The 144,179-nt window shown below is 28.9% G+C and overlaps 2 protein-coding genes across 8 annotated transcripts; both read right to left on the reverse strand.

Annotated features, from left to right (window-relative positions):
- Window positions 1-9,619: 9,619 nt before the first annotated feature.
- On the reverse strand, window positions 9,620-103,038 carry LOC132944813 (octopamine receptor). 7 transcript variants are annotated; one of them, XM_061014323.1, is made up of 4 exons: window positions 102,516-103,038; window positions 93,179-93,297; window positions 39,515-39,627; window positions 9,620-12,726 (listed from the first exon to the last, which is right to left on the reverse strand). In XM_061014323.1, the coding sequence occupies exon 4, from the start codon at window positions 12,706-12,708 to the stop codon at window positions 11,455-11,457; it is 1,254 nt and encodes a 417-aa protein (XP_060870306.1). In that variant the 5' UTR covers window positions 12,709-12,726; window positions 39,515-39,627; window positions 93,179-93,297; window positions 102,516-103,038; the 3' UTR covers window positions 9,620-11,454. The 7 variants fall into 7 exon arrangements, 6 of the variants coding, with proteins under 6 accessions (XP_060870306.1, XP_060870308.1, XP_060870307.1 ...); XM_061014325.1 differs by lacking the exon at window positions 93,179-93,297; XM_061014324.1 differs by lacking the exon at window positions 39,515-39,627.
- On the reverse strand, window positions 67,560-68,396 carry LOC132945548 (uncharacterized). The gene is made up of 3 exons (XM_061015325.1): window positions 67,997-68,396; window positions 67,619-67,900; window positions 67,560-67,566 (listed from the first exon to the last, which is right to left on the reverse strand). The coding sequence occupies exons 1-3, from the start codon at window positions 68,119-68,121 to the stop codon at window positions 67,560-67,562; spliced, it is 414 nt and encodes a 137-aa protein (XP_060871308.1). The 5' UTR covers window positions 68,122-68,396.
- Window positions 103,039-144,179: the final 41,141 nt, after the last annotated feature.

A 144,179-nucleotide genomic window follows, 5' to 3' on the forward strand; every position in this document is an offset into this window, starting at 1 on the left:
AAAAACGTAACTGTATCAGTTATGTAGCTATGTATGTCAATATTGTCGGTGTATATTTTATTACGGCAAGTAATAACATAGATATTTACACTAATAAGCTGCATATTTTTTTTATTCTTTATTTAAATCATCATAAATTACAAAAATTGAATAATAAACATTTTTACATTATTATCTATCTCTTTTAAGGTAAACGCTTGTGTTAGAGGTAGAGAGTAATACAACTTAAATACAATTTTATGCATAGTAATATATTGCATCAATAAATTCTTAGCATAGATTGCAAAAAGAAAAATGTACTTCATACACTTCAAAGTGCCACGAAAAGAAAACACTGTATTATAATAAATACACTAAAAAATTGTTTCATTATAAAAAAAAAATAAATAAGTAAATAGGTACAAATAAAATCAATAAATATTCTGTAAAATTGTGTTGCAGTTATTTATTTAAAAATAATAATACTTTGGTACCTAAATAATTTGTTGCTATAAATATATTTAATATATTAAAAAATGTAATAAATTTTTTTCACACTATAATTGATATTTTGTACTATTCATTTTTTTCAAAGAGCCAAACTATCATCGATCTCTTTGGTAAAACTAATAGCAAAGAGGCTTATAGCCTATAAGCCTAAAAGTCAGATGGATCTTTGAAAAAATAATTTAAATAATTATAATACGGGCTATAAAAGAATAAATTCCCAAATGGCTTACGACTTACACATATTTGCATATAAGTAGGTACCCATACATAGTTGGTTCAGTGTTTACGGGGGACGAGACCCTCAACCATAGTACTATTATTTTTTTAATTTGCTTTACAATAATTGCTAATTGACTGAATACTTAAGAATAAAAATTGCTTAAAATTGGCCGCTGTCGGAGAATATTTGGTCCAAGGTCTAAATCTTGTACCGTACGGAGCGAACAGTGTTTTTATTTAAATATAGAAGGATTAAAATTATTTGTACAACACGTTGCGTGTTTAATAAAAGCACTGCTATGCGGTAAAAGTATTGTAGAATTGTCCAGACAGTCACACCGGTCGTGTATTGTTGAACTCGTTATGAACATTTTTTTTAGCAATTAAATTACAACTGTGCGTATTATCGTATCTGCCGCAGTGGGTTTTTGCAATGGGCAATGATATTATTTTGTCACAATATTTTTATTTCATACAAAAATTAATTATTGAATTTCTTATAACAATACCAGTTTGATTATAAAAATATTATTACTATAACATTAAACGCTCAGGTATTAAGACAGTTGAATTATTAAATTCAACATTGCACTGATATCGGTTGGTTTTAAAATTATCAAATATGGTATTACGATCATATTCTATTAAATAAATTATATAATTAAACAAATACAAAATGTATATATTATTATATTTAGCCAGTGGCGTCCGCAGTAACTACATCGGTCATCGAAGTTTATGATCAGAGCATTTTTTTCTATCAGAAGAGTTGAGAAGTTATAACAATTTGAAAACACCTCAAATAAACGTCTGAAATTATTAGACAGGACAAAATAAAAACAAAATTGTAACTAATTTTCATGCCCCCTCCCCCCCCCCCCATCGAAAAAATCCTGCGTAAACTACTGCGTGTATAGCCATATAGGTACTCTATATCGGATTAATAAATAATACATATTTTATACTGTGTACAATGTACATTTTTCACTGTCAAGTGGCGTATTAAATTAAAATATACAATTTGATTTGAATTCTATTATCATGGCAACACTTATTCGTTTAATCATGCCAAAGTTATATTTTAAGCTAAAATATTATTAATTAATTGCATCGCGCTAATTATTGATTTTTATTTTTATTCAAAATTATTCGTTATGTTTTAATTAATTTGTCATAGTATGATGATTGAAATATATTGAATCCATTAATTTTCGCGATAACTTTTATTGCGTCCAACAAACTCACCAAAACGGTTAATTGTTTCCATATAAAACTTAAATTCGATAGCATTTAGGAGGTACCTATGATAAATACATAATATTATATATTAATATCTACTAAATGTCTAAATGTATAATGTTATGTCTTAACGTGATGAATATTATTTACGAAATGAATCATTATAAACGCATTATATTTTTATGGTCGCGTGATAATTCAAGTGTAATGACAGATGATAGGTCACTGCTAACCGTGGTATAATACATGTTTGGTATGGATAAATGTTATAAAATCATTTAAAATATTTCTGAACGGTTTTCATTCTAGGATATATTTATTTCTCAACGTAGACATATTATTTTTATTCTTACGCTTGCCATGTCAGGGATTGGCATGTAAACTTTTTTGATTTTTAATTTTTAGAAATGTATTAACTGATATTACACCCAAGTGGTATACCAATTTGAATCCGGAAAAATGTCGGTGTGAACGGCCCCACAAAAAATCATTTTAATTTTCATTTAGTGAGATAGATCTCCGAAACCTGACAGTGGATTTCATTGTTTGTGGTCTTCTTAGATTCACATTGATTAGGAGAAGTACAGTGAAGATTTTCAGAACTTTATCTTTAATAGTTAATTCACTACAGAACATTAAAACAAATTTTATTAGGCGTTTTTTGATGTTTTTCAGCTTTACAACTTTGTAGTGAACTAACGATTGGAGATAAAGTTCTGAATATCTTCACTGCACTTTTCCTAGCCCATGTGAACCTAACAAGACCCCAAACAAAAAAATCCGTTCTTCAGTTTCGGAAATCTACCTTGCTAAATGAAAATGTAGCAAAAATAACTTTTTTTTTATCTATGAAAAATTAAATACATTTTTTTTTAAAATTTTAATTCCAAATTTAGTATCTAATTGATAATACCTTTTTAATGAGTTATCAACCAACTTTCTAGCTATCATAGTTTAGGAGAAAAGTTATACAATAGAAATTTTGGGAATGTTCACGCTGACGTTTTTATGGATTCAAGTGGTTTACCGCTTGGGTTTAATATCAAACCTCTCTTATTAATATTTTATATTAAAGCTGGCTAAATTATCCACCTACTCATCATAACTGAGTTACATTTTTATTATTTTCCTGTTTAACACAAATTCTTGAAGTTTTCAAAATTCAGACTTTTTTCATTTCAATTACCATACTTGATTAAAAATCAAGAAAGTAAAAATAAAGCGGATTTAATCATTGTTGTTTTAGCAAAATCCCCGTTTAGTTACAAGAATAAAAGCAAACGAAACGAAAAATGTATAATAATAATGGAATTTTTGCAATTTTGATACATTAGAAAATACAAGTTATATACTATATTTTCAAGTTTTAACATATTTACATAGGTGCGACAAAATTTTATAGAACTAGACTTCAGAAATCGCATTTATAATATTATGACAGTTTTTTTTTTTTGAAACGGAAATAAAGATGTAATAATATTTTTATCTTCCTGTTTATTTTTTACTTTTTACAAATCTGTCAAATCGTTATTATTACAATATAACTTCAAGAAAAATTAAAATGCAATGATTTCCCATGACATTCGTAATCGGAATACTTCCAATTTTTGTCGTATACGTGTCCAGTGGATCATCATAAATATTTTCAAGCAATTACATATTGTTTAAACACCTAAAATCTCTCATTTTGAATAACTTGCATGATTTTAGCCGGAGACGTCGGTGTAGTACGTATATATTGAACAACAACTGAGAACAGTTAGATCTCGAAAAAAAAATGATAATAGATGAAATAATATTAGGTATGTCGACAAAGTCCATTCGTGTTCGATTATTATCCCGTTATTGCCCTATTGTATAAGTCCGAGCAGGAAAGTACACAGTGGTTAACCGTTTTATGGCTCAACGAGGAATTGACGGACTCGTGTTGTTAAGTGTTGTGTACCATATGATTATAGTATACATTTTCCCAGTATTGTAGGTCAAAACAATTAAGCAACTTTGAGTGAACTATATCAAATTGAACAAATATTATACTATTGGAATGTAAACGAATACTGTCGTGTACAAGTCCGTGATTTATATTATAATGTGTGTGCTGTCTCGATCGGTTGTCATTTATACCTGTCTACAATGTTTGTAAATTAAAATGTCAGTTTCTATTTAATCATAACAAATTCACTTGTGTATTTCAACACGCATAATATTATAACATACAACTTAAAAAAAACTCAAAATAAGTACTTTTCAAACATCTTCCTACTGTATGTTTCATTACATTATTTTTTACATTTTATTATGATTTAGTTGTGGAATAAGATTAAAATTAATTCTGTGGTCTTTACAAGCTTATTTTTATCAGAAAAAATATTTATGATTACTTGTGAATATTCCATTACGACAACGAACAATGAATGTCCTGTAAGTCATATTTTTTCACAAGTAACCATGTTTATGTTTAAAATAATATTCAACATTTAAGAATAACTATAATACATAATAGTACATATATAAATTATAAAAGTAATTTTATTGAACTAATCTCTATAACGTTCAACATTTTCAGTTTTAATATTGTTGTGTCAATATTTATATACAATAATAATATTGTTAATTTCAATTTATATACTTAGTTAGTATTTTAACAAACCTGCAACTCTGGTAGAGTTAACCCTTGTAGCTCATCATATAGTATTAAATGTACTTTTTTTATTACTATTATTATTATTATTATCAAAGAATATTTACAACCTATGCAAATCGCAAACGGCGCACAACAAATAAATTAAAGGATAAGAAAGAATATTAATAAAGAATTGAACACTTGAATGGGGGTACCGTTCACTTACAGCACCTCAATTTGATTTTTAATTTATCTTTTTTTGCTGTTAAACGGGTTTCTGTAATTAACGTAATGTAAATTTTTTTTTTTCGTTAAATAATTATCAAACGTCATTACTTATTTTTTACGCTTAAACTTAGTATTCACTTTCAGTAGATTTACTTAGCAAAAGTTGATGCAATTAAATAACTTTATCAATAGTGAATATTTATTATTATTTTTAATGGTATGTGTGCGTTGAAGCATTTTATCCGCTTGTGGTGGGTACCCAGACTTTTTAAAGATACAAGCCACAAAACTTCCTACTTCACTAATCCCTAGGTTTCATCAATATTTATGGGTATTTGCTTTAAATTCTAGGAGATTTATAGTAGGCGATGTAGAAGATCATATTGCAGCGCACGGTAAGTACCTCACGAGAGGTAACAGATTATACAAACATTTGACTGATTTATGTGAACATAAATAACAGATATTTTGACTTCTCAAAAAATTACATACGGTGAGAAAATAAACGATGTGAACATGTCTTGCATTATTATTTTCATTGAAATATTACCTATTTAATAACTAGAATTTTGAGTTATCAAAAACACCTTCAAATACTTATATAATTATCACTTTGATCTTGTTTTATTCTTTATAATTATCACTTTTTGAATGCTCACATTATTTCTTCAGTTCACTATTGATGTATACCTGAGTTTTAAGACCCGGAAGGTCTTTTTTTCCATTCACGCTTTTCTTCTAGTGAATTAGATTATTTTTTCAATAAGCTTATCGCATGAAAATAATTAGAGACTATGGAGTACTTTAAATTGTATACGAGTCTCTTAAATAACGTTATGTTATAAACGATTTATCAATTTTATAGTCAATTAAAATAACGTTCTGTTTTTATGATAACATTTAATCTTAAAAATATAAGTACCTAAGTTATAGTACGTATATAAATCATGATAATAATGAGTTAGTGCGATTTAGGTCAAGATTTGTGATCGGTCAGTCCAAGTTTGTTCGCAAACTACTTAATAATGGTATATGCTTTGCGTCTCGCCTATAACTTTCACAAGGTTTTGTGAGGATAACATTGATTGTTAGACTGTCCCAACTCAAACCAGATATCGCACGTTTTAACTTAAGACTTGACTTTGTCGTGTTTCGCGTGAGCTTATAGTAATCAAATTCGAAATTTCGTATTAGGGTATATTATTGTATTCTCGTTTGGATGCTGTGCTATAAATTATAATACCGTAACTTTTCCTCGACGCGTAGGTATACTTCGCAGCAGCAGTTTTTTTGGACGGCACTGTGCCATTATTATAACAAAATGTTACACTGTTATTGTCAGAGAGTGTGTACAGGGCACGTCGGTGAATAGTCACGATTGTAAATAAAAACTACTGAAGTCGGTCATTATAGCCATGTTTCATATTTTGTTTGATTTTTCTCATAAATTTCTAGTTGAGAAAAAAAAAACACTGGTCAATATAGTTATTATAAAATAAATAGTAGGATTCGTATAAGCCCATCTAAGACAGCTGGTGGAGCCCGAATATGTCCAATACGCGAAGCTATTCATTTGGTGGAGATCAGGCACAGCTATGCTCCGTACAACACTACCTCCAAATCTATTAGAAATGTGATTATCGTAGTTTCTCGCACGTTGCAAACGGTCGTTTATAAGTTTGGTGACGATTGTATATGCTATTATTATGTACAACATAATCACACACCAGCTCATATATTGCAATATGCGCGATAGTGGAAATAGAACGAAACAAACCATTTGTATTAGAATTGATTTTTTAATTTTCGAAACATTTAGAAACATTTAAATCAATAAATAATTGATTTTTCTATGATCAGTCGCAAATCGCGTTGCCATTTGAATATCTCTCAAAATGTATTTATTTTTTTTTTGTACATCTATACAATTATTAATATTATTACTTTTCGTGTCGTGGTATACAAACAGAAATATCATTATCTGTTAAAATATAAACGTGTCGACATGATACATAATTATATATTGTATTTTATCTTATTCTTGGCTGTGTGATTGCAACATGTTATAATAAATTCAATAATCTTAAGCTTCGTTATTCGTTTACGATTCAATCGTCAAATCAATATTTTACGACAAAATATTATACTCATCTCATTGACTGACGCCCATCTCCAATGATCTATATAACAGTTGGTTATAAACTTATAATACCTATATTGCTTTTCAGACGTATATAATGCTAAATAAGTTACCAATATTAAATTGACATGTGAAGGCTAATATAAAAACGTGTAATATTATAACTTATGTATTGAGTTATTTATACAAAGTACAAATATTTAAAAAATAACTTCAGTCATCACATTATACAATTACTGCGAACTTGCGAATACGAATATTGCGAAAAAAAAACCGTCATTAAATCGAAGATTATCGATATTATAGATTTAATGTCTAGGGAGATTATTAGGGAGATGTGGTACCATTGGTTACTTAACGCATAAAACTGAATATGTTATTGTTAATAATGAGTGGTACAATAAATAAAGAACGTTAATCGCACACTACAATAAATTAATATTATTGAGTATTGGACGAAATATTCTTTAACCAATAAACGACTTTATAAATAATAAACATTACCCAACTAAAAAATTCAATATTTCATATTATGAACGTACTGTGTAATATGTCACTTTACATAACTTGATTGATATACGAAATAACAGTTGATTGAGAGTTAAATGGGAATAAATCAATATACTATTATTGTGGGTTAAAGACACTTAGATTCTGAGTGGAACGATGAATCTATTGATTTTACAATGATAAGTGTTTTTTTTTTTGTGTCTAAGTACACGATAAGTAGTTGAAATAATGCTTTGATTTTCAACTTCAGTATCTTGTTCGATGGGTAATTGAATATTGTTGGTGCATTGAGAAAGTCAAAATTTAAAATTCCCAGTAATTATCAAAAGCGCTGTGAAAAACAAAAGAAAAATTTAGGAAAAACGTGAATTTTTACGCAAAATCGACTTTGATTATTGGTGTAACTTTAAAGCAAATGACCGAGATAAATAACATTTTCACTGGTTGTATATGTTTGCATTTTCTATACACGATACAATTTTCAAAACATTTTCAGTTTCCAATTTTTTTAGTTTTTTCTATCTATGAATGTCAATAAAACTTTATTTGTTGGGTAAAAAGGCTTGACAATTTAATACAAGGCTCCTACTATATTATTACAATGACATTTGCAAAAATATTTAAAATCCTTAGTCACGGTTTCTTTTTATAAACATATAAAGTTCAAATCTTGACAAAATACGGAAAAATCACGAAAATTAGCAAATTATTTTGAGTTGAGAATTCATAAAAATTTTTCTTTTTAAATCTAAGATTTGAAAATGTAATACAAGATTATTTATAAGTTTTTTTACTTTTATCAAAAAAAAAAAAAATGTCTACAAGCAAATCAAATTACATTTTTATGTGCGTTTGAAGTTCAGATTTTTACAATATAGGATATTCACTCGATTTTTCATGTAGCGGTTTTATTATTTTATTGTTATTCAAAAACGAATAACTTTAGATATATGACAATTTTACTAAATGTTTATATTTTCATTTTCTATACATAATTTGAAAATATTTTACTCTTTTTGGGTTGTTTACGGACATTGTCAGTTTTCAATTGTTTAGTTTTTTTTTTCAATAAATATGAATACAATTTTGTTTGTTGGGTAAAAAAGCGTGAAAATTTAATGCAAGGCTCCTAATATATTGTTACAATAGCAGTTGAAAAATATTAAAATACATAGGTAGGCACAATTTTTTTTTATAAGTATTTAAATATTTAATGTTTGAATTTTGACAAAATTTATCAAATTTAAAATTTAATAATTATTTTGTAGTTAAAAATTTATAAAATGTTCGACTTTTATAGCTAAGGATTAAAAATTTAAAACACGGTTATAACGTGAATAGGTTATATTATATAAATTATAAATTACTTTGTTCACAATAATATCATTAAATATACTTGGTAATATCATAGGCTGACTGACTGTCTTCGCTCAGAATGGTTTTTCTTATACAATGATATTATATCATTGAATTCAAATATAACACCATCCATTACAGTGACCTTTTTGTAACCTACTGTACAGCAGAGCGACACACACTTGCCCATTTTTTTGTGCATGTTATTATGAATGTCGGGGAAAAAACCGTTATGAAATAATATTATTTCTTATCGAAAAAGGAACCTATCAGAATTTTACCTGTAACCACCATGCATATGAAATCCCGGTGGATGTACAAGGTGGCCATGTATTATCATTTTCTTCGTCTTAACTTCTGCCAGGTTGATTATAGTTTTACAGAACTAAAATTTACTGAGTTGTACAATTTCAAAACATTGTGCACTGCGCAGTGTTGTTACCAGCAGAATGATCTTCGAAACAATAACGAAGAAAACCTAATTATATAAAAAAAAAACCAGAATGAAATTGTCAATTTTAAATAACTTTATTAACAAAACAAAAATGTCATTGACTGTATGTACAACATAAAATATAACTAAATTTGCTTAAGTTTTTTTTTTTTTTTGTTATTTGTTTAACATTGAGCTAGAAATGTAAATTTTCAATACAATTATTCTACACAAATCACTATAAATACAGAATATAAATATAGTTATACAAATTTAGCCTTATTTTTATAAAACAAAAAAAACATTTATATATACATATATATATATATATTTTAATTATTCATTATCATTTATATAATATAATAAAAATTACTTAGTAACATAAATCATAACGTGTATAGAATATATTTTATTGAATAAATATTTTTTAAGCACATCGTTTTATTTTTATATTGTATAAGTATAATAATAATGTAAACAATAAACAAACATTATTATAACAAAACGAAATATAATACTGTAGTCCTAGAACTGTACGTATTCATTGTTGAACAATTATAAATAAATTAATAAAACAATTATCTATTGTATTGTAGTATGAAGAGAAATATAAAATTTGTTTTCGTGCAAACCTTATTATTTTTTATTGCAATCACGTTGAATATATTATTATGTTAATAATTCTGTACCTCAGAGGAAATAATAACATGATAAAATTCCATTTTCATCAAAACTACTCAACCCAATTAATAATTTAAACATAATGTGTTATGCTCTGGTAGTCTAGTGGTATCACCAATATATCATTTTAACTGTAAGATTTCCATCACAGATCGAAATAGATATGCCAAACCTCTGCATAAATCGCATTCGCATCATTTTCCAGGTCATCAATATTCAAATTGGCGCTGCAGGCGAGTGAAATTATAGTGTTATTTATAATATACATATTTTATGCATACTGCTCATAATATTATTATATGTTTATAGTGTTTGATATATTTTGGGACGAGACACTGTTTTTCCATATTTTATGATGAAGTCTAAGCTTCCATTATCGTCCCCGTAACTACAATCGACATTTTTGAAAACACTTAGTTGGGTTCTACTGAAAAAACTATACATAATATCCAATTTAAGTTATACATTGTAAGTTACAACGTACCCGAAAGGTTATATTATAATATGGGATTGGCCTGCGAAGCCCACCACCGAAATCGAAATTCCATCGCGAGCGAACCATAATAATAATATGTGTTTGGTATATAAGCCATGTGAAAATTGGAAATTCCGAATTTAAAGTTTCAGCGGAGTATATATTTTTTTACCTGTAGTGTAGGGATTTGCATTTTTTACACGTCTGTTCAATATAAAAATATTAACATATAATATTCAATACCTATTTCATATTTCTACACAAAAAAATCAAATTTTAATTTCATACAACCTTTACGCATTCTGACGGCACTCGTTTTAAACGTCTTTAAATATCATATCAAAAATTTAAAAGTACCTACCTACTGTAAAAATTGTCAAAAGCAAGCACGCAATTCTTGAAGTGAGTGCTAGATCGTGTGAACGTAGACGAATAGGGAAAACAATTTTTGAGCGAAAGGTAGTATGTCCTACATTTATATTTCGTCGAATGGAATCTTAAAATACCTAAATTAAAAGTGACTTGATGATTCACGTTAAAAATAATCGTAATACTTGGTGTACCCGGTTAAACGTACCACATCCGCAAAACGATATGCTAAAAACAGTGTATCCGTCTTCACGCACAACAACGATGACGGATCAAAACAACTTATAAAAATCGATTACAAAATACAGCAATAAAATTATAATGTACACCCGCACACACACACACACACACACACACACACACACGACCACATACATCCACCCACGACCCACATATACGTAATTTTACACACGTTAGCATCTGAAAACAAGATATTATTATATCATGACACGTCGTGTAATACAATGTTTATTATATAGAAATGGATCGATCAAACCACGGTACCCCTCCCTGCCAAAACTCTGCAAAATATTTAAGAACGATATTATTATCATCACAAATCCGGTGTAGGTGGTTGTAGCGGTAGTGTTGAGGGGGGAAGGGGCGTAATCAGCATATCGTCGGAACTTCGCTGGCACCGTCACTACCCCAATCCCCTCACCAAACACCATTTACCGGTGCCGTCTATCGATTCAGCGGTGGTGGTGCTGTATGTGCTGGTGCTTCTCGTCCATGTGCAGGATCTTCTTGAACGACCGACGGAAGTCCATATTGCACCGGGTGTATATGATCGGGTTGACCGTCGAGTTGAGGTACCCAAGCCACGTGACCACGTTGACGAGCACTTTGGACGGCGGACAGCACGACTTGCAGAACGGGAAGAACAGGTAGATGACGAAGAACGGCAGCCAGCTGACAACGAACACGCCCATAATGACGCCCAGCGTCTTGGCGGCTTTGCGCTCTTTGGATAGCGATATGCGCTGCTTGTGCTCCAGCAACTGGTTGACGTGCTTGCCCATCGACGGCACCGCTCGCACGGCCATCGGCGCACTCCGCCCCGTCCGCTGCTTGTCGCCGCTGCTGCCCGTACCGTTGGTGGCCGCGTCCACCTCGTCGCTGCTGCTGGCCGAGTCACCCGTAACTGCGTCCGCCGCCATCTTCGTCTTGCCGCTACCGGTAGCCGCGTCGTCCCGTTTGCACGACGAACCAGCCGCCGTGGCCGGCAGCGACGCGGCCACCTGTTTTGCCCGGCGTCTCAGCCGCCGCCTGGTGGCCACGTATATCCTGAGATATGTGATGCTCATCACCACCAGCGGTATGTAAAACGAACCCATGGACGAGTACACCACGTAACCGGGGTGCGTGGTGAGCGCGCACGCCGTGTGCTCGTCGAACACGTCCGGCCAGTCGTTCCAGCCGATGAGCGGCGGCGAGCTGATGACCGCACTGGCGATCCACACCAGTGCCACCGTCCACATAACGCGGGACACGGTGCGCTTCTGCGCGTACGCTATGGGCTGCGTGATGGCTCGGTACCTGTCCAGCGCGATTGCGCACAGGTTCAGTATTGACGCGGTGCAGCACAGCACGTCACATGTCAGCCACAACTTGCACACGACGCCACCGAACAGCCACACGCCCGTCACGTTGTAAACGACGTTCAGCGGCAGTACGCCTATGGCCACAGTCAGGTCGGCCACGGCCAGTGACACGATGAATATGTTGGGCACGGACCGGAGCGGCGGGTACTGCACCACGCTCATGATGACCAGTATGTTGCCGAACACGGTGATCACGATCAGCGCCGTAGTGATCACGATCACCGCGATCACGGTCAACATGGCGGCCGATCCCGACCCCGCGCCGTTTTCGTTGGTCACCTGGCAGCCGTTTGCGGCTGCAGCGGCCAGCTCGATCGCTGCCGCCGACGTTTCGTTGATCATTTGCAACAGTCGCTGATCCTGCAACACAATGCCATCACATGTTATTATAATTTTTTTATTGTTTCAAAAAAAATTATCTTAAGCTACGGTTTCCCTGCAGCGTCAAGCAGTGGAACAGCACGGCCGCGTCAGACGCGGACCTACGTCCAGACCGGTATATTGACTCTAGACGACGCGTCCAGACGCTGCAGGTAAAACGTACTTTTACACGTTACATTCAAATATTTAAAACAATATAATGCATTAAAATTAATTCATTCCTTGAAGCTAAGTTTGTGGTAAGGCAAATGAATTATTATAAATTTTCAAAATTTAAAATTAATATTTTATAACAATATGTGAAAAATTTTAATGCGGTTGGTAAGACCAGTTGTTGGCGTGGCTATGTGTCTCCAACCACTTGTCGTAACTCAGCTGCGACTATCTTACCACTCCAGTGTCGTAAAAAAATTATAAAATGTTTTTTAGCCAAGGATTGAAAATTTAAAACAAAGATTCTCATAAATAGTTCATACTGTAACCAACAAACCTAAAATATATACAAACGCAGTTATTTTTTAAATCCATTTGAAGTTCAAATTTGCACGAAATTACATATTAAAACCAAGAATAATAATATTTTGTTATTTTGTTGTAATTTAAAAATATATTGTTCGTGGGAATATGAAAATTTTAGAGTATATTATTATACTATTCTTACACACGATAACATTTTCAAATGTAATTTTGCTGTCAAAAATTAATTTATCCTACTGCAGATATTGTGATTATACCTAATTGTAAAATAAACTACTTAAATCAAAATTACATCAACGAATATAATTAGTAATAATATGGGCTGACAGACCGTCTTCACTCAAATTGTTTTTCGCATATAATCATTTTATATCATTGAATACAAATTTAACACATCAATTACAGTGACTCTCTTGACGCCCAATGTAAGTATAGTAGAGTGTATTACCTACTAACCCGTTTTTTTGTCAACGTATAGAACGCTGATTACATATTAATGGTGGAGCCCATTTTGTAGGGTCGCAAGATGCTCCTTTTATTTTCAAATGTTAGTTACGTAATCAGCACTAGAAAAACTGTTAACCATTTTTATGATAGTTCAAGTTAATATTTTCAAAACTTTTTTTTTCAAAAATGTTGCTTACTGATGTCGTAAACTTTTTAGCTTTGTTTTGAACTTTGCCCGGAAATTCTTTCACCACAAAATCAAAAACAAGTAAAATATGTATGAAAATGTACAGCAACAGGTATCGGTATTTTTGTTTTTAAGTATGCCATGTTTATTTATTTTAATTAACCATCCTTCCATGCATATTTTCTTTGCAAAACAGCTTCCATTTTTCACATCTGCCAGGCGTCCCTCGCCGGCTCACTTTTTTTAGTTCTTAAACGACTATTTTCATATATTACAATTCTTTGTAAACGACTTATATTGTATAAGACTACAGTTCGCCTAATAACCAGTTTACAATATAGTTTTTATTTATTACATGTACATTGTACATAGATAGACTTTTTACTAACAATCTAGAATAAATATATTTTTTTTTAACACAGAGGTATTGCGTTCAAATTAAATAGATTTAAATAATCCAAAAAATGTTAACTTAAGGTTTTTTTTTGTATGCCCAACTTGAATATTATTATGAATTATTATGTTTGATAATTTTTGTTATTGGTTATAGGTACCCGCAGTGAGTTTTAGTTAGTAACAATTCTGCACGTCATAATAATCGTTTATAATAAATTGTTTTTAACTTTACTACCATTAAAGTAATCTGATTGTGTTGTTTTAGACAATTCAATCCGTGGCGCAGTTTTACTCTAAACCAAGCGTACCCGACCCACGGCCTGCGGGGAAGTATTCCAACCGGCCCGTGAATATTGTATAAAATTAGAAATTTCTATAGGTTGAAATCAAAAAAATAACATTTGAAAATATTATAAATATATTAATAAGCTTTTAAGAATTACAAAACATCTTAACATTTTTAAGAATATTGACAGTGGATATTTTATCAAAATTAACCGGTATAAGCTGGTATACGGTTAGGCAGGTCACCTTATAAATTTTAATTTTGAATGGGCCCGCACGTTTAAAAAAGTTGAGCACGCCTGATCTAAACGCTTAAACTTGGTTTGAAAATTTCATGAATTTTTTCACGAACTAAAAAGATTCATTTTTAAATTATACGTTTGAGCCCTCAGATTTAAATATCCCGGTATAATATATGTACATAATAATATGTTACTTTAATAATTCATAATACATATTATTTTACTGCAATTTTTACATTTACATTTATATTCACTGCTATGGTAACAAAACTACTTTTAAGATTTAACCTAACAATTAATATGTAGTAAAGCGTGGAATAAAATTACGCGTCATAAAATATAATTTTTTGTACATTTTACACGGTGCACCGGTAACATTCATATAAATAATTAAAACACATTATGCAAAATTACGCAACTAAAAAATTATAAGCTTAAATAACACGAAATATAATAAGTTTTACTATATTATAGTTTATACGAATTATTTAGATATTATTTTCGGATAATATACATTAAAAATTGATAGTATTAAACAGATCAATAAAAACCTACTTGCCTACGTGTTTTGTTCACAACAACTTAAGCCTACGTGTATGGCGTATCCTATTAAAATAAATATCTTGTAAACGCGTAAATTTTGACAAGTTTCAGTTGAACTTAATTCATTTAGACAAATTTAAATCTGTTTGCGCGCTATACCTTCCGTATCTGGAGTTTAATATATTATTAATACGAATAACATAATATATTATTAACTTCTTATCTAGTTGTAACGATTTGACTTCAACTCGACCGACTGTAGTACTATCCTGCTCGTGTCCTTAAAATATTCAACCGGGTTATATTATTATTATGTAATTACGTCTAGTGTAATGACAAAACTTAAACATCTATATAGCGTTCCATATACCTATAACTACTGTCTGAAGTTGGTTAACGTGAAAAGGAAATTGGGCGTCATCCCGTTATCGGGAATATTGAATTTATGTGCCCAACCTGTAAATTGTAATGGATTCAGCGGATGTATATACCGCTTGCCACGGATTTCCTCAACTGATGAACGGATATACATTATATTCAAAGAGTACATCGTTATACCGTCTTTGCCGGTCTGTGCGGAGAAATTAAATGTTGCAAATTCGTTAGTAATTGTTATCGTAATGTTTTTGTCATGAACAGTTGTAGTTACTTGGGTTTTACAATTATTTTTCCCTGCCTTAGCTAAAGAAGGTAGTGTGAATAACAGAAATCTACGGTAAATCACCAGCATCATTCATATTTTACACAGCTCAATGATAATATCATGCTAAAATAGTTACATATTAATCAAGTGTTCGATTAAATTGTTAGACGATTCGACGTAGATTGTTTAATATAATTACATAAAACTAATATAAAATTGTATTTATTTTGTATTTCTTAAATTTATCATGATCATTATTAATTTATCCAATGTATGTTGAACGATTTTAAAATCACAATATTTATGGTGCGAACTGAAATGTAATAAATTACTACGTTTAATTATATGTTAAGATTTTATCACTTATTACTAGAGATGTGGATTTTACGTAACAAATTTTTTTGGTAATTTACGGTAAAATTGGTAAATTTTTATTAAAATTCAATTTATAGTGTACCTGTTGAATTTTTTCACAATATTATGTAAAGAAGGCAAGATAAATATAAAATAAAGTATTAGTATTTAATCCTTTTATTAAAAATAACGATAAGTAATTATTAATTATAGTAAAATATAAAATAAAAATAAATCGTGGTAACCACATATACCATATCACAATAATTCGTATCACGTAACTGTCATTATCATTTTATAAAAACCCTGATTTGTATTATAATCCTAATATCTTAATAAAAAATACAATAACGTACAAATCAAGTGGTCACTCAACTGTTTGAGCGGTAAAAAAAATGTAAATTGTAAATTTTTTTTTGTACATTTACTTTACCGGTAAAATTTTACATGGTACATACTCGCATCACTACTTATTACACATTATATTATAAACTCATAATTTGAAAAAAAATATAAACACAAATTGAATCGTTATAGAAAGTCTGCAATTTATTTTCTATAATATAATAATGTAATATATTTAAACGCTGTGAAACAAAATTTAGTAAAAAGTCCAATTAAGAATATAATACTCCAGCAATAAATAAAATGTTTTAAAAAATGTAATTTACCGAAAAAGAGGTATTACACTATTGCGAATAATTAAAAGGAATCACATTAACAAGTAAACAGTTTTGTTGAAAATATTAATTATTTAAAGAAAAATGTAATACTAATTGCAACTTGAAGTAAAAATTTAAAATAATATTTCAAAATTAAAAATTAACAAATATTGTACAAATCATTTTCTTTTTTAACTGTAATATTTACTTACAGAAATAATTATGAAAAAAACTGTATTATCATAATCCTTAATAACGTTTCTATACCTATAATTACCATTGATGTTACACTTAAAACAAGTTTAAATATTAAAATAATGAGCTGAGTGAAAAACACTTTGTTTTACTACACAATTTTTACGATGTAATTTATACACGCCATATTTCTAATATTATATAATATTTATTTACTATTTTGTAAATTTCGTGTTTGTGAATGGTTTATAATATTTTATTCCTGCAAGAAAAACATTTTATTGATTAATTTATTCAAGTCTTATGTGAATTTTTTTACGAATAATTCCGTACTGAAAGTTGATAATTGTTTTTAAAAAAAATTATTTAAATTATTTTAAAACAAATGTAAAATATTGCGTAAACATTATTATAATTAAAGTTGTTGCTCAAAGATTATAATAAGGTGCTGATCAAAATACAACTTTTGCATGGCTATGCATAATTTTTTTTTTTAAGTATTTTAAATTATAAGTGTCCATCTTTTCCAATCTTGAATCTTACAAAATGTAAGAATATAACAATTATAAAACAAGAAAAAAAGTATTAATATAATATGAGAAACTATGTTTATTTTCTTTTGTTGTATTGCTCTTTATCTCAATTTTATGCCTACAATACAAATACAATAAGACTAAAATAACCAAAACTTAAAAATATTGTTAAAACGTATTTTAATGAATTACTCATCATAACATTTAATAATTGTTTTCATTTTTTACAACACCACCACCACCACATAAGGTATTAAACATTATTACTATTAAACTGATTTGAAAATAATCGTAAATATATTATAACGACAACTAATTGCTTCGATTTTAAAATGTTGTAGTGGTGTAAATTCTTATTACGACGGACTGGTGGTAGGGCAATAAATCCTATTCAGCTCAGTGGGCGCAGATAACATATAATAAGTACCACAAATAACCTTACCTAACCAGCACAGTATAACCCAACAGAATTTCTTCACGAATCCACCACGTAATAGATCCATTTTGAGTCGTTGGTAAATTTAAAAAGTATGACTCTCCGTTAGTACAACTGATGTGACGTGTGACACTAATTCAGACGGAAACCCAACTAACCATTTGACTTCGGTCTTCGGTATGATCGAAATGGAAAAAAATCAATATAATAAGTATTCCCAAGTGTGCAAAATTATTTCACTCAGAGACTAATTTTCGAGCCTAACAGGTGGTTGGAGACCATATAATTTTCTTCCCTTAATAATGCACCTATAGTATATTAACGTATTTTTATTTACTATACATAATAATATATTAACTCGTATATAGAGGGAACATTACTCTTTAGTTATAAATAAACGAAAGAAGTGTAAAACGAATTTATAACAGATGTTTCAATACGTAGGTATTGAAGTTCACTATTTTTGCAGATGTACCTACGTAATACTTATATAAAATGTTTTATATACATACAACAGTGCATACTAATGGTCATGACTCATGGGTATGATTGTAGATCTATGCAGTGAATTCTTATGAATTAGTTTTGATTTAAAGACCACTACAAAAACTAAGTTTCTTACATTAAAAATATAAGTACAGATATTTATATCAAACTTCTCGGTATAACAGTTGCCGTAAAAATAAATAACGGGGCTACCTCAAAAAATGTAAAATTGTTCAGAATCCCCCGAAATACGTGTAGGCACCAAATCAAAAAATATGAAAACAAAAAAGAACTCGTAGATGTTATAATATAAAGTTATAATTAACTGTGTAAAGTACACAATTTGTCATCTTTTAACTCCGTCATTATATTCAGTGTAAATCATTTACAATGAACGAAAACATTTATTTTATGACATTGTATAACTTTTAATTGTTCATTTATTTTTTTAATACGGGGTTAATTGATAAATTATTGTATAGGCACCTGCATACGTTTATATTTAAACAAATGCGTTTTAAAACTTTTATTCGGATAATATCGTTTAAAAACATTCAAGATAGTAACTAGGTATATAGGTACCTATTCTGATTAAGCAAAGCTCAAAAAGCTAAATTTCAATGGAAACTATACGAAAGTTTTTCCTTTTGGCAGACACCAACATAATGCGTTGCGTGAACTCTGATAAGTATGAAATTATTGTCTTCAAGTACTCACGTACCATATAGTTTAATGTGCGTGGGTCATTCAAATAAATATTTACACACATGGGTCCTGTACAATATAATAGTGACCATTGTCGGTTTACGGTTTTGAAATAAATTCCATTCCATTTGTATATCAGTTTAGCATTATATTATAATCAGTCACGGGCGTTGGGTAGGTAGTATACCTCTAAAATAAAACCGTCGCAACTTGATGATTTTAATGCTACGATAATGCACACTTTATGTCGTTGGACTATTGAATCAAGTCACATTTAGATCCATTTGGATTACAAGTCAATTTATTCAACTCCAATGGTTATTTACTGAAAATATATGCGAAGATAATATGATTAAGTTTATCTTTGGATATAGGTGACAAAATTAATTTAGAGTTACTTTTTATTTGAGAAAATAAGAGATATTTGAAAGCGAACATTATATGAATGGGAAACTGATTTCAAGAGTTCATTAGTTTTCCTTTGCATAATTGTGATTTCTGAGTAAAAAAATGTATAATATATTTTTAATGAAAAATGTTTGCAGTGTGATAGTCATAGTGAAGTAGTATAAATTGTATAAATAATACATAGTATTTATCCTTCATTATTAAATTGTCGCTTTTTAACAAAATTGAAATATTAAAATATGTTTTATTTGATATAGGTGAAAGGTAACCGATAGATATTTATTTAAATATCTGCACTCATTACACTTATTTCGTAAAGTTTTAATAATTTTTTTTAAGTGGTTTGGTGTAATGGCAAACCAACGTTTCAATTATAATTTTAAAACTTTTTACCGTTATCATATTTTTAAGTTATTTTTTTTTTTATGATAACAATTGTTTTAATTTGATAGCAGTTTATATTTTTGGAACATTTCTCTACGTTATAATCGAATCTCGGAGTAGTATTTAATTAGATGAAAGTATTAAACGTTTTACTCAGTAAAGTTGTAGTGGCACAAAGGTACCCAGAAAAATGTTGATTCACTACAAATCTGATCATTTTTAAACCTCGAATACTTATAACAATAACTGACAATTCATTGAAAATTATATCAGAAAAATATTAGTATTATATTATTAAATTCAAAATATACCTGTTATAATTTAAAAAAAGTTTTAAGCTTAAAACTGGTAACAATGAAAAATTTTAAAGACATTAATCATTATAATAAAACTATGTAAAAATAATATTTTTAAAAAAGTTTAATCTTTTTGATATACTGTGGGTAGACACGTCATGTATTACATATTAACATAGTATAAATTTGGACATTTATTTATTCGTTAAAAACAATGTCAACATGTTTGTTTTTAAAAGAAAAGTGCAAGACTGATATAATAAAATATGTATATTATATTATTATGATTAGTCTGAAACCAAATTTACAGTTTTATTTATTTAGTTACTTTAAAATGAAAATTTAATTTAATTCTGATACCTGGTGTATTACAATTTGTTTTCTTGATACAATATTACACTATCACTCATGTCATATTGTAATAAACAATAACTTTAACAAATAATAATCAAACATTATTATATACATTACCAGCGATATTTAAGAAATTTAAATTGTAAATGTTCAGTCATAATGGACCAATTTATGATATACATATGCTATATGATTAATTAACCTTACCAATTTTCACTCAATTATGTAGTAAATTGATATATTTTCAATATTGAATTATAAAATAGAACATCTAACCTGAGTTTTATAATGAATATCAGATATAATTTATTGTAAAAAAATAAGTATATAGGTACTACCATATTCAATGAAAAAATGTATGTTTAATATATAATTTAATCTGAATTCAACTTTTGACATAAAAAATTAAAAAAGTAAACTTGAATGACCATGACAAATATTTAAATATTTAAATACTTAATTTAAGTGAAAGCAAATATTAAACATAAAGAAATATTTAACATCACGAGTTATTATAATAATATGTGTTATAGAATTTGCATATTATATTAAATTTATTTATTTAAGTAATTTGTCATGTACTATTAAGATGTAATGGAATTACATATTTTTTCATCGGTTTTTTTTTAAGTATTTTTTATTATACATCAAGTGCTTTAAATTATGATTAGCGGTCAGAAATATTTTGGTTGGTAAACATACATAGTGCATGAATATAATTTAATATTGTATTAAAATGTTAATTATAATATTTTAATTAAAAATGTATTATATATTTGAATGCACACATAATATTATTATAATGTAAAATAAAGTCACGAAAATGTCTATAGGTATTACGTATATTTACGGCAATCCAATACATTTTCCATTTGTTAACTTTTCATAGCAATTAAATGATTCATTGTAATATAGATAATAATATTAAAATAAGTTATATTAAACTATAAAAATAATATTTATGACCAACGTGCGCATAATAGGGTTATTTTCAGGGAAATAATTTTATTTGATATCAATATTGAACGTTTAACATTAATTGATGGTACCGTTCAAATGTATACACAGGAAGGTAAATAGCCATTAATAACTTCAGCAGCTAGAAACGGTTCATTTAAATTTGATGTTGATCTATGCGATAGATAAATTAGCAGCTGGCGGTGTAACTTGTACTTAATTTCAGTGGTATTTTATTACGTGTTTGAAAAAAGTCATCCATATAGTATTTTTGTTAACCAATTTAGGTAAGTTTTATTTTTTGAAAGGTTTATGGCTGATGGCACATTCATATAATAATATTTCTTACATTTTAAGTTAATCTCATCTAGACGATAAATAATGACAATCGATAACCTATTTAATTTTTTGCATTCATTGTGCTTTATTAAACTTTTAATTTAGTCAATAGACACAATCATTCATATTATATTTGAAAAAACAAATTTATACATTCCTAATTTTGCTTTTGACTTTCGGTAGGTAAATATCGCACATAAAATGTAAAAATAATTAAATAATTATATACATTTTAATAATACATAAAACTAAGGGCTGTTCCTACAATGTCCGGTAAAGTGTCGGTTAACGCTAATCGACTGATAACAGATTTTGTTACCCGCAGAATTCGGCCGGTTAACTTTAACCCGACATTGTAAGAACGGCCTAAATAAAATATAAATTTATATAATGTATATGTTTATTCTTTAATAAATCACCCGTGAATAAATAAATAATTTTTTATGTTAGTTCCACAGATGGGGTCAGTTGCAGTATGTTTCTCTCCTATAATTATGAAACTTAAGTTATCTCTCTCTATGCGCAATATTTGGTTTGATTTTAAAACCGTTGATTGAAACCTGTCCAAGTTCATGTCATCAATTAACGTGCTTCTGAATTATTAAAAAATATGTTAAATATAGATAGAATATTAAACCAAATACCATTCGCCGTTCGCCGAAAGAATATGGATGCGCACAACCCCACCACAACTATACGAAAATCCCCCACACTCCTCGGTTCGAAGTAACCACATTGATCAGTGAATAGAATATGACATTTAAGTTTTATGTAAATTACATCGACTTCCGGACTTAAGCTGTTGGTACAATATATAATATTATAATTTTGACATATGTACTATTGACCGTACGTATATAGATGTTATGATGCCATAGATATTGTGTATAAATTAAAGAAAATATTTTGTTTAATTGAATCTTTGATTTGACCTACCTGCAGACTACCCGTTTAAAATTACGGACAAAAGAATTTGTCGAACTGAATTCTATTAAATTCCTTGTGGTTGATATGTGTAACTGCAAGAGTCCTCGAATAAAAATAACTCGAGAGCGGAATTTTGGTCCTTCTTTTATCCAACAATGTAAACAATATAAATTCCAGTGTTTATGGTTGTTTTGAGGAAGAATTGAAACATTTTTAAGCTAAAAAGTAATTGATGGACGATAATAAGCAGTTAATAATATGTAATTCGTGTACTAATAGTTCAATACTACCAAGTGTCTTCAGAAAAAAAAATTATGATTATTCTTCACTACAATATACGAGTCATAGTTCGATTGTGGCGTTTACGTACTATTTGAGTGTAATAATCGGTTATTATTTGAAAACATTATAAAATCGGTGCTACTGATTGTTTCTCCGGTGACCATAGTTAACTCCATCGTTTGCTACATAATATGAGCTCATCGAATATGAAAACAATTTTCTTTTGCAACGATAAGTATCTAATATGTATCGAGTTGTAAAAGAAAAGACGACGACGACGTGACGAATTTTTTTCATACGAGGTCCTTATATACCCTAAAAATGGTTTTCAACGAGCACATAAAATAATATTTTATTCTGAAAATATATTGTTTGATATCCTTATATTTTTAGGTAAATATAAAATATTAGGAAACAAATTCGTTTTTTATTAAAAAAAAAATAATGATAATAATAACATTGTTATTTATCATAATATTTCGATTTATGTTTGAATTGTTTATTGAAAATATTATATATTTTATGTTCATGGCCAAATGTATCCTGCCTAACCAAATTTGTTTTATTGGCTTACTTATTTTGACTGACTTATTTTTATAGTATAAAATTATATCGTGCACATTTAAAAATTTATCGCAATTCACGTTTATATTTCTTATCATAAAACGAAAAAATACGGTGTGTTTGATATAAATTAATATAAACAGTAGTACCAAAAAGCCTACCATTTGAGCATGCTAAGATGTCTTCTTAAACACTTCGAAATTAAGAAAGTTTTAGAAGTGTTGTATTATTACGACGAATAAATCACAATATCTTAATATTGTTAGGCGTGCTATAATTGTTGCCGTAAACGTACGTATGTTCAATCTTCCGTTTGTGTAACTTGTTTCACTCATTACAAACACTACACATACTATAATACTACCGTATAATCTTGTTCGTAAGTCTAGTCGATACCTACGCTTGTAGAAATGTCTGCAAATAACCTCTTGAAAGTTTTAAAGCCTGGTTATTACATTATATTTTAGAACCGTGAACATTATACTAGAGTTGTACACTGTGCGCAGAATATTTACTATAAATCTTAAAAATCTAATCAAAATAAAACAAATTGCTTTTTGCTTGTTTTGTATTATTCAAACTCTAATCAAATAATAACTTTAGGGACATGAAACAAAAAAATAAAGGCTGTGTCTAGGTACCTGGGTTGTAAATCCTTACGACTCCGGATGCCACAAGTCACACTCTTATCGGACGATAATGATGATAACTCTTACGACCTCGAGTAAACACTTTGAAACCGACTTAGACTTTTGTATATTATTATAATTTGATCTAAGAATATATTGTGAAATGTGTTACCACAAAAGCGTCTTTTAATATTAAAATTTAGATAATATATAAGAATGAGAAAACAACGATTTGTATGTGTGCAAAAACTATTATTATGATGAAATTAATTATTATAGATATTCTTAGGTTAAATAATATTATGTCTGATTCATTATAAATACCGGTATGTCGTATGTACAATAATCATTCTGTGTCGGTGGTTCCCAAGCTTTTTTTTCCTTCGCAGCACATTATTATTTGTAATTGTACGTCACTTCTAAAGTGCCAACTCTGGAATATTTATCTAATCACCAAAAACAAGTGCTTAAGAACTGAAAACACACATAGTCACGTGAATACTCAGATATAACCAGCACACTTTTAAAATTCCAAGGCACGCCCTTTGGGAAACACTGTTGTATATATGTGCACGATAATTAATTTTTTGTCACGCCTGCACTGAAAGTTTAGTTTTCGATAGTGGTTGAAGCGTTGAAAAGCGTACTTTTTCCGTCCAGCCGGCGGTTAAGTGGGAATCCCAAAAAATGGGCGGTAAAGTGGAAATCCCCAGAAGTTCCGGGCGGTAAATTAGAAATCCACAACAGTGCTGGGCGTGTATATCACGCGTATTCCCTGCACAACCAGACACTGACCAGGGTCCTTACAAAACATAAACTTTTGTGTACATCTTATATTCATATTATTATTAACCTCCTTGCATGACGCGTAAACATTTTTATTCCATGAAATCGTTTTCGTAGAATAATCTGATTGTTGCATAGATCCCTGCACAGTGCATTACCATTGCCGTGATTACCATTGACGTTTATTCTTATTTTATTTTAATATAAAACAAAATTATTATTATTATATTATTATTTATACTGAAATCTATACCACGGTCCTTACAAAACAAACTTTTGGTTACATCTTATATTCATACTATAACCTCCATGCTTAAAAAAAATAATACCAAATCGTTTCTTTCATGAAATATTGTTTTCGCAAAATAGTCTGGTTGTTGCATAGATTCCTGTCCCTGCGTCACCTTTTCCGTGAATCGTGATTGATGAAAACAGAGTTGTAAGAAAAAATAGTATGTGTGGCTCGTACGGGAAGGAAATTTCCCACTCTTGCCACACAATATACTATTAAATCGTTTTTATATTATACTATCATTTTTAGTTCCTTAGTAGGCTTTTGTTGAATTAACGCACACAATCATTTTAATATTTTAACATCAAATATACTTATTAAATGACATCAAGTTCAATAATAACCGTAATTGTGGGACTAGTATAGATGCCATAATTGCCAGTCTTAAGTTTCTGTTAATTGAAATTCACTGCGGTCAAATTGGATGCTGACAAACGAGCAACACTAGAGCCTGCAGAGATGAGCTACAATAAGGTATCTGAAATCTATAGTTCTATCGGTAAGTCAGAATAATTAATTAATTATTATATCATAACATATATTTTATGATAACCACTTACGTATACTGTATTAAAATGTCTGTGTTGTTCATTAATGTTTTCTAATTTTTGATAAGTTTTAATTTAAAAAATGAAACGCTATATTATACTGCTTATTTCATTTGAAATTAAGATGTTAAAATTCTGAAGAATTTTTTATCAAACGGTGCTCCTCTATTGTACTTACAGTAAGTTGTATATCAATAAAACTACCAAGTAGCACTAATGCAATTTAAATATTACATTTTAGAATGAAAGTTGAAATGTTAAACTTTCTAACGTATAAAAATAGTTGCAAACAGCGTACAAGTGGGTCGATTTAAAAATATTACATTTTAATTACCTATTATAATTTATTTGTAAAGCAATTTGAACGATTAAAAGAAACTGTAGACCACTCTTAGTGTGTCTATACTCGTGTTATTCTTTAAGGCGATTACAATTTTTAATTTTGACTTCCTCGTGTTTTTTTTACATAAGTGGTGTTAAGATAGATACATGTTATTTTAACGGTATCTCGAACTTAAAGTACACAGATCATGGGAATGCTTCCTTAACTTTTGTAGGCCAATGGTGGATTTCATTGTAATTTGAATCTAAGAGGATGCCATTACATGAGACCCGCATGTGTAATCTTCGTCTTACAATTAATGTACAGCACAGAAAATTTGCGTTCAGTAGAACTAAAATTGTGTTGTTATCTTTAATATTAGAGATAATTGACGTATGATAAAAGGTAAGGATATTAGTTATGTCCTCTCGTTGATTTCTACAGCATTTTTGTTTTTAATCGGGTATGAACATTTATATATTTTAATATTTTACATTCACAATTATAACTAACTTAAAAATTAAAACATCGTAAAAACCCAACTATTTAACATAGATAATTTTCTTACCTTTAAGTTGGATAATATAGGTCAATTCATTCTAATATTTAAGCTGATAACACAAAATTGGTTCTGCGGAAGTCAAATTTATTGTATATGTTTTACGTTTAAGAGACGGAATTAGGACATGAGGGAGTTGCGTCCTCTTAAGTAGATTTGAGACTGATAGTATCTATCAACTGTCAAATTTCAATAAGTTCGTTTAGGGCTGAATAACTGGTTTTGCAAACTTACGATTTAGTCCTTCTTAGCCTAGTTGACTGCTGTTTGTTGTCGTTATAATAACAATGATATCTATCTCATTGTTATTATTGCTGAGTATTTACAAATACTAAAACGTAAATATTGTTATCTATGCAGGGGCTGTTTAAAAAATCGAGTTTAGATAGCAAAATTATTAATCTGACCTTGTATTCACATACTTGGATCATATATAGGTATCTTGTTATAAATTTATAATACAAGTATAGAATGCCAAATAAAAGATAAGTTTTTACAACATTAATGTAATAACATATAATATTATATGGGTATTATATAGAAATTAAAATTATAAAATCTATATTATAGAATCATCTTGTTCGCCCCTTTCAATAACTTAATTTTTGAATCATATATTTAAAATAATAATTTATTTTTCTATATAATATATTTTATGACCACTTGCCCACGTTTATTATTATTATTATTTTTTTTTAGTGCGTACCTATCTATAATTAATTTAAAAATTACGAATATGAAGTGGTAAGTAAATATAAACGAAATGTAGGAACTATCACCATGAGAAATTAAATTGTGGTTAAGATAACCTAATACCAATTAATTAGTCTATATAACTATAATATCTACAACTGAAAGAATAGCGACAAAACTCTAAAAACTGTTGGTAATCAGCTATTTAAGATTTAAAAAATACAATACAAATCAAATTTTTATTTAGTTGTTATGATGTTTTGGTAAAAATATGTTAAGTTACATTGTTTTTAAATATGCTTGATAGATAAAGTAAATAAAGTAAATAAATGAATTATTAATGTTATTAAAAAATGTTTGAAAACATTTTGTTTTATGTCACTATTCATGACAGAAATAATCATTTTTGTGTATATTGTCTGCTGAAATAGTGACGCAACTCAAAACTGAGTATTTAATAAAATTACACTTATGTCAATTGAAATTATAAATTGTATTAATAATATAATTTATAATAAACTCATTGTAACTTGTATATTGTATACTACAGTTCTTAATGGTTATAATATTATTTATTATGTTTAAAACATGGACCACACGCTACCACAGTATTATAAAAGATGATAATAGTGATGATATTTGAAGTCTTAACAATACAATTAGATAACATTTATTATATTATCTATAATAAATTAGTATTATAATCTGATTTACCAGATTCGTTGACTATTATATCCAAATGTATTCGTCTAAAGAGTAAGAACTCATGAATAATACTGAATAACCATTGACCAGAATATAGCCATAACGGTAGATATGATATTAAATAAATATATCTTTATATTGCGTTTTATTTAAACGGGGTGTAAAAACACCGTCAAATAAAACAAAGTGGCCAATATTTTAACAAGTCTTAGCAAAATCCTTAGAAAAAAAAATGAAAAAAAAAAGTTAAATTATCCAAGTTTATCGTATTCAGGAAATCGATTATCGTGTACACCCGCGCATGTTGGCGGTGTCATCGGTGGTACCCACCACCCATCAATTTCACGAAGAGTATCGAATGACACAAACCCGACCATATTATAATATCACACCCACACCTACACCATCACCGTAATATAGATAATCATCGCGTTTATCTTGTGCTCTGTACGTAACGTAATTGCACACATATAATAATAATATAAGGTAGGTATAGCGTTCGAGTTAATTATTTTAATTTTTTTTTCGTTTTAAAAAAAATTAATTCTTTACTATAGTAGTTGGTGGTTGACGCAAATTCAATTATAATACAATAATATGCCATCTATATCCAAAAAACCAGTGCCTTAGAAAACAATATTATTACTCGACACTTTATCCGGTTTTTCGCAATGTTCACGGAAATCGGAAATGATTCCCTAGTATATTATATTATACCTATACCGGGTACCTATATGCCAATTCGCTTAAATGAAGAACCTACTTAACTTGATTGCACGTCTCAAATATATATCGGTGAGTTTCTTAAAACTGTTGAACTTTTTTACAACCCAGGAAGATTGTTAATGTTGAAAAATAAAATATCTTATACGTGTTTGCATTTCTGGTTCAATGATTAATGTATGAATGTATTAAACGACTTACCTATACGTATAGTATCATCATGTTATAGCTCAAGCAATTGTTTATTTCGTACGTTTTACATTCACATTCAGTGATTTTTTTACATAAAATTGTATTTGTTTTGTGAATTTTATCGCATCCCTATAAAATAAACGTAGAACTAAATTTTTTATTTATTGATACTGACGAAATCGCATTTACCCACGTACAGTAAATAAATAGTTACTTTATCAGATTTATATCGTGTTCTATGATATATTATTTCATATTATTTATATTTATTTAACAAAATTATCGAATACAATGATTTCTCAATCATTACAAATGCATGCCAGAGAATATGTAAAAAAAAATCGTAGCAGTAAATGTTGCAAATACTATTAAGTTATTAATGTTCAATATGTGTATTTGAAATGAAATTTATGAGCATTTTCATCAAATAAACCTTATCTGTTGATAAACTATTACAATATGTGAGATATTGACACTGAAGAACAGAAAAACTTTTTAATCTTAAAATATAATATCATTGGTAGGATTCTGCATTTATATAGAATAAGCATAATATTATTTAAATACCTGTATTGTAAAGTACCTATTCATTAAGAGACCTCAATAAAACAAATCTGGTCACAATTTATAAAATATTTTATCAAAAAATGTTATGCAAAAACTAGTATTTCGTTCTGAAACATGGAATGAGTAAGACCAGAATGTGTATACATTTAATATTGAATCATCTTTTCAATAAACAAATATATACATACTGAGAATGAAGGTCTAAAAATATAAAACTATCTTAAATTGAATTTATGTATATTATTATTATGTTATAGAAGTTATTCATTTTAACTGTGATTATTAATAATTAGTAGGGAGTTATGCAAACACATCGTTTGTATGGACGTAATCATCTTCATTTCATTAAAAGTAGTGTCCTAACTAAATGTAACGTTATGATTATGACATAGGTGAAATTTACTCAAACATCCCAATTATTTAATTTTTTTCATTCAAACATCATACAACGAAATAAGATGATTATATTGTCCTTAATTAGTTGTCTAAATTGTCTTTAATCATCGTATACATGTTGGAGAATTAAATCAATTAGTTTTATTCGCCCAATGAAAAATACGTAACGTTTTTATATTTTTATTTTTATTGTGGCTGTGTACAAAACAAAAGAAGTCTAAATTACAAATAGTTTAAATCCGTTTTGCTTTATATCAACATCCAAATACACACTAAGTACTCTTTATAATCGATAATTTGTATTTACTTACATACAAGTGTAATGGAATTGATATTATTATTGTGAAGAATCTTGTATTTTAAAAATCAAAAGGTACGCATTTCTCTGGGTTTTATTTCATTTCATTCCACTTATAATTAAACTCTAATCTTTGCAACGACCATAAATGTACTAATATGACTAGACACAAATATGTGATAGTTTAATAGATTTTGATTCATCTAAAGTAATTTCCAACGATCGCTTTAATTAAAAGTTGAAAATTGTTCATAAAAAATATTTTATTTCTAACACTTACTTAAGTATGGATTTGAAATGTATTATATTTATTGGTATTACTCGTATAATTGAGTTGTTAAAATAATTGTTGTCTTACAATTTTATGAATTATTGAATTTATATGATATGCAGGTTAATACAAATTAATGGTGTCGGAATGGTATTAAATTTCAAATTATACTTGTATGGTTTATTAGTATAGTATAATATGAATTATGTGATAAGCGGGTACGGTTTACTTGAAATAAGATTAATAAAAATAATAATAAACTAGGTTATATAACTTATATACATTGAAAGTAGGTATTAAAAATAAATTTAAAAGATAATATTATAGTTTTTTTTTGAAAGAGTTCCTAGATACGAGTTATGAGTTATGCATTTATACAGGTGATTTAAATAGATTAAAACGTTATAACGACAAATACGTTTAGATGACTACGTAGTATATTAAATAGCTACTAAAAGGTCCTCGACGACATCAAGGGGCCATGGGGGTGAGACGAATGTTGTATCTATATTATTAACGACAATAACTCAGAATATTACGAGATGATGACTTGAGTCGTTATGGACATCAACGTTTTAAATATGAGATAAAAATAATAAAATGTGTATTTTTGTTTTTATCAAGTAAATAAAAGATGAAATATATCTCTAAGATTTAAATAACCACACGAAAATTTAAGATAAACAAATAATAATCGTAAAAAAAAAGTTAACTTTTTAAAAAATAAATACAACTTAAATCATAAAATATAATCATAATTGGACCATATTCACGTAGCAGTATCATCATACTCGAAAGTATTAACAAATGAATGTTTAACACTGATTTTCGCACAACTCATGTAATTCGTTATATTATCGCAATTTTCTGTCATGTACTGCAATGACGTTTCACTGAATTAATAAAGTATCATTCGAAAGAATGATTTTTTTTCCATATAACTTATAATATACACGTGCAGTTTTTTTTACGAACATATTATTTTTGTTTAAAACCGTTTTTCTAAATAAAAGATTTGTGCTGTATGGACATCACGATAAAAAAAATATTTCTAGTAGCTCTGTGATTTTAAAACACGAATGTGAAACCATTTGGTCACAGGGACATTACTTCGAAACCATTAACAGTTTGATCACGGGTTCTGAACAAAAATGCTAATCGTGAAAAAATGGGAAACTTGTGAAAATGTTAATTTCCGTTTAAATGTTACATGTCGGTTGAAAATGTTGGATATCATTTTAATTTAAATATTAATCATAACTAATGATAATAACGTATGGTAGGTTTTAAATAGTGTTTGAAACAGCGTTTCAAATCATACGCAGGTGCATTATTTTTGATTTAAAAATGTAATATTTTAGCCTATATTATTAGATCAATAACAATTCAAAACCGTAAATATGGAATTATACAAAATAAAAACATCTTATATTAAATAACAATATTCAATATGGTATACCATTGTAACTTAGTTTTGAATAAGAGCTCATATAATACTATAATATGGGAACAAAATAAATAGTACCTGCTATATCATGTGAACCAATTCTGTAATTATATAATATTAATATCCACGTAAAAAAATCCTGCATGTATTTTTAAAAATGTACAACCTTAAGGTAAACTTATAGTTTTCTCGTATCATGCCATCCAAACTCAATTTTATGTGTGCTATGATAAAAAATAAAATGGCACTAAAATGTATTTTATTATAGGTACGCTGATATCTAGTTTAGATAATTTATAAATTATTAATCTCACAACAATGAGGCACTTTTGTAAAAGAGAGCCTTTGTAAGTGAGACGTAATACATATCTCTCAACGTAAATATATTATTCTAAGTTTAGAAGAAAAGTTTATCTTCCACCGATCTTTTACCGACCGAAAAAATCTGTCGAATCGGAAATGAGCGTAAACGACTTACAGTAGTTCTGAGGCATTATCATAAGTGTGAATTGTATAATATGCGTAGCATTTTATTTGAAAAAACATGCAAATTGGCTGACCTTTTGTTGAAAGTGACATTCCTTAATTGCATCCATCCGTTAGATATTGCTTCGGCAGTTTGTTTCAAAAAGGTTACTCTCCTTTTATATTAGCCCAGCCACGATGGAATCGTTACATAAAGGGAAGCCTAATGTCGTTATAATCTCCCGTTAATAATTATTGACATTTTGTGTGAGACCTATTGATTATAATGATTATATATTATAATGATTATATATTTTTTTCATAAAAATCCAATACTTAAATTATTGGTAATAATTTATTTTCAAAAAACTATTGCATTGTACTTTTATATTATACCTGACAAAATTAATGTGTTGCTATAACCACCTAAAAGCTACAAAATAAAAAATACGACAGTAAAAGTAAATTTGTTTTTTGAAGTATCGGTACATTAAGTTAATTTACTAAAATTTTTTTAATTGCTGTAAATTTAACATTGAAAACGCTGAGAAACATATTTTATGTTTTAATATTTACAAGACGTTTTCATTGTGTGTTGCTTAACTACAAAGACTTAAAAACTTACAATCTAATTTTAGTATTATATAGTTTATATTGTTTTATTTCATGAATACATTTTCTGAAAAGTTAGAATCCTTCAAATACACTGTTCTTGCCATGACAAATGTTGTTTGAGCAAATTCATGTTTGTTATCTTATATATTTATATCATTAATTTATACGATGTTTGCTTATATATATTATAAATATATATATATATATATATATATATACATTTCATTGGTAAAATATATCAGCGAAAAGATCTTGAAACAAAATAAATAATCATTAAAAATGTTATCTAAATTAATTTTATCTTAATTTTTTTGCTCCATATATTTTCCTGAAAAAATCCCAAAAAAACTCTTCGAGAGACAATATACCAGGGACCTCCTAAAGTGATAAAATAAAAAAACCCTAGTTGGGTGGAAATGCTGGTTGGCTGCTCGTTTAAACTAATTTTAAATTGTTAAGACACCTCTTCTTCATCTTATTTTCTTATTATACTTTTGTATGGACTATAAATGCATTTTTTAATAAAAAAAATTATAAAAACACCACTAAGACAATAATCATGTTAAATCAACAATCAATATGTATCATAGTTTAAATTCATATTATTAGTACTATTATAGTTATTATTTTCAAAAAAACCGATTATTTCAAAATCTATATTTTATAAAAATGATAATAAAATTATATTTATTTTTTAATTAATTGATTACATTTATATGAAAATGTAGGACAACAATTTTAGTCACTGATTGAAAAGATTTTTAAAACTTTCAGAGAAATAAGAAAAATAATTGCACTTCTGGGAAATATGTAAAATATAAAATGTAGATCAAAATTTATAACAAAAATGACGTATTTATCCACAACAACGATGAAAAGTTTGAAATTGCTAGTTGATAGGAAAGTGGATCTTGTTGGAACTAATTGGGTAGAGTTACACCGATAACAAAAATCAATTTTGTCAAAAATCAATTTTGTGTAAAAATTACCGTTTTTCTTTAATTGTTGTTTTGTTTTTCCCTGCTTTTTGAAAACTATTGAAAATTTTAAGAAAATCGAGGTAATGTTACTGCCGAAACGGTGATGACAGACACAAAAAAATTAAAAATTAAAAATTAAAAACTAAAAAAAAATACATATCGTTGTAAAATCAACACCGTTCAGAATCAAAAAATTAATGTTTTTTATACCTAGATCATTCTTAAATATTTGTTACATATGTAATTATGTAATTATTATAAATTTACAATAACTTCATAGTCTATAGACTGTAATCCAACTCAGTATAAATTAATTTTATACCTTTATGATTAGGTACAGTTATAAAAAGAATATTTTCTTGAGGCTCGTGAATAGACTATATTGTATCTGAGTTCCATGTTCACTTGATTTAATGTCTATGACTTAGAATAGAACTAGTTCTGTAACTTGAACATATTACTTCTTTACACATTTGAATACAATTTGAAAATTTAAATTATTAAATCATAATTTTTAGAAAATAAATTATATGTATTTTAATATTTAAATTACAATTGGAAACTGATAATAGATAATAATTGGTTTTGTAATAACTAATAAGTCTATAACATTGGAATTCCGTAACAATATAATACAATATTATAATTTAAATCTGACAATTGTAAAATATGGTTTTAGTTTAAATAAACATATTAAAATTAAACTAATTATATTTCAATACGTAATTTCATATAATATTTATTTGGTGAATTAAATCATAAGTGAAATACATACAATGATTTTCAATTAGTCCAATAGTTAATTTAATCAACAATTGCTATCAACTCTATTACGTTTATAATTGAAGTGGTATTGGTATAGAATATAGATGATAAAATGATATTTCCTTTTAAAGATAACTACATTTTATGTTTTTTTACTAGCGTTTAATTTAGTTAAGATTTCAGTAATTCTTATTTATAAAGTCACATTATCTAACATGATTGTAAACAAAAACATAAAAAACTAAGTTAACATTAATTTAAATTTAATATATTAATTATATTATGTCATAATTTTTTATTAAATACCTACTTGAGTTTAAACATGAATAAATTTATTTGTTAAAAATTGTATCCTTTTTAACTATACGTCTTATGTCCTTAAGTATAGTCAATTTGTGTGTCATATAATAAATAATTTAACATGCTTTATGTGACACATATATATTTTATTATGTATACGGATTACGGGCATTAGACTAATTATTTAAAAAAAAAATATATACATCCTATAACTTATTAAATATTGTAAGAAGTGTAAGTTAATGCTAATTTTTCCTAAAAAAAAAAAGATTTTAATCAAGTTTTACAATAATAATATAAACTACAACTTACTTTTATATAATATGATTTACCTAATCTAATGTATTATGTAATGATCATCATCCAACCGTTTTTATGGTACTTTTTTTTTTTTTTTTTTTTTTATTGGGTAACCCGCGGCAACATAGGCCATTGGGTGTGGGGAGGGCACTGTAGGTTTTATATTGGGTAGGTTGGTACACGTGTGTGTTGTGTTTGGCAGAATTTCTAATGGGGCACCCGTAGGTTTCTGCCGTGCCCCGGGGTGGGGGGATGGCGGCACTTGTTCTCCGGACACCGTGACTTGCACGGAGAAAAATGCCGCCCAGTGGTCGAGGATCGAACTCGGACCGGCTGTGCCGAATCCGTCGCGTTAGACCACTCGGCCACCTCGTCCCCCTTTTTATGGTACTATTAAATAGACATTTCAATAATAGCTATTTTTATTTGATTAAAATGCTAGGAATTTATTATGTTGAAAATGTGTTAATATACAATTTATAAACATTAGATATAACGATTTAAATTAATATATGGAATAATATATTATAGTGTGTACTGTATAACTACACTCTAGATTAAGGTTTTTAGAAATTTATTGTTTGTTTTGACTTTAAAAAATATCCATACCACAAAATTATGTTTAGTTTATTTTATGTTGTTTGTGTATAAAAGCTAGTTTAAAAATAAAATTTTCTTGGAATAGTCTTGTGTATATGAACATGTTTGTAAAATATTTTGTGTTTTTGATATAAAAAAAGCATGCATTTTTGATTTTTAAATTATATAGTTTAATTTCTTAGCTCAGTATTTGCTTTAATCAAGTATGTACATCTAGAAACCTAGAACCATAACGTAATTGAATCATGGATTTTTTTTCTTTTACGAATATACTTTTTTTTAAGTTAAATATTTTAACAATATAATTATATTGATTTGTATTCACTATTAAAAATAATACTGCATACTTTCATAAATATTCGTTCGTACTTACTATATTGTGACAATAAAATTTAAAACTTTATTATTCATTAAATTATTTTAATTATTTCAATGATGTTTTATCGTCTGGGGACGTATTTATTGGTTTTTCTAAAATATATTATGTCAACGTAGATTTAACATATTATTATGGTGGTAACATCATACAACCAGTATAATTATTATTATTACCATAGATATCATGTAGTATGCACGACTTGTGATCTCATAGCTTTTACTGAAATCAAACACACTATCTTAGTGGGCGTTATAATCTAATTAGATACCATCTATTCTATGCGTAACTTCATTTATTAGTAGATATATATTATTAATTACTATGCATTGTACGGGAGTGCTTACGATAGACACGAGTGATGTTATAATAATTATAAAACAGGTAGGTATTATTTTAATTTTAATTTTTCAAGTTATAAAATAATAGATGAATTTAACAACCAAATTTTAGGTAAATATTTTTTGTAATGATTTAATTGACTTTACGTCTGAACAAGTAATTTAATTCATCGAACATTTGTTTTTATAATAATATCATACTCTATGCGCATAAATAAAAAAAAATTTTTTTATTAAATATAAATTTGCTATATTTTAGTTAATTATTATCTATTATAGAAGCAAAAAAAAAATTGGTAAAGAAATTACAGCACTAAAGGAGTTCATATTATTAACATAGGTTACATTGGTTCGTATTAACTTAATGAAACTCATCAAACAATTGTATTTCCGTTCTTATAATATAACTATACCTATGATAACTACATTTAAATTTTGATGATTTTGAAAAGTTCATAAATAAAATGTATTTTAATTATTGTCAAATTGGCTTCGAATTGAATCTAATATTCTAAAATAATGTTTACAATCGCATTTTTAATAAATAAAAATTCACAATTACGATATAGTTCTAATAATTGATTAGTTCTGAATCCAAGAATTAGATTTACATCATTAATAAACATTTTTATTTTTTCAAGTTACATTAAATTATTTTATTTCATTAATTTTTGAGAGTATTATATATATATTATAAAAACAAACACACCCAGAGTGATTTTTTAAACATAATGTTCGCTTCTTTTTATGTTGTAACCATGCATTATTCAAATTCTGATTTTTGGAATTTTTAAGTGTAATTAAAAGCAATATTTTCAAGAACTTAGATTTTTCATAACAATTAAAAAGTATCCTGTGATGATACCAGCATTGGTTTTTCAATTGAGAACCCAAATGGTATTTTGTAAATTGTGAATTATATGGTTATTCTGGAAATATTAACGTATATTATTATAATTGAAATTATAATGGCAAATTGTTGAGAGGTTATTTTACTTCAAACATAATAGTCTATGACGTTCTTTATGAATTATTATAGTTAAGTACTCAAAATAAAATGATTGATAGTTATAACTACTTAGTCAAATATAATACTCATACAATTATTTTATATTACAAAATTTCAAAATACTTACGGATTAATATTGCACCCAATAATTTTAAAAACAAAAGTAAGTAGTATCCTTTTAATAGCCAATTATACTTAGTATTATAAAGTAGAATAACTCAGAAATATTTCGTCAAAATGTCGATTACAACACGTCAAAATGTTCAGAAAAATCATTATTTAATAAATCCAATATTGGTATCCCCTCAGGATATTCCTTATTAAATGTTGATAAAAATCTAAGTCACACACGTATTTCAATCCAACCGTATTCCCCCTCCCCCTCCTTACAAACAACTAATGACCATAGTTTCCGGGCTTAACATCAATAAAAAAAAAATAAAAAAAAACAAACAAATATTCAATAATGTCCTCTTTAACTACACATAAAATTACAAACATCATAATTTGAATATATGCATGGTTATTAAACATTAAAATGGAGTGAATATCCTTAAAAAATCACTTTATATAATATTATGTAGACCAATGGTTTTTTTTTCTATTAATGGTATGCAATACTATGAACAATACTGTATTATCGTAATTTATGCCATTTAGTTTAGTGCAAGTATGTCATTACTAGTGTTTTGTGCACAGCATTTCTTGTTAAATAATGCATCGTTATTGTTACGAAAAGCGGCAGTTCTATAATGTTTAAATTCAATTTCGTATTTTTTTCCCCAAATCAAACTACATGACAACCTATCAATAATTTATTCTGTTATACTGTCATATATTATTTAATATTGAAGTCCAATATTAAAATGTATTTTGGTCAAATATAAAAATAATGACGTATTAATATGAATATTTTATTGAATATTTTCAATTATAAATTGTAATAGTGTACAATATACTAAATATGTAAATGTTTAAACAGATTTTGTGTACACATAACTATATGACATTGCCGACTAAATTAATTAAATTAGTTGCATAAATAGTTAAACTATATCAGTGTATATAAGTATAATATTTTATGAAAGGCAATGTGTGTATAAATTAATTTTATTGTGGTTATAGAGTATAGACTAAAAAACAATTTGACCGTTTATGACGGAAATCCCAGTGATGTTTTTTAGAGATGCCTGTAAGACTTGACTTTAAAACTATTCTTTGAACTTTTTTCTTTATATTTGTGTTAATGACTTGTCATATCCAATATAATATTATAAATTGATCATTGTTTCCCATGGTAATAAAGTAAGATAGGCACACAGCTCGTTTAATATAACGATTCTTATACATCTTAACATTATATTATATTACCTACTATTTCGCAAAATCAAACCACTAAATATATTATTTAGAAACGATATTATATTTATATATTATTTTTTTAATTCGATAATATTATAATAATATACTAGACCGACATACTGACCTAACTGAAAGTACTTGACCGAAATGCTAGAGGATTTGTGGTAGATGACTTCTTATAACAAACATTTCCACTAAATTTTTATTACGACACGACTCCTTCAATTGCAACAATCCCTGTAAAAATATAATTGAATAAACATATTATTTGTATCGTAAATAAGTTTGTAAAATAAATTTGAATTCATCACAATCATACGCTGATGCTGGCGTTACATGGTATAAAACGTTGTCTATCTCTATACGTATATTAAATTAAACGTACCTAATAAAACCATAATCCTTGATTACACGTATATTATAATGTATATTATTTTTGCGTCGATTAATTAGCGAATACAATACAAACTTATTTTTCAAAACTATACATCAGAGAATTTTTTTTTAGATTTAACTTGATCTTTCGCTACAAAATATGATATTTTTAAAAGTGATATAGAGTTTTTAATTTTTATATAATGTATATACTATACATTTTTCTCCCACTTTCATCATGGACATCCTACAGGAAAATAAAACTTCTCCAAACAGAACAATTTGTTTACCTAATATTTCACATCACATAATATTCAGTAGGTACCTAATCACTAATCAGTAATGAAATAAAAATACATAGGTATAATGAACTAAATAAGCACATAATCACATACGTTGTATAGTGATAAAATATTATATTATATTATGTTCACGGGTCTTTCTAAAATGTACACAATAAAATTGAAGTGAATCACTTTAGAAGTGTATGTAATAATCCCCAAATTGTTTGTTCAATTAAAATCCTAGTACACAGTTATATTATTACAATCGGAAATGTAAATGATTTGATAATCAATGAAATTATACGAGTTAAATTTTCAGTGACCTACTGAGCTCTAGTTCCACGTGTAAAATGTGTAATGGATATTTAAAAATACCAAATCATAATTTTACTATACAAATTATATTTAAGAGGATGTGATACCCGCATGTGTTGTCTCCATCTTACAAGTGCGTAACATAGCAAATTATATGCAAAGCAGAACACGTGTTAGCTTAAACATTAGAGTAAATTGACTTCTTATAAAACCAAAAGGTAAGATTATTATCTAGACAACCTCATAGGCTTTTTATTATATTTTAATTTTTAAGCGAGTTAATAGTACTTTAAGATGTATAAACAGTTTACAATTTTAAAATACTCATAGCTCGCTTTAAAATTAAAATATAATAAAAAGCCTATGAGGTTGTCTGGATGATAATCTTACCTTAAGATTTTATAAGAGGTCAATTTACTCTAATTTTTAAATTAACGGAGCTACACGTGTTTTTCTGAGTGTTAAATTTACTATGTTATGCACTTGTAAGACAACACATGTGAGCATCACGTCCTCTTAATTAATTAATTTATATGTCATCTGTCATCTATTTTTATCGAAAAGATATCGAACACACATAAACACATTTTTTTCCTTCATATAAAATACCTAAAATATACCAACATAATCGTACGTGTTTAAGCCAGTCTTATTGATTTCTTTTTTAAACGGATTTTTTTTTTTTTTTAGTGTAGTAAGCTTATATTTTAGCGTAGATCCAATTTTGTTCATGTCTGTCAAAATACGTTCTTCTATAAAACGAATAGTGTAACTCATTTTTTTTTTTTAAATTGGCAATAGACCTATAGAAGTCTTTTTTATATTATACTTAAGATCTATAAGTAGGTATAACGATATCTGAGGCAGTTATAGTAGTATTTTCGTGTGAGGTGACATATTTTCCACACCGCTTGCGTGTATACGTAAAAAAAATGTAGGTTATAAAAGAAGAAACAAAGTTATCATTCATAAATAAAAAAATAGTTATTTTGTTCTGTCGGGCGAGTAAAGAAAACAAAATAGAATTAATTGAATTCGTCTAATTTTATTTGGTTTCATTATTATTTTTTATTTTTTATTATGATTTGTCGAAAATATGACGTGGGTACTTTCTTATGTGTAACAAAAGAACCGCATCCATAACGGCGGCATAATAGATTCATTATTATAGTATCATGAAAATTTCACTGTAGCAAAACCGAATAAATACGTAACGGTTACCCCGTTGTCACGCAATTCGAAAATCGCGTATTCGATGACGTTGATCGGTATTATTTGTTTAATAAACAGTAGTCACGCGTGTCCTCACGGTTGGTTGGCACGTATTATTGTCATCGTAACATAATAATATTCCCATCTTAATATATTAAAATATTCTTTTTTCAACGCCAGCGCGAGGGATACCGTTCGAAAGCCACCAACACATCGATGTACCGAAATTGCATACACATCGCGCCGTCCTATGGATATCAACATAATAATAATATTTTTTAGAAAAAAACAAACTATACACGGGGAATAAAAGTTACCTACCTGTACAACAATGTTATTTTTTTCTTGACAGAGTCGGGACAAGTCGTGTACAATATGTCAGATGCAGTTTGTTTTATAAATTATTTCAATCAATATGGTATTTATTTGTAATGGTAAATTATTATAAATATTACAGTTTATACTCAATATTTATCGCGTTTAATGTTTAAAGTAATAAAGGTAATATTATGAATAATGATCGTTTTTTAGTAACTCTTATATATACTCTTAGGTATTTCAAATATATAAATAAATACTCAACGCGTTTGATTTATTTACCACATAAACAATTTAAGATATTTTCGAAAATAATACTTTTTTTTATAAGATTCAAAAATCAAGATCCTCCGTTTTTTTGATGATGGATATAAATAAATATTACAATATAATTATAACAATTGTATTACGAACTAAATCAAAACATTTAATAACTCGACGAAAGATGTGAAATTTCGCGTTATTATTGTTATAGATCTTAATATGTTAATAACTGAACTATTTCTACACGTAATTTCGAAAATATAGTAACGTAATAATACAATATAATCTTAAAGATATGATAACATATGTTACTAAAATATGGTTTTATGAAAGTAATAAATAGATTTTAATAACTAACACGTATTCCTTGAACAAGTTTCTATTGTTTAATGAGTTTTTAATAAATTAATTTAAACGAAAGCCATATTATAATATTAAACCGAATATAAATGCCTAATACCAAATATATTGTTATTTCAATCACTACATTTTTGCTAAAATATATTCCAACTTATACTATCAACATGTGATATTATAATGATATTCACACATTTACTCTTTCGTTTGTACTAATAAAGCAAACTAGCAATATTCATTACAGATTTTTGAAGAAATAGAAATTCCAACTTTTCACAGAATTATTTGCTGTAAGCTTATAAATCTATGCAAATTTGAGAAGACTATAATGTCAGCACATTTCCCTAATAAAGCTAAATGCGAATGATTTTGCATAATATTTAATACCTATTTATTTGATTTGTATATAGGAAATAACTGAATATTTAACATAATTATACAATTTGTACCGTTGTAAATAAACCACACCAACGTAATGTCGAAATATACACATTAACTATATATAGTAGTTAACGCTATCACGTTTCAGTTAAAATCAACTGATTGCACATATTTATCACTGGCATTACTGTAGGTAAAAAAATAGATCGTTAATTTTCACTTCCCATTAGAATTTAACAATATTCTACACGATAGGTATTTATTATAAATCATAACACCAAAGTATAATACAATAATGACTTATTTTTGTCATCAGAGATAATAAACTATGCTAATATATACGATTTCATAGTACATAGATAGGTACGTATTATAATATATTTAATAACTATGACGGTTAAATGAGTGAATTGATAAAAAAAATTATTTACAAAGAATGTCCATGATTATGATGTTAAACCGTGTAGCAATATAATGGATTTTTTTATTTGTCAAAACTTAAAATTAAACTTTATGACATTTCATCTCTACTTTATAGTAGATTTCAAAATGACGTCATTTTTTTCATGTTGCTTTTGTAACAAACTTTGGTACATTTGTTAAGTACAAATTGTAACATAAAACGATATATGAAATCATTTTTGAATAAAAAATAAATTTCTTTAGAGTTGGGGTGACAGGCGAGTGACCCAGACGTTACTCTGGCACCCCGTCTGGAAAAACCTATTTCCTGGAAAAGTAATGCGTACATTAAAACATTTGTTTTTTTTTTTTTTTTGTTACAAGTTATAACATAATAATATTACCTATATATACAAATATTAGGTTATTTTTAATAAAATTTTTTTTTAAGTTTTCACATTGAGGCTATGGTAAACTGAGTATATTATTATATGGTATTTAATAAAGTTGTTATACAAAAAAATTAAAACTACAAAATTCAATTGATTGAGCATTGAAATGAAATTATAAATATTTAAATTAAAAAAAATTAAAACAAGAGATTGTTTTCACATCCATTATTTACATTTCATTTATACTACGCACCAGCCATGTAAACTATAAATACTTTTTAGTGTTAATTGTAGTTTTTCAATGCTGTTTGTTTTGAAAATGAAAACTTGATTTTTGCATTTTAATTCATTCAATGGATTCTATTATAAATGCTTATTTTATTATAATTGTTTTTAAACAATTGTTTTACAAATTCTTAAAAAAAAAATTATTTTTGTATCTGAATCCAGTTCAATATTGTACTTACACTTTATTAAACTATTCAAATAATTATTTCAAAATTGTTTTAATTATTTTTATAAAATTTAAAAGTTATGGCCCCTGTTGGATCACGTTATAAGAGAAGATACATTCAATATTAGGAACTATTGTTATTTTGAATTAAATATCTGTATATATCTGTTGATTGTAATCAAAAGCAGTATCTTACCTTTTTTTAGTAAGCTGAAAACTTATTTAATCAAAGTATAAATCTTTGACAGAGGTATGTTTTGTACAAACGAAATTTTCACTCCAATTATCTTCAAGCAAAACGTACGGGTTGACTAAAAATAATGATACCATTCGATTTCCATTAAATAGAACATAAGAAACCATGTAAAACAAAAGACATAAAACCCACGTTTCAGATTGCAAGCTGTGGTTACTCAGTTATTATTGTAGAAATGTTATAATCAATAAGATATGTGTATAAAAAAATGACAGTAATTAGAGAATGTTTGTAATGAACGTTTATACTGACCATATTTATTATTTATTCACAATCATTGTCATATTTAACAAAAATAAGGTTTAATTCTTATTATCTTTAGATATTATTTTTTACTATAACCATTCATGATCAATTTCACGTTTTAAGTACCTATTTAAAATTGAATACAAAAGATACAAATGGAATACTAAATTGTATTTAGTATTATTCATTTAGGTAGGTAACTAAAACAAATAATATTGAAACGCTGAATTTCAGGAACATATTCATGTGGTAAGGTAATCGATGAATAAAACATTTGGGTTTGGAATTGTAGATTAGCGGCAAACTACCTAAATGAATCAAATTCAAATTTAATTATAAATTAGTAGGTTATTTCATATTATTATAATAGCAGCATTTATCATTTTTTAAATGTTTGTTGGAATAAAATATCCAATCGTAATTTCTACTGAACTCGCTCTAAGATAAATTTCATTTCGGAAATAATATTATAACGTTACTTTTTAATATATTTTAATAATATTAAAAGCGTTTTACTGTTATGCTCTACAGTCTACAGTAATACATAATGTTACATTGGATTGTGCTTCAGCGTACGTTTCCAGGCGTATTTTCTTTGTAAATACAATTTCTCAAAAGCAAGATATTTGACCTAATGTGCTCGTAGAAACAACGAAAAGATATAATTATTATTAAAGTACGGAAAATTAGATTAGAATTTGTTTTCAAAAGGTTATGGTAAATATTACAAAGCACAACGTGCGGTGTAATAAAGGTTTGTAAATGTTGCATGTGTATAAAGTTAACACGGGTAGGTACATGAACGATTGGTACCTAGATGCCTGAAAAAGTAATTGTTTTTAACTTTTATCATAAACTTATTCGAACGCGGATTCCCGGGATTACTATTTCAAACTTAACGAATATTTGTGTACTTGTTACGATTTCTAAAAGTGCTGTACTTATACTTTGGCCATTGAACAATTTGTAATAAGAATACAATTGTTAACGAAATAAAAATATCGCATTTCAAATATTTCACGTAGACACAGTTATAACAGATCTCTGTGCGTAACAAAAGTTTAATTGAAAACACTGTTGTTGCCCCAATTTATTATAAAAGCATGTATATTTTTTTCCTAACTTAAGCATGACACTTTTCATATTTTTTATAATATAGTTCTATACGGAACTCCTATTGATAATATTTAAGTATTTGCGTTCAATAACTAATGAATATATTGCATATATTTTTCATAGAAAAAAAAGTACCTGTTTTATAGTATACCAATAAAGTATAACCATTGTATAGTATCCGTTTTTGTGTTTACTATCATGCCTATTATAATCAACGATAACGTTATAGGAAGCTGCGTAAGACAATTTGATATCCATCGGTATAGTATTGTATTATAGATTATAGTGGTTCAGCGAATAGCAATAATACATAATATTATTATCATCACAACGGCATTGTTTCAAAAGTATACCACTAAGAAGTGATCATCTTTTTGAGACGTTCGTTGATGTCCTTGCCGGAAAACGCTTGCAACTGACACGTTTTGCTAATCCTCACGGAGGGTATTAAATTATATCAAAGAGGACGGTTTCAGGTAAGCAGTAGACTATATTATAAGGCCTTTTGAATTTGTATTCAATATCATAAAAATGTGTGCTACGATATAATATAAATACCAGGAGTATAGGAGTTTTACAGGCAACTGTAAATTATTAGAATTTTCTCAAACTATAAAAATGTGCTTTATGCAGACTCCACGGTTAGACTTTGGCCAGAAAAAAAAACGATAAAGATATACAATGATATTGATTTTACGCAACCATCATGATCAGATGTTGTTGGGTACCATTAGTTATAGTGGCGTATACTTGTCTAGTAAATAATAGATCCTTTTTAAAATGTGTATTAATCATCAATTATTATTCGTACGTTTCTTTTATGATAACATTTAATGTTAAAGACCCTCGACGCTATAAAATTAAATATAATATATGAATGCACTAACTATACATAATGTATATTACATGAAAAATACCAATATACAAGATTTTAGTCTCCTATAAATCATCCGTATCTATAATATAATATATCTACAATATAAACTAACAAACAGAAAAAAAAACCAAAAAATGTTACGCAATAATATTATAATATTTTGATATTTGTAACACGTAAAATTAACAAAAAAAACACTAATTAAAAATGTATGGATGATTTTTTACGGTAAAATGCTAATGTATTGACCTTGCAAATGCGCTGATCGAATATTATAACTCTATATATTATATTCTATTATATTTTAAATTTTACAACACACAATATTCTCGTACAGCGGTATGCGTGTAGTGAATTTTTAAAACTTCACGTATCACTGCAGTAAATACATCACACTTCCATAATAGCTGTTTCGTTCCCATCGAGAGATTTTGTTTATTTTTACAACGCCAACCATACCATAACATATATTTTTAGTGCATAAAAGTATTTTCTATACACCCACTCAAAATATATAATAATGCACTATTATAAATAATGATTTGTGAAACATTTTATATTTATGGGTGTATTATAGTATATAGTGTGGGCAAGTGTATACTATACTTTAAATTTAATTTTGTTGTTTTTTTTTTTTTTTTTAACTTGTTGTAGAATGATAAAATACGTGCAATGGAGAGATTAATAATTTATACAAATATTATATTTTCAGTTTATTGTTACACGTGATATCAAATGTTAATTTTGACTATTCGATTGTATTTATACATGCCTATACGATGAAATTCAATATAATATTTTATAAACGATTGTTTTTTTCACCTCGCCATAACTGTGCGTGATTGGAATCTAAAATAAACTGTTAAACGATATGCATGTCTTAATCCTAAGATATAATGTACCTACACATCACACATATACTATAGGTACGCACTTAATACCCCAGCCAGACACATAATATTTTACGGCATCTGAACACTCTCTCTTTAATTGCTTTTCTTTCAATCTATAAAAACAAATTTTCTAGATTACCTAGATGGATGCGGTAGATATTTCTGAAGGTTAGGTAGTAAAATAAATTAAATGTATGAATAGCGTGTACGAAGTAGGTACTAAATACCATGAAATAACTTCATAAAATAAATCTTTTACTTATTTTGTGCAAAAATGTTTAGATTTTATTTACTCGCATTTCTTCCCCATTTCATTTTTATATCTTCCCTGTATATGTATACTTGATGGTTTAAGTTACGTTTTGAAACTTATATTAAATAAGTAGGTATTAAATACATTTCAAATATTTAACAAGGATAAGTATAGGCATATTCTCTATGAACATATATTTTACTTCAACCTTATATATTATTTTCTCATATGAAATAATGAACGACATATAACTCAATATATTATTATATGATATTCAATACGTAACAGACATATTTATTTGAAATAAAATATTCCATTTAAATCGTTATATTATATTATTTAAAATGTAGTATACATGTTTTTTTTTTTGGTCTAAAGCCCGAAAACTATGGCCATTAGCTATTGTAGGGGTTACGGTTGGTATGATTGGTACGGTTGGTTGGTAACACGTGTATTTGTGGCAAGGTTTTTGCCACTATGGACCCGGGTAGTCACCCATCCGGGAACTAGTAGCAGCGACCGTTGTTTACTCTCAATCACGTTGCGTGTTTGATTTCAGCCACTGTACCGCGTCGGGCCACAAAGTATAATATTATAATATTATAGAATGTAGTTACTTATATCAAATATTGTTATTATTTACTATATCTTTTAGATAGAGATAATTATAACTTAAAATAAATGAAAAATATATAATATCAAACCATCAAAAATCCATCAAAAAAAAAAAATCCGTTGTGACATTTTGATTTGTAGCTACGACCCTCATAATAGCTATACATATTTTAATGGAATTATTGTTCTAAACAATAAATTAATAAATTAAATTTTTTTGAGAAACGATTCAACGTTCTTTTGGCGTTTTCGTAATGTTCTGGGTGAATATTTACTCTATTCCATACAAAGTTGTAATGTATAGTATGTTCTATTTTCCATTCAATAAGTATTTGTCCTTTTCAGGTTTGTTTGTTCGTTCATACAGTTACATTTTTAACTTTATTTTTTTCAATCTATTCAACGTTTTACAGTACTCGTCGGTTGACATAGTAAAATTCCACCTTCAGCTCTTGTATAAACCTGATGGTGGTTTATTCTCAAAATGAAATCGGGTAATAATTTGTTCCAAATATAAGAAAACAATACTTGTTAGTTGCCCTTCTGTTTCATTTTATCATCAATTGAAGAAATGTACTCACGCGAAGTGTATTGTCAACCTCGGATCACATAAAATAATTATTATCCATAACGTTATTTTTCCAGCAAATTGTTTTTATATAACTAAGTATTATTTTGGGTATTGTGTTATAAACTTGAGTTGGACGAACATTATACATTATACATACTCAAGAATTAGTGTAAATACGACCAACACTGAAATATGGATAGTTGAGTAATGAACAATATCGAAAAAGTAAAAACATTTTTATCATCAATTTGATGTTTCTTACATAAAAAATATATATTTTTAACTCGAAACATACATAACACCGATTCATCTGGTTGATACCCAAGTTTCGGGAATTTCGGTAATCTCAATTTTAACTAGCATATATAATTATGCTTATTATTCTACGAACGCAGACTGTTTCGGAACATCTGTAACATAATTCGAATAGCGAATAAGGGACCGTTCGTGGAGAGAGTGAGTGGTCGTTCGGACGTGTCCACCATTTGCCCACGATCGTTTAATCCACCGATACCACTGTAACTATGGGTACCTGAAACCATGTATGTTTAGTTCGCAAAAGAGGATTCACTCATAGTTATTTGCAACAACATTATAATATATCTGTTGTACACCGAAACCTGGTTTTATTAACAACGAACCAGTGAATGCGCTGTAACCAAACTGCGTAATGTAGCCGAATATCTGAATGATATTATATTTTGGTGGATATTGAGTTATAGTTATTTATTATGAATTACCATAGTAACTAAAAGACTCAGGCAACAGTGTCATCTATACTCTACGCCTAACACCATCATAAGTACATAAAGCATAAAGCACATAAACTGACACTGGATAGTTCTTCATTACGTCTTCATTATAATATGTTAATGTAAATAAATATATAAATGTAATCATTTACTTATTGTACTACAAAATATGTACAGATTGTAATATTTTTGTAATATATTAATAATACATTATATATTTGAATAAACTTGTAAAATGAATATACCGGGTAAGTTCATACTTAAGTATAAAAACACAAACGCAATTAAAACATATTACGCAATACTAAAAAATATTAGGCAACCAACATTCATTAACGATTACACAACAATCTTTCCGAGAAGTCTGTACATTAAAACATGCCCATATACAGCTATAAAGAATTAATAAGATAAGAAATAATTACGCTACACAATTATATTATTACGCAACCGAGAATTACTCTGCACCAAAAAACTGCCTACAATATTCTTAACAACACATGCACACAAATACAAAACTTACTTAAATGCCAAAAACTATCGCCAAAACTTGGCACAAAGAAAAAATTACAATAGCACACATGAACACATAACCTAACGAAACAAATCCTTCGTGCAAATATCACTAAAAACCAACGATAACAGGCAAATTACAGCATAGACGCGAGCGCATACGCATTACATAACTCTCGCTCAAAGCAACAAAATATTAGTGCTAAAAAGCCATACAAAGGGAAAATAACACATAAACACATGACCAAACTAAGCGCATCTCTCATACAATTATTACTAAAACAACAATGACATATGAACAAAATATGGTATTTACTCAAGCACATAAGCAATTTACTACTACCAAAAATTACACAAAGGGAGAATAAAAATAGCAACAATATATCATAACGCAAATTAAAACAAAACCTCATAACAAATTCACTACAGCACTGACATACTTGAACCCACATATATATTATACTAACTTACTAAATCATAACTCCAAATATTTCATTCATCACTATACTAAGCAAGTAAGACTTGCACAACGGAAATACATACTCCATGAATACGCTCAATGTAACATTCACTTAAAATATTAATTTTAAAATACTATACAAGGGGACGATAATTACACTCACGAAAATATGAAATAACAAAACACTGTATCATTATAGACAGTGCCAAAAGACCAACAACAATGTGCAAAAATGACATAAAGCATACACACATGCGCACTATACGACATTTGGTCAAACGACATGAAATCACGGCCATAACTATGCGCAAAAAGAATAATAAGACAGCACATAACAAATGAAACATTTTTCTCATACCAATATTGTCAAAAAACCAACAACAATGTGCAAAAATGACATAAAACGTACACACATGCGCACTATACGATATTTGGTCAAACAGCATGAAATCACTGCTAAAACTATGCGCAAAAAGAACAATAAGATAATACCTAACGTGGGAAACACCCTCATCGTATCAAATTTGCTAAAAATCTAACGACAACATGTGAAAACACAACATAAATACGCGCACATGCGCAATTCACATAACGAACACGAGCAATCAACTCTGACGTTACGTAACAACAATAGAGTGGGGATAAGACAATCGCTTCCTTATATAAACGCCACGCACAGACAATAGCCTCAGTACAGTAGCACACTCGGCGCAACACGGCAACTCTACACAGATGACCACGTCAACAGCAAAACCATACAACACCAACCAGTTATTTTGACGCGAAATTAACCTCTCTTCACCAGTTAACTTAATATTGCGTTTGTTTTAATACCAGGTATGAACTCACTTTTGATATATTCACTTTACTATCCTACCATGAAAATACTATTGTTTCAATTCTTTATAAACCCAATAATCCTTCAATAATATTAAGCTATGTAGAAAAGACACCCATACATCCGTATTCAAACACCACGTTCCCAAAGATCCAATTTATATATAAATACACCTACAATGCACGTCAACCTATAAAAATATACACAAACTCCATTTGAAGTACTGCTTGTCAATTCGTTGTCTCTCCTAGACGTTGGGTTGCCAAAATATATTTGCAGTTTAGATCCCGAGCAAAGGACCGGGCAGGCTTATGCGCTGTACCGAAAGTCGAACAAAAAGAATCATCATAAGTACCACTTAAAGTAGGCAGACAAATGACATGACAAAAATATAATTTGTATAAATCGATGATGTCAGCAAGCAAATAATTATAAACCGACTCCTATTCTTTCCATAACACCAACTTCGCATCTTTAAACGAAAATACTCTTACGTGCTTTATTCAATCGCAAAGATGATGAGCCAACAGTGTGTAATATAGAAATGTATACTTAATTGCAATAGGATATTGTAGTGTAAATCGTAAAGTGTTAATAACGTCATCAACATCAGAAGGGTTATGAGTGTCAACTCCTAAATTCATACTTTGCATGCGATACCTACCAAAATAGGGAACCTATATGGTTCAAATTTCAAGTTTATCCCACTACGAGAAGAGCACCACAAAGCATTGCACTTTTTTCATTTCACAATTTTTTTTAACACCCATTCATACCTAAGACATTAATGTCAACATTCGAATACCATTTACCATTATTACTTAAGCCACCTAATAAAGAATCCAAATGTATGATATTGTAAGAAAAGTAACTGTGAAGTAATTAATTACGCTTACCTAATAATACTGATTTTAATGATTGTATGTTAAAATAAAAATAATGAACTATGTTTATAAATAAAATTCCATACATGTAAAATAAAGTAAACATTTTTAATACTTAATATACTTAATAATCAAGCTTTTTTAGCCAACAAATAAAGTTTTATTGACAATCATTGAAAAAAAGTAGGTCAGCGCATTTCGGTGGTGGATGTTTGTCCATTGTCCTTTCAGGCCTCGGACAGGATAGTGTAATTTTACTGTATTCGATTTGAATGCAATGGTTGCATTCGATAAAACATGATTCTGAGCGGACGAGGGAATCTCTTTTTTATTTAATTTTATTCGTTTCTATGGTGATAAACAAAGCGTTTTAAGAACAGCTTAAGAACAATTTATATAAATAGGTAATTTATATAATTATAATTATAATTTATAATTAGGAAATATCATAAAAATGAAAAACAAATATAAAATAAAAAAAAAAGTTCATAAGTCGCTCAAATGTTTTGAAAATTTTACCATGTCTAGGTAAGGCTAATATAAGTAAACAACCCGAATTACAACAAAGAAACTCCCAAAATTAAAATGTCTATAAATAGCTCAAAAAAAGCTAAAATTTTCCGAACTTTAAACCGTAAGAAACAAAATCTAAAAAACAACAAAAAATATCTCTTGTCATTTTTCATTTAAAGCAATATTTCTGGTAGAAAACGTCATCCGTAATTATTTAATATTATAAAATCGTGAAATCGTACGTTTTTTCTCCTCTAACCGCTTTTATTTCGAGTAGCGTTTCGAAAATCGAAAATGACCTAAAGTATCAGCTCAAGAACATTACCTTTCAGAAAAGATGCTATATTTGATACTTTTGAGCAAATTTAGAGGGAGAAAAAGTGTTTACAGAATAAAAAAGAAAAAGAAATAAACATCATTGTAAAACCATTACATACCTCGCTCCGCTCAGAATCTAAAAATTGCCTGTTAAAAATAAAGAAACACGTCTCTTTTCGTTTTAACGAAATTCAATGTCGTCGATCCATAATCGTTAAAAAACCCCGCGTACAATGACATAAGATACACCCTGTATATATATATATATATGTATAATATAATCGTTTCACCTGTTACGAATAATATCGTATAACATTTATAGTGACATAAAAATGTGTATGTTGATACACAACTGTAGACAAATATATAAAACAATAATATAGGCACCAACGGTATACATAATATTATACTTTATATTTGAATGTATTATTATACGTATGCATGGTATTATTATATGGCCCCAAAAGAAGTAAAATATTATCGAATAAAGTGGAGTTCATACCGAGAGAAACGGCGGAAGGAACCGTCATTGAATCGGTTTATTTTGTCCCCCTCCGACCGCTGCAGTGCCGTCGCCATATCTACTGTCGTTTGCGATGTACTGACTGCCATAGAACGCTTTCGAGAGATTTATCCGGTGCGAATCGCGCGTATCTCCGTGACTGTATTTAATTTACGAGACAACATAATACAACAACATTGTTGACGATTCTCGTTCGAATACCTACCAACGCCAGACACACATGAACCGTCTATAAACTGATCGCGAGACATAATAGTATTATTATTATTATCATCATCATCATCGTCGCGCCGACGTGACGACTGTGCGAACGGCTCGGAAACGGGCAATATTATTTTCATTTCGGTTCGTCATCGGATCGCAGTGAATACTAACCATACGTGTCTGGGCGGAGGCCTTCAAGGAATGAAAATAATCTAATATTATATTGGCTGAGTGCGTTAGAATTTAAGATTTGACCTTAGTTCAATAATATGTTTGCGGGTCTAAAACGCGTACCTACCATAATAATTATATGTTCTGAAGTTCCCTCTCCCGACTTTCGATCGTATTTTAATATGGTAATTTAACCATTTCAGATTTTTACCATGGGTAGCGTTAATATATTATAGTCCCTCTCCCTCTCCCCCCCCCCTCCGGAAATATAATGAATTTATGCTTATAAATTAAAGGCAGGCACACCATATTACATTATCAACAACTGTCACAAATAGCGCAAAACGTAGGTAGGCACTCGTCGAAATGCGTTGAACCTATTTCATATTCTCACGTAAATAGTTTTATTTACTCGTCTGTTTCTAATTGGATAATATTAGTACCTAAATAATTAAACATAAAACGTTAAAAATAAAAATAGAAAATAATACCATATAATAATTATATAATAATAAAATATAATATCAACACCTACAGGCTATAGTCACTATAGTCTGCCACTATTTACATATTATATCCTAAAATACATATACAGCATAATAATATATTCTAGCATTAAATATTATACAACTACAAAAGAAATGAATTGTAACTATGTTAACTGCTATAATATTATATTGTGAATTATGCTGTTCATTAAGAAACCATAAGACATATTTTTTAGGGAGTAATTGAATTAATTCATTGTATACCTACTAGTAAATAGTAAGTGCCACTACTTTCGTTATATTTGTTGAGCATTTTCCAACTTCAATATTGGGCTTAATTACAAATTATATTGTTTATCACCATTATTATAAATTACTCCTACTTTTTCGATTTGTATGAACAATAGGGTAAATAAAAGCTTATGTTCATAAGTATAGAAAATATTACTTCTTTGGAAATGTAATTAAATTACTCATTTTTACGTGGTTTGTTGATTTAGTAAATATATTGCTGGAATGTCTCATCGTGTTCTCCTTCATCAATGCATTTTTAAAAATTGTTTGAAATCAGAGTTTTGAAAATAAAAACCTACAATAAATAATTGGTATAGCATTTTTTAAATATTATTCAGCTATTTTAATAGTTTTAAGTATTCACAGAGTTATGAGTACACAAAGATAGTTAATTGATCAATATGACAAAACAAAATATTAAAAGTCAGATTTGAAAAAAATTGCATAAAAATAAGTAAATTGGAAATTGGAAAAAATGTCCAATGTGGCAACTCGTAGTGCTTATTTTTTTTCATTATTGAACTAAGTTAAACATTAATAATTATTGTGTTTCTAGCTGTCTGCGTCGTAAGATAAAAAATTCACTTCCGTACCAGTATATCACACTCCTTTTATAAAATACGATAGTAATAAGTTCATCCTTTAATAACTGTCTTTTAATGTTAAGTATATACGACACTCTGAAAACTGAGGATTCCTCATCCTCATATTTTATGGTTATTTCTTAGGCTTTTGATGTGTTGACTACCTATTTCCCCCAATGATTATGCTCACTATACCGTAGTTCTCTATTCTAGCAAAATGTACTACGCGTTCATTATTAACTCTCAGGAAACTTTAATAAAGGTACAAACACTTTCATGTTATATATATATTAGCAGCACATATAGTATGTATGCTTACTGCACTGAAATTCTTATTACGCACTATAGGTTGTAAGACATTTTAAAATAGTTTTATGAATTATTAGAATGTAATATCTAACACATGAATTCGTTTATGATAACATAGGGCATAGGGCTTAGACGCATGAACAATACAATAAATTATTATATTTTTTTAGTACATAATGCATAATAAATAAAATACATAAATGTGATCATAAAATCGTAATTTTTACTTGTTTTAATAAAACGAATAACTAAATAACGCATTTTTACACAACTGTTGAATTGTACTTAAATATGAAATACCACGATACACGCATAACATAATATTATCCATACTATTGTTTAGAGCATACAAACGATGAAACTATAAATACACGATATCATGCTTAAGACTTAATTCAAATGAAAGAAATGGTCTAAAAATCTTACATTTAGTATTACGTTATTATGTATTATAGTTATAGATGATAAATTAATTTGACTAACAAAGCTTAACGATTCGTCGTTACTATAATATGTTTTGTTAATGCTTGTATATTAAACGATTACCACAACGATCAAAGTAAAGTTTAATAATTTATATATATAATATATATGACGCCATACGGGCATCAATCCGACGGGTATAATAGGATAGTATAATTACATGGAAAACAAAAGAAAAAATATACACGACTATAAAAGTATCACTATCACGATATTATTGTACCTAGAAATCTCCTATTAATAATGATCTTAAAGCCATCAAAGGGACACAAATCACTGAATTTAACCGATAAAGCGGTGTGCAAACTAAGCGATCGACTAATTTTGAATTTAATTATTCTGTTTACTTTCAACATTAATCTTATGAGTGATCAGTTATCACTGATACATAAACAATTTTAAACTGATTTCCAAGTTTAAAGTTGGTATATGGCGAACATCTGAAGAATGATAACCTAACTATTATATTTAACGTCGTTAAATTAAAAGTATTTTTAATATAAATATTAACCTAAATTTATTTTCTTGTCTAAATATGTTCAATATGCCGCAGATGTTATACGTATATTAAACTAATTGCGTTCAAAAGAAAAAGAAAATATATATACCTATACTTGTTTAATGGAGTGTAGTTACTAGTTAAGTTATACAAAGTCACAAAGATTATAAATAAATAACAATTGCTTGAAGACAAACTCTATAAGCCAAAATACTGAACTATTTTTAAGTAATACGTATAACTACATCAACGAGAGTAGCATTTTAAGTAATTTTAATGCATGGTGAACAGAAAGACCTTTGTTTTACTTAATAAAAAAAAATGGTACTTGTTAAACGTTTGACGAAAGTTATGAAAATTATACAGATAGTAAATAATTTAAGAACACGTATACTTATGTCAGGAAATTCCCAAAAGTAATATTTAGAAAAAAGTTATTGTGTTTCAAATTATATTTATCCGAAAAAAATATGGATATTTTAAAAATAAACTACTTGACTTAAATATATCTACATTTTTACCAAAAAAGTGTGTTTAAAAATTAGATTTAATAACATTTTTGGTATTGTAATAAAAAAAAATGTTTAAATATTCATTAGATCAAAAGTTGTTTCATTTTTCAGGTCTTTCTACATCAGTCTGTATAGTGTATAGTGTATACTCATATTTATTAGAAGATAATATCATAATAAATGATAATATGCCACTAAATAGTAACATAAGACTATTAACAACACAGACTACTGTCCTACAATATTTCACAATAATTATTTAAATATTTTATTCAAATGTTTAAACCAATGTACGGTGGAAATTAATCCTATTCCATCACTTGCCTTAGTTGTACTTGAAGTTACTTACGCGTACTCGGCGAAATTGGTTTATAGCAATCATAATTCGTATAAGTTAACAACAATAATGGGACATCAGGACATCGTTTGAAGTTCAAGTTAAATATAATATGCATTATTGCATTATATTTTATATTATAATAACACGCGCACCGTGTTTTGTATTTCTCGTTAGATTTCGTCATTGTACACATGCAATTCTTATGAGAATTTCTGCCAAAAACGTTCAAATCATTAGCGAGCTGAACGACAAGTGAACAAGTATATAATATAAATAATAATAATAATAATAAAAAGCATGCAAATTTTACGGTCGTTTGTTGCTGTGCGGGGGTATTCGCTTACAATGCTCGTCATATTATAATAATAATATTATATAGGCATAAAATATAAAAATGTATTACATTTTATACATAAAATCGTTGTAATATTTTCTAAGAGGTATATTATACCGGGTATATAAAATAAAACAATTTTCCTTATTTATACCTATCAACTGACCTGGAGTTTAGACGTTCTTTAGGCAGTCGGTGGGGGATTAAACAAGGTTATAATGAACGATTCTCGCCCCTCGTCTCTGTATAATAACGCGTTATAGATATACTATTATTATTATGACTATTACTATTATTATAATAGCCGCGTCTACTCGATAACAACAGCAATAATAATAATAATAATAATAGCAACATGCGTTGCAGCACGTAAAAGGCTTGCGTGATGGCCTGCAACGGCCACCACCGCTGCCGTGCACGAGATGTATGAACTGTCCACCAACGCCGTCAAGGTATCCATAAACATTGTGTGTTATCAGACTCCCGGCGAGATGAGTAGGTTTGTTTGGGGGTAAGCTGTACATTGTATAATAATAGTATAGGTATAATAAGGGACCGCGCCATGGGGATACTCGACAATTTGCGATAAATCTAAACCCCGTCGGGTGACGATAATAATATAACAACTTGAGATACGGAGCGATGGCGCGTGAGTCAGTCAAAAAATTTTTGTTCACCGTCTATGTGAACAGTTTCAGGGTGTAAGTATTGCATTTTCCGCCCCGTTTCTAGTACTTGTTGTCATAAAGAATTCAATAGTTGAAGATTAAAATCTTTTATAATAATATTATCACGAATTCCGAGGGAGAATAACACTTCTTAGCACGCGTCAATCATAGGTTGAAGTTATTGTTGCATTGATGGTGAGAAGGGAGGAGGCTAGAAGACGTTTACGTTTAAATTGTTTGAAAATAATGAGCAAGTAAGAAACGAGACATGCGTGGACGGTTGCAGCTAGACATTATATAAATTATATAATTCGTTAAGATTTATGGACTATTGTATAATGTTATATACATAATAATAATCCTCAAGGAAACAGGAAACTGCCATCACTCGTCTCAGGATTGGCCACACCCACATTACACACCAACACCTCACGAAGAGAGAAGACCCCCCAGTTTGCACCAGTTGCGTCTCTCACCGTCAAACACAGAATGCCGGAGCTTTGACAACGACAAAAGAGAAGCTGACCTACCCGGCCAGCTCTCCGAGTCACTGAACCCAGACCCACGCAACGTCAAAAGTATCCTAGAATTTATCTATAATTCAAAATTAATTAACAAAATTTAAAAATGTATTCATATCTAACATATAACCTTTTATTGTATAATGTATGAGAAATGTGTAGTATTATGTAGTATATAATAATGTAAAATAATGTCAGCCCAATGGCCACAGTTGCCGCGGACTTTGTTTAATAATAAAAAAATAATAATAATAATAATAATAATATACCTACCTATATAGTATAGTTGCAGATGATTATTATAACTGTTTATTTCGAACGCATAGGATATTAGGATTATTATTTTCCGTTGCTCATAAACGCTTACCAGTTCGTCCACTCGTTTATCTTTTAATAAAGGTAAAACGAATTGTGTCTCAGATGGAATTCATCCAGAAAAGGTACAGAGCATAATATGATATTATCCGAGTTGGTATGCAACTCGTGCGCGCGCCGTTATTTCCCGAGTAATATAACGACGGTACGTCTAAATAACGCTTTGATCGATTTTGTCGATAAAGGGCGTGCGATTTAGATTAAACCTTTTTTGACGCGCGATATTTGAGTGCGATATGAATGTTCCAAAAATAGACTACCTCCGGTGTGTGTTCTAGTCATTTTCGATCTACTGCTTGTATCTGATATATTATAATATCTACGGATTGAGAATCGTGTAAAGCTTTCGGAGCATTTGGTCGACCGCGAGAAAAAACGCTTGCCAAGTCAGGGATCGGCATGTAAACTTTCTTGATTTTTAATTTTTAGAAATTTATTAACTGATATCACACTCAAGCGGTATAACAATTTGAATCCAGAAAAATTTCGGTGTGAACAGCCCTACAAAAAATTATTTTTATTTTCATTTAAGAGATAGATCTCCGAAACCAGAGAGCGGATTTCGTAGTTCATATCTCTTTTTAATGAGCTATCAACCAAATTTCTAGCTATCATAGTTTAGGAGAAAAGTTAAAAAAATAGATATTTTGGGACTGTTCACGCTGACGTTTTTATGAATTCAAGTGGTTATACCGCTTGAGTGTAATATCAAATACCTCTCATTAATATTTTATATTATAAATACCTAAATTACCCACCTACTTATCATTACTGAGTTACATATTTATTATTTTCCTGTTTAACACAAATTCTTGAAGTTTTAAAAATTCAGACTTTTTTCATTTCAATTACCATACTTACTTGATTAAAAATCAAGAAATTAAAAATAAAGCAGATTTAATCATTGTTATTTTAGCGAAATCCTCGTTTAGTTACAAGAATAAAAGCAAACAAAACAGACGCGCACCGGTCACGTCTATCGCGCACAAGAGTTGTTTTAGTGTTTTGTCGAGCGCCGAACGAGTCGTTTTATGGCTCGGTACGCGTCGAATCCGCCCCTTTAGAAACGGCGAGTGATATGAAAAACGAATCTATTTTTTAGTTAAACAATTATTGTGTTTCGGTCACGCTATTAAAATCGTTCCCCTCCCCTTGTTATAGCAGCTCGCTGTTCACCGGAATCATTACATTATCTTTTGTTACATAATATTATATAAGTAATTAGTAGGTACCGACAATGCTCATGACAAATGTTGAAAATTTGAAATATATATACGTTTGCCGGCAATTCTTATATAAGTGTACTCCGCCTCAGTATAATAGTTCAACCCACATCGTATTATTATTATTAAAGGTGCGTCGTACGTCTGGATAACGCATTTTCTTGCGTACACGCATAACACGGCGACGAGGAAATATTATAACCTTATTGTTACCCGTTTATAATATATTATATAGGTATATTATGTATATGTAAATGTCTCGTCTGCGAAACACTAAAAATGTCATAAGAACTTGCGTGGAAACGATTTCCAAAAGAAGAAACCTACCCTACTGTTATGTATACAACACAAATATTATACCACATGCGCGTATAATGTAGTATATTATATGCGTTGTGCGCCGCTGAGAGTAGCTTTGAAAGGTTTTCTTTGAATGACTGTTTGGTGTGAAATTAATTTATTGATAAACGGAGTTCGCGAACCACCGTACCGTGCGCCTTTAACCTACGTCAAATGCACGTGTCAAAAACATGTTTTCAGTTTCATTATTTCTGGCGCGTTAGTGTATATACATCAAAAATTATTATTTCTATTATTTTAAATATCATTTTATTATAAAATAAAATACAACGGCCAATAAAGTATTATACGAAAACAAAATTGTGTTTTCGTTACCAGTTTTTGACGAGCATAAGCCACAGCATAACCTACAAAGAATACGATTTTAATGACGTTTGACACGTGGTTACCGTTAAAAATATACCTATAGTTTGGATTACCATTACGACGGTATAATATTATACATTTTAATTAATTTCTTTTTTATTCATTTCGTGTATAATAATAATTCAAACACGTAAACTCCAGGAGGTCAATGAATATACATTAATTACACGCAAACATAAAGCAGGCCATATCTATGATTATGTACACATTTAATATAATGATGTAGTGAATAACAATTTAATTTAAAAAAAGAAAAATACGGTTTTGAATTTTAAAGTAAAGAATATTAATATTATTCGTAGTGCGTAACTGGCAATAATCGAATACCTACGTATACTATTATAATGAAAAATAAGTCATGACATTTTTGCTGTGCTTAGGAACTTAATAAATCGAATAATTATAATTCTTTTCGAAATCGATCGAACTTCTCCCGTTAACTTATTTTCTCGTTACGTTTCTACCTATAACCTATAAGGATGTTATCATGTTCATATTTTTTTCTCATCATTTAATTTACCCAAACCATTTTTATTAACATTTAAGCAAGTTTTAACTTGTTCTGGGTGATTTCATTACAATACTAAGTAAAGTCTTTACCTAATATAAGACGTATATCATACAAAAGTGTCCCATTTTTCTTAAAATTATTATTTCATAGTATTATACTTGGTTATAATAATATTATATTTTATGGTTCAAAACGATAAAGGCATATTGTAATCTAAACACTTCTTTGCACCGCTTTCTTGATATTTATTTATTTCATTAAACCGTATATCAAAGTTACGATGTTTGGCGACGGCCGTGGCGCAAACTCATACCGTGTCGGGGTCGGCGTCGCATCTCTTCTTCTTCCCCACCACTCGTCCATCAATACCGATGAATTTCGAACCATTATAAGTTCAAACTTTTCATCGAGTGCTAAACGATGGGAATGAACCGTGTCGGAATTATTTCCCATCGCCACGTACGTTTACCATCACACGTCTGGTTGAATCGTCTGTTATAAATGTATAAATATATTATACTATATAACTACAGCATTTTGGAAAAAAAATCACCCTACATCAAAGTCACAGGTAAATTTCCATAAACATAATGGAAACAATTTCATCACGTTATTATGTGACACAATTATTATTATTATTTAAGTATAAATGCACGCCCGTCCTCCCCACTAAAACAAGACGTATGACCATAACTATTAGTTATTACACGCTGTTTATATTAGTTACACTATTATCACACATTTCCCAATAATTATTATTATTTTTATAATAACTATTATTGTTATTATAGCCCTGTATAAAATAACCACGATGAATTATGTCCGGATAAATGTGTAAACGTTCTGGCCCCTCACGAACCGGTAATAATACTGCCACAATAACGGTTTATCCTGCACGAGGGTTGTCGTACATTAAATCTGGACAAAAGTACAACCTCGGCCGTAAATCGCAATACTAATTAAAAAAAGAAAAAAACAACTATTAAATATATTTTGCACGCAACACAGTTTCTTTTGTCGTTTTTTTGATGATAATAAAATATATCAAAGTGTTCTTGACGATGTTGACGTCGCAGGTAGTAAATAATAATAATAATAATAAAACATTCATGCAAAGAAACTGGCGTGCGACGTGTTAAATTATTCTTCCCCCTCCACACCTCCAAACGAGAAACGGAAACACCAAACTACAACACTTTGAGTACGATTTTCGATTGTTTTTAAAATATTCTCAATGGGTATAGAAATCGAACGGTTTTACGAAAACGATGCCGTATTTTCGATAAATTCATTTAGAGTTTAACGTTCCAAATACGAAGAGCTTCAAAGTTCAAGTGGCATAATATCGTTATCTATTTTACTTACACTATAAGGTTATATTATACAAGGCTATGTACTTCGCATTAGGCTATAAGGAATTTTAGATTCAACAATAGTTTTTGGTGGGATTTGGGGTTATCTGAGGAAATCGCTATCGACCACGAAATCAGTTGATATTGCAGTATTATTATACGCGTTTACATATAAACAATACCTATCACGAGCATGGCCCAAGTACACCTATTTCATCCACATATTATAATATGCTCAACGCTGTATATCGAAGACGACGGTGAAACTCGACTACTGGCCGATACATATTTATCTAAATCGAATGCGAGTCCGTCAACCTATAATAGCACCATATATAACATCAACCGTATTTATTCGTTGCACAGTTTACAATAATATTATACCTGTGCATATGTTTTCCGAAGTATTCTGACAAAGTCGCTTATTTATATTTAATCGTAAAAGCAGCCACGTTACGGGATGTAGAATTCGACACCACTCTACTCTATTCATACGGTATACCTACCTGCAATTGCAGCGGGTGATTGATCCATCACATCCGTCGGACACGGTATCGTGGTTATTTTTCACCAAGTACATTCGACGGTCCACAGAAATCGCATGCCGTGAACAGAATCTATAACTCTTTTTGAAGGGCTCCATATTATAAAAAGCATTATTATTATTATCGTCATGTATGTATATACCAGTATACGACACGAATGTCGATGGTGCGAACCCGTTTATTATAATATTACTGCAGCAGGCGATTGCCGGCGTCTAGTGCTAAACGTCAATCCGTCGGAATCGCAAAATCTATATCGATACGGCTCTGTCGGAATAGTGCGTGGACCGAGTAGAAAACTTTTCATTTGAACAAATTTCATTCGAACATATCTTAATAGTAATAGTAGCCACTTGAAAAATAAAAGAATAGCCTAGTTATGGATTTCTATGGTTCTATGATAGTGATTTAGGTGTATGGATGTATCACGAATCACGATACATGGATACCAGTTGGTTAATGGGACAGAGTGAACAATATATAGCACCACCCCATCTGTGCTCATCAAAGGGTTACACAAATATGTGTAATACCGATTCACGTATCATACAATAATCTAATAGTATTTAATACCCATAAATGTGTTTTTTTTCCGAAACCTTTATATATACATACCATCGCATTATGTATGTTACAATAACACAGGTAGCGCGTTGGTTTCTAACGAATCAAACACATACGTGAATAACTTGAGTGTCACAGGGTGCAGCAGAAACCGTCCAACTATACAATACGACATTTGTTCAGTACCTGACATTTCTACTAAAGGTTTTCCTCATGATTAAAGTACTAATAGTCATATTATAATATCGAACTAATAAATTCCTAAAATGATACGCTGAGGTCACATCTGTGGCCAATTAAGTCTAATATCGCATCAATTATTCAGCTATGCAATCAGACGTTTAAAAAACAACAATAATCGAAATTCAAGCGGAATATTACAGAATGTTATTTATTTTAAGATTTATGTTGGGATGTTCTGTTGATTACGTCAATATAAATAGTAAATATATTATCTATTGGTTTTGTATTTTTGTATTCGTTTAAAATCCGTTTTTATTAAATGCCCCGGGATATGTCTACCTAAATCTATACGTTATTCTTGAAAATTACATTTTTAAGGATTAAGGGTTATGAACAGATGTTACATGAACATTGAACCACCTACAAGGCGTTAACATTTCTAAATCTGTGTATATTAAGCTGAATCTCCGATGAAGTCATCAATCATACTATGTCTATAGAAAATCTTTATTTAATACGGTTTGTGCATCAGATACACGATGGCATGACTCGTTGAACCTGAACCAAATTTAGTTGCAAAGGTATTACGAAACTCACTAGGTATCACTGGATGCGTAATACAAATCACCCCACAACAAAAATTAACTAATGTACAATAAAAAACATTAATGTTTAGGAAGTCAATATATTTTTTTTAGGTTTAACACTGTTTATTATTAACTAAAACTATTTACTAACTAAAATTTGAATTCGGTATCCTGGAGTTTAAATAAAAATTATATAGGCAATAAGAAAAAAAAAAGATTAGTATATTTTATTTAAACTATAATTTATGTATTTTGTTTCGTTTTTTAATAAGTATAATGAAGACTTGGCCAAAATGAATTCTTGAATTGAATTTCGTATTAGGTGTAATAGGTATATTCTATATTCAAACTATATATAGGTACCTATAATTAATTTTAGCTAAATTATTATACCAGTGATTGTTGAATTTTGCAGAACTTACCAAACTCGCCACAATAGTGATGAGATAATACACAACTACATTAACAAAAATGGAACCATTAAATGGATTTTCCAAGAATTTTATACCCGGTGAGTGTGGTGGAACATAATATATAATATGATGAATTTTGATGTTATGAGGAATGAGCTCACATTAATACATTATAGAAACTTATGGAGGGCCTGCAAAGTTCAGTTAGCATTTTAAGTGTTTTTTTTTTGTTTTGTTTATAAAAACGAAATAGTTTTGTTGAAGTTTAACATTTTATTTTCTTCTAATATTACATCATATTGTAAAAACCATGACAATGCTTCTGGTAATGGTCATACTCATTTTTACACCGTTGCCTGTCCCATACAGATGGAATTGCATTTTGAATAATCACATCCTCACATTTGACAAATATTTTGTATTTTTTTTTCTTTATTTGTGATATGCATTCTATACCAGAGAGGGGGGACACAATTAATACAGATATGATCAAGGGTAGGATACATACATGTGAATGCTTATCAACCCACATTCACATTGATGAAGTTTAAACAAAAATACGATATTAATTACATGCGATAACTTTAAATCTTTGAAGTGAGCCCTTATAACCTAAACAAATTTCACCAAATACTCCAATGGATATTTATACCTGGTTAAAATTTTTTTAGAAACAAACCATCCCGACATTACGGTCCACGGTGGTGTAACTATTGTCTATTTTAATAAAAACTTCAAAACAATATCAATCTCTTCCCAACTTCTGTAAAGAATATTTACAATTATGTACACTAATCGTAAAATTAAAATAATATTCCTATTACTATTTTTTTATTTCAATCTTAAAAATACATTTTTTTTCTTTTAAAAATGTAAGAAAATGTCTAATAAATAAGTGAACATTAGTGAATAATATGATTTAGTAATTAATAATAATATTCTAGCTTTATATCTAAGGATGTAATAGACTTTTGAAATATTTATCAATCCAATGCAAAATACTGGAATCCAAATCGAAGTACTTTATAATAGTTCATGAAAATGTAGATACTATAGTGCAGTTTGTATGTTAAGAACTTGTATTCATTGTATGCCATGCATTGAAAATATATCAATACATTTTTACCATAGTCGCAAATGAAAGGTACCTTGGAAAATGGAAAATACCTATATCAAAAAAATGTATTTCATATGTTTCAACTAAAACCATTGTTCGTAAATCATATTTGTTATTAGTTATAATAATTTTAAATACATTATATTTCTCCTATAAACTATAATTTATAACTATCGTCTACTATTTTATTACACTTTATATTATGTGGTCAATGTTCAAACGCATTAATTCCTAGCATATAGCTATAGTTTTAAATAACAACATCGTAATAATTTACTATTTGATCGTTGTAATACTGACTGATAATATCATATAATTTTAATATGAGTGATGACTACGCTGAATAGTATTATAATTAGATATAAGAAAATAATAGTTTTTTTTTTTAAAATCAACGTTTTTAAAGGAAAAATATAGTTTTAAAAGTAATCACACTGTATATAGATGTATTGTTGTATTTATCTTTATCTAGATAAATTACATTTATATTATACTTATTTTTATAGGTACAACACGATTGCGAACGTCTTACCTTTTTTATAACACGATTGCGAACGAATGACGCTTATCAGAGAATTTGGTGTTTTACCTGAAAAACGGAACGATTGCGAACGTTTTTATAGACCACGTTGCCAAGTTTACAAAATATTTTTTTTAAATAAAAACTATTGATATTAATTACACAATGAAAACAACAACTACGTTACAAACTAACATTAAATAAAATAATATTTAATTATAATTATTAATAATACTATTACAAAATCTACGTGTTAATGTTACGTTAAAAGCTGAAAAATAAATAAAATAACGGCTTTTAAAAATTGTTTTCTACATTTTTGCTTTTTTAAATTTTTTCCCTGGTAGGAATTTCCAGTTTTTCTTAAATATAAAATTAGATCCTTGTGTATTTTATAATCATTATTATTTTGTAATGTTAATTCAATTTTAGATTTATCTTTTTTGGCCATCGGATTATATACGTTGTTTTTAATTGAATTTATTATTGTCAAATTTTGAGCTTGTGTTTCTTTTAAAACTGATATCACGACGTGTGTTGGAGGATGGGGGCTATAAAACTGACCATTGTACGTCCTATGAAAGCTCTCTGGGCCATTGTTAGTTCTACAAAATAATTATAAAAACTTAGAGATCTTGTATTTACTGGTAAAATTTAAGTGGGAAGGAACAAGAATTCAAGTTATTTTTTTTAAATCATACCTTGGATTTACTGAAGGTTCTTGTGCCCAAAGATATGATGGAAATAATGCATCAGGTGGAATATATGTCGATACTAAATAGTCTGTAAATACATGACCTTCTTCAAGGCTGAGGCATTCGGGCATTTAAAAATTTGTTATTGACTAACACCAAATCTGACAACACCGCACGATTAAAGGCAGGTAAAAACGTTCGCAATCGTGTTACCGGAAAAGGTCCGTTCGCAATCGTTCCGTTCGGAATCGTATATTACCCATTTTTATCTAGATAATATTTTGTTAAAATTATCTTATCTTATCTAGATAATTTTTTAGTTATCTATTCCCAAAACTGATTACAACTAGTGAACTCGGGCGATCTGACAGAAGAGGAGTTATCCCCCATAATTTTAATAATTAACATTTGTTAATTTAAAAATTTGAATCTTTCGCAGTACAGTTGGTATTGCTGACACCGCAATCGTGGTTGGCAATATGTATATGTGTAAATTAAGAGTCACGTCGGTCCCCGGCCAGTTTTCGTTACGCGGACATAGACGCGAAACGAAAGTTTTTTCCCCGTGCAAAACGTACACCCATATAGCTAAAAGAAGTAGTCACTTCAATAAAATATTCAAAACGCATATTTAAACCACAGGAAGGAGTGCATTAATAAGTGAATTTAAGTTGAAAATATTCATAGGTACATTGTGTTACAACTTACATGTGGGATGGAAAATATTTTCCAGGTTTGTGTACTTTGCAAGATAAAAAAACACGAGCAATGGAATCATCATTTTCGAATTTCTCAAACTTTGGAGACTATAAGGTAATAATACAATATTGTAATTAAACATAATATAATAATATGGCTATCGACGCTCTATAATAGTGTTAATACGTATTACGTCTTAATATCCAAGTTCAGACACTAATGCTTATAGAACGACTATTCTCGAGCGACTGAAATTTAGATAGGTAATACAATAATTTATAATAGAGCACTATAGACTGAACAGCGTTTTTAAATTTTATCACAACGATAAAACTCAATTTCAATACCTAGCAGCATAATATTATTATTTATTCTAATCTAACAACCACGATATTATACACGAATATTAGTTATACCTATGGTAACACATAACCGTCATCAAGAAATACGTGTAGCGGCTCTGACTAAAAGTTGAACATTTTTATCATTGTTGGGTCAACACTGTTTTAAATCGAAAAAATAGCACTTGAATATTAGTGATGACTAATGTAACGTATAAGTAAAGGAACAGAAATAAACTAAACAAACGCTGATTATAAAATACCTACTAGATATTATGCATATTAATATTTTATTATAAAATATATGTTTTTATTCGTAGCAAAATCGATTTAATTTATACTAATTCAGATATCGGAAAACGCTAGCTATTTATTGAAATGTTAAAAAAATGTGGGATTTAATTTACTACCAACATAGGGCAGGTGCTGAATTCGTATGACAGATTGTCATATTATGGAACTAGACATTTTTATTAATTTTATTAAACGTTTGCAGTACGAATAACTATTTGTTTAGATTTTATATTCTGTGTGAAACGATGAATGTATTGTATTTACAATGATGTGTTTATTTTTTTAATTTCTGTGTCTGTCATTACGGTTTGGGGCAGTAAAACTGCTTCGATTTTCATCATCTTGTTCGATGCGGAAATTGAATATAGTTAGTGCATTCGGGAGGTCGAATTTTAAAAATTCCCAATAGTTTTCAAAAGCGACAGGAAAAACAATTTAAAAATTAAGGAAAAACCGGAATTTTAACGCAAAATAGGTTTTCCACAAAATCGATTTTGGTTTTTGGTGTAACTCTAAAACGAATGAACGTATACATGCAATTTTCAGTGGTTGTTTATATTTGCATTTTCTATACACGATGAAATTTTCAAAATATTTTGATTTGTTTTGAATTGTTTAGGAACATTTCAGATTCCAATTTTGATAGTCTTTTAGATTCTGAGCGGAGCGAGGAATGTAATGGTTTTACAATGATGTTTATTTCTTTTTCTTTTTTATTCTGTAAACACTTTTTCTCCCTCTAAACTTACTCAAAAGTATCAAGTATAGCATCTTTTCTGAAAGTTTATGTTCTTGAGCAGGTACTTTAGAGAGATCATTTTTTGATTTTCGAAACGCTACTCGAAATAAAAGCGGTTAAAGGAGAAAAAACGTAAGATTTCACGATTTTATAATATTAAATAATAATGCACGTTTTCTACCAGAAATATTGCTTCAAATATTGCTTACAAGAGATATTTTTTGTTGTATTTTGGATTAAAAACATTTGTAAAAACTTGAAATTTGGGTTGTTTACTTATATTAGTCTTACCTAGATATGGTAAAATTTTCAAAATATTTGAGTGATTTATGAGCTTTTTCTTTTCTTTTATATTTTTTTTCATTTTTATGATATTTCCTAATTATAAATTATAATTATAATTATATAAATTACCTATTTATATAAATCGGTCTTAAGCTGTTCTTAAAACGCTTTGTTTACCACCATAGAAACGAATAAAATTAAATAAAAAAGATTCCCTCGTCCGCTCAGAATCGTTTTTTTATCGAAGGCAATCATTGCTTTCAAATCGAATACAGTAAAATTACACTATCCTGTCCGAGGCCCGAAGGGACCACCGAAATGCGCTGACTTACTTTTTTTCAATGAATGTCAATAAAACTTTATTTGTTGGCTAAAAAAATCTTGGTTATTAAGTATATTAAGTATTAAAAATGTTTACTTTATTTTACATGGAATTTTATTTAATTATAGGAACTACAAAATGTTTACAATATAAGCATTTAATGCACAAAAAGAAAATTATTATTTATATTATTATTAATATCAAATAAACTAAATAATATTTAATGTAAATTATGGTCCATTCTATTTTTTTTATAAAAGAATATTTTATTCGGGTACGACAGTTGAGCTTTCCTAGTACCATGGGTCGAGAAAGGCTGATCTAGAAAATAGTTCGAGTCTTAGAGAAATGGTAAACTTTCAAAATGTTCGTAGAATTATACCAGAAATGGATTAGTGCTCTTATTTCTAGTAAAACGCATTTGCGGGTGAACCAAATACGCAAAAGAATGCACTATTGTCAAACAAAAACTTTCTCAGTAACGATGGTGAAATTTACAAACATAAAGTAAAAATAAGGTCATTTTTGGATTTAATGGAAATGGTTAACAACTTAAGACTTGGTCGAGTGTCCACGGTGCTCTTTAAAAAAATACCATAATCTTGAATTTCCATTCTGTGTAATGGAACAGTTGCATTTCCATTGGTTTTAAATTTATATATATGTATAATATTATATCACCACGACCGTAGTACAACAGACACCACATTATCTATACATATATGTATATGTATAGTGATCGTGGGTATGCTGTGTGGGTGTGTGTATAAAGTAAATTTGGTGGTGCGTAGATTGAACGACTGAAGACAGGAGAAGAGTGAGAGAGAGTGTGTGAGAGAGTGAAGTGGGGCAGGTGAGGATGGGTGCGTGAGAATAAAGAAATAGATTTAGGTAAAAAAAAAGAAACTTTTTATAATACGAAGGCACAACTGTGCCATGTTCGTAAATGTGCTCAATTTATCGCGGAAAAAAAATTTAACCGATTGCACTCACATAAAAAAAAATTAACCCCGAGAACCAAGTCTTGTTATTAAACGAGTCTTGTATTATAATATATTGCGTGTTGATTTATTCTCCTATTTTAAAAGTAATATGACGGACATAGCAAATTTTTATATTCGTGATTCTTCACCATACACCTACAGCTTATCTAGAAAAAACTGTTAGATTCTCAATACCGAAGCTAAGAATATATCAATAAACTACTCTATAATATAATACAATGACGATTTAATACCGGATGTTGGCAATGTAAATTTAAATCAAACTATAAATGTGTAACAGTAAGTTATAAGAATTAAAATATTCTAAAATGTATACGAAATACTATATATTTTATATTAAATTTAAGATTTAATTAAATTATTTAGAATGAGCTTTTAAAAATATTTTTGAGACCTTGAATTATACGAATGTATCCATCCAGGATAACTCTTAACGCTACTTTCTAACAAATTCAAGGGTGTTTAAAAAAAAAAAAAATAGGTGTAGTGTTACATGAAAGTTTATATGATATTATTAATTTATTGAATATAAAAATCTTCGCATAAAAAAAGTTAATGGATGAAAAAGCATTTCTGTTTATTATAATTACCGAACAACGTTTGTCAATATTCGAGAGTATAGAAATATAATCTATACCTATATAATGATTGTAAAGTTCTAAGAGTTGAATTTCGATTACCTGATAAATAAATTGTAAAATATAAACTTTGGAAAACCGTTGAATTGTTAGTTTTAAAAAAAATAAAGGTATTACCTAATATATTTTGTACTTAATTAATAAGTATAAAAATAATTTCAAAAAAATTTTATAATATATAATGGTTTGTGTTTATACTTATTATGTATTTAGCTTTGATGTGAAAAAGCGATTTTTTGTCAGTTCCAAAAATTATAAGCATTTTAACAAAACTCATATCTATACAAATACAATTAATTGTATATATTAAATTCATTGAATTTATTTCGTTCAACGGGCGTTAATGAAATATGTAACTATAAGATATTTAGTAAACTATTTAACACAACTATAGCTTAAAGCCATTTAGTTATAATACAGATATGTTTTGTATCTATGTTAATATTATAGGTATAATATTGCATGTTGGACGGAATTTAATAAATAATGCCTCGGACGAAATTTTATAATTAAAATCGCTATTAGCTTTAAAATAACAAGTACTTAAATATTTATATTATAAAATGTCCTCGATTGAATGGCCTGGTGATTTTTCGTTTGATTAATATTTTTTGTTCACATTAATTATGCAAATACATACTATCAAAGAGGAAATTATTCGGGTGTGATGATACATGATGTGTATATTGTTCATATTATATTATAATTATCTATTTTTTATTATTATTATTATTTATCTATACGCATCAACAATGAGTTAAACTATTACAAAAAAACTTATTACAGATACTAGAGCATAACATTATTTTAACAACTTAAAAATATATAATTTTAATCATTTTGCTATTGAATTACCTGTAATATAAAATAATGAAATACAAACAAAAAACTTCTGAATAATTATTGCGGAAATTATAGTATAATAAATATCATAACTATCGACGATAAAATGCACAAAATTAAATTTGTGATCAAACCATTGTATAATTATTATACAGTACCTATATAAAGTTTATGAAATTAAAATTTCTATTTCAGTGTAAAATCTCTAGATGTCTAGAATATTTTGTGTTGCGTTCAAAATAAAAGATGTTCTGTTGTCAGCATATATTTTTTCTTCCATTTTTTTTTATTTTTTTATAAAAAATCCTTGTGTTTGTCCCAGAAAAACCACTTATGCATGCAGTGAATTCAATTCACCTATACACAATTCGGGGTTCATTCATTTACCAAGAAATCAGACATCACGTTATCGAGTCGAATAAAACCTATTCGATTGTATTTAACAGAACCGATCGGCAAAGGGCAAAATCGATATTTTAAACGCGCGGGTAAACATTGCAAGCCATTTCAGGTTTAACATATACCTACCTGTTAACAAAGCATTTGTATATCTATGTGTGTGTGTGTGTGTATGTGTGTGTGTGTGTGTGATATATATATATTTAGAGAGAGAGAGAAAGAGAGAGGATTGATGGAGTGTCGGTGCCCGATTTAATGTCTCCCGCAGAAGAGGAAAATATTATGCGCGGAAAACGGCGTCGCTCGGCGCGTTGCTAAGATTGTATCACTCATGCTATAATCGCATAGAATTATACGTGATCTCAAATCGTTAAAGTTATACGAGATTCCCCGACGGATGATATTTCGATTTTCTAGTTGTGTATACGGAGTGATTCGTATTACCCACTAGCCGCTGTACTACAATAATTATGCTGCCACTATCGGTCTCATGCGGCGCGATGCGTCGAATTCGGAAACGTTATTCGTTAGGTCTTCGCGTTCATGTCGATGGGTTTTCCGGTAACCAAAATCGAATTCATTAACACTTTTGAAAAGGTCATTCATACATTTTAAAATGAAAAAGTTATTATAAATTGTTATCGAATAAGCACATAAAAAAAAAAAAAAAACATAATGATTTTACCTAATTTTTTTTCAGTTGACTACTGAATAAATGAACTATCGTCATTAGTGGTGAAATGGTCTGTAATAATATCTCTAACCATTCGGGTGTAAACCGTTTTTATAAATAATTATTTTTTCCTATTGAAAAATCCCTTGCAGACTTTACGATATTTTATAACTATAATTAACCAACACAAACACACTCACATGCATACATCTATAGTACAGAATGGACTATAAAATAAATATTATTGTGTACGTACCATGAGACAATGGTTTAATCTTTGTGGTTAGGAAAATATATTAAATATTTTGTTATTAATGAACAGTTAATAATAATGAAAAAGTACGTCAGATTTGGGTTTCAAATTCAAATTGATCAATTTGATAATGTATTATATAACCACCTAACATTTTTCGTCCACTTCAGCTACCTAACCATAAAGTAAACGATAATATTTTAATGATATGAATATTTTATTTATATCTTTGTGTAAATAAAATATGACGTTATATAGTTTATATAGTTAACGTTTGATGGTTCCTATAACTATGATAGTAAAATAGAAAACAATAAATACTTTAATTAACTATTATACAGTATACTTATAATTGATTTGATAATAATTATGTTTTCAATATAAATCGTATGATAATTTGTACATAGGTAATATGTAATTGATTTTAATGGAAACTGTTGAAATGTGTGTAAAAATAAGCTATATTCCAATCTACGTAACTTCAATTTTTTTAAATAATATTTATTCCACTAATATCTTCTAAAATGTAATAATTATACTCCCTGATGTACACATTATATATTACACATTTATTATTTATTACATACAACAAATAAACAGCTGCAATAATTGTTTATTATTGTACCTATTTAATTTAAAACAATGCCACAATAATTGAGTGTTGTATGATAAAAAAAAAATCATGTGTTACAAATTTCGTTGATTAAAATTTTTATTTTAAACTCAGCTTCATATTAAAGCTAGTGAAATAAAATTTCATTATTTATTATTAGTCATTAACAGAAACTATTCCGGTAAATTATTAATTTGGTAACCAGCTGAAATCGACTGAAATTAGTTTATTATGCTGAAATGGTAAAATATTGTCGTCAAGATATTAAATTGTTCTATCAACAACGATTTAAAATGGAAATATCTTGAGACCATATCGTAAAGTTCAAATACATCACATAATAAAATTATATATTTAATTTCGTCATCTCATTCAAATGTTTCAAATTATGTTTTTATATTTTAAAAATGTATTTTGAATTAGCCTAACATTTTTATGTCGTGTTATCTCATTATATATAATATTATTATGAGTTAATATTTGTTCATTATTCAATGTTTAATAGCATTCATTAAAGTACTATCAAAAATACTTGTTATTTAATATACTTGAGTATTTGTTACACTATATTAATTACCTAATATTTTTATAACCATTTGGTACTTCCATAGTTCCATTATATCAAAAAATTAATTTTTCTTTTATGCAGAGTTATAAATAGTTAACAGTTGAAAATCTAAAGCTTATTTTCGAGTAAATAAATTTTAATTAAATGTTTATGCAATCTATACTAATATTATAAAGGTGGAGAGTTTGTCTGTGTTGGATATATTGTCAATTTATCGAGGAAGGCTATTTATCATCACGCTACGACCAATAAGAGCCTGGGGAGGTACTCAAAAAGAGATTTTGAGATTAACAATGGAAAAGTTTGTTTATAAACGGTTGCTATTATAGTTAAAAAAGAAATTATTTATTAGTAGACATAGTATTTATTTATTTCTAGCTAATCCCGTGCACTTTGTTGCCCATTAAAAATAACAGCTCTATAATATGAATAATATGTTTTATTTTATAATATAACGGTTACCATAACAGCAATTTTAAACCAATGGCAACCAATAATTATTATTATAATAGCTTTGACACCCATGGCAACCATTTATGAACAAAAATTTCCATCGGTAATCTCAAAACCACTGTTTGAGCACCTCCCTAGGTTGGTCCTATCCCTTTTTAAATTAGCCTGTCTTCTGCCCAGAGGTCTAACCTATCTCTGAACCAAATGAACCCGAGTACTTAGTTGCCCGGCAACCAATAATTATTATTATAATAGCTTCAAAACTCACGGTAACCATGGTAACCTTGGTTACCGGTGGTTACCATGTACATTATCTATGGATATTATCATGTACATTACCATAGACATTATCTATGGACACACACAGACAAGCATACATCAATATATTAATAGATTGGTTGCCATTGGTTGATAGGACAGATCAAGTACAAGCATGCATCAAATCTAATTTTCACACATTGCCTACCAAGGTGGTTGAGTTGACTTATTGAAGCGAGTTACACCAAAAAGGAGTTGAACAATCACCATTTTTTTAAGAGTTGTTGGTGTTTACGGGCCACGAAGTGTGCGGGATCAGCTAGTATATTTTATAAACTGTACATTAAAAAAGAAATAATAATTAAAACACAAGCAACTTTTAACAATCCATTAATGACAAATTAAAAACGTATTTTTTTGATTCCAACAAATTTGTAGATTATCTCATCAATAGATACATATTATGCTTTTGCCCATGCAGCAATGCCAAACGCCCAATTGTAAGTCTGGACAGACCTATTCTAGGTCTTAACCAGGTCTACAGTAAAATGATACACATAATGTTACATTTTAAATTACAAATAATGCCTGCCTACTATTAATATGTATACCTTTATACATCATTATAAAATAATTCAGTAATGTTGGTACAAACCGTGGTACCTACTGTTTATTCTGTGGTTCTGGTATTGAGCTCTGTTTGATAATCTTTATGTAAACTCTAACTAGTGATCACAGATTGAAAATAAATCAATGTATTATCTGGATGCACCTTCACCTCACTCCATTAAATCACCCTTAATATATATATTATATTAATGGTTATGTCTGTTTCTAAAAAACCTATATTAGCACCATTAGGAAATACATGTGTGAGGATTTAGAAGTTGAAATGAAAGCAGTTAAGGTTTCAATTGTGTGGCATTAGATTCAAACAGGAGTGTTACGCTCTGTGGTCTATTTTCTGTACATATCCGATAAAGGATTATGTTATAATATCGTTTGAAGTCGAAATTACATTTTTCTTGGTAATGTTCAAATAAACTGTTTAGCTATTGGCTACGGAATTATGTACATGCAATGGATAAATCTTGTTAACCCGCAATCAATTAATTTGGAAATACCTCCATTGCACATATTATACCATATATCAGTCTAAAATAATCTGAGGCTTTATAATAACTATTTTATTGTGCATGTTTATTCTAACAAATGTAAATTCGATTGATAAAATAATATGTTTTGATACGAATTACATTGATACGATTATCAACAATAATGTTGTGTACTTTTCAAAATCCCAATAATTTAAATCAATAGAATATCACAATCTTTATTTTATAATAATAGAGACATAATACATTGTATTAATTATTGTTTTAACTTTAATAGTTAAATCATGGTAAATATAATCTCATCAAAAACACTCCGCCAAACTCCGTGTAAAAAAAAAATCGCTTTAACTTAGCTTGGTGACTTTAAAACACTTGATTAGTAATTCACTATCTATTTCAATGATAGTAGACTATATTATAATGTAGTTTATACTTATTAGGCTATAATATTTTTAAAATTTGAGTCGCCAAGCTAAGTTCAATTATTTAGTAGACTATTCTAATATAAATTATATCTTATATCTATAGTTCAAAGACTTAGGTATAAAATGTATCACAACTTTTAAAGCCTTTTTATTTTGAACCCTCATGTAAATTTATTTTGGTAGTAACGGAAGAAGAATTTTTAATTTGAAATTGGTCGTTAAAATATATAAACCTAATCAAAGCTACGCTTGATTTATTTTTATATTATACAGTATACACGTTTGTATAAACAATATTATATAATATTATTTAATATTCATATTGTTTATATTGTATTACTATAATTTCCACAGCAACAAAAGTAATGGAATGATATTTAGGGGAACAATATTATATTTTACGATAGTTTCGTCACATAGGTACTTGACTATTTTTAGCCATCTGCTTGCGAGTTCTCCCGTTCTCATCTGTAAAATATTTCTGATCGATTGATACCTTATATGAACTTACATGTTCATCCGATTGACCTGTACAGCTGGCCGATGGATTAGAAAAATTAACATGGGTTTTCAATACTACAACTCCGGTCCCAGTTAATATACGTTAGTGACTACTCAGCTTTTTTTTTACGTAGCTCCACGCTACTACCGTAGCGTTGGATATAATATTTCACTTTGATTGTTTTGTTTTTCATATTAGATATCAATAAGTCTATAATTAATAGAAATTGGAAAAAAAACTATATAAAATACAATTATTTTAGTACCTATAATCTATAACATAATACACATATTATACCAAAAAAAAACTAATTACTATCGTTACAATCAGTCTCTCTGTCTTTCAGGAGTCGCAATTATTTTGTACATTTAAACATCTAGGCACATGTGCAACGGTTGTATGCAAATATGATAATGCGTTTGTTTATAGTCAAAAGATTAAAAAAAAAACAACATTTTCATAGACCATTGATCGATTCATTACATTCACTGCTTATATGTTTTATTTTTGATCGATTTCATATTTTACATTTATTTACAACACAATTCATATCGCAGATTTCATTAATTATATATTTATAATATAATTCGTTCGGAGTAAAACTACGTACCATATAGTGGTAATAATAATAATACCAGTTAGTGTATTTCCACATGGTAGCTGCTTTGTTAATTCATGAAGTACATATTTTGTCACAATTAAATAGAGGTACAGACAATTTCATTATTTACAAAAAATAATTTGGGTTTGTAAATTTCAACCTTTTGGAAACAGATAAATTACAAATCACGGGTTTGCATGTTTCCGTGTTTTATGGTCATATTATTATATTAAATCGTAATTGTTTTTGCAAGTATACGATTTTTTTTTTTTTGGTTCATATGTTTTTTTGTATTCTATCTGTTTCAAAAGAGAACTAAAGAACAATTGATGGTTTTTAAGTTAAAATAAATAAAGAGAAAAAGAAAAGGGCAGATTAAACAGACTGTAGAGGCCTCCCGGCGGAGGTACTACGACATGAGTAAGTGTACGATTGTGCCTATATTCTTATCGTACATAATATATTTATTATATTTTTTCACAATTTAGTTATTACACTTTTGATTCAGGATCATTATATTGTAGGTATTTATTTTAGGATCTAAAATAATAATAATGTGTTAACATTGGGATTGGACACCAACTAAGAAACGAAATCGGTAAAATGTAACCATCAAAACCATTAATTAGTAGTTATATTGCGTTGTATGACCTATGTAAAAGAAAGCTTCTCGTGTCTTTGATAAATTTAAACGACTAAAGGGTGGCAAGAAAAAGTCAGAATTGGTTTTAATTTTTATAACGACTAACTAATGTAATTACATTCTGAATTTTAGCAGACTCCAACAGTTTAATTGTAATTCACGTCAGAATTTAATAATGTAATAATAGTCTTCAACAAATGCGTAAATCGATAAAATATTAGGAAATTTAATAAATTAAATGATTCAGTATCAAATGTACAAAAATCGATCAAATATAAAAAAAACCGCCTTCGTTTTCTTTGCGGAATGTTTTAATAACCACTAAACATTAAACACCGTAACAAAATAGATTAGGTTAAAGAGCGTTTAATACTTTTCCGTTATAACTTAACATGATACACAGTTTTGACGTAAAGATTCGTTAATGCATAAGTTTAATAATGCATAATTATACCATAATAACACTATCTATATAGTATAAATAATGTTATAACACGTTTTACAAAAATATTTTTTTTCTACTAAGTCTATTATCTAACTGATAATAAAAATAATTTCGTTGCAGTTGGCGATAGATAGTGACATTTGACTGTGGTCTTAAGATTGATAGAGTATCAGTTGGACATCATTTTAGAATATCTACAATAATTTTATTGAAATAAAAGTGACTAATATGATATAGGATTATCGGATTATAAGATGTACAATTTCAATACGATTTAGTTAAAATGTCTTGGAATTTAAATTGTGTATTGTGATATATACTATAATATCATTATGAATTTATAGAAAAACAAAATTTACAAGGTGAGAACGTAGAGCTGAGGCGAACATATTATACTTGCAAGTATGTGGCAGTCTTGATTTCCTCCGCAACTTGAAAGTTGTAGAATAATATTATAATTTTATTATTTTATATTTAATAGTAAAATTATGAATCGCGACATTTTTAAAAAATGTTCGAGTAGGTCGATTTAACGCATTGTGTATGGTAGAAAATCATATCATAATTCTGAACGGCGACAAAAAAGAACCTACTATACTATAATAAAGATTTTATAAATGTATTGTAAAAAGAACTGAAAAAACTTTTTTTTTATTTATGATTCTGCATCAACAACCAATAAGTTATGAGCTTAAAAAAATATACTAAATGTATAAGATATTTGTGTTACACAATTCTACAGTTGATTATATACCTACAGGTTACTATGTTAATGGTTAAAAAATAATCAAGTTATTAATATTAAAACTTTTTAGAAAAATATGATTTTTTTACAATGGTCCTCGTGTGGGTTCAGAGCGGTTTGTTATTCAAAATTTCGAGGTTTAATCTGATTTTTGCAGGGGCCTCATTTGAGGGTATAGCAGGGTGTACTTTGGCACCCCTATATTTTTGAGTACTCACGAATTGCCTCCCGTGAATTTTTTTTTAAAAGGTTACCTGAATTGACCCCCGATTTGAAAAAAATTATTCACTTGAATTGCCTCCTAAGAGGGTGACCTACTCTTGTACTGGAATCGCCTGCGATAGCTATAATTAATCGATTTATAAAAAAATATATCAAACATAATTTAAATGAAATATCATTCTGTTATACAGTCAAAAACTTACGTTTGTATAAAATAAATGTTTTAATAAATAGACTGACACAGCAGTAATAATTAATAATATTAAAAATAATAATGACGAAATATCATTCTGTTATACAGTCATCAGTAATCATTAACTGATAATCACTAATCGCGGATAAGATTATTGCATTCAAAAAATTAATCGATCTGGGAAATACTGTAGGTATGTCTTAAACATTTTATTTTTGAACATAACAGAATAATATAACACTCGATAGTACACGTACAACTATCGATATATTAATTAATGTTATGGGAGGCAATTTAAGTACACTGTTTGGGCATACTTGAATTGCCTCCAAAAACACCCGGAGGCAATTCGAGTAAAAAAAGGTCACCTACCTACCTAAATTTGGGAGGCAATCCGAGTGTCACCATATTTTTGCTTCATCTTATATTGATTATTGACCTGCCATTACAATTACAAACGCTCCGACAGCCTATGAATAAATATTAAAATATATTATGAAAACTATAATATCTAATACGTAAATTATAATATGTATTTATTATTGGTAAGTATGCAAATTACAAAAGCTATTTCCAACTTAAAATTCCTTTAATTCATTCAAATATTAAACATATAACCCTACAACCCCACACACACACTATACATACATCAAATATATGTATTTACTGTTATGAAAAATGAGTGGCCTGACGATAAAAAAAAATTGGCTTTAATTTCTAAATCCTATTAAAAAACAATTTAAAAAGCGCTATCGGAGCTGCGAGACTCCCTAAGATAAATCAAATCTAAGATAGATAGTATCAACCTATTATACGATCATGGTTTTAAATTATCTTACCTACAAATAGGTAGTAATATTATAATTACTACCTATGATAATTAATTGGTTTTATGGTTAAGACGCCCGGTGCCGATGCCATTTTGTCCTCAAAAATACACTCTACGGGAATAACGATACCGCCTTGTAGAATCAACCAAATTTCATAATTTTATTTTTAATTTCTAGAGCGGAATATTCTACAGTCTGCATCAATCTTTGTTTTTCAATATTTTATACTCAAACTTTATAATATGTCTAAGAAAGTACAAGATAAAAATCATTTTTTTACAAATTTTTTAATACAATTATTTGAACTAAAATACAAAATCAGAGAACGATGCAGGCTGTAGGAAGTCTTCTTCTAATAAAAAAATAGTTATTAAAATATAACAATTCTACAAAGCTTGAGAGTTATTCCCGTAAAGTAATTTTTTTCGATATAATACACCCTATTAACCCCCCTAAATAGGTATCAAGTAGTAGGATTAGTGGAAAAGTCTTATAATTGAAGTGGCAACTAAAATATAAAATTTAATTTTCAAATTTTATAGAATTGTGGACAATTTGAAAAACTGGCACCGGGGACCCTTGACATAATATTTATCTAACTGACGTAATTAGTTGACCTAACAATTTTATGTCGAATTTTTAAACAAGTTATACGTAATTCAAACGATCGAATTAACTTTAGCCGCCGTAGGTACCTATCTCTTCTCAGATGATAATATAATATTTTTTGTGTGTGGATATTCACTCGCGTTTGTTATTATATTACAAATATAGGTATATATATATATATTTTTTTTTTTATTAAACATTTTATTTACAATCTATACAATACAATTAGTACAGTGGGTAAATTCGATACAAGGTTATTAGCAGGAGGTAACGTTTGTGGACAGGCACTCAGCAGTGCCACCCAACCATGCACTTTTTAGGTATTACCTATTATTTTATTTTTTATTTACTCAATATTTCAAAAAAAAACTGCCATTTTTGAAAATATCTCTTTTGAATAGTTTTTAAGTCGTCTCAAAACAACATTTTTGGATAAAAACTATATTAAGTTTTTCAAGTAGGTACTCTTTCATATGACAACATACATTTTTAATTACTTTATACAATATTATATCTATTATTATTATAAAATACATGTTGATAAGGCCCTAAAATTATTATAGGCGCTTTATATCTACGTATTTTTTCACCGATTTAATTATCTATTGAGTATAATATAATGTATTGTGATACATTTTACATTATACATTCGTTATTTGTAATAACTAGTAACCCAATATATAGTATAACTTCAATGTACCTACCTACTTACTTATACCCACCTTATAAATATACATCAGTTTCCTAGCTAAATAAGAATGTTTTAATTGTCATTACCTTCTAAATTTTAAAAATTTTACCTTTTGAAAGTCAACTTTTAATTTTCAAATGGTTTTGTCTATTTAAATATTTTTCATATTAATAATGGTGTTAATTTTCCAACAAAAAGTTTTTATCGTTTGTGAAAATTTTAAGTTTTAACCAAGTGCAGTAATGGCGAAGTCAAAACTGTATGGATATTTACATAATTTTACTACATTTTAATTAGTTTTAACTCACCAATTTTCTTATATTATGTGGGAGTTAAATATGTTTTCCATAGTTTATTTGTTAGTTATTCGTTTTTAGTTTAACTTCTATGTTCAGAAATAATAACTACCCGATGACAAAGTATAACCTATTTTTAAAGTAAAAAATAGTAATAAATAGAAAAGAAATCATCCAATGGCGTAATTTTAACATATTTCTGACCATGGGGTGAAATGTTTAATGTCTCAAAATTGTATAGGCGTTTACTGCTCAACTAAACAATTTTCGACATTTGAGCTTTTCATGGTTTTATAATATCATTATTTGTCTTACCAGTGGCTTGTAGAACATTTTTCAGACCTGAGGCAAACTATACAATGAACCTATTAATTTTACGGCGATATGTTCTGTTCACATTCATACAGATTGCATATTATTTTACTGCTCAGGACACAATTATATCACTACCAAAAGTACCGATGCCATAAGATATTTTCATCAAATAAATAAAACTCAATAATAATAAAAAATTTTTCAAGCCGGAGAGAATTTGCTAATACCACGGTATTGGTTTTATTTTGTGAAAGCCTTATGTAAAAAAATAAAATATGTAAAAATCAAAAACATTATAATATACCCTAAGTATATTGCTCGAGCGAAACCGTCCCTCGCGTATCTGGGGGATTTGTGGTATAGGGACTTACTGTACTCGGGGTTATGGAAATTAGAATGGAAAATAAGAAAACTTCTATAAGATCTGTTCACGGGGGCAGTTTGTACAGACTCGGCGGGTAGGTACGACGTGGGTACGTAATTTAATTCGTTTTTTCTTTTTTTTTCTTATAAATAAGATACACGCCAAGCCTCGGAATATCTCGCTCGCAGTTATCGAACTATCCGCCGCGGGCTTATAGCAATTGAAAAGAGTCGCTTTTCAGCAGAACGACATATACTTTTCGCGTGCAAACGAGAATAATTATAGAATTTCTGCTCAAAGGACAATGAAACCCGCCTCCGTCTGAGAGAAACACGCACCGAGTAAACACACCCTTTGTCCGTTCTATTTCTATACATGACGTAATAATTATAAAATATATTGTTTTCGACTGGCGATGTATAAATGTATTTTACCCTATGGTTTTTACGTAATATACGTACATAATATTACATAATTATTGTATAGGTATCTGGTATATGTAGACCGCCCTCATTGATTTCGTGCGAGTGAGCACCACGATGCCACGGAGACTTCAAAATATTATGGTCGGCAAATTATTTCATTCAGTTCTCCGTTCTCCCTTTGCCACCTCACGAGGCTTTTGTTCGCCGGAAAAGATGGAGAATAATACCCGATAGTATGCCTATAGTAAAATAAATTAGTTTATAAAAAAATTTTTAAAAAACGTTACCTATGGGTTTTTACCAAAACAGATTACTGTCAACTTTTGTGCTAAATGATTTAAAGAAACACCTTGATTCAATATTTTGTATACTTGTTAAACACTAACACGTAGAATATTATGTCACTGTATCGAAAAAACCTGCAAAAATAATTATTTAGATATAGGTAAAAAGTAAGAAAATTTGGCAGAAAAAAGTTAGGCTCTATAAAAAAAAAAAATTGATTAAACAAATTGAAGAACGAATCTCTATATTGACAGGGGTGCATGTAAATTCCAACGATTGCTACATTATAAAACCTTTTATTTTATAAATTCTACCGGTGCTTTTTTACTAACGGCGAAAAGAAAATGTAAATTCCACCGGTACGTGTTGGTACCTGACAAAAAATATAAATTCCACCAGTTTTTTTTTGCCTGTAATAAAATAAACATTATGTAGGTAATATGTACTTACATAAATTACTATGTATATATTATATTTAGGTACACTAATCTTAAAAATCATATAATAATTATTAATTAATAATGATCACTAGGTATTTAAAATATAATAAATATTAAATTAATAAAAATATAAGACAGTAGACGGTCGATTTTTTCAGGTAAAAAAAGTATCGGCGGACTTAATATGATTTAAATCCTACCTTAAAACCAACTAGGTACCTAACCTATATTTTTATGTGGAATTTACAATCGCCCATTACCTGTCAGCTCGGCGACTACCTGTACGCACCTTCTAATGCTACTATCCCTTATAATCAGGAGGCCCCTGATTTCGTCGTTGTATCTATTTCGACAGATTTTCTACAAGACTATTTTCAGATAGGTACATAATTCTTATGATCAACCACGCGTAAAACCCTCAGACGATGTACAGCAAAATTATACACGGTCGGATAACTGGAATAGCACTTGTCTTCTGTAACGATCTGCCATTTAGAATTTGTCTGATTACAAACCTCGATATGACGATTCGCTTACCACGCGTTACCTTATAATCATCATTCGACAACACTAAAAACCACGAATAAATTAAAATACTAAACTTCAAACAGCGATCCGATTGTTGAGTTCAATTGTGTGTGTATCTGTGAAACCGTTTCGGCCGGAAGATAATTACTATTCGACGGCCTTTGCAATCCGACCAGTTGCCTGATCCTAGGCATAGGCGCACACAACTGGTCAAACACTATCCCCGGTACTAGGGTATTAAACAATAATGGTTTAACGCGCTAACCACACCTGTCCAGCAGACAATTTGGTAACCGCTACATTTTTAATCAACAATCATGGTAATGCGTCAATAATCGTATTTGTTTAAATGTTTTATTTCAAAATAACCCGATCAAAGCCATAGTGTATAGTAGGTACGCCCGTATATCGCATTGGTTTTTTTTTTTTGATTTCATTATTATTTTATGAGATTTTTTCAATATAATTATATATCTACTAACGAAAATATTTATACCTTTATTTATTATATTGGCCACTAATATCGTAGGCACTGTAAAATATATATTATAAATTACTAATGTTCAGATGAAAACGTCAGTAACCGTGTGGGGGTACAACGAAATTCTGTTTTTGATCTCCCGGAAAACGTGGAAAATATGCAACTTCTTTGAAACTGTTTTAGTCGAACGTCCACGACGATACGCATTTTTTCGTGGGCACCTACAACTCACCGCAACTATAATACGGGTCATGTATCGTCGCGGTCGTGACATTTACAAACCGTCATTCGATACAACGTTTTTCAATTCGTACGTTTTTTTTACGCGTTCGTTGATAAAAAAAAAAAAATATAAAAACATTCATTATTGCCGCTCTATACGACGCGGTACATTTCAGCACCCCCTCCCCCGCCAACTACTACCTGAGTATAATAATTTTTACATAACATATTATTATTATTATATATGTATATACTTGTACGAGACGTTGACAAATCGTGTGGCCCGGCGGTGGCCGACGGGGGTTGTTCGATATTATATACAATCTCGGCGCGCCGCTGAAATATGTAATTTAATTCGTTGTCGAGTCGGGTTTTATATTGTGCGCCGCGTCTTCGTCGTCGTTGAAATCGTCATATTATTATATACATTTGTATATTATTATTTATTGTCCATACATACTGCACGCAGAGAACCAGCTAGCTCGAGTTCGATCAAATGGAAATTTACTGAACGGACTACTGGAACGGGCTAGATCAGAATTTAACACCGCACTATTCGATGGTACACCTCGCGCACACATTCCAACGAAACGATCAAAGGCCAAAGAGTTGGGTCGGGCAGATATTTCGCGTTATGAAATCAAATCAGTCTTAAAATTATAATATTGTTGGCAATAATATAATTAAATATATCAATAAGGTTAAACAATCAATCGATATCGAATTATTTCGTTTCTACATAATATAATATATTATTCATCGTTTAACCATGACATTAGTTATTAAAGTTTAAAAGTAAATTTTATTATAAGCCATGTATTAACACAAACCATTTACAAAGGCCGTTTTGAATATTACATTTTCCACTTCGGTCTTCTGACTGAAATAATAATCGATCATTTTAAACCGAATATGGCGTGTTATAGGTATAGTTACCATTATGGGCTTCCGTATTTTTTATTTAAATAGAATAACGACATTTTCTGGGATATTGTTAAATCATACCTATAATTATAACGTCATTATGATTATTGACATAATAATATACGTTGTAGAAAGTTTATCGGCATTAAATCAAATGTAAAAATTATAATTCCAAATGTTATAATATCCTGGGAATATTGTAAGTGTTGTGGTTCATAAAAAACATTGTTGTGTTATACTAACGATGTCAACTAATGCTAAATTAATTATTTTGAATAACAAAATATGAATTCAAAATTAAAATATTTGTATACAATATCCTTTAATGTTCTCTAGATTTAAAAATAAACTTATGCATAAGTATCAAATAGTATATTATAATACAAAACTCTAATCCGTGGATCATTAAATGGCAGCCCGCAGACAAGAAAAAAAAGTAAAAACCGTTAAGTTCTAATGTTGTACTTTATCATTTTTGCTCATTGGTTTTCACCTATGTCGGCAATTTTGATGGCTCGCCAACAATTTCCAGATTCCAAATGTTGCCCTTCAAAAATATTACCCCGGCTTTAACCTAATCTTATAATAACAACCAAAATGTTTGTTAAGAACCTGCTGCTTGAATTTTGACCATTGTTATTTTTCCACTTACAATATACATAATATAATAATAATAAAAAAATCCTTTAATGTTTCGCATGTGGAGTTGGTCTTCGAATAGACTACTTGGACTAGCTTATTAAAAGTACGGTTTGTCGTATTATACGAAAACCTTATATTTCTCTCTCTCTCTCCATCTCTCTCTCTCTTTCTCTTACAAAAAAAAAAAAAAAATACAAACAAACAATTCCCATTAAATACTACTGCAGCTTGTATAAACCACTTATGGTGAAAGACATAATAAAAGAAAGAACTATGTGTTAAAGAAACGGTCCTGGAAACAATGAGAAAATTCAATAAAAACACGAGAGAAGGAGAAAATGTGAATTAGACAACAGTGGATATATATTTTTTAGAAAGACTATAATATACTCTGAAAATGATTTGAATCACTGCAAGACATATACTTTGTGATTCTTCAAACTAATTGACATTCATTATCTCTAAAAGTATTACCATTTTTAAAAATATATTTTTACATACTTGATTACAAAACATAAAATAACAGTATATTTGAAAAATAATTATACCTCTTAACTATCATTAGAGTTTTATATTTTTTTTTTATGATCTAGACAATCGATTTTAATTTTATAATGTGGGAGTTCATATTAATAAAAACCAAATTTGAAACGATTTGTAGGTAATAAAAATTTTAAGTTTCGATTGTTGTGGGTTGCCACTCACCTTAACCAATCTTATACTTATAAGTTGTAACTACGTTATTAATAACTCCATCTAAATTAAATTTTAATACATGATGACGAGTATTTACTGTTAAAATAACTACCATTCAGTAATATAAATATGTATTAAATGAGTATATTATATTGTGTTTTTCAAGAATTAATACTATAATAAATTTGTCATATTTTAAAATAATAATAAAAAAATATTAAAAATAAAATTTAACTAGATTATTATTTTAATATAAGGTAATATATTTAAAATTTATGTACCAGGCACATATTGTGTGTTAATAGTGAAGTGATAGCATTGCAATACAAGCAATTTTTGTTCTAAAACTGTTTTTCTATGAATACTTTTACCGGCTGGTGGAACAACATTCTCTAAAAGTTTCAAGTACCTATTATTGATCGATTGAAAATTAAGTCTTGATATTTTTCAATGTTGTTTTACCGACCGTATAAGAAAAAAAAAGTTGGTGTTTTTTAATGTTCGCAGAAGGGTTGTCACAACCTCAGAATTGTTTTCAATATGGATATGGCATTGTTCATTGCGATTATTCTTTATTACACAAAAATAAATGTAACGTTTTTTATTTGTTATTATATAATAAAATATGAAATCTATAAGAGTATTTTTCAAGTATTTAAATTTCAATTTGACTATCGTTTAACTAAGTTAAAACGGGTAAATAATTTTGAAACATCTCCGAAAAATTTGTATCTAAATTTGTTTTCGTTGCTAATAATTTAAATTACAAAAAATTTGATTAAGTACTTTGATTTTAAGCAACGATATTATTTAGATTATTTATGACTTTTGGTATAGTGTAAGAATAATTGAAATTTTAAAATAAGGTTAAGTTATAAGAATTGTATAATTTATAACATTCCAATTAATTTGAATAGCTTTACTCGTGAATAATTTTTATGAGCAATTTAAAATTTAAAAATAAAAATACATAATTTATACGACCTGACCCAATAACATACGCCATTGAGATCATTATACAGAGTTTAAATTTACTTTGTACGTATATTATGTAATAATGACGATAATAATATAACACAAACTTAGAAAGGTGAATGAAACGAGTGCGCATATATAGTCTCATCCGTGTCTTTTCCGGAATTTTATTTCATATTTTTTAGTAGGTTACACCGTCCCAATAAATAATATTACAAACATTCTTTGTGTTATACTCGTATAATTTATATATTATATAAACCTGATTCATTTAGTTTTATCTTTGACAGACAATATTGGATTAAATACTTTAAATAATATCATTATATTATGGTCTTCACTATTGGCAAATTTCAAAATTGTTGGCTTACGACGACGTGTCATTAAAAATTCAAACAAATAAATAAATTATTATTTTATATTCGTCACTTAATATTATGTATTATTTTATATTATAACAATACTGTTAACTCGCTTTAAGTTTACTTGCTTTTTATATATCTACAGTTTTTTAGTATAGACATTTACATATATTACTATTTTTTCTTTTTACCATTTTAACGTTTTGGAATACATATTATTATGTCACCGACACACGTGATTTTCATATGATTTTTAATGTTATTAATATTTTTCTGGTTAGATATGACTGTTTTGGAATAATTAATTACATTTTGATTGAGATTTTGATCTTAAGCGTTTTTTACAATTTTAAACTATAACATTTCATTTTGCAAAAATATCACAATATTTTAATATTACTGTTCATGTATAGAACCACATCGCGGATAGTCATAATGTTAGGAGTTATATTATAATATAGATTATTTCACATCAGCATCATTCTTGTCAATTGTCATCCTTGTCACATTATAATCATTTCATTTCAAGAATAATGCAATGATTCGATTTTACGAATATTATATATAGGTTATTTGTCTTTACATAATAACTTTCTTAAGTCTATAAATTGTATTTTTAAAGATTTTGTTTCAACATTGCTAACATAATATCTGTCATAGATGGTACAATATTGTTACAATTTGTTAAACTCTTAATCGCGTACTCGTAACGCAGTCAAATTGGTTTGTATAATGCGTGTTATTAAAAAATATATATTTTTTCGAGTGCAATTTAATATGACAATATTATGAAGGGTTATTAAATATGGCAGTATAGTATAATAATCGTACAACATCTGCAAAGTGTCGAGACTGGCAAAGGCCCGTGTATTATATGCAACGCACGATTTTTAAATTTTTAATAACGTTTCATTTAATAAAAAAAATATATATTATATAATATTATATTATTATAAATAACAAAAAGTGATATTGTATACACTACACGCACACATATTATAATAACAGCTATTTATTTCATAACTTAACCTTATGTTGTTTTCTGTGTTTGTCACTTTGTCAAAACTCACCCAGAAAAATAACACTTAAGGCCATACTAATATGTACCACGTGTATATAAGAACGTACTAAATATTGTTTTATTGAATAATATAATATAGTTTATATCACTTGGCTGTATTAAGAGGATGCCACACATGCATGTGTTGTCGTCGTCAAGGCGGAAAATTGTTTTACGTTCACAATAATATCCAATTTACTCTGTTATTCTTATGACCACGTAAAATGAATAAATATACAAAAAAACACCACGGTTTTAAAATGCTCATAACTTGCTCCGTAATTTAAATATCAATAACAGCCCGCGAGATGCCTTAGATAATAATTGTACATTTACATTTTAAAACAGGCCAATTCACTTTAATTTTAAAAACCACAAAGCAAAATAAATAATTATCGTGAACGTACAATTTGCTGTGTTTTACGTTTATATAAAGGAGATGACAATTGCGAGTCAGAACGCTACGTTATTTTAACGATTGGTCGATCTACCGTTAGTGTGTTAAAAATTTAAAAATTAAGCTCGATAAATGTTATTACAAAATTGGATAGTATTAATATATTATAATAATATGAAGTGCTGATCGATATTATGACATTTTATCCGATGTCCTGTTATGTAGTAATACTGTGACAACTTTATGGAAGTGATTAAATATTATTATACCGCCATGATATTATTAGTTATTTTATCATATAAATATAGATTATCTGAGGTAGAAAAAATATTTGAAAGATATAACTATATAGAATTACGTCAATTGAATGATTATTTGTTGTTCAATAGGTACCTAGTACACGTATTCGTATTCGAGAGTTATATTATTATTATATGTGATGTATGAGAAACAAAAAAAAAAAACAATTGGTTTGCGGAAACATAAAAAATAGCGAAATGTTCTTGTTATTGTGATCAAACTATATTACCTGATATTATTATTATGTAAAAAAAATAATAATAACAAATAAAAATAGTATGATTAATAGTTTATTACAACATTATTATTACAGCATTGAACGATATATCTTTATTAAACTGAATTCAGTTTGAAAAAATAAATAAAAATTGGATATAATTATAAAAAAAACAAACATTTTATATTTATAGCCTTTTAAAGAACCACATCAAATGTATTTTATACTTTGGTTATTTATTGGACAGTTCCGTAGTTTTGTATATGATCGCTCTTTGAACAAATATTTTTAAATTAAATATCCCAATTCATGTTTCACATATTTTATTCTAGTCCTACGGTCGATAGTTTGTGATAAGGTTGAACGAAATATAAACGGTAGAGGTAAAGAAAAAATAGAGATACGTTTTTTACATTTTTATAAATCTATAGCCCTAGTTCATTTCAAGCCCAAAACAACTTATCCAGTAAGTATCTATATAAGTCAAAAAAATACAAAAACAACTGGACTATAAACTTTTGGTGAAATCCAAATGTTTGGATTGAAAACAAATCCCTCACAAGTTTCATGTTGGTAATCAATCGTCTTATACTCGTATTATCAACTGACATAATATGGTACCAGTGCTTGAATTTGGATGAGAAGCGGTTAAAATAAATGTGTCATACAATACTTTAAGATATTTTTATTCATTGGAAATTAGTAACTTGAATAGTATAACGTAATGAATGTATGGAATGATGCATTTTTTTCAGATGATTTATTTTCCCCTTTCAAACGATGATAAATTCAAGTCATTCTTTTCTATTTCATTATTATTGACATCCGACGAACGTATTTATTTTTAAATATTTACCTTTACTTTACGATTTTTGATGAGAATTTATCTGCGAAAATTGTCATCGTGGACAGGAACCATTTTCAGTAATCACTAATCATCGATTAGTGACCCATTGAAATAGTCGTTCATGTACGCTGAAATAATGAAACATTATTTAGGTTTTTTTGTCACATATGAGAAATAATGAGTTTTATAATTTGTAATACTCAATTACATATCTCAATATACACATTATTATATTTACCTCAGATAAATAACTCATCATTGTTTATATTTCTCTTTACGAGTAAAAAATATTAGTTCATTTAATATTATGAGTATACATATATTATAGTATAAAAAATACTCATAAACCAGAAATAACAGTGATGGAAGACAAAAAAAAGGCTATAAAAAAACCAGTAAACTCGCACTGCTGTGTAAAGTCAGTATACTCCATACTGACTTTACACTCCACACCTCCTCATTGAGTAGGTCACTCATCACTGTAATGGATACATTACATTTGAACTCAATGTTAATTCAATATTGCATTAAAAAATATACTTTTCTGAGCCGAGACAATGTGTCAGCTTAGTAATACGGTAATTGAATTTACGAAATTTTTACGAAAAACATAGAATTGTAACATTTGGAAAAAATATGATATTTTCCATATTTCTATATTATAATAATTATTATTATTATTAGCATTTAATTTCAGACTGGCGTATGTAGCGTATAATGGTGTGAATAGGTTCAAAGTATGATATAAATAATTTAAGATTAATCTAAATTATTTGAAAATGGTATCGTCGATCATAAAAATTGGTATACTTAATAGTGAACAGTTATAACTTCTTAAAAAGTTATATTTTTTGAATTACAATGAAATAACCTAGATCGTTTATTTCGTTGAAGGTGAAACTTAAAATGTCTATAGTAAAAAGATATTTTCGATGTTCAGATTGATAGGACCTTAAATTAAATTTTCAAGCTTCTTGATCAAACATAAACATTTAAAATGATTAATATTATACCTGTACCTATATAAAAAAATATAATATATTAAAAATGCCTACGTAAACAGATCAAAAACTACTAAAATATTTTGAAAATTATACCACGTTGTATTGAAAATACTGATATAGACATTTGGTTAAAATGTCAAGCACCTAGAGATATTTGTTTTTTGATTACACCAAGTAATTAAATCAATTTCCTCAAACATTTGTGTTTCGTAATTATTTCATATTTCAAGTTAATTGTTTTTAGTTTTTCCCCGAGTATTAAGAAAAGTATGCAGAGAATTATTGACCCTCTGATGTACCAACTATTTCCAATTTTCTATCTGAAACCACTCATAAAGTCGAAGATCGTGACCCTTTGGACATTGCTCCAGGCAGACGCAAAATAAAAAAAAACACATTATCGTAAAACCAATTTATACAGACATTATACCATGTACTACCAAATTATTATTATAATAAATATATATTTTTTTTTGAGTATAAAGACTTCAACAGCAGGGTCACTATAGCTAACAATTATATTTAAGTACATTAACAATTATCTGTTTTGGTTATTTTATTAACTAAATATTACAGTGTTGCATTTACGGTTATATTTTTTTTTTTTATATAGATATTATTTACATGTTTACAAAGTTTTCTTATTAATTTATTTTAAATTTGGGTACCGATACCGATGGTTTTTAAAAAGTTACCATACCATTTATTATTGTATTGTTATGGGACGTAAAAATTGATTTCGTGCATGTAACATAATTTATATTAAACGAACCATTGACAGCGGTAAGAAAAATGGTTTTGGCCGCATGTTGTACTGTTCGCGTGAAATGAAAAAATAATATAACTACTGTACCATATGCAGCGTTTTAAAATACTCGAGATAAGCTACTTGATCGTGATATTGTTATAATATACGTCGATATCCGATCAAATCACTGGGGCAGTATAACAACTAACACATTAATAATAAAATTGTCGAAACTGATTAAATCATTATTAATACTGCGCACCATATAGTATGTGTTCAAATAGGTAGCGTGTACGCGTCCGTATAGCAATAAACACGCATGTCACTGTTGTAGATACCTATTTGGTAGTTGTAGGTAAGTACGGTATATTCAACCATAATTAGTCGTGAACAATCACACCTGTACGGAAAAGAAACTAATTCGAATCGATCGCCATAATTTATGGCGGCTGGCCGACGACGATTTGGACGTTTCGGCGATGAGGCTCGATTGATTTAACAACAACTACATTGTCTACATTCGACCATAATGGATTATTATAATGCGTATCGCACCTGCCTACAACAAACATTAATACTTGTTTTTCAAAATAATAATATTGCACTATATACGTATATAGAGGTCGAGTAATACAGATATTGTTTGGTTAGGTTATATTGTTGTCGTAAAAAAAAAGGGTAAAACGAAGAATAATAGTCATATTATTTCGTTTCTCGAAATCGTCGTTATAGTAATATAGACATCAACAGACCGTATAAAGTTTTCGCCTTGCATGGTGCGATTCACCTTACAAAATAATATATTTTCCGAGGATGAAAAATAGTTACTACCTACGCAAAAAACTCGTTTTCAGGATTTACTGGCGTTTTGGCCGGTTTGGGACAGGGGTTTCAAATCCTGTTGCTAATTATTTTCAATATATTATACCTACTTAAAATGGACCCAAACAAATATTTCGTAAACATGATAATATACATAGTGTTTATATTAGTATTACCTATTACACACACAGTTTAATGTCATGAAATGTTGTGTTCCATACGTAATAATAATATGCCAATATATTATTATTATTATATCGTGGCCACTATATCGGGGTACTTCATCATCACGATATTGTTTAAAAAAAAAAAAAAAACATTTTTTCATTGTTATTTCGAAACTATTTTTTGTTACAAACTGACCGTTTAGCAGTTACGGGAGAAAAACTCTGTTATGATTTATTTATCGACTGGATTATTTAATGGTTTTTCAACGGGAAGTAGTTTACAGCTTAAACGCACACCGAGTACACGCGTATAATATATTGTTTATCTGTTGTATTTAGTGAACTAGGGAACAAAACATAAATAAATACTATATAATCGCTATATTTGTGTGTAAAATATTTTAATATCACTTAACGTCCTCGTTAAAAACCATTAAAATAGATATTGTTATAAATAAAATTGTCATATTATTTAGTATAAGATATTATTTTATAATACAGTGTGAAATAATAATAATAAGGTATTAGTTACTAATAACCGAATAAGTATATAATAAACCAACATTATAATATATATTTTTCTAGGCAATCAATAGTTTTAATTCTTTCTTTTCAAGCTTACCGAGTTATATTCTTAGTATTACAAATGTAAAGGAAACTCAAAAACTATACTGATTCGAATTTCAATTTAGATGCGTCAACGTTTTCTCAGAAAAATAACCTGTTTAACAACTTACAGTGGAAAAAGATAGTTGAAAACCATTTGAAAAATAATCTGTTCCACCAAAGGACTTTCCTTTAAGTGTACAAAATGTAAGTCTAAAAAATAAAAATGTAGTCTTTCAGTCTTTTTAAAAATTAAAAAAACTATAATTAAAAAATTAAATCAATTATTAATGGGCACAAAGGGGATGAGAACTGAACAGTATTTATAAATATTATCCTGTGTATATCATGTAGATAATGTATACATTTAATAAATACACAATATATTCGTTATAATTATAAGTATAATATCATAACACGCCCATCGTACAATTTTGAACGCATATTTATAAAAAAAACCATAACTTTAGTTGAAAATAGTTAACTATTATGATAACGTATCTTACAAGACGTAAAAATCATATATTTATAAAAACATAAAACAGACCATATTATAATGTATAAGAGCCGACACATTTCCTGGCCACAGATTTTTTGGATTGTTTGGATTTCTGTTGTCATTAACTAATTATTCAGAATATTGATGAATCGTCTTCGTTTTGAAATATTTATGCCTTCATATTTTCTTGCGTTCACTTCCATCAAACGCTGTAATTTTAGTTGAAAAATAATCATACGAACTGTTCAGCAGACCTCAAACTGTTTTATCTTTGAATGCTACTCAACAATTGTAATTACGTTTTTGGAAATAGATAACACTACAACAATAATATTATAGTTTTATTATAATTGTAATTAAGAATGCTCATCTCCCAACCGGGAGATTTCGTTTTTTAGTTAGTACTCTGAATGAAATAATAACATTAATATTCAACACGTCTATCTACTACAACTACGTCATTAACTACAACAGCGATCGATGCTCGAAATATTATGTAACTTTATGTGATGTAATAATATTATAATTAAATATTTGTTGGTGGTTTTATCCAAAACATATTAGTTGTTATAATAGTTTTCAATATACACATAAACCGTAATGACGTGCACCGAAACGTACGATCGATTAAACCAAGTAACCCAAACGACGATCGGTCGGGTTTCTGGTACAATATATTATTACCGATTTAACGCAAACAGGTTGTAGCCCACGAGCCGTTTTCATTTATTTACGTTTACCCAAAGCACACCGTAGTGTAAATCTATTGGTGGCGCGCGCAGCAGCCACAACGGAAATATATCCGCTGCCATTTTATTTTTTTAATACGATATTATAATATTCGGTCGTGCGAATCGGGTGGAAAAGCGATCCGAAATCGTATCACACCGTTCTTGGGCTAAACACAAATAAAAGCAAAAAAAACAAACAAATACTGTACAGGTACGACCACGTTTGTAGTGTACGGAATGGGTCCTATGCTTCCCATTCCGGCGCCGAGGTACCTCTATAGGTATAGATATAGGTGCACGCAGCGTTGTAGTACTTATTTTTTTATTTGCGTTGTACTCTTTAGACCGCAAATCCTCGAACACACGCGTGAATGAGAAATAACGATTTTGCATTCGTATTCCCTTAAGTCAATACATCATTTCGATAAATCCGCCGCAAGATTTCACCCACACCGAATATTCCGCGCGGTTAGCGGGTGGGTGGCGGCGGCGGCGGGGTCGGATACCATCATAGTACGATACGCATCGAATATTCCCAAAATATTTTAAACGCTATACATCTGTTCAGGACATAGTATTTTTATTATTATTATTAAATCGTGTTTGTCCGTTGCACGCTCCTCTTTATCCCGGCTACCTCTGGCGGTGGACCGACCGGCGACGTTCGTATATAATTCTTCGGAATTGTATTTATACGGGTGCATGATAGGTACTATGCATTTTTTTATATATTATTGATCCCGGACGAGTGTCGAGAAAAACGAACGTTGAACGCACCCAGAAGTGCTCTCGTGTATATAATGGTGCCCTAAACACGTTTCGCCTTAAACTCCGTCTATGAAATCATCCATATAATATTATAATCGACAGTATCGCAGAGGGATATATAATATAGGTAAACACCCTATTGTCTTTATATTGGAACCCTAAACAAATACACCTTCAAAGTTTTTGGCGCTGTTCTCGTATAATTATAATATAACTACTCGAGCGTGATTTATTTTTGTGCGCAAAACGTTCGCGGAGAATCGCGTAACCGTATAATGTGTTTGATTAAATATTAAATTGTATATTTTCTTATCATCGAAACACTTAATCACATTTAAATGAGTTTAACGAGGGCAAATAATAAATTAGCAAAAAAAACTCGTGGCAGACTTTACAAAACCAAAGTTCGTTTCTTTACGACACTGCGCCCAGCCATACATATTATGGATTTAATGTGTAATATCATATCCACGTTTCTCATTTAAGTCGTGACCGTTATATACGTGGGAACGATAATACGATATTGTTTCCAAGTCAAAATTAATAACTATAATACTATACGGTACGCATATTCACGTCGAGTCATAATATAATATAATATATCAAAATTATTTATGCTCGGAATTTTGGATACAGATAATTATAAAAGCCGAAAATGTGACAACTTACCGTATAAAATGTAAATGTTATCAAAAGTTTTCTAATGAATGACGACGATGACGCCGTAAATCAATATTTTACACGCTCGTAAACCTAAGATATATTATTATTTGTCAAAAATAAATATATTTTATGCGTATACATTATGTACAGGGTGATTCTTTAAAAAGTTAACACCAACGCGCTGGTTAACTCAAAAAGTATTAACGATCTTGGAAATTCATTTTTTACATAGTCTAGATTCATAGGCAATATTAAAATTCAAAACGGTAATAATCGTAAAAAATGATAACTATAAAAAATTTATAATTATTTTTCGATGACTTATATTGTTAAAAAAACTTCAAATTTTCAAAATATTCTTTTCGAGTTACCTAATGATTGTTTACTGTAAAATAATCACGCTGTACGTAGACATGATGTGTGTATTTTAAATAATAATTTTGTTTTGATGAAACTTTTTAACACTAACCGAACTTTTGTCAACTTTCTGTATATTGAACGACATAGTTTTTTTTATCCGAAACTTTTACACACCTTAAGCAACGTAAAAAAGTAAGGTTTCCCTATATTATAAACATATTATTATATAATATATTAATGAGATAGATGGTAAAACCACAAATTTTGGTTAAGGTACAGAATATTATACATACTATTTTAAATCAATAATACTATGTAAGATATAATAACATAAACACAAATGAAAAAAAAAAAACATAAATTATACTGTCTTACCGAGGATTGTGCTGGTAAAAATATATATAGTAAAAAATAAATTATTTTCAAATCATACTTCACATGTGTACGGAATACAGATGCAGTGCACAAGTATATAATACAAATATAAATAAATACCAACTTTTAAATATGCAGGTATATCAAAGAAAAACGTTACGGTATCGTTAGTTCAAAAAAAAAAAAGAAAAGTTATTTAACATATTGTTCAATATAGAATGTTATTTGTAATTTTTATTCAAAATGTAAATAAAATATAAAAGTATATAATGGATTTATATATTATACAATTCACTGTCTATTTATTTTTATTATTAATTGCATAATATATTATGAGTACTATTGCATATTATAATAATATAAAATGTATATATTATAGTTATATTTGATATACCTTACCATGAAATATTAATTTTTTTGTCGTAAAAGGTAATGTAATTTCATAATAATGTTAGTATAGCAATATCATGTTATTATTTCAATTGTATTATAATCATACGATAATAATAATGTACATTGTATTATATCATAATAATAGTAAGTTCTGGTCCTATACGCGCACGTGCATCAATGTTGCATATCCAATACGCCGTGCTAATATTTTAACTATATTATTATTATATTAATAATGTTATTATTGTCTTGTGTATATTTCTGTGTACTGTGTGTAATGTTTAGTAATTTATATTCGTAGAATATTTTACACAATCGTGCAGAATATACTTATTCATACAAACACTTTCAGTAATTAAATATTTTACCATATTTCAATAATTCAGAGTATTAAATTTGCTTTATGTGTAAATCGCAGTTATGTTAGTTATGTCAGTAGCGTGTATTTTGTTCATACACTATATTGGTAAACTGCAATTACAAATTAAAATGCCTTAAAGGTTTTATAATTATAATTATATACTATTCATCTGTATCAATGTACATTATTAAATAACAGTATTAATATGACCTGAATATCGTATAAAATATTAATAGCATATAATATAGATTGTACACACGTTCATATTATAACGTTAATATTAAACAATCTCCGTAAAGACTTCATTTTAAAATTTATTGCTTGATAAATTTCTTTTGCGGACAGTTACATTTTTTTTTTAATTTTATGAAATTTAAATTGTATTTAACTTTATTCTGAACTAACAATATTGTGGTGCATTTATATTATTTTGATACAATAACAATTTTAATAGTTATAGTATTATATTTCTATTTACATATTAACACTGGATTTTTACAAAGTGTCTGTTGGGAGATAAATTTCCTATATCACGCAATGTATTAGTGTATTTTCTTATTACTTTTTAATAAACAAAATATAAGCCGTATAATGAATTAAAACTCATTAATAAAATATAATAATGAACAGAATAACATTTTATACTATAATCCGTTATGGTAGCTGATAACACCTAATAACAAAAATTGACTTTATATTTTTTTAAGGATCAACATAATATTAATTATATTTCATTAATATTTAAATATTTAAACACCACATTGGTAAACTCTTAGATAAATAAAAACTGGGCTTAAAAATATTTGTGATGTTATATATGAAGTTCGAGTGAATTTGAAAGTATAATTCATATTTTAAGAAAACCATAAATTTCTATTTTTAGGTACCTATGTTAGAAAATAAATAGTATGTGAAACTTTTGATATATTAAAAAACTTAAAACTTCTCGAATTAAAAGTTCACAATGAGTAAATAATTGTATTCAGTGAACCTTATGTAGGCATATTAATGGAAATAAAAATTAAGTTACTAGTATTGTACTCATTTGATACAAAAAAAGAGAATTGTCAAATTCTTACCATTTTCGTCTGTATAATATGAATTCCGAACAATATAATTTACATTTTTTTTTTGTTCAATCATTCTCTATAATACCATGGTGACTTTTAATTTATTATATTAATGCCAATATTTATAACTAAACGAGTCAATACAAGTTTATTCTTAAGACGTGAAATCAATAACCATCGTTAATTGAACAATTATTGTTATAAATAAATAATAATAATGCGTTGTGGGAATAACATGATTTTTAATAAATTGTAATTATAACTTTAATAGCATGAAAACGTATTTAAACCATACGTCATGTTGTTGATCACGACTTGACTCATATTCTATTGCTCTGGTGGTGTATATATATATATAGTATCTTGTAATAAATCAATTACATACGTGTTGAGAGAATTAACCATCGATGAACTATATATTATTATAAGCTTATCACTAAATACTCCTATAGATATTTTTGCAAAATATGAGTTTTGTATTATCTCTATTTTTTTAAACAGCCCCTGAAATTGAATCGATTTGCTCAAAACGCTAAAATATAAACCACACCTGTATTAGACGTGTCTGACGTCTCGAGTTGGTGGAGGCTCACGTAAAGAATAAACCAGCCGTTAAATTAGTAAAAAAAAAAATAATAATAATAATAATAATAATAATAATAATACACGAACACAGAATAAAGTGAGAAACGGGTGTCTCGAAGTGTCAGTGACAGGTCTAGTGTTGTCGTAACGATATAACGATATCATAATAATATATAACATCGAGCATCACTCACCCGAGACGAGGTTGGACGCTTAAGGAGGCTCGAGACTACCGGCCCGGACAAAACTGGGCTGCCACCGCGAACCGTTCGTCTAAGGACGATAGACACATACTGAAGGTACCGCCAGTGCACGTATATTATTGTGTAATGATACAACGTTTATGTATTACTATTATAGATAATAATATTGTTATTGTGATCGCAAGACACGGACACAATCGTTTTTTTTTTTTTTTTAATTCGCTTCTCGTCCAAAACGAGCACTCCCCCGCGGGAAAGACTGAAAACACACGACCGCCGCACTCGAACGCTCCGTAATTATTGAATATAAAAACGTAACTATTACTTCACTTTAGGTGGAATTTTGCGGGCCTAAATGTAATAATATATATTATTATATAGAGATACAGCGAGGTCGGGGGATGACGAGTCCGTCGACGAACACGCGCGAGCCACCCCGCCCCCCGGTCCGGAAAAACTGGTCGTTAGACGGCGGCGTGTGGACGACGACTGATACGAACGCGGCGGCGGTGACGGTGACGGTCGTGTCGTCTCGCCCGCCGCGAGCGTCAAATCTCGCGCGCGCCTCCCCGCGGGCGAGTCCTGAAAATGACCGTCGAGGCGTCACGCCACCGTAATAATAATAATACCATTAAAACGCCGCTGCTATTGCCCGACCTCCGAACCCCGTCTCAGTTGGACGCGAAATATTAATAACCAATTTGGTACTTGGAAGTCGGTTTGTCATCGTCGGATGTCGTTTTCATCAAACTTAACGCCTACCCCGACCACTGCAGTCCAATATGCTAACCTATAACCGCGACTACTGTATAATATACTATATAATACCACCCATGCCGAACCCATTTTCCTGTTCATTGTTTAAACACCTCCAGGCCTCGTGGAGGTACAATAATAACTATCCCTTTGCAAATGAATTTCAGTGCAATGCCGCATGCGACGATGACGACGAATGACCATGAGAGTATACATACATAAAGCTTTTTTCCGCACACACGCGTAGTACGTCTTACATATTATCTTATACTGTGGATCGCATAAGTGAAATTTGGAGGGGGCTTAGTCGTGTTTAGGACCCCCTCCCCCAATTTTTAAATCGGCACATTCTATAATATCATATGCCATTTACGGTTAACATTAGTTAAATTCAGCAAACTCGCCTAAGGGATCGTTTTTTGATTTTTGGTGTTCACCGTTCAGTAAAAATAACTGACAACTTTTGATGCGTGTTTAAAAAAACCGAAAAATGATATTTTCAATTGGTACACACAGTTCAATAACTTTAAAACGACTTGTTTGAGTTTCAATTAAGATATAACAACATTTCCAAAGAAGCCACTTAATTAATAATTTACAGAAAAAAAAAGTGATTCTAGTTTGGAAGAATGGAGTTATAGTACTTTGAAATTCCAAGATTCAAAATTTGAATAAATCGTTACCAAGGGAAAGCATGGGGGAAAGCATGCATGCTTTATAATACTAAAGTACTATTAAAAAAATATTATTTTTAAATGTTTTAAAAAAATTTATGAAGTGCAAATGTGGTTTTATTAATATAACATTATAACATATTATATAATAAATAATAATATGTAATATTATTTTATTACAGGTATATTAATTTAAACTAAACACAATATTATATAGTTTTCTAATGAAAAATAGACTCTTCCAAACTAAATTTAAATTTATTATAAAATGTATATATTTCCTTTAAATTATTTACTTCTACCTACTAGTGTAATATATTAGATGTAAAAACTTCCACGATCGGAAAATACAATTAGAAAGTTTACGTGTATATTTTATCGTTCACGAGGCTAAAATATAATACTAATAACGCTTTCTGAAAGATTTCAGAGATTTCGAATTATGAATAAAACTCTAAAACTGAAGAAGTATTTACGTTTCAATGTTAAAAAAAATGTACGGACAGGTTGAAGTGACGTAACATTACATTTTAGTGGGATAAGCATTTTTATAACCATTAAACAAAACAAGAAATTAGATTAATATAAAAAAAAAACACATGAAAGTCGTTCTTTCGTATTGTAATTATTGTCAAGTGTTCCTCGCCATGGAGTAGGTTACTAGGTTGTACTGGATGTGTCAAATTTTAATGCAATGTTTAATCATTATAAGTCATACGAAAAAAAAGATTCTGATTAGAGACGCTATAATTCGATAGGCCTATATTTCTAAGGATATTAATATATTTCTTTTATAATGAAAATGTTGGTGTGTAATATTGTAGCAATTTTATAATATTACTCGAGGCCACCTGAAACATTTAACGTTTATTATTATTATAATATTGTATACACACAATTACATTATAAAATACAATAATGTCAACAAAAATATATTATCATAAATAATACGTCTTGGAAATAAAGACTAACGCTGATTATTCTTCATTCAGAATTGTTTTTCGTTCGCAAGATTTGTCATTGATTTTAAATATACCACATACATTACAGTTACTTAATCATTGACAAGGTACACGCGACGCCAACTGTGCAGAAATGCGGCGTTAACTACTTTCCCCCTATTTATATATTATTGAAATTCGAAGCCTCAGCTTTGGAATATGAAATTAAGCATGCGTGTGCTGTCACCTGTCATCCAAAAAAGTAAAATGAACAAAATGTTAGCGATAAAAAATATCATGTTTTATGTGCTGTTTTTTTTAAAAATTGACATCACATTTTATTTTGAAAAACTAATATAACTAATACTCTACGAGATAATGAGTGTTTAGTTACCGTCAATAAAATCGAAATAATATACTATTATACGCGTTTCACGATGACAATCATAATGGACGACCATAAGTCGTCGCGCATAGTGTCATTATTAAAACTGGAATATTTTGTACAACGTACTGCGTAATAGTTTACACAGTTTATTTTGAAAAACGTAAACGACCTCTGATATAACTCTCGCTAAATCTTGAATTGCTGTTTGTATTTCAGATTTTTTTTTGTATGTCCAACAGCTGGAGCTAATATAAGTTCACAGTCGAGTGATCTTAACGATTTGAGTATATCATACACCGTTCACGTCTACCAGTACAGTACACACAACCTCGCTAGTCTCATCCAATCACGCCGTATCGTCTTGTCCTGGAGCACACTTTTTTGACTTTCAAACTTTTAAACGGTCTTTAATCGGTTATTTATATTTACTTCCAGATCGTTTGGCTAGAACACGGTTTACGTCCTAAATAATGGACCACACACTGTCTATCCCCCTATGACACATATGCCTACGTTTGGTAAAAGTCTCCTTAAAGTCTCATCTAAGTCCATACGGGTTGTCAATCTGCGGGTGTCACCTTACAAAATGCCACAAAAAATAATAAATATGATATAAAAAGCTGCTGCGGTGGTCGCGAAACCATTTCAGATCAAAATTCAGTATTCCGAAAAACATTTCCTCGATAATTTCTGTGTGCCATAATATACATTTAGTATATAATAAATTGTGGTGTATTGTTACCACCATTTTGAAAAAAACTGGAAAATGTCGAAACGGCAATTTGTTATAAGAAATGCATTTGAAATTAATCAAGTATTTGGCATACCTTGTATAAATAAATTTACCATTAATCATAATACACAGAGAAGGTAATAAATTTCTTGATGTCTGTAATTCAAAAAATATAGGTACTATAGATTTAAAAAAAAAATATTTAAATATTAAATTATATTCCATTATAGTAATGCTAATATCTGAATTTTATGTTTCGAAAAATTCTCGTAAACTGTGTTTGATCAAAATGAGTCTGGAGAAAATAATAAATTAAAACGGCTGCATTAATTATTACAACGTACACACATCGAATTTTGTCGTATACATTATGGTTATTGGATTTTTATTTTTATTTTTTCATATGAATTAAACAATCTATACAGTTTTTGTACACTAATCTAAAGTTATATTAGAATTAAGTTTGGCTGGAAGTCTGTAAGAGAGCAGCTATACCCGCTGATAACACTCTTGATTTACTGGAATTGAAAAAAAAACTGCTAGTGTTATCTGAATACAACTTTTATGGAAACTTGATTTTATATAGTTTATAATATGTATTCATTTCAGCATATTTTAAGGTCTTTTTTATATTTTTCTTCAAAGCTTGACATTTGTATCAACATTAATTTTGCTCTCTAGTGTGGTTTGAACATTTTGTCAAAACACCTATAATATTATGCCGTTTTACAATAATTAGCCAACAAGGATTCGGAAGACACGGTCAGATCCAATTACCGTAGACAAGCTGAACTGTTGAAAGTAGTGAATTCTATCTACCTACGATAAAGGTATTGCAAAAATCCAATATATAATAACGTTAATTTGCATTTCTTAAAACGATATAACATTATAAACGAGATACAAAACATTTTCACCCCGACCTCGAGTACATAATATTATAATCATATACGTAAAATACTACATACTAGCCCCAATAAGTTAAACTTGTCAATTATAATACTATTATGTATTTATGCATTACTAAATTACGGTTAGGTTACATTAGGTATCATACAGTACGTAATCACTCGTATTCAACGTAAAATGTACATTAATTAATAATTATTCATTACCATTTACCATTGACTGCTAACATAGGTAGTAACAACCATTATTCATCTTATTATTCTTAAACATTTTATATAATATGATATAGGCACTAGCACTATAAATAAGTTCAGTTACTTTTAATTGTAACATTTTTTTTTTCAAAACTAATCGGTATAATACTATATTGTTTTTATGTATATTAACTATAAAAATATAATAAAAATAATATATTGTTTATGTGGTTTAACGTCATGCTGCGGATTCTTTATTGCCGCCATAGATGTATTTCCTAATTGTTTATACTTAAAGAAGTTTTCGCCTAATTTTCTAAGATAATATACAACAGTTTTTGTAAAATCAAAAGTTACAACAAATTGTTAATGAATCAAACTGCGAGTAAGTTTTAATTTCGTTACCTTCTACTCGGCGTTATATAATATACTTCTGTTCTCCAGGTCAACCCTATATTATGCAATGTGCATGCGATATTTCACTCATTAAAACTGTGAATTCGACGGTAATAAATCGCCTAGGGCATGGTGTACAAGTGATTCATTAGACGTCAGAGTTGACAGTCAAAACAAAAAACACAGTGTTATAATAAATTTCAAATTGGCATTATGAATTGCAAACAAATATAACAATTAAATATACTTTGAAAGGAATATTATGTTGCTGGTATAATAATATAGGCATTTAAAAAATATGATTAATAAGTAAGGGTAGCAATAGTATATCGATAGCTGTAGTGGTTGATAGGTTTAGCTTTCCTCGTCCTTTAATAAATTAAAACAGATATATATTTTTTATTGACATTTAAAAGAATAGAAAAAAAGGTAAGACTTTAATCGCGTTCGATTAATATTTAAAAATATTACATTGCATTAAGGTATTGTATAATTATTGAAACACGTTAAGATATTGGTAAATATGAAATTGTTTTCAAACAATTGTTGTACATTTTAATTTGTCTGAGAAACGCCAACTATGGTGGATAATGAGGCAACTCTAATATTGGATAAATGTTAAAATCGATTGTCGCTATCTGCTCTGCTGTATATTAATATCATGATATGCACGACGGTAAAGTTGATGTGGGTCAAATTAATTCACTTATCCTTCAATTTGCAGGAATCTATGGGTCTCATGGCAAATTCTTATCAATATTTTATTCGAATGAAATCAGTAGCACTAGTTTTTATCCAACAGTTTATATTTTCATAATTATATAGTGCGATGGTAAGAAAATCCCAATCGTAATATACTAAAAACCAAGATTTTAAATTAAAATTGTATTGTTTCTGAGCCCGTACAACTAAGTTATAATTACAATACATATATTATATTATCTTTATTATAATATTTACACACAAATGTAATGTTTCAATATGGTTTTTATAACGAGTAGCATAATAATAATAATAGTAATAATTGTCAAGGTTCATTATAGTTCGTACCCACAATAATAATATAACGAGTGGTGCTTTACGCAGGCATAGCGAAACGTATCCTTATCCTTGAGTACAAAGTGTCTGTGTCTCAGAGATATACCTAAGATTCGCCATTAATAGTAATTAGTGGGGTCGATTGTCAAATCTCTAAAGAACGTTGGACGAGTCACCGCAGTCGTAGACGCACCGTAGTTCGTTATTTTTCGACATTTGACGCCGGTAAACATTGGTCAAAAGTGTCTGTCTAAGTATAAGGTGTCACGTAGATCTGTGTTGTGCGTATTATATCCTGCAGCGTAAGTACTTGGACGTTTGACGTTTTTGTTCGAAATATACATAAGGCCGAGTACTTCAAGTAGGTATATACTAACATTTTACCCTCAAAAACCTTATCCTATATTGCCTAATTGGCACTAATAAACCATGAAACCCCACCAGAATAGTTTGCACAGCTCAGTGAGTTGTCTTACACTCGTACACGTTCTATTTGTTTTTAGGTCAGCGCGGGGAGACTACGATGATGATGATTTTCAAATACGAAAATGTTTAGTTGCCTTTGTATATAAGCAGAGCAAGTACTAATTATCGTATTCTATTATTATTAACGAAATAATACAACAGTTCAATATCATAAACTGATAAACCGTAATGGAAAATTCCGATGAACAACAAAACTAACTTATTAGTTATATTATATGACTGTGAATAAAATATCAATGGAGGAAAACGATTGCATTAAAATTTGAATATTTGATAAACCTTGTTACAATTTAATACTACGGACGAAAACAATTAATATTATTTATTAAAAACCGAACAGATTTAACTCGGAAAGTCTGAAGAAAATAATGGACATGACGAAGAAAACATAAATCAGGTTATACTAAAAACCATTTGGAAAGATGAGAGGTAACGAAAAGCTAAAAAAATTAGTAAGCCGAGTAGTCAAATAATGAAAATATAACATATGACAAAATATAATGTGACAAGAAACTAAAAAACGTTATTGAAAAACAAAATATATATTCTTTGATGCGTTCAGTATATTATCTAAGACTGAGAAGTAAAACAAAAGTCTTAATTAAAACTATTGTTGGGAACGTTGTATAACTTGTATAGACATATAATATGTCTCATAGTACACGCTATATTTCTGTAGCTACACAGTATGGTCGCATATTTTTATTTTCATCAAATAATTATCATTACCTTATCAATTATGTGGTATCATGGTGTCCGTGTACGATAAATTAATTTTAATTTTAACATTAATTAATAATTGTGTAGGTACGTAGAAGAAAACAGTTATCAGTAATCACCATGTTAGTGTATAATACGCAATTTACGTGGTAATCTAATTTGTAAAGTTAGTGTATGATGTCCAGATAAAATATATAAATATATTGTTCACCCACCACTAATTGTGCGAACGGACCAGATAATATTATTAATTAATGTAAATTCTCGTTCGTAATAATGTTTATATAAAAATGGAAAAAAGTAAACACATTTAAAGCCTGTTAAGTACTCAAAAGTACATCGTTGAATAATCGAGGCGCTTGACAAATTAATCGTGTATAAAAATACTTATTTTTAAATAATTAAAACAATTTAAATAAATAAAATCGAATGAAAAACCTTGAATATTATTTTATTGCATAATTATTATGCACGCTACAGTATAAAAACAAAATAAAATATACAATAACCCTATTATACCTACCTATATACTTAATATACGTCCTGTGATTTGTATAAATAAACAAAACTCTTGTTTACGAGTAAAAAATTATAGTTTATAGAAAAAGCAGATTAAAAATATTTTCTCGTAATTTGTACTTTTATGATATTATATTATTATGTGTATAATTATTCTTTAGTATCTTAAAATTTTAATTTATCATTTTTAACTTAATTAAACCATGTTTGTCAATACTATTCGTCATTTAAAATATTCTATTAGATATTCGTTCACACAGGATTTCTGCCATTTTCTGGTATAGTAATCATTATATGTCATACAGTAAATAAAATATTCTAAAAAAAAAGTTTTACGAGCTTATGTTTATATTTATACTACCTATATTGCAAAAACGTCCAATAACCTCACTACAAATTATACTTTTTTTTTTTAGGAGAAAATAATATATATTATAATCTATTTCATGGATATAATGAGTATATGTGGCTTCAGAAAAAAATAATTGAACATGAGTTACAGTAACATATTGGTGACACTTTCAATTTGATTTGGTCTTGTGTATTTTTATTTTATGGTTTTTTTTTCAATACAACAAATATCTGCCCAATTTACGTTTAAGACGCCTAAGAGGGGGGGGGGGGGGGCTACCTGGAATTGTGATGGATGATAAGTTCTTGATGAGAGGATTTGAATAAGTAGATAGATGGTAATGAAACTTTCTATAGGAACATTTAGCTTTGTTATGAATTGTTTTTAAGTTAAAATCTATGTGTAAAGTATGATTTGATATATATGATTTAGTAATTTTCTTAAGGTCTGCATATTTTGAAAAGCTTGTGTCTTATTTAGATTGGACTTTTAGCATTTCCCCATAGCTGGAGTCTGTATGTCCAGATAGGTTTTATTGTTTTAAAAAGGTTTTTTATATGAGGAGTTCGATATTAATAGGGGTTTTTACCATATAAATGTATAAGCATGCGTAGCTGATTGTTTAGGGATAGTATTTTGAGCCAAAGTTAAGCATCGATCAAGTGTTGGACAAAAGTATTTTACTGTGGGTGTTGAAAAGACAGGGATGCCATAAATAAGTACATTTGGACAAGGGGTTTGCCTAAGTGTGAAAGTAGTGTGTACTGGTTTTCTTTGATTTACTTAAAATTTTCATTTAGCATACCAATTGTCCATCAGGCCAATATGAGTTTGTAAATATAACGAGGCCAAGAGTGGGTCTTCATAAATCGAGATAATCACTTTATCATCAGCATAGTCCGCAACTGAGGTGTTTGGTGATGGAAATTAAATACCACTTTGGGGAACTATATTATATTAAACTAAATAGTAAATTTAGTTGAAAATTGTTTTTTTTTTAAAATTCAAAATGTACCATTCGTAATCCTTTCATACAAATATTAAATAATATTACGTCCGTGTCACGGGCAATCATCCCTAACGTGTGTATTATTACTGTTTGTGTCAGTGTGGGTGTGGAGGGAGAGGGTAGTACTTAATAATCGACCAAGGTGTAATACCTAATCACCTACACTCTACAGTAACCAGTGATTATAACTGTGAACCCCACCCTTTTATTATTACCCGGGGGTAATTCAATTTTCTCAAACACCATTACGTAAGAAGTGAGTATCACACGCTCAGTCAATTTATCCTGGCTGTGGTTCTTATTGCACAATCATTTTTGGTTTCATTCCAACAAAACGCGTATGCTGGAGGAAGATTGAGGATTTAACTGCAATCTCTAAAAATATAAACCGAAAACATTATCCACTTATATATAATTATTATGAATATTTTTATTTATGTCTTGCAAGTTACGTCGTAGATTTATAAACCACTTCCAACTTTTTTTTCCGTGTACCTGCCTGGATGATAATAATATGCTGATTGGAAGAAAATACTGATTGTAACGGTAATTTTCTAATGCAATATTGTTTAATTTTCTTTTATCTTATGTATGCATTTATATTTAATATTCACAGCTTGTTGGTAGATATTTTAATGAATACATCATTATTTTCTGAGAGTGTGATATAAAAAAATAACAATTGTTCTCATATTAATTTTTTTAATTTTCAAATTATCAAAATAATTACCCTGCTTCAAATAATCCGACCTTCAGAATAATATAATGAACTTGATAGCTTATAGTGGTTAATTAAACTAATGGCTGTTAAAGATTAAAAAAGATTTTAAACGAAGATTTACAATAACTTCAAAAACATTACCCAATTAATTAAGTCATCGGCAGTTTGGGACGTAGTTATCTTTCATATTATTATTATCAAGATAAATAAAGGTGATTATTCATTAAAACATATTTCTAGATAAAAACGTTTAGAAATAATATTGTGTAGTAACATTTTTTTAAAGATTCTTCTGATTATTTTTATAAATTGTTACGTTCTCCATATTTTCTATAATTCACAATCGTGGTTGTTGTACTTTCTTATGTGATATTTTATACTTTATCTAAACTTAATGCTAGCTATCACATGCTGAAAATACATTTTGATTTATGGGTAATATTAAAAATATCATTTCTTGAGCACCAAACATGATTGTTAATGGCTTGTTTCATTGTATGCGTATTTGTATGCCATCGCCTTCGAGTACATGCAAAAGCTCACATTTATCACACAATTCCAAATTCAAACTACTGAATATACATAAGTGATTTTTGATATTTTTATGTGAAGATCCTAACGATTTGTTGTTTACTTGCAGAGATTTAAATCTCTTAGTTATTCCAACGTCCAAAATTTCAATAAATTATGTTTTTTCTTTTATCACTTATACATACGTAGGTGTATAGTATAAAAGTCATTTAGTACATACACAAGCCATTTTAACATAAACAGCCATTTTTGACTTGACGCCCGAATTACATGCATAAAACAATGATGTTTCACGTAATCAAAGTTTGCCAAAACTGTTTAAAATTATATAAATTATTTAAAAATAACATAGCTGAGTAGGTGACATTGTTCTTTATGTGTACGTCCGTATTTGCAGCAGAAAAACAACAATGTTATTGTTCTTCCCGTGTATATAATGAAAAACGGTGCCGCTACATTTCAACTGCTGAATATCCCTCGATTTGTCGTACAATTCCTCGCTAAAACAAGTCTTAGAATTTTTTTTTTAAGTAGCATTTTGAAAAGGTCGTAGATGTGTTTCAGTTATATTTAAAGTTTGAATAAAAAATACAGTGAAACGTGGTATTTTTTTAAAATCAGGGTAGAAGTATAATAGCTATTTGCCACATTATTTTTTTTTCTCGTCTTAAGATTACATATAAGATTACATATAATATTATTTTGATTAAAATAAATATTAAAATCACAATATTGAGCAGTTGTATGATAAATTGAATTTGATTTCGCTAATTAATATATTATACCTATATTAATATGTTACCACAATTTTCAAATAATAATTAAAGTATTGGTAAAATCATTTAATTATATATATATTTAAATTTAACAAAAAAATGAATATGTTATTAGTAGATAAGTACATTGGTGACCATGCGTAACATGTATATATTAGATAAATGTATACATGTTACTATTATACAGTTTTAAATTTTAATAACTGCAATAATTTCATGAAAGTAATAAAATAAATAAGTTATTAAATAATAAGCAAAATTAGATTAAATAATAAAATACAGAACACTGAAGTGAAATGATAATGACTGAATTACAGTAAATTATAAAAAATATCTATTAGCTAACGCATACATCGAGTGAGAGGCTCATTTTATTTATAATATCACTAGTTATTAATAACGAAAAATATAACAGAAAGTTCCTTAGAAGGACGAAAAAGAGATACATAAAACGTTATTCGAAGACAATGACATGGGCTCAGAATTTGGTATGGGTGTAAATTTGACCATTTACAAGTTTGCATTTGTACTATGCTAGTACAAAAACAATATAAATTTAAATTTTTTTTAAACATTAACTTACAAGTAAGTTACAAACCCTGTAAACCTAATATTTAAAAAATAAATTTTAAATGTAAAATAAATAAGTGTCCGTTGTTTAGTATCTAATTATTGATTACACGCCCGAATCATATTATACGAGATACGTGAATTTACTGACGTCTAAGTAATCGACGTGTATAATCGAGACAGATTTTCTTTGAAGCTTTGTATATTTATAATTTCTATTAGGGAAACGTTTTGATCAAATTGTATGTAAGCAAATATTGTGTAAATTAATTACTATCGTATATAATATATATAAATTAATTAATTAAAATTTCAAAAATCTCAATTAAATCGTGTGCAATGATTAAAAAATCGAGCAAAAGCTTAAATGGAAATACATAGTTATAATACGAAAGTATGTGTAAATTAATTATACACTATACTTATCAAATTAATTCAATAAATTCCGTAACTCATATAATTATTTGAAGTTATAACGATTCGTTACATTTGACTGTTGAGTAAATGCCGTAGATATATATAGTCGTGACCCACAATGTATGGCATGTATCATACATCGGGATCGATATTACACTCAATATTGACACGCAATTATATGGCCTAATAAGAGAACATTAACCGAGACATGGTGGTAAATACCTACACAATATATTATATCTTAGAATTTTTTTTTAAACTTCCCTTGTGTTTACAAAATGAGAAAAAAAACACAATGCACTACATCATAATATTTTACCATCAATTAGCTCTAACATCAACATAGGACCCTAGTTTTGATTTACCGGAAGACGAATTGTCCGTGTTTTCTGCAGAACGGCAGTCTGTGATAGTAATTCTTTTAAGGATTAAAACTTCTTGCAAATGACGTCCTCTTAATTTTATAGCATCGATACTTAATGATATTTTTTTCTACAATAACGAACCCTCGACATAAAGTATGAAGGTTTGAATAAATAAATAAAAAATTGAAAAAATAACCATGTAATGACATTATGATAATTTAGATAAATTAATAATTAAATTATATGTAAATTAAATCACACGTAGTTACACTCCTACAAATCAAAAATTATATCTCAAACACTGAAACTCTTTAACATCTATCGAAATAAGTCTTAACAGTTAAAATTACAAATATGTTGGAAAATTGGAAAAATATTTTTTATAATTTGAAATTTGAATATTTAACAACAATAAATTTGCTAATATGCATTTAAGTATTTTATGTTCGTGTTATTAACTTCAGTCAGGTAAAATAAACATCCGATAAAGTATGTCGACCTTAAATAATAAAGTGAATCACTGAAATGTTAAAAACTACAAATAATGAAGATGAATTTCCTCGCAATAAATCGTGTTTAGTATATTTATATAAACTATAACGTAGTTACGACGTCAGTGTTAATCATTCGTTTTTTTTTCCAATGTATTTTGGGTTTTTTCCTGGAAAGGGAACACAAGGTATTAATACAAATAAAAAAAACAATGTTGTTGGTTATCTTGATTTGTAAAAAGTACAAAAAATAAATCGAATTTAAAATCACATAAATGCTGTGAAATAAAAGGTATACATTAAATACGGAAACGAAAAGAATTGTAACACGTAAAAAAAAACGTCAGTAGGTATAACGAACAATTACCGAAAAAATACCATTTGTTGATTTAAATAAAGTGCCATTTTATTACCGAAATGAAATAATTTAAATAGCAGTTTCAGATGTATATCGAATACGTGCCTTAACGGTCGCGTAACCGAGTTATTGGTTACCGAGTAGAGGTAATTTTTTTCACGATTAAAAAGCTTTAAACAATAGGTACTTCATAAGCTGTTTTCATAGCAAACCACAAAATTATTAAAAATACATATGCACAACTTTTTTTCTATACCTACTCGTTTGATGTTCATAAAATTCTTCAAAACCACGAAAACGTATAAATCATTCTGAAACTAAAAATTATTAAGATGTTCAAATTTAAAATATATAAAAGTATTGAATATTTAATAGATGACTCCTCTTAAGTAGTTCTTACAAACAACTAATATTTTAAATTATACATAAACACAGTTATATTTTTATAATATGTGATTGAAGTTCAAATTTCGATGAAATTGGATAGGGTTTTAAATAAAATATAACTGTGTTCATTATTTAAAAAAAAGATTAATCGCAGAGAGTGTTGAAACTTTGTATATTTATTTTCTAAAATAATGACGAACTTAAAATCTCTTTACTTTTCGTATTTTCTATGCACAATAGAAATTGTAAGCTATTCGAACCTATTATACCTAACATCTATATTCATTTAAAAGTTATAAGTTAATAGCAATAATGTTACAATAACTAAAAATATAATGTATAAGATGGATTTCTCAAAAATAAGTGAAATATTTCTACCTTCCGTTTTATTAATAGAAAAAGAAATCACTTTTGGTTTTATAAATATATATAATATAAAATACTCTAAAAGGCTGAATCCAGAGTCGTGGCATAGTTCTCGTAGAAGGATGGGCTTGAAAAAAACGTCGTCTATAATAAACATATATAAACAAAATAAATAATTGAACACATACCGTATAAGCCACGTAAATTATTATTATTGGAAATTCAGTTAACAACTGGTAGCTAAGACTCGCATAGTTTTTTTTTAAAAAAACATAAATAATAATTTATTATAGAATTGTTTTGTTTTCTGGATTGAAGAACAACAATTTTCAGGAATTTCTACTTATATAAAGCAATGTGTAAAAACTAACAATTATCATTTGTAATTTGTTGTTTAATAGACTAGATAGATAGATTTAATAATATGTTGGAGAATGAAAAATTTAAAATAGAAAACAAACACTCTTTACTGTAGATAATGAATAAAAAATACTTTATATCATACTTTTTTATGCTTAACAAACACATTATACATTTTTACTTATTATTGTTCTCATTGAGTTTATAATTTTACAACGTTTTGAGTACAACATCACAGTACGTGTATTTTAAATATGTATAATATTATACAACATTTAAATATTGTTATTTATAAAAACAAAGAAAAATTATGAAGGTCATTAATATAATATTATGTAGTGTGTCGCAAACATTTTAACATTTTCTAAAATGGGTTTTACCGTGAACATTTAGGAAACCCCTGTTCTGCGTTATTTTCTAATATATATATATTATGCGTGCGTATCATTAATAAACATTCCATGCGTGCTTTAAACTAATATACTTCAGTTTTCTTAATTTATTCATCCAATATCGTGCCTACCTACGAATAATACGACTTAATCGTCTAATCGATTTCACTTGACATCAGTGCTCAATTCACTCGTGTATAATAATTATGATTGCAAACATTCGAACTGAATACTAAGGAGTATTACAAACATATTAATATATTATTACATTTAAATTAATATAAGTGGAGTTGATAGAAACCATCAACCGACGAACGTGTCTGATTGTCTAATGCAGGGATCATCTATTATACACATTAAATCGAACGATTTCCTAAAATATGACACCTCACGGTGATTACAGTTTTTATATTTTCAATTTTAGAGTACAAACAATGACATAATTATTACGCCATATTATTATGATGTAGCCGTGACAAAAAAAAAATCAATAATACCATACGTATAGGTGCCTATCTTCTATATTATAAAAGTACCATTTGTGGGTGTCCGCACAGAGGGTATCCGGAGTTCCCAGCCCATTGAATCTTCACCCAAGGCCCTGTTTCATAAATAAAGACCCCAGTGGATTGGTTATAGTTTTCTATATTTTTTAATTTGCGGTATCGTGTATGTGACTTAGAGTATATTTAGTTTTCAAAGCTTTACTTAAAATAAGTCCTACAAATATAAAAATCTAATACCAAAAGTCCAAAGCTAATGATAAATTAGCGTTAATGAAAGTTGCCAATAATCCGAAACAACAAAAACTTTGTTTATCCATCAAAAAGAACCGGCTGTGTTGGAGTCGTTCACTGACATTTTGAATAATTTCCCAAAACACAGTATGTTACTAATGAATTGTATGGTTAATTTTGATATTGTTTTCTTCATTATTTAATTCACACATTCATAACACTTCTTATTATTTAAATTGAGTTTTTTGATCAATTTTCACTATAAGAATTGTTATAAAATTATAAAAAAAATGGCCTATAAATACCTAATGGCTTTCAAAATTTCTGTGGGATCTAATGTTTAATGTACATCACTGGAATCGAGAGTCTGCGCACGCTTATGGTACCATAATGGTTCCATAAAAGGTGGTTTTTCTTGTTTAAATTTGTGTACACTTATATAATATATTATTTTAGTACCTACTTGGTTATATTGTCAAATACAGTATAACATTATCAAGTATTAAAGTTTTAAACACCATAGTATAACATTACGTACGATAATATATTTTCGATTTTCTTCAAGATACACGTCCAAATATTGACAAATAACACGAAAATTCTCAAATAATATAATTTTTTTCGACAACAATTTTATGATCATATTCTTTAATATAATCAACAGCCGCGGCTAACCTACATATTTATGATCATAGTAATATAATAATGTGTGTGAAACAGAATTAAATTGATATCTATGTTTATTCGCGAATGTACATGTCAGAGATAGATTAATAAGCATACTGGGAACTGGTGTGGCATAGTAGTTGGCTGCGGACGATAATGTGTTCTGTGGTCAAGCATCGTCCGGTCACGATAGTTCTCGAATGGGTGACCATCCGGTTTTATCGACAAATCCTCGCTGCCCCATATAAATGTGGTGTCCGTAACTCGTGTTACAGTTATTACATCTACAATAAGATTTAGAAACTGACCAAATGTAACAATATTGAAATCATTATTGATAACAGATATAGTGTATATTATTATGCACTCATCGGTCGGCATCCGTCGCGCACACTGCTTGCGCTACGACCTGTGGTTTATTTATTAATCTTATGTATCAATTTATACTTAATATATTTAAAACTTCTGCGTTAAATTAACAACGACTACTTAATGTAAAAATTAGCTATAAGCCAGTGTATGTATTAACTGCCAAGATTATAGCCATACTAAATCGTACTGTGGCTCTCCAGCTCGTTGTGTCCGCTGCGGTGCACACCACTCTTCATCAGACTGTCTCAATCCACGGGATTCTATTCCAAAATGTGCCCTCTGTTCCAGTGAACACCCCTCAAATTACAAAGGCTATTCTATTTACAAGGATCTACAACATCGCAATAAACCTAAAAAGAGCAATTTTCCGTCGGATAATATTAGTCATAAGAAAAATGTACACGTTAGTCATCCAGTGGTAACCCACTCAACACATCCACCAGATTCGTCCCAAACTTACGCTCAAGCTACCTCCGGTTCTCACCCTAATAACATAATCCCTCCTCCTGTATCAGATATAAACAAATTCCTTGATGAGTTTAAATTATTAATAAATCCACTAATCACCCTACCCACCCAAGTTATCTCAAAACTTCTAGATAAAAACTAATGTCTTCATACACAAACAACTCCCTCCTTATCCTCCTATTCAAATCAAATGGTCTTAAAAATCATTCAAATGAACTCCAGTTAGTACTCCAGGAGAAGCGTATCGACATTGCTTTGATATCCGAAACACATTTTACAAAATACTCTCACATCCCTATACCTGGTTATCAACTCCTAAAAACAAATCACCCAGATAACATTGCTCATAGTGGTGCTGCAATTTATATCAAATCTTCCTTGGCTTTTCAAATAATGGCCAACCTCCCTACGCAAAAAACCAGACATACTAGACATATTTGTATCCAACACACCTTGCAACCTATTCTGCGCGACTACCAATCTCTTGGAACCCTGCTCGGATCACTCTACAGTACTACTAACTGTCAGTGCCTGTCCTCCAATCCGACCTTATCTACCAAAACTCTTTCTCCATTCAACTGATAGGCTTAAATTTCATGACATGGTGGATCAAAACATAAATCTCAAAGTATTAGTCTTAAATCAACCCAATAAATTTATGTAGCCATAAACAACCTAACATATGTAATCCAATCTGCAGCATGGGCTTCTGGTCCTACTAAAATGCAGTATCCAAATGTTGCTCCATAAGTTCCCAAACATATTCGTATCCTCATAATATCCAATAAGCGCAGAGCAAGTGCCATTTACCAACGTCCACGCCTTCCATCCCACAAACGTATCTATAACAACCTATCTAACTCACTGAAAACATTCTTAACATAAAATTCAATCCTTTGAAAACCGTCTCTCCAATTTATCACCTAATAATGGCAATCTCTGGACAGCTATCAAAAGTTTTCTAAAATACAAATCTCCGCACGTTCCCATAAATAATCCCTACGGCGGTTTTGCATCAACAGATGTCGAAAAAGCCTAACTATTTAAAGAACACCTAACTGAAACCTTCACGCCTTACCCGGATATACAAATACCTTTACATACTGACATAGTAAATCGCTTTCTTGATATCTCCCTTCCTATCTCTCCCACAGTGAAGCATTTCTCTCCTGGTGACGTAAAATTTGCAATTCAAAAATACTGTCTCAAAAAATCTCCGGGGTTTCTAGTTCCAAAACCGAATAAGCCTCCTGTCATATCCTCCTCCTACCCACCAATAAGTCTCCTCCCCTTCTTCAGTAAAATTTTAGAAAGATTAATTCTTAAAAGAATTCTTCCATACATTTCTTCCAGTCATATTACCAAATACTCAATTTGGTTTTCGTACCGCTCATTCCTCAATACACTAACTGCACAGACTAGTAGACGCTATCTCACTCTCCCTTGAAAAAAAAAGTTATTGCTCATGCGTCTTATTGGATATATCCCAAGCTTTCGATAGGGTATGACATTATGGACTGCTATATAAAATATAGCCCTTATTTCACCCAACCTTATTAATCAAATCCTACCTCACGGGCCGTTACTTGCAGGCAGAGTTGGCACATCCTTTTCTGGCTTAGCAAAAATTAGTGCAGGTGTTGCACAATGGGGCATTATTTCTCCTCTACTATACAATATCTACGCTGCCGATCAACCCACCTCTCCATACACAACGGTGGCGTAGTTTGCCGATGACAAGGCTATTATTTCTATCCATGATAATCCTCACATAGTTTCACTCAATCTTCAACTCCACCTTGATCTCATGGCTGATTGGTGTAAAAAATGGCGTATCAAAGTTAATCAATCCAAATCACTTCATACAACTTTCACTCTTCGTCTTCCTCCTTGTCCAGTAGTGTGTTTAGACAACATTCAAATCCCCTCCTCTCAATCGGCTAAATACTTAGGTCTGACAATTGACCGTCGACTCACTTGGTCACAACACATTAAAATCAAAAGGCTTGCCCTAAATGCACAAACACTCCATTAAATACTAAACTCTTAATTTATAAATCCTTGTTTAAGCCTATGTGGACTTATGGTCTTCAGCTCTGGGGCAATGCCAAAAAATCTAACACTAATAAAATTCAAACCTTTCAAAATAATATCCTTCGTAAAATCACAAATTCTCCTCCTTACATCTCAAACCTAACTTTACACACCAATCCAAAAATTTAAATAGTCCACGAAGAAGCAGTAACTTTTTACAAACAATTCCACTCAAAACTCCCTTCTCATACCAACCCCCTCATTTCAAATCTTGCAACTCTCACAATACCTGGGAACCCTCCCAGGAGGCTCAGAAGGAAATGATGGCAAGATCTTCTCAATGAGTAATTTAAAATCTAAAGTATTATAGCAATATACAAAAAAAAAAATCATCAATAAGGGTAGTGTTACCACTGGGTGACTCCTCCCATCAAGTACTCATAAATTATATTTTCTATCATCACATATTCTTATTGTTCCTAAAAGAACAGATTGTATATACCGTATAAAAAATAAAAAAAAAATAAAAATTATGTTTGTGTGTAATTAATGAGTTCATGCCCGTGTTTGCATCATTAGTTGTTTCAAACTCATTTTCAAGTTATTCTTATAATATACAATTTTTTAAATCTAAAAGGTTATTAAGAAAAAATAATTTACAGTATAATATTATATATTTTTAATCAATATCTATTTATTATTTTTCTTCAATCATTTTCCACATATAAATATATAAAAACAATTAGTAAAAAATATATTTATATTCTATATTATGTTACAGGTCTAGTGACTGAAATAAATGTATAATCATTGTAATATGTATTTTCTCGAGGAACATGGAATCAAATATAAATTTAAAATGCATAGGTACACAAAAAAATGAATACTTTAAAAAAACAAGAATTACTAAAATGTCATTATAACAACGAAAAAAAAGTTTTCACAACATTTTATAATCATACATTTAAAATCTATATTGTTTTTAGAATAACTGTCAACACTAGTGATTAAATTTGTATATAGTATCTAAATTGTATAATATATAAATTCAAATAAGAATATTTCCTTTTTATTTTTATTTTATTAACACTATAAGACTTTTTTTGTAGTCGATAATTCATAACATTATAATTTTATTGATATTTTCGTCTGATTTGTCACCTTTTAAAAAATTAAGTCATAACATGTAATGTTATTTTTACACATTTTTTTCGCAAATTGCGCATAGTAAAATTACATGGAATAATATTATACCACTCATTTTTGTTTTAATAAAAATCACTGCGTTCAAGGGGAAAATCGTATTTATTGTACATAGGTAATATTTAAACTAAAATGCACAAGCTAAATAATTGTAATGTAAACGAAATAAAAAAGTATATTTTGGTGAACATATTGTTTGCCGTAAACATGAATGTGAAATAGTGAATTCACTTAAACAATATAGCGGAACATTAGTAATGACTAATGAGTAATGACAAATGTATAACGCGGCGCTTTGTGTATGCAATATTGCTACATGATGAAATATTTAACAAGATTTCACATTCGCCAGCCACTGTTCACAACAATAAACTCTTATGATTAGTGTAAGCAGGTTGGTAAGGACATTTAATTTATTTTATTTCATATAAGTTTGCGTTGGAACAGTGTGATTGTAAACTGCTAATAATATTAATGTTTTATTTGACGTATTAGATAAAATATGTTCCACTCTAAACAAAATTATATTTAATATTTATTATATGGATTTGTACGATAAAACAATAATGATTGGTATTTGTACAACTACATGGGTTTATGTACATTGTATAATATTATAATAATAATTGTATTGACTGCTATAATATTAGATCATATTATTACTATGCACAATTGCAAACCCAAACATCAATTTATCTCCCCGTAAAGTATTAAATTCACAGTGGCAGAAAGGGTTCTTATTATTATACTTATTGAAGATAATATTACAAGACGGTATTTTCTAAATCTTAATGAATAGACCAAATCGTTACGAATAATATAATAGGAAAACCCCATGATTGATATTAATCTTTAATTTACGCCAATACACTGTACGTATTGTAGATATTATGATGTATAATATTATTTAATCGTATATTAGGTAGGTACAACTTTGGACCTAGTCTGAGCAGTGTTTTTAAATTGTTGATTCTTAACGCAAAATCTACTATTTCAATGACTAATGATGCTGGACGGTGGCATACGTGTAAAAGCATAATAATTATTATAACGATATTAATGAGAAACGGAATACCACAACACTATACATTACGTAGATACTACCTGTGTAAGGCAGTCAGTAAAATGTTCAGGGTGATGTTGTTGTAAGCCTAATGGACCGGAGACAATTTAAAGTGACTCGACGCGCGCGTACCCGAAGATAATGGAAAATTATGGGCACGTTTGGCGGCAACAGCGTTATTATATTGTTATACGACTATTATAGGTACGGTTCGTCTAGACAGCTCGGAATCAATACCTATAATGCATATTAGGAGACGACATAATATACCATACTTGTACATCCGACACGACTTGCCGGCAAATTTCATGTTACTGGATCGACCCATTAAACTGACGTTTACATCGCAGCACGCGTGACTTATAATTCCTCCAAACGGTCGTGTAAATAATAATAATTCGCCGAAATCGAAACATGCCGCCCGAATCGGATCCAAATCATGATTATGACGCATATTCTACGTTTAATTAAGGTCAGATCGATCAATCAGCATAATATTACATAATAATAATAATATTATGTAATAGTTAAAAATCGACAGATATAATATATTATATAGATATTATCTACGTTTGGGAAAAGTGATGTATCAATGGCCTGAGAAAGAGCTTTGGTGGGAGGGGTGAAGGGCGAGTCGAGAGGAACCGAATAAACTTTTTCCCCTCTTGCGAACGTCCGGAAAAATACGGTACGGATTTAAAGTTATAATTAGTAATTATTTTTTAATCTATTAGTCATAACGGCACTTGTACAGTATTCATAACGTCTACTCCAAGGTGACACTATTAATTGTGTTCACATAATTTTACTTTACTTTTTACTTTTTATCTCAAACAGCGTTTGAATATGAAAATAATTTAAGACAAACACTTTTAGTCCAATTCAATTATGTATAAGGTACGTATTAGTTTACTTTAGATTGTTAAAGTAACATGTAAAATATTTATTTCTTTGGTAGAATTAAAATATTATTTAAAACTCTTTCACTGCTAAGTTTTTTTTTAAGATACCCGTGTGTGCTTAGTTAATTTGAACACTACGCAGTTTCAGCACTTCAATAACCACTAGAAATAATAATACGTAATTTATTTTGTTTATCATTGCTACCAATATGAACATTGACACGTTCTTCTTATCATAAGATTATTTATGTTTTTCTTTATTTTTCGGTATAAACCACCAAGTTAGTTATTTTATTTAAATTGACAAAGGAACGTAATAGTACGTCAGTGGCAGAGAACGGTATGTTTCCGCGCGACTTAATAGTACTTCCGCAGCAGTGAAAGGGTTAAGCAAAAGAAAGATGAAAATAATTGTGAAATTATGTTTCTCATAAAATAGTAATAATTAATTATTTAAACATTTATAACGGAACATTGTTGATAATTAGTGCAATTTTTGGTATTTTTTATTGCAATACTACAATAAATTGTACTAGTTTTTTTATTACTACAACATCCACGCACTATACATAATAAAATATTATTATTGTGAGATCGTGAAAAATGCTAATGCCATGTGTTTTTAATAAAATAACCGCAGAAGCATTATATAGGTACTTAGTAATTTACTTAAAATATTAACAATCATAAAGTTATATTCTATCAAGATTATACCACGATCATTATTTATAAATATCCAAGATACATTGTATAAAGATAACTAGTAAACTTTTGATGGTTTGTTATAGTTAGCGTGTTGTCATTTCAAATTTTAACAGATATGAATCACTAACTCTATAAACGAGTCCGAGAAGAGCTATTTGCTGATGAATAAATCATATTATTATTTATTGTTATGCTACATTAAAAAAATAATAAACTTATGGACAGTAAAACTTTATACTATGGTTAACAAAATATTATGAACAAATAAGAATAATGCTCGAGTAAAATCATCCAAAGCCATTAAGTCATTTGAACAATATGTTTATAAACTTAGAAAACCAAATTATTATTGCAAAAATATAGATAAACAAGTTTTAAAATCTTAATGGGATCGTGAATTTTTAAAACATTACAAAATATAATGAAATATTTATAAAAAATTATACTTCGTCAGTTTTTCCGATTCGTTTTGAAATAAATGAGATTTCTAAAACGTTAAATTCTTTGGTCGAAGATATTTTTGCATTTCAAAATTACATATTTTTAATCAACAATCCTATTATTTGAGCGTTTGCGAATACAATTTAAAAAAAAAAAATTATACTCTAGTAATTTTCGAATAATTATATTCAGAAATCATAATACAATTTATTATAACACAGTAGGTATTCGATAGATACCCATATATTTTTTTAAAGAACTTTTTGCAATTTTCTCAACATCGTGTATTATTAAAAACATAATTAAAGATTTTTTTACTATTACTACAGTTCAGCTTTATGTTCGTTAGGTATTCATTATTTTCCATCCATCTGATATTTATACGACCAACTCATTTCTAATAAATTATTACTGACTATACAATATGACTTTCTGCTGCACCGTATTTCTAACGTGAGATGATCTATTATATCTATATGACTATCCATTCAGTATTTCTATCATTATACACCGACGGAGTTTATTCGCCAAAAGCTACAAAGAGATTATAAATGCACTTTTTGTGAACAATTTGAATTTTTAACGATATTTTCAAGTTTAAAAGAATAGTTCCGAGACTATTCGTTTGATAATATTCTTCAAATCTAATGTACGATGGCCATTCTTTGTGATAGTTCTCGTCTCCAGTCGGAAAAAAAGGAAAACTCCGTAAGCCTCCTACAATGCAGAAAAACACTGCAGTTTTCCACAATTGAATTCGAACAAAAGATACTTTTCAACATAAATAATTAAACGGCACGATAAATGTGTGTAAGAAATAATTTAGGACAGACAATAGGTACACGGGATAGCCGCGTAACGCATTATCATTTATCACATATCGTGCATGACAGGCCAGAGTGAAACCTACATTTAATGGAACTATCCATAGGTAGTAAAACTGTACTCTTTGCGACTAAACCGTAGGCCAGCGTATTTTATGTTGCAGCCATATTATATATTATTTTTAATCTTATCTAAAAGTAAAATATTATACATTATACTATAATATAGAAGTATACTTATATACATATAAAAAAAAAAAAAAACAGTATTGTTCGAGAAATGGAATAGTAAGTAGGTAGATACAAAAGCATCTTTTCAATAAAAAAATAATAAATCTAACTCGACATGTTAACTGGTAGGGAAACATTAAGGAAAATTATTAAATTCTGTATCTTTGCCGGTTAACGTATAGTTGTAGTCGGTTTTTTTTTTTGAAAAATTGTTTTATTGATAGGTCACCTACAACATTTATTTATCTAAAGATACATTTTCATTCAGTGTCTTTATTTTACGCTTCTTATAAATTAATTGTATAGCTAGATTTTTCTATAGTATCAACTCGAAAACTATTAGGTATCGAGATAAACATTTAAAAATAGTAAATACCTATATTTAATTTAATTTTGTGAAATTTTCTATATAAAATTTAGTGGTCAGTTCAACATTGGCCCATCGAACGTCCGACCGATACGACTAATGAGTATAAATGATAAGGTAGTAGTATTCAATATGCTGAGTAATATAATAAATTCCATTGATCTTGACCATCCTATCATTCTTAATAATCAAACCGTCAACTCCCTGGCTCTACCAATTTCTATGAAAAGTGTGTACACTAAATTCAAAGACACATTGCAATACGATCCACTGGTACTTATGGATTGTCATGTTATTTGAGTCATCGAAATTTTAACTTTCGATTATTCGTCATCGTGGAACTTTTAATTATCACGCTGTCTTGAATCCTATGTGAGCGACCCAAGACGTTTCGGTTTTATAGGGTCATTATCAGAAACCTTCACTGCAGAACTCTCGCCACTACTATTTCTGAGGCTCTAGTCGAAGACACTCTTCGAAGCGTTGTGGACGTAAAAAAAAAATTTACATACGCTACCCTTTTTATTTTCGTAGACTTCAAACATAACAATAATAATAATAAGTAAATGCCATTTAACATATCTTCATTACTACTACACACAAATTAGCCAAGTGAAAAATCATTTGCACATTGTGTATAGGTACTATATCTTATTTAAAAATAATACTAAAATAGTCAATCTAAATTCATATTTAAATAATTATTTAATGACACCGTGTGTACTGTGCAAGACATGTATCAGTAACTCAACAGTTAAATAAAAATAATATGTGGCTTCGAGCGGCGCACAGAATGCGACTGAGAGTAAGTAACGCCCGCTCCTACAAACTCCCGGATGGGTGACCACCAGGGTTCGTAGTAGTAAAAACCTTGCCACACATACACTTGTTTGCTTACCTACCGTAACGACGCCTTATCGTACAAACCTTATCTACCACAGTTCATGATCCTCTACAACAGCTAATCGCCCGGCTTAAGTTCAATGAAAAAAAAAAAATAATAATAATAATTTTTGAATATTTTTTATTTTACGTTAACGTTTAATTTAAAGACTTTTGATAATTATCTACATTAATAAAAATTGTTGTTAAAAAATTGAATCATTAACAAATATTTTTAATAATATTAAATTAGTTAACTTCAAATACAATGAACAACACTTTTAATTTACAATATTAAAGTTTAAAGACCATATTATTATTTTGAAAAAAAATTAATTTGAAACAATGAAGCTTAGAGCCTATATAAATTTTGCTTTGTTTCGCTGAGAAACTTTTTCGATAACAGTTGAAACGCATAATATTAAATATATCAATATTAAGATTTAAATTAAATAGTGCTATAGCATCATATCTCAAACTTTCATTAAAGGTAACGAATAAGGGCTGCTATTTATTTTTTTTATAGCACGTTTTTGTGAAAAGTATACAAATTTAAAATCCCAGAAGAAAATATTTATAAAACATATTTGCTGTCGTAAAGCACGATTCTGCCATAAAAATATATTTCTCTGAATGTGTCTGAATATAAGTAGGTAATTCAATATACAAACTAAACTAATTATTTACAATATTTTACTGTCGTAAATAATTATAAATCATATTATATAGAAGGTACATCATTATAATCGCCAAATCAAACGCTATTTTTACAGCATATGAACACCAAAATACCTATTATTTATATTTTAAGTTCTGCATAGAAATTATGGATCGCACTAACGTGACGATAAGAGACAATTTCTTTTTATTAAGTCAGTTGACTTCTTAAGGTATCCAAAAAAATAAAAATAAATTACATTTTTTTTTTTCTAGAAAATGTATAACTAAATGCGATCTTATTAAATTGGATACAAGGAGTGAAATAAAACTTTTATTTATTTTACCCGGATAAGAAAATAAGAATTAAATATTATCTTTTAATAATATACCTACAATTCTAGAAAGAAAATACATAGTAAAAGGAGAAAATCGCGATCTTATGAAAAGCATTTACCACTACATTCATTATATAATAGTATAACTCTTCAAATGGAATGTTTATTGCCAACGGAAGCTCGAGAATTTAATTAATATCATTGTAAGCAATACCATAAATACTATAAAAGCTTCGGAGAATTTCGTTTAAACGGTATTTTTCATAATATTGCTTGTTCTATATAATATTCGAAGAAAATACTAAATGAAATAAAATCACTAGGTATAGGTCTTATAAATCTGGATGATCATATTATATACTCATGGTTTTTAGTTCCATTATCGGTCATAATCCCGAAATGTGTAAAAGTTTTTGAAAATATTTAGCTTACTTAAATGATTTGAAATCAGTGTGAAACATAATTTTGAAAATATTATTTTTTCTACTGTGTTTACTATTGTGTTTAATTTTATTTACTTATTTGAACGAAAACGTAGGTTTTTATTTCATATCCCATAGCAGAATATTTTCTGAGAATTTTAATGCATAAAAACCTCTTTTTGAAAAACTAGTATTAAAGGTATTAGTGGCCATGATAAATGCAATTCATTTCACATTAACTGAATAATTAGATCATATGGGTGAGTTACAGACGATGATTATGAAATAAATAATTTACTTAATATTATTATTTTTTTAAATATTTAAAATTAGTTTATTAAAACAAGATTTCTAGAAAACCCGTGGAGTTGGATGAACAAGCAATGTTTTATTCATGATTCTGTATTTTAAACATTTTTACTTTAACTGATTATATTGAATATTACGTTAGTAAGATTAAATCAAATAATTCCCTTCTAGGAAGACAGAATGACAAATTTAGCTTTGGAGAATACTATGAAAAATATTGGATCTCAACTGAGATTTAATATCTTTAATTCAACAATTAGCCCTCCATTTATTTACTTCTATAATTATATACTTGTTTATGTACGTTTCATTTAAATAATTATTACTATTTACTACCATCACTGTTGACAAAAAAATAATACTATACCATATCGTATTGAGTGAGTACCATGTATCATTCATGGCAAACTATATGATTTAAGCATTCGGAGCTGGATTGATTTTTCGTAAACAACGTGATTTCTCTACCTCACATAAAAAATACCCAATTTTAATAAAAGATATAAGCTAATATGAGGAAATTACAGCCCGATTTCAGTGTTTCTAACATTACCAAATAGTTCTAGAATCTTACGTTTTTTAAATAAACAAGTATTTTTCTAAAAACCAATTCGGATTTCTACCTATAAAATCAAACCCTCTATTAGCCTTTATAACCCCATACACGATGGTAAAAAAAAGAAGATGGGGGATAAATTAAGATATTCAGAAATCTTTTAATTTAGTTAGATGTGATATCTTTAAAAAAAACTGGACTATGCAGGCATAGGGGTCTACCTTAAAAATGTTTAAATACAGTTTAGGAAACATGACTCAATGCGTTGAAGATTATTGGCTTGAATACGTAAACATGACAACGTATATTTCGACTAAATCACGAATGAAAATCGTTATGCAATGCATTAATTATTTATAAATTTATAAATAATTGCCATTTGTCATTATTTGTTTAACTGTTTGCCTGCATATATTATTCAGTTATAACTATTATAACGTATTTATAAGCATTGCCAAATCGAAAATGAATATAATTATTGGATTAATATTTCGTGGTATTGGAATGTACATATTAAAAGCTGATTGACGTGTATCGTGTTTAATTGCACAAATATTGACCATGAAAAAAAGTTAAATTGGAATACAGGACATTGGTAGTAGACATTAAACAAATTACAAGACTGATATAATAAATCAGCCTAATTAAGTACTTGCATAAAAGTATTCAAACACTTTATAAGTAGGTAGCTACTCAGATGTGTATTTTAAGTATTTTTCTAATGTTTTTGTATTTAAAAACAAATACTAATTTTCAAGTACATATTCTTTTTAGTTTATATTATGCTTTCTTTTTTAATTTTGTTCAGGTAAAATAAAAATAAAAATTTAGAATATATTATATCATTATCTTTATCTTTATATAATAAATGATTCATGAGTGTAATTGGTATAAATATAATTTAAATAACAATAAGACAATAATTTTCAAAAGTACCTGTAGGCGTAATTGAATGATTTTAAAAAATATCTCTTACAAGACTGAATAATGAATATTGTATAATTCATCTATGATATGTAATACAAAATAATATGTGATTATTCTTATGTTCACTAAGGAAGTCTGCATGAGAAATCAAGGAACGCTGGAAAACACAGGAACACGAGCAATCAGCTAATAAGTCATATCAATTTAAAGACGCCATCTACTCCGCCACCACAATTGTTTGTAACAACAACAACATTTGCATCGTCACCACCACCACCGCACCGACAAACACATTTGTTAACATGATCACACCGTTCTCACCCCAGGCAGGACATCGGAATTTTGGCGGAAAAGTCGCACCAGTCGCCGGTGGTGGCGATTCAAATGGTGTTGGTGCTCCAAGACATAGAGGCGGCGTTAGTAGCGACGAAGTGTTCAGTGTGGGGGCTATAAACATGTATGACGCGGTGGTGGTTTTTTACTTAATAGCGCCGCCACTGTTTTCTTTGCCTCCACCGCCACTGCCTCCATGTTTTGGAGTATCAACACCATTTGAATGACCATCACCGCGGTTGCACCGGCGCCTGATAGAAATTTACTTTGAAATTATTTTAAAAACGCGATAAATATAATAATTTATTTGTGCAAGCGCCAAGCATGTAAAATAACGAATTACATTTTTTAGAAAAAAGCTGGATTTAGCAAAAAAAATTAAATGCATTTCTAAAACGCCTTCTGAGTCTTACGCTGCTTGTTAGGTGGCCTCAACAAACGTTTTGAAATTCTAAAAATGATCGATTTTAACGTAAGTACCTATATAATATTATCATCCGTTCACCTTCGCGCCGACAACACTAGTTGAGCTCTTTTGCTACCCATCTAAAGTGTATTTCATATGCATTTAATATAATATCGTGTTATTGCCTTGGTGAATTTTCACGGTGAGACGAACATTATCGTACTCGGTACGCAAAATAGGACGTCACATACCTAGGTAGGTATTGTTGAACGAGGGATGTGTGCGTATACCTAAGCTGCAGGTGCTTGAATTATGTCTACTTCACGGATATGCTCAAATACTGAATTCAAAGATTTTCTCCATTCCTATATTTATATTAAACGACCCTATTCTGCATAATATATAATATGTATACAATATTTATATACAGTATTTTGTCAATTTTTTATTGTTGTACAATATAATATTAAATAATAGTTTATTCGCTCGTTTCGTCGATACTTTTTATAATCCAGTACTTATCGGTCATCGCGATAATCTATACAATTTTTCAGTTAACTCAGTTTTGTTATTGTGACTTGCACAGGCTGACATTGCACTGCCTATATTATTTTACAACAATTTTGTAGTCCATAAGACAAATTAATAGGTAATATAAATACTGCCCAACAAAATGTAATGTGTAAGGATTTATGGCACGCATTGTCTATTCACACTATCTATCTCACTCCCTCATCGATAAAATAGTATGGACTAACTATTCTGTTCAAGTCACAAAAATCGTTCTTTTCACGGTCAATCCCAGATTTTTTAAGTGAAAATTCACGTTACAGGAAATTGGTTTGTTGGCAATCGTACATTGCTTTTACAATATGTTTTACGCTTTAAGTTTTCTTTGGCAGACCTACTTATATTTTTTTGTCTTGAAGATTCAAATATTGTATTAAAATAATATATTATAATATTAAACTGCAGCGGTAATCGTGATATATCCATCATAATCATATCACAATATTCGATAGATTAGGTACAGTAAAATGATCATTAGTAAACTTTATGTTCTCTTAGGTGTAAGTTTTTCCAAGCTATCGCCTAATCAGCACGATTTTATTTTCAAGTTATTTAGTTATTTTGGTTATTTTACGTAGGTACAGTTATTAGTTATTCCGTTTATTTTGGTGTAGCTATATTTCAGTGTATTGTTAGTTCTCTGTAAACACCGATCGGTAATTGTATTTGATACACACGCATTTTTATGGGAGTAAAAATTGAAACTTTTATACATATTATTATATTTATAGATATTAAAAATGCTAGTTCACACAAATGTGAAATAACAAAGTATTTTTCGTTTCACTGAACAACTTTTGGCAAACATAAATAATTTAATGATGCGTTTTAAAAGGTCGGAAATCGAGTGTGGGTGTGGTACTTTGTAGAGGTAATTTATAACCAACAAAGACGAGTTCCAAACATCCGATGATCTAATTATACCTATGCTGGTTGGCTTTATTTTTTTATAGTTTTGGACTATGTGGTACGGTGTAGGTACTAGGTACATCGTATAATGAATGATCACCAGAGTTATATTCAAATAGAATAATATTTTAATTATTTTTAAATGTTTGCTATTGGCACTTAGTTATTATTATGGCACCCTTTGACATAAAATAATCTTATTATTTTGTTTTAACATCCGTGTCGTCCTAAGATAATTTATTTAGAAAATTAGAACATTTTCTGCTTTTATTTGTGATAGTGCAAATACTTTATATTTTTTTGGAGGGCGATTGAGTATAAAACAACCTCGCACAAAGTAAATTGAATGTCTTAGTGATAAATAAAAACTAGTTACGCACCTGAGTACTTTATTAGAATTGAATAATTATTTTATTCAATTTTAGACGGTCGAGATAAGTATGAAATAAATAATAAGCTAAAATATACATTCAAATGTTTTATAAGAAATTCATTTACTATATACATTTATATGTTGAAAACTAGCTTGTATAAAAAATAAGGTTGATTTGCGTTCAAACAAACTGGAGCATTTGTAAATATTTGAAATGTTCCAACATAAAAAATAGGTCATTTAAACTACAAAACGTATTATTTTTTTTTTGATCAATATTCGCATTTTCTTTAAAAAAAACTGCTGTCAAAAAATAAAAAGTATATGGATACGTCATAATATTTTATATATTATAATCTATAAACTATGACCATCGCTGGTTCGAATATCGACTCCTCTCTTTGGGCAGGCAACTAGCTGTCTAGAGATAGAGGCTGCCATCCCCCGACCGGGCATGGCAGAAACCTACGGGTACTCAATTTGAAATTCTGCCAAAACCAAATACACGTGTTCATCAAAAACCTACAGTACCCTCCCCCACGATTGAAAAAACCATCCAATGGCCTACCATTACAACCGTTACAACCGTAACCTCCACAATAACTAATAGCCATAGTTGCCGGGCTCTAGACCAATGAAAAAAAAAATTATTTATATTAATAGTTAAAATGTATTTACATAAGTACATTTTAAAATGAATTTTGTTTAAGAGATGTATTGAAAACCATGATAAATGTAAATTATATTCTATGCAAATATACTCTATAACTGCTAATTTTGTATGATGTTGTTCGTCAAAAGATTGTAAATAAATTCAGTTTCATTAAACCTTCGAAATATCTGAAAACCGTAAAATAAAAATTATTAACTTGAATTTTATCAACGGTACACATTTTATTTAACACTAAAATAATATGAATATTCCACTACAAGTGTTAGTCCTTTTACAGTTTTTTTTACTTTGTTTTTTAATGTGTGACCTTTTTCACATTATTATAGCATATATTTTAAACATTTATTTTTTAATCCAAAAACTGTAGGTACACATTTTATTTTAAAATAAATTTAAATTAAATTCTTCAAAACGTGTAATTACAAAATACAAATTACACCTTATTATTACCAGAGATTACGCAGTAATACAAATATACAAATACCTTAGTAACATAAAAAACTAAAAATTGTAATTATTTTCTAAGTTTCAAACATTTTCCGTTGTTTAAAAAGCAAAAACAATTCCTTTATCGTAATCAAGCCCAAATTATGTATAATAAAAATATTTATAGTAATACAATATAGGTTATATCCCCAAAGGTGTGCGTCACCTAGTTTAATAGTTGAAGATAAGTTTAAAATGTTCATACTTTTTAACTTAACTATTTTAGTGAATTTTCTAATTAACTTAATAACTTATTCAGTGAAAGTATGTGTCTATTGTTTAATTCATTTGAAAAACGTACGTACGTATCGTTGAAATAAAACCATGGTTCGTGTGTAAACGTATCTGTAGTTCAACTAAATATTATTTTAAGTTTTGTTGCATCACGCCGAATACAATTATTTTGAATAAAAATAGACAAATTAATTTTCCTTGAACTAATAATTTAGTTGAAACAAACCTATAATTACCTAAACCCATTACAACTAATGTGCAAAAAGGAGAAACAATAGTATGTATTTTTAAGTTTTAAACAAAATGGTTAGTTGTTATTTAAAAAAAATGTATCAATCACTATGTATAACCCAGCCAAATGGTAATTGAGAACAAATTTATAACTTTTTGAGTTTTATTCTCCATATTAATTTTAAACTTATTAAGCTGAATAACCCCGGGGAGTATAAAAAGTTATGATTAGGTCATAACAATGATTAATATGCTATGTGCCTATGTTATTAAATAGTTGTCGAAGTTCGGTATTATATAGATGATGAGTATCTAATACCTATGTATTATAATATTATGTATTTGTCGTTATCTTCGGGGCCCGGTGTATATATAACAATTATCATTAAATCTAGTTGTTCAAGTATGTCTGATAATTTGTTAACTTGACTCAGGTGTCCAGGTGTCGATTCGAAATCGTCAGTATAAATAAGTATTTTGTAACGATTGTTACGATCGTTGTCTGTGGAAAATAGATGGGAATAGGTTCGCGTGAATTTGACACTTGTAATACACGTCATGTCTGTATAATTATTACATTATATCGGAGCTATAATAGATGTTCGAGTCAATGCTATGAAAAGCCGGAAGTCGAAACAAATTAATTCGTGACTTGTGGATTGGAATAAGTTCGGAAAAACTACTTTAAAGGTTCTCGCGACACGTGTTAAATAAATTTGAAACTCCTATTTTTCTTTTAAATAGTTAACACTTTTTTTCCGGTGAGTTCCCGAATGTGGGTGTTTAGGGCCCCCGTGGGTATACCTACAAAAATTGAACTCAAAAAGTCATTTTGCTCTCTCGCTGTCTTGCGCATCCAATATTCAACTTTTCTCGACACTTTTTATGTGTCCCTACACATACGCGTAAAATAGACAATAGTAGTCAAATTTAATAATTTCAAAGGCCTCTCCGACCGCCGAAAATTTCGATACCGCAGTATCTGTTTACAATAGTCAATGGAAAACGTAATCTTAGTAAAAGATTTATTTTGCACATGGCTTAATCTCTTGAACAGCTAAATTGTATATTATGTTTGTTAACTGAATGGAGAAGAAAATCCATAATCAATACAACTGTACTATCATATTATTTGATTAAAATAAGTAATCTAGGAAAAAGAAAAAATTATAAAATACAAATATTTAAAGATTCAAAATAAGTTATACCAATGACGGGAAAATTGCTTTGTACAAATGTAAAATAAGGCAAACAACATACTTTGTTAATTAATAAATATTTTGTTACATAAGATGAACTCATTACCTCGTTAGTCTTAACATTTTATTATTGAGATTAATTTAAAAAAACAATCTATTAAGTGTGAATAATACTAGAAGACAAAGGTCTATAATTATTTTATAATCACAGAAATCAAATTTATATGTCACCACCGTTGTGTTTTTATTATGTACAAATATATTTATACCTATTAATCGACTCATTTACTCATTTATCTGATGAAAAATAACACAATAATTCTATTATGACTTGAAAGAACATCGTATTATAATCTCACGTTTAGAGGATTAAAGAACATCATTTATATGTCTTTGGACACAAGATTAGGACATTCCGTCGGTTTTGTTTAATAAATCCTTAAGAAAAACACTAAGACTATGACTTAGCGGCGAAGTAGGTGTATCAGTATATATATATAACTATTAGTATTAGTCGTGGTGGGTAGGTACATGATCTGATTAGTTTCTCCGATTTGTGGACTTGAATCGAATCTGTCAGAAAAATCTTCTTTCATCACCGTGAGAGTAGAAAAACGGTATTGGAGAGATTAATGGTTTCGAGTTTTTCCCGACTTGCGGATTTAGCAATGGAAAAGTCAAAGAGGAATTATTCTGTTAATTTTTATCAGACGTGACTGCACGATGTATTTTTACATTTGATGATTTCAACCGGATAAACGGTATTATAACTTCGATAAATAGCAGCTGATCTTTACATATTATTATACAGTGGCCGCCACTTATTATAATCACGATTAATATTATCAACCCTATATCGTTACCAAAAAGTGTAAGCAAGGGATATATAGGCATATTATAATAGAATAGACCAGGAATGATAGCTGTTAATGCATTGAAGTCAACGTGTGTGGGAGAGAGACAGACAATGTAAGGCTATTATATGCCTATGCTGAGTTATAATCTCCTTGATAAAACCGCATATTTATGTGTTTCTATTAGACATGTTAGCTTCACATATTTTAAATCATTTCTGGTCAATTATTTTCTGTATTTATATGTCTACCCTAAGGGCTGAATCACGCAAATGCTTTAATTTTAATTTAGTGTTTTTCATTTTCATTTTGTTTATGTTATTTGTTTTGTCCAGTACCAAAATTGTTTACTTTGAGCGGAGACCACTGTATATTAGTTGAAGAGGTATTAAACTATTATAATATTATGATGTTTATTTAAAGAAACTGCTGATAACACGATGATTATTGTACAAATACAGTTAGATATTTCAACGCAGATCTCGTGGACCTACTAATTTATGAAAGGAAAAAATCGTGTGTAAGGCACTACCATGGAAATTACTAGAAATATTTAATAAATATTAATAATAATAATAATAATAATAATATTGATATTAAATTACTTTATGAATATTTTCCAACATTTAGAAGAATACAATCATTGATTTTTACGTCAGATTCGTAAATATTGTACGTCGCTCAGCTATACGATGTTGGGCCAAAAATTAGGGCCGTCTTAAAAATTAACGTTTTCACCTCGGACGGTGACAAACGTTTCGACAGCGGTTGACAAGAAACGGAAGTAGATACCACTATATATATAATATTAGACACCTTTACCGCTGACATCCGAAATTTGTGATCCAACGAAACGCTATTTTGCTTTTACCCGGTGACTTCTACGACGCGACGTTGTTTTCTGTCGCTAGTCGAGGGCGGAGGAGTGTTTTCGGTTATCGGACTTGAGACGAATGATGGTGGAAGCCGTATAACGAACAAAGTGTCCCGAAGTCCGAAATGACCTACTTCAAACGAAATAAGAATTTTTATATTTCAATGCCCAGCCCAAGATTTTCATTTTTACTGTAAGCTTATAATATTTAATATAATATAATTCATAAACAAAAACCAAAACTAACGAATATTATTTAAAATAATTGTATTACAAGAGAAACAAAAAGCACGGGTAGCGGTTCAAAATCTTTCTTAAAACAATATAACAGTAATGTGTACCACGGGTAGGTACATGATTATAAATCGATTTTCGTTTACGATTGTTAGCAGTATCCTGCCAAATGTAAAATGACCATATTATTGTCTAAACCCTAATTGAAAAGTGCAAAATTTTGTCGGCATTTATTTTCCGAATTAGCTTTAAAAGGTATTATTTTCTTAATAAGACGGGAACTATTGTCTACCGTGGAAACGGAAAACACATTTTAATATTCTCTCGGTAAACGTGAAAGCAGCACTTGTATTGTGCAAAGGGAGCTAATATGGTTGCCTTCCAACATTTTTAATTTTAACTTTCAGCACATCTCAACTAATTAAATTTATTGTGATGCAGAGATAGCGGAAACGCTACCGTCAGACAAATGTTGTAGTATTTATTTGAAGAAAAAAAGAGTGAAGTCCACCATGGATGTCTTAACATTCTAAAGCAATATGATAAAATATTATATTATTTTTAACATAGTAATATTTTGTTTTAAGTAAAAATTTTTCTCCGAATTGATCAACCTATTGCAGCTAATCGAAATTTATTTTGACTGTGTACTAACGTTAGTATAGTAACTACTAATGTGCACTCGAAGCTCGTTTTAATTACTCGTGCCAAAATGTATAGATGAAATAGCAATATCGTATTTCCTAGGCACGATGTACCACAAAATATACCTATTAGCAAAATCCAATTTTTTTCCTCTTCGTCGCAGAATTCGGATAATATTTTGATGTTTTTTTTTTTGGTTGCGTTTATAAGTTTTTCGATTCAACCGCGACCGCGTTCCGGCAACCGTTCTAGATGAACTAACTTTTGTCGGTCACGTTCACCAAAGTTTCAGACCATGTGACCCTTATATCGGCTCTTTATATAATAATAATATAATATCATAATATTATTTCTATAATACCTGTACAACTATTGTGGTAGTCCCTACACCGCATCGACGTGTTTTGCGCCGGTGGACAAAAACCGATTTCGGTAGACTACCGATAATAATAGTATACATAGGTATAGGTAAGTACGTTATAATATAAACTATCGACCCCCCACTCGGTATACCTATATAATATTATATTTGGCTATAAGCTCTTCCGAAACTTACCACGACGATGATTTATAGTGTCCTCGTCACTCGAACAACGCTGCGAACCTGGCGTCTATACAACTCGCCGTCCACTATAAAGTCCATTTAGATGCTATAAACTATAATATTATTATACACACCTTTTATCAGAAATTAATCGGGATGTCGTGTATCGATATTATTTACCGTATACCGTATACCGTTTACCATACTCCGGATGCCCATCACTATTAAATATTAATCGATATCGACTTATCTGCAATAATTCTCAAACGACAGACGTATAAGATTACCTAACGCACAATATCATAATATTATTATTATTATATTCTGTCATATTATTAATGTCACGTGATGCGTTTACAAAAAATATCCGACTTGACGATTCGTGTGACCTTTCTACTGTTTCTACAGACTTTTCGCAAAAATCGACAAAGTGTACTATAAGGTTTTAAAATTTCATGAAATTTATTTTCTTGAAATATTTCATTTTGATAAAAAATAAAAATAAAATGTTTATTATACCTAAAAGTTTATAGTCGTCAACTTCTAAGTGAATATTTTTAAAAGTTGGTTTATTGTATGAAACAAAGAAAATAAGTAATTTACATATAATTTATAAGTTGTTTAACAAATCTATAATAGTTATAACAAACTATATGATCTAAGTATTAAATAATGAGTCCAGAGCACCTTCACATCACATTACACATTCTATACACACATTTTATACGGCTTTTGTACACTTTATAATTACTAAAAATACACTATTATTTCATTCATTGTTGAAACTGACTTCAACTTTGATTCAAACCATTATCTTTTCTGATGTACAACAATATTTTAAAACTCATGTAAAAAAATGTTTTTATCCTCAAAATAATGCCAGGAATATTTTTCAGCACTATAAAATAAAGAATATACAAATATGAAATAATAAATCAACAAAAATAATATGTTTTTCTTTAATTCTAAGTGTGTAATCAATTTATTGTTTCTAATCATCTATAACCGAACACGTTTAAAAGAAAAAAAAATATTTTTCATAATTTCATTGAAATATTTCAATTGAAAAATTTCAAGTGAAATATTTCAAATTTAGAACCCTAAGTATACATGATAATATTTTCTTATATATTTTATAAGTGTACGCACCGTATGATGGTTGCCTACCCACCCACACACCAACTAACCACCATTGGACTTAGATGATGACTTGAGATTTCAGTCATAAACATATTACACGTATCATCTATAATATAAGTGATAACCACATCGTACTCTCTCGTTTATCGAGTGTTTAAATTTAAACCGATCGCGCTCTCCCATTAAAAAAAAAAACGACGACGATAGGTAGGCAATAAAAAATAATATAACCACACGATTAATAATATACTGCAGCTTCAGTGTGCCTGTATCATCAGAAATGAGTGAAGGAAACAAAGACTATCGATAACATATTGTAAGTTTAATTTTATTTCATTATACAGACGGCGATTGGCCAATCATGCTGACCCGCATTTTTTTCATTGAACAATAAATGTATTCGAATTCTGTTTTCTAACCTAACCTAACTTTTAAATAATAATATAATATGCTAATACATTCCGTGTTTTCAAATGTTTGAGCTTTTCGAACTTGGGTGATTTTTGGTCCTGAGGCGTTACAACAAACTTGACGACCTCCCTTTTTTACTGTACATTATACAACAGCGAATCTATTATATAGTGTTGGACACAACAGTTGGTAACAGAAACTGTCACAGACGGACAAGTCGTTAAATTCAAATGGCGACGGCGGTTGACGAAGACCAATTTCGAGTGAGCTTGTTTTCGAAAAAAAAAAAATCCATTTATTAGAATATCTTACTATACACGTAAACACGCCGTTGTCCTTTCAATCGCCAACGCGAATATAACGCACTCGAGAGGCCATTGCGAACGGTGATTTATTAAGGAGGAACGTATAGGCAATTCGTCTTATTCGTTATCTAGCGACGGATCTTTGTGCGAAAAGTAAATTAATGTCAGCGTGTGCTGTTAGTCGTAACTAAACGGTAACATATATATAACTTATAAATATACAGAGCAATCCAATTAACGGCTCGGTGCGATGACGGCAATTTCGTATAAACCGTTTTTTTTTTTATGATATTTAAAAAATACATCGTTAACATTGTATATATATTGCAGTTAATAATCCTACTTATAATTAATATAGTTTTGAATTTTACTTTTTAAAACGAGAGATGGCTAGGATTTCGATTTAAACATTCAAACCGTCGAAAACGCTTTCAACTTAAATCGTTCTAGATAAAACGATAGTTGCAGGAAGTGTAATAGCATACTATACCTGGAATAAATAAAACATTTAATTTTAAAACCATTCCTTCAATCAATCCACTTAGAATCAGAAAACAGTTATTTTTGTAAATCAATATTGTTTATTTACCAATGTAAAGCAAAAACCTATTTAGAATATTTGAAATTGTAAATATGAATTTTCGTTTAGAAATTTACAAAAAAAATAAAATAACTAGGTATAACAAAAAATGGTAAAAGTTTACTTTGTATGACAAACATAATTACAGTGAGCAACACTCGACACCTACAACAGTACAGCAGAGCGGTACCTATAGTTGTCAATTTTTTTTATATAAAATGTTAGTTAAGTACCTACTTGGTCACTTTTTATTTTATATTACATTTTGCCTTGACGATAGCATAATATTATAATATTACTAATATAATTGCCGTGTACATATACGCAATCTTCCTTGTGGTATTTTTGATCAATTACTCAAACTTTATTTTTACTTTCACCAAACTATGAATTACGATGAAATCTTTGTTTACCAATTAAAAACAAACATACGAATGGCTTGATTATTCAGGAACCATGTACAGTCAAAGAAATTGAATCAATGTAGAACTTTTTCACTTTTGAAAACTCAACTGCGAATAATATAATACGTATAGTTTGGCGAATGTTTTAATGTTGTATCACTTTATAAACGTTTTTGGATTGTAGACAACTATATTAAACTAAAACATAAATTACAATATGTCATGAAAAACAGTTTTTTTATGAATCACATAACGTCCTACTAAAATATTGAACGGTAACATTTTTATTTTTAAATATAATATGAAACGTAAAAATTAACTATTAGTGCTGAAATATTACGTGAAAAGTTTGCACTCACAATTATATTTTGTACTCTAAATGAATGTAATATGTTAAACAATATTATGAAAAAAAATGTAATGAAGCCTATTTATTCCTACATTTCTAATGAAAAGGTTTGAATATCTAAAAAAATTTAATGTATTTTCACGATCAAAATGATTCGATTTTGTCACACAATATATTTTAAGATATTATTCTTCAATGAAAATACTATTAATTCTTTTAATATTTTTTTTTTTTTAATTACGTTCTCAATTAATTTATATTGTAATTAGTATGGGTTATTAATTACATTTTTTTTTAATAAACAATAACAACTACTGTATATACTAGTTGTAGATAATAAATTGTACGCGCGTCTTAAACATGTTACTTCCGAAAAAAAATAGAGTACCTATTCTATTGACTGAAGTCTTGCCAAGCATATATATGCATATTGTATATATTTTTTTAAATGTCAATATTTGAAATTAAAATAGAGTAATTTATTATCTTTATTGCATATTATATTCTTATAATAACTGTCCATTTGTACAAAAATCATTTTTTATAATATGTATGAAGTCAAAGTAATATTAATTTCCATTGTCTACACTAAAATAATTTATTTCAATATCTATTAAAATAAATATTTCAAATTTTCAAAATATACGCGCATGCAATACAATGGTAAAAAGTGGTAAAAAAGTTCAGTGTACATTGAATTCCTCTTTAATTACAAGGTTCGTAATTTTCCATTTTTTCGAAGATGTTCATTTTGAGTATTCCGGTTATAGTCAGCACGCAAATATTCAACATGACATTCTACAATGATCTGTGACCCTATTGTTATGATAAGTAGGCTCCACAAGCAAGAATTCTGCCATTTTTCTACAGCAGAATGTAAAAATTGATCGAAAAGGAGGCATTCAAATAAATAATTCATTTGTATTTACATTTTCCATTACTGTCAAG

This window comes from Metopolophium dirhodum, chromosome 5, assembly GCF_019925205.1.
Source record: "Metopolophium dirhodum isolate CAU chromosome 5, ASM1992520v1, whole genome shotgun sequence".
In the NCBI taxonomy this organism is placed as follows: Eukaryota; Metazoa; Arthropoda; class Insecta; order Hemiptera; family Aphididae; genus Metopolophium; species Metopolophium dirhodum.

Coding starts and splice junctions, on each gene's coding strand:
- LOC132945548 (XM_061015325.1), bottom strand. CDS start 68,121: ATGCCCGAATGCCTCAGCCTTGAAGAAGGTCATGTATTTACAGACTAT. Junction 67,901..67,996: donor GAACCTTCAGTAAATCCAAG/GTATGATTTAAA, acceptor ATTATTTTGTAG/AACTAACAATGGCCCAGAGA.
- LOC132944813 (XM_061014327.1), bottom strand. CDS start 12,708: ATGATCAACGAAACGTCGGCGGCAGCGATCGAGCTGGCCGCTGCAGCC.